The sequence below is a fragment of the Gouania willdenowi genome, chromosome 5, assembly GCF_900634775.1.
Source record: "Gouania willdenowi chromosome 5, fGouWil2.1, whole genome shotgun sequence".
NCBI lineage: Eukaryota > Metazoa > Chordata > Actinopteri > Blenniiformes > Gobiesocidae > Gouania > Gouania willdenowi.
Window position 1 is genome coordinate 26,071,023 of NC_041048.1, and position 144,179 is coordinate 26,215,201.

At 38.8% G+C, this 144,179-nt stretch overlaps 6 protein-coding genes across 11 annotated transcripts; 4 read left to right on the forward strand and 2 right to left on the reverse strand.

Annotated features, from left to right (window-relative positions):
- Positions 1 to 49,989: 49,989 nt before the first annotated feature.
- msx1a (muscle segment homeobox 1a) lies at positions 49,990 to 51,730 on the forward strand. Its single transcript, XM_028447024.1, has 2 exons — positions 49,990 to 50,555; positions 50,748 to 51,730. The coding sequence occupies exons 1-2, from the start codon at positions 50,123 to 50,125 to the stop codon at positions 51,161 to 51,163; spliced, it is 849 nt and encodes a 282-aa protein (XP_028302825.1). The 5' UTR covers positions 49,990 to 50,122; the 3' UTR covers positions 51,164 to 51,730.
- Positions 51,731 to 60,111: 8,381 nt separating this feature from the next.
- On the reverse strand, positions 60,112 to 63,379 carry cytl1 (cytokine like 1). Its single transcript, XM_028447533.1, has 4 exons — positions 63,209 to 63,379; positions 63,088 to 63,132; positions 60,836 to 60,982; positions 60,112 to 60,756 (listed from the first exon to the last, which is right to left on the reverse strand). The coding sequence occupies exons 1-4, from the start codon at positions 63,353 to 63,355 to the stop codon at positions 60,652 to 60,654; spliced, it is 444 nt and encodes a 147-aa protein (XP_028303334.1). The 5' UTR covers positions 63,356 to 63,379; the 3' UTR covers positions 60,112 to 60,651.
- An 887-nt stretch (positions 63,380 to 64,266) lies between these two features.
- LOC114464035 (limbin-like) lies at positions 64,267 to 82,965 on the reverse strand. 2 transcript variants are annotated; one of them, XM_028448067.1, is made up of 23 exons: positions 82,488 to 82,965; positions 77,927 to 78,002; positions 77,687 to 77,838; positions 77,531 to 77,581; positions 75,809 to 75,995; positions 75,605 to 75,705; positions 74,792 to 74,857; positions 74,561 to 74,695; positions 74,189 to 74,328; positions 73,743 to 74,067; positions 73,386 to 73,625; positions 73,098 to 73,273; positions 72,011 to 72,170; positions 71,725 to 71,901; positions 71,320 to 71,630; positions 71,049 to 71,223; positions 69,534 to 69,677; positions 69,139 to 69,366; positions 67,296 to 67,528; positions 67,130 to 67,217; positions 66,849 to 67,009; positions 65,229 to 65,330; positions 64,267 to 64,949 (listed from the first exon to the last, which is right to left on the reverse strand). In XM_028448067.1, the coding sequence occupies exons 1-23, from the start codon at positions 82,716 to 82,718 to the stop codon at positions 64,535 to 64,537; spliced, it is 4,074 nt and encodes a 1,357-aa protein (XP_028303868.1). In that variant the 5' UTR covers positions 82,719 to 82,965; the 3' UTR covers positions 64,267 to 64,534. The 2 variants fall into 2 exon arrangements, with proteins under 2 accessions (XP_028303868.1, XP_028303867.1); XM_028448066.1 differs by having other exon boundaries at positions 72,011 to 72,173.
- Positions 82,966 to 83,242: 277 nt separating this feature from the next.
- On the forward strand, positions 83,243 to 94,155 carry evc (EvC ciliary complex subunit 1). Of its 2 annotated transcripts, none has more exons than XM_028447016.1 (20): positions 83,243 to 83,598; positions 83,686 to 83,814; positions 85,421 to 85,507; positions 86,026 to 86,249; positions 86,366 to 86,450; positions 87,184 to 87,267; positions 87,378 to 87,500; positions 87,577 to 87,738; positions 87,807 to 88,023; positions 89,154 to 89,302; positions 89,406 to 89,510; positions 89,587 to 89,799; positions 89,895 to 90,004; positions 90,811 to 91,012; positions 91,908 to 92,132; positions 92,212 to 92,347; positions 92,835 to 92,937; positions 93,027 to 93,153; positions 93,593 to 93,686; positions 93,801 to 94,155. In XM_028447016.1, exons 1-20 carry the CDS (start codon positions 83,437 to 83,439, stop codon positions 93,947 to 93,949), a joined length of 2,886 nt encoding a protein of 961 aa, XP_028302817.1. In that variant the 5' UTR covers positions 83,243 to 83,436; the 3' UTR covers positions 93,950 to 94,155. The 2 variants fall into 2 exon arrangements, with proteins under 2 accessions (XP_028302817.1, XP_028302818.1); XM_028447017.1 differs by having other exon boundaries at positions 89,406 to 89,504; positions 93,801 to 94,154.
- A 678-nt stretch (positions 94,156 to 94,833) lies between these two features.
- LOC114463620 (major intrinsically disordered Notch2-binding receptor 1-like) lies at positions 94,834 to 100,004 on the forward strand. Of its 2 annotated transcripts, none has more exons than XM_028447286.1 (4): positions 94,834 to 95,495; positions 96,210 to 98,202; positions 98,506 to 98,724; positions 99,237 to 100,004. In XM_028447286.1, the coding sequence occupies exons 2-4, from the start codon at positions 96,220 to 96,222 to the stop codon at positions 99,438 to 99,440; spliced, it is 2,406 nt and encodes an 801-aa protein (XP_028303087.1). In that variant the 5' UTR covers positions 94,834 to 95,495; positions 96,210 to 96,219; the 3' UTR covers positions 99,441 to 100,004. The 2 variants fall into 2 exon arrangements, with proteins under 2 accessions (XP_028303087.1, XP_028303088.1); XM_028447287.1 differs by having other exon boundaries at positions 96,307 to 98,202.
- A 2,339-nt stretch (positions 100,005 to 102,343) lies between these two features.
- LOC114463317 (rac GTPase-activating protein 1-like) lies at positions 102,344 to 114,819 on the forward strand. 3 transcript variants are annotated; one of them, XM_028446807.1, is made up of 17 exons: positions 102,344 to 102,655; positions 102,893 to 102,993; positions 104,358 to 104,560; positions 106,552 to 106,721; positions 106,811 to 106,880; positions 106,972 to 107,025; positions 107,126 to 107,203; positions 107,292 to 107,409; positions 109,069 to 109,214; positions 109,305 to 109,469; positions 109,550 to 109,645; positions 110,864 to 111,062; positions 111,149 to 111,254; positions 111,368 to 111,500; positions 111,594 to 111,702; positions 111,840 to 111,948; positions 113,743 to 114,819. In XM_028446807.1, exons 2-17 carry the CDS (start codon positions 102,909 to 102,911, stop codon positions 113,816 to 113,818), a joined length of 1,917 nt encoding a protein of 638 aa, XP_028302608.1. In that variant the 5' UTR covers positions 102,344 to 102,655; positions 102,893 to 102,908; the 3' UTR covers positions 113,819 to 114,819. The 3 variants fall into 3 exon arrangements, with proteins under 3 accessions (XP_028302608.1, XP_028302609.1, XP_028302610.1); XM_028446808.1 differs by having other exon boundaries at positions 102,896 to 102,993; XM_028446809.1 differs by having other exon boundaries at positions 102,346 to 102,655; positions 106,552 to 106,703.
- The last annotated feature ends 29,360 nt before the right edge of the window (positions 114,820 to 144,179 follow it).

Consider the following 144,179-nt stretch of genomic DNA (forward strand, 5'->3'; position numbering starts at 1 on the left):
GATATCAGACACAACTTGAAACCCTCCGACACATTACAGTGATATGTTGGGAACCCCCCACGACTACCGGTCCCTGTGCTGATGTTATCAAACACACACCGAAAAAATGAAGCGGACATATCCCACAGGGCCAATGAAAAGAAGAAAAGAACAAGAGAGGAGATGAAAGAAAAAACGTTGATAGTGGTAAGTGAGAATGTGTGAACTACATGTGTTACATTATAAAAAAGTTTGTCCCCAGTTAGTCCCAGGCACTTTGTCCCAAACTCCCAGTCATCCACCCAGCACCAAGAAAGTTAACTGCACATTTAAGTTATGTGCAAAGGTCAATTCAGCCATTTACTTCTAAATACGTTCATAAAGTGTGTTATATTACAGTATTTATTAATCATTCAAATCTGACAGTGTGGGTAAACAACAAACTTCTGTGGTCATGACAAATTTAGAGCACATATTATTCTTACTTTACACCAATTTGAACAAGCTTTATGTTTAGCAGTAGTCCAGCTTTGCTCGTCTTGTTCAATGGCTGTGTACATACTGTACATTCATAGCCACACAATAAGTTAGTCCTTGCTGCCAATAATATTTCTACCAGAATAAAAGTGTTTGTGGTCAAATGGTAAAACTGATACATCCATAAATGTTCTGCTATATCCTAATGTTACATTGAATAAAATGTTAACATGAAGCATTAAAGTTGTTACAATTAATGTTTAATTAATTATTTCATACTATCTCAAAGGTTTAGTGTTTGTGTAGCATGCACATTATTTTACTTTACTTTATGAAAAACCAACCAAATACATTGTGTTCTTTTTTCTTTTTCTTCCTCGAGGTGCTTTGTTGAAGTTTTTTGAACCAACACCACCATAACACCAACATCAGCAGCAGCAGCAACAGCAGACCTCTCTACACGAAAATAGGAACTTATTTAGTTTAACTTTCTAAAATACATTTTAAAGTTTAAAATATATTATGGGAGCTATCTGATTTAATGTGCAAATATTTGTCTTAAACAATTACTACTTATACTATTTTATTTCTAGCAATATCAACCTCAGATCATGAGTGGGGTCTTGAAGAAGAAGAGTAGGAGATGATGGCACCTTCATGCAGCAGCAGCATTCCATCACCACCCTCATGACACCACATCACCAGAACAGTAGGTACTCAAATAATATCAGATGATCCTGCGCTGTGGCCAAAAGCTATCGATGACGAGGCTCAGTGTCAAATTGTGGGACAAGAATCACTCCAAATAACAGACAGATGGACTTCCCCAAAGTTCAGAAAACCCACCTCGAGAGATTCACCAAAGAAACCTGACAATGAAAAATGGTTAGAAAATCCCATGCTCATGGTTAGTGTACTGTTACTTTCACTTCAATTACTTGTTTTTTTTCTTGTTTTTTTTGCTTGGTGCATTTTTATCATAACTTGTTCATTTCAGTTGTGCATTTACTGTATATATTGTGTGTAAAGTTTGCATTTAGTATAGATGGCTATGTTATTTATTTTATATGTTAGTTATTTAATAAAGTATTTCTTTAGTGATTCGTCATCCTGGACTTCATTCATCATCATTCTGGGGCCGGGATGCCCCATAGTCCTTCATGCCTAGGGCCCAAAGGGGGTCTAGAAATGCCTCTGAGTATGTGTCTGCACCCAAATAGCATTTATTTATATTATATCATACCTTGTATTGTGTAATTATCAGGTAAAATAATAATGGAATCATATGTAATGGCCTTGGTGGTTTATTTCAAACATGACAAGGCAATACCCAAGGACAACTCTGGAGGCAGGTATATATTTATTTATATAATAATAATAATAATAATAATAATAATAATAATAATAATAATAATAATAATAATAATAATAATAATAATAAAGAAGCTGAACACACACAAAAGTAACTGAGAGAGACACATAAAGACAGAAATTAGCAACAAAAAAAGAAGACAGATATAGAAGATATAGCACTGGCATATCTGTTAGACTGTACATATTTCACTTTTTACCGTGGTAAATATTTATTTTTCATATTTCATACCAATACACCCACTGAACAGTGGACCTTCTCTCATTAGCTCTTTTTCTGTCCCCTCACAAAATTCCTCCACTTCACTGTAATATTAGAAAACATCACTGCATTGTTGACAGAAATACTGGAAACACGTGAAAAGGGTGGATATACAGTATACCCTTCTCAGCGCTTCACCCTTTTCAATAAACACAAACAGTGACTTCAATCTGGCGCTCAACACATCATTGGACAGATCTAGTAAGTGCTCAAATACAAAACCATCTCGATCTGCTAAAGTATTAATGGATTACATGGAAGATCTTGGAATAGGAGATGTATGGAGACTGAATAACCCAACTAAAAAAGAATATACCTTCTTCTCCCCCGTGCATAAATCCTTCTCCCGAATTGACTTTTTTCTTTCAAATAATTCCATCGTACATAAGATGTCATCTAAAATACATCCTATAATTATTAGCGATCATGCCCCAATATCCCTCACCCTGCAGTGTGACTCTAATCAGAAAGTATCCTTTCTATGGCGCTTTAACACTTCATTACTTAATGACAGTAAATTTGAAAAAATTATAAGAAAAGAATGGGAGGACTTTCTATTGACAAACGACTCCCCGGAAATATCACCGTCCTTACTCTGGGAAACTGGCAAGGCTGTCATTAGAGGGAAGATTATATCATACTCTTCTTTTAAGAAAAAACAGGAACAGATAGCAGAAAAAAACACTTGAAGAAAAGATCAAAAAAACTTACGGAAGAATACGCAGCTAACCCTTCTGAACTTTTATGGGAAAAACTCCAAAATACAAAACTTAATCTGAATATCATCTTATCTAAAAAAAACCGACTTCATTTTGCAACAATTACGATACAAAAACTTTGACTACAATAATAAATCAGGCAAATATTTAGCAAATCAGCTCAAACATAATAAGAAAATTCCTTTATAGCAGCAATTTCTGATAACGCAGGTCAAACTTTAAACTTACCTCAGGACATTAATAACATCTTTCATGATTATTATCAAAACTTATACTCATCAAATTTAAACCCTGACCCTGAAGATATTAAAACCTTTCTTAATAAACTAAACCTACCACAGCTCACTAAGATCAGAAAACCACCTTAGACTCACCATTAACCTTACAAGAATTACAAAATGCTTTAGATAGCATGTCAACAGGCAAAGCACCAGGTCCAGATGGGTTCCCTGCTGAATTCCTTAAACATTTCTGGTCAATGCTGGCCTCCACTATTTTTCAGAGTAGTAACAGAGATCAAAAATAAAGGGCATTGTAGGAGGTCACATGAATACAGCGAACATTAAATTGTTACTTAAACCAGACAAAAACCCCATATTACCCTCAAGCTATCGTCCCATCTCACTTATTAACACAGACTTAAAAATTATTTCCAAAGCACTCACATCCAGGTTAGAGAAAGTAGTACAGTCAATTATACACCAAGACCAGACAGGTTTTATTAAAAATAGACACTCCACAGACAATGTGAGAAGACTGTTTAATGTGATCAACATGGCACAGAACTCTAAAAAGAAACAATAATCTTGTCACTCGATGCAGAAAAAGCATTTGATAGAGTAAACTGGGTCATTCCTCCTAACTGTCCTTGGCAAATTTGGCTTCGGAGAATCATTCATAACAATGGATCTCCACCCTGTACAATAAACCTAAGGCCTCAGTAACCACAAACAAAATAACATCCCAAAGCTTCACACTGCAGAGGGGAACCAGACAAGGCCTGTCCACTCTCACCTTTGCTTTTTGCAATATTCGTTGAACCTCTCGCAGCAGCTGTACGTCAGAACTCTGTTATTAAAGGAATCCACTCATCCATCTCAGAACACAAAAATTAATCTCTACGCGGATGACAATTTTACTCTATTTGGAAGAACCGCAATCCTCTTTAGAGGAAGTATTTAATCTAATAAACAGCTTCTCTAAATTATCAGACTATTCCATTAACTGGACAAAATCATCAATCCTCCCTTTGACAAAAAACTCTTGGAATCCTGCACACCAAAATCCACAACACCCCCTCCACCACAAATACAATTAAATATCTAGGCTTAATATATATCACCAAACTTAAATGAATTAATTAAAACTAATCATGATCCGATGTTGGACAAAGTCACAGAAGATCTGCGGAGATGGAACAATCTCCCCATCTCACTACTTGGCAGGATAGCCTCAGTTAAAATGAAAATCTTACCAAAAATAAACTACTTGTTCTCAATGATACCACTGAAACCACCAAAACATGGTTTCAAAGATTAGATTCTACAACTACAAAATTCTATACTAGAATAAAAACCTAAAATAAGCCTTTCTACCCTTCAAAAAAACAAAGACGAGGGTGGTTTAGAAGCCCCTAATTTCATGCATTATTACTTAGCAAACCAAATACTATATTTAACAGAATGGCTAAATCCAAAAGAATACTACAACACCTGGCTAGAAATAGAACAGTTAGACTGCAAACACATTAAACTCTCTGATCTCCCTTTATCACTGCGACCCTCAAACATCACAACTGCTTTAAAAACCCACTAATTGCCTCCACACTGACTGCATGGTGGAAAGCCCTGGACATCACAAATGGCCAATTAAAAACTAGTATACTCTCTCCAATCTGGCACAACCCCGACTTTAAAAATAAAAAAACACCACTCTATCTGAAGACATGGGAAGAGAGTGGAATCACTCATCTCCAAGACCTTTTGAAAATGACAAGATCAGGTCATATAATAATCTAACCCAAGCATTCGATATAAATAAAAGTAACTTTCTACAGTACTTACAAGTAACAGAGACAATAAAGAAAACCACTCCACTAGACTTAACTACGTTACAACCTCCAGAACTGGCTATATATATGAAAAAATCTCAACAAAATCAAAAAAACTCTCAAAAATATACAGAGCGCTTTCGAACACTAACTGTAATTACTTACCAATCGCGAAGTGGGAGGCCGAAACTCTCAATCACCCCGAGCACTGATTTCTGGGCAGAAATTTTTTGTAATACTTTTAAGATGACAAAAAACACAAACCTTCAGCTAATTCAATACAAGGTCCTCCACAGATCCCACATTACCCAACAGAAAATGCATAAAATGGGCTTCTCAGCAACAGACATCTGCTCTCAGTGCACCCAGAATACAGCGGATTCCTATTTACATGCCTTATGGCTTTGCTCCCCAGTTCAACACTTTTGGATTCTAATCACTGAAAAACTGTCCTCCATTTTGGACTACAGAATTCCTTTATCTCCAAATCTTTGTTTGATTGGAGACCTGACAATGCTTCAACCTCCAGCAAACCAATCACAATCAATCCTTGCGGCACTAGCCATAGCAAAAAAACAATATTACTAAATTGGAAAGACAAAAAATCCTTAAACATAAACCAATGGCAAAATCTCCTCACAGAATTTATTTCCATGGAAAAGATGTCTGCTCTCAGAAAACAAAAAAAAATAACGTGCTTTGAGGAGCGTTGGACTCCTTTTTTAATTGCATTAAATCTAAATTTTTAAAAGCCTGATGATCTAGCCTGCAAGCGACTGCCAGCACCACTCTTTACTAACGCACTAGCCCAACTGTAGGCCGGGGCCGCCTTGGGCCTCTGGGGTGGTCTTGGTCAGGGGGGCTGGGGTGGGTTGCCGGGGTGCCTTGTTGCCTCAGCACGGGTGTGCATTCCTTCTGGGTGTTCACGGGGTCCCGGGGCTGTTTGATTTGGCGCCGTTGCCCCTTGCATGCGCATCTGGCTGGTCTCTGGGGCTGGGGCCCTGCATGCTCCCCTGCCGCTCCTTCCCCTTGCTCCCTGTCCCCCTGTCTCGTCCTCCCCCCCTCCTCCTCCTTTGCTCTTGCGCCCCCCATCCTGTGGGGTTGGGTTTGGGGGGCTCCCGTTGGCCTGGGGCACTGGTGGGGGGGCTGTGGCTCCCGCCTGGGGGACGGGCGGTGCCGTGCCGGGTGGGTTGGCTGGGGGGTGGTCTCGTTGGGGGGCCTGGGGTGGTGGGGTCCTTGGCTCCGGTCCGGGGGGATCCGGGGTGGGGGTAGCTTTGGGGGTGGCTGCTGCCCGGGGTCGGCGATTGCCTCCTGGATTGCTGGGTGGCGGGGTGTGGCTGTGGGTTGCTCCGTCGGCCCTTGCGGGTCCTTGGCTTGGCTCCCTGGGGCGCACCTTTGCTAGGGATGTCGCTTGCGCGACGAGCCAGGCGGGGCCCCCTCGGGGGCTTTTTGTACGACCGCAATGGCCGGGGTGTGGACGTTATGGCTAGGGGGTGGGGTGAGGGGTGCTATGGGGCCTCCCCGGGGGTCGTATTGGGCGGGTGTGCGGGGGCGAAGCGCGTGGTTCCTGGCCCGGTGGATCCGCGTTGGGATTGGCTGGTCTGCTGGCTGGGTGCACCGGGCGCCGTGGGCGCGATTCCGGGGCGGGGGTGCCCCGGGGGCGGATCCTTGGGCTACGTGTCCGGGGAGGTGCTCTCCGGCCATCTGCCCGGGGACCGGCCGCGGCTCGTGGCGGCGCTGCGCAGCCTTGGGCGGGGCGGGGCTGGTGGCCTTGGGCCCGCTGTGTTCGGGGTGTGCTGGCGTCGGGGGGGGTGTCTCGTGCCGGTGCGTGGGTCGTCGGGGATTGCCTCCGTGGGGGGGGGGGGGGGCTCTATTGGCGCCGTTGGTGTGGGGGGGCGGTTCCGGGCTGGGGGTGCTTCGGTACTCTGGCTTGCCGGTCCGTGGCTGGCGGGATGGCCCTGCTTGGCGGTGGATGGCGTCCTCTCTCGTCGGGGGGGCCGGGGCCGCCTCCCGGTGGAGAGTGTTGTATCGTGGCGCCGGGTGGGCCTGTGCTGGCCCTGGTGCGGGCATGGGCCTCCCCCCTGCTCGGCCGCTCCCCTTGGTGGCGGGGTGGCGTTGCTCCGGGCCGGCGGGCGGCGGGGGTCGCCCCCTGGGGCGCCGGGGGATGTTGTTGGTGCCTGGCTGTGCCCGGGGGTGGGGGGTGTCGCCGTGCTCCGCGGGGCCGGCGCGGTCTGGGGGGTGCCGTGGGGGGGGGGTCTCCGGCTGTGCTGTTCCGGGGCCCGCAGTGCCACTTGCCCGTCTGCGCCATCTACCCTCTCGCGTGGCCCGCCACGCGGACGGGCCCGGCTCACACTGGACAGGCCTCCTACATGTTCACTTCACCCCACTCCCAGCTGGTCTGGCTCACTCACTAAATGCACCACACACCAATACCCAACCCTTGGGGTCTGGATGGTGGGGCTGGGGGTGGAGGGGGCCGCCACCTGTGTTACTATGTAGTGGCGTGGGGGCGGCCCTCCCACCTCTAGTTGCCCTACTAATCCCTCCAATTTTAATCGCATCTCAACATGTCACCCCCCGGAGGGTGTATCATCATTTACACCCTCCGGCCTATTACACCACATACACATAAATCCACAGAGGCTGGAGGGGGAGCACCGCTCCCCTCCATCCCCCTTCTTTTAATTACACCCCATACATTCACCAAACACACACATTCACACAGGGGATCGGGAAGTGCCTCTCCATTGGGGAATGGAGAGGCACCATAACAGGGTGGTGGGTTGGTACACATATTTGGGCCTCTCCGGTGGGGGCCTGGCCCCTCTGTTGGTGGCTGGGCCACTGCATAGAGTAAAAGCACATCAAGATGGTGCGGTCGGGCGTGGCGGTGGGTCTCGGAGGGGCTTTGCCGGGGTCTCTCCTTGCGGGGTCTTTCCGGGCTGTGTCGGCCGGGTGGGGCGCGGGGGTGCCTCTCCCCCTTGGGTGTGGCTTGGTGCTTGCTTTGTCTCCTGGTGGCCTTGGGGGCGGGCCCCGCGGTGTGCGGGCCCGGGGCGGCCTGCCTCGCCGGTTTGGGGGGTGGGTGTGCTGGGGGGGTGCTGGTGTCCTCACCGGGGTTGGGGCAGGGTTGTTTGGCGCCTCGGGATGATGCTGTTTACTGGGGGGGCGGCGTTAGCTGTTCCGATGGTTGAGGTTGCTTTCGGCCGCCTGGTGGGTATGTCCTGCCATCTGCGGACTGGTGGGTGGGTCCGGGGCATCTTTGGCTGGGGGCTGCTGTCCCGCGCTGGATGTGTGCCGGTGGGGTGCCTCCGTCCCCGCGGTGGGGGTCGCCGGTTGCTCGCGGGCCGGCGGGGGGCGCTGCCCCATGGCTTGCGCTGTCCGGGGGGCGGCGGGCCCTGGGCTGCTGGCCTTGTGCCGTCTGGGGCTGTGCGGTCCTGCTGGGCTGTGGCCGGGACCTGGGGTGGGGGGCGCGTCCCGGGGGGCTTGGCCCGGGGGCTTGCCCTTGGGGGGTCCTGGTCCCTGGGGGTACTCCTGGGGCCCGGGGTGCTTGGCCGGCTGGCCGGGCCGGTCCTGGCGGGGGTCTTCTGGGGCGGGTGGCGCGTGCCGCGCCCTTGCATACCTTCTGGTGCGGCCCCTGCTTGGGCAGTCCCCCGTGAGGCAGAGTGTCGGGGTTAGATTAGGGGGCCACATCCCGGCGGGGCCGTCTGGCTTGGCCTCTGGAGGGGGCCCTGGCTTTAAAGAACTGAAGCTCGTGGCGCGGGCGGCATCAGCATCTGGGGCGCCCGGGGGGGCTAGGTTGGGGTGCCTGGGGACTGGCGGGGGGACTCCCAGCGGCCCCCTGGTGCCTTATGCGGCTTGGGGTGTGGTCGTTCGCCCTGGGCGGGCTGCTCCTGGTGCTGCATCCATTCCGGGTCCTCCTGGCCTGAGGTCGGGTCCTTGCTGGCTCTGGGCTCACCGGCGGGTGCCCGCCGGCTGCCTGTTCGGCGTGGCTCTGGTCGTCTGCTGGGCGTGGGCTTTGGCTCCTCCTCATTGAAACTTATTGATTATTCCCCACCCATTCGTTTTCCTATCTTGTATCCCTCCTCCCTGTTAACTCCCCCCCCCACCCCCCTCACCCTGGTGTAACACTGCCCTCTCTCTTTTACATCCTCCCTTTAATAAAGTATTTACCCTTCCCTAGTGAGGGCTGGTGATGGTCACAATTATGCAATGAAATAAATTCATTTATTTAATTGCAATAATAAAATATGCATTGCTGTTAAAAGATTGCACTTCTTGTAGTGTTAACCTTCAACAGCATGTGCAAACAAGGTGAAAAAAAAAATAAAAAAAAAATAAAAAAATAAAAAAATAAAATAAAAAAAATAAACACAAACAATAAAGGCTATAATTAAACATGTATAAGGGCATGAGGAAAAAATGCACAATTAATTGTTGATATAAGTGGAAAAAAATATATAAACAAAGTTCACAAATAGTACTATCAAAAGACAAATGAAAATATTGAACAAAATATTAATTGAGGATCAAAAAAGTATTTTGGTGTAATGTAGGAGGATTCATGGATAGACAAGATGTTTTTTAACTACCTTTTAAAGAGTGAGTAGGAGGATATGGATCTTTTTTGGGGAGGTAAACTATTCCAGAACAGAGGGCCTCTATAGGATATGTTAAACTGGTGATGTGATGTACGGGCAAGGGGTAGGTATAGAGAATAATTTTAGTAATTGTACGGTATGATTGTATATTTGAAGTGAATGTATAACATCAAGAAACATCTTGCCTACTATAAATAAACTTGTGCATGAATAAACATATGTTTAACTTGTGAAATGGTAAAATCGCATAATTGGTAAAAAGTGGAGCTGACAAAGCAAATTTGTTTGATTGTGGAATGAATCTTAAAAATCTTTTCTGAACAATACATAATTCCTTGAGATGGGTGGGGTATGAGGCTGCCTAGACAATAATTTAGATAAGGAAATTTAGATAAGCTGTAGTATAAAGTTAAAAGAGCAGAGGAATTCATTAAAAGGCACACTTTTTGTACTATTCCAGTCATCTTTGCAGTTCTTTTGTCTATGTGATTTGACCAATTCAGTTTTTCCTCAACTAATATTCTCAAAAATGTAGTAGTATTGACTTGCAAAACTTCAAACCCATTAATGTATAATTTTGCTTGCTGTTTAGGATCAGATTTGTTTATATTGCAAAAGATCGTGAAGTTACATTTATTTAGGGGAGTGGTGGCCTAGTGGTTAAGGACGCTGGGCTTGTAATCGGAGGGTTGCCGGTTCAAGCCTCACCGGGGCCGTCACTGTGGGATGTTGAGCAAGTCCCTTAACCCCGAACTGCTCCCCAGGCGCCGCAAAATGGCTGCCGACTGCTCCTCAGGGATGGGTTAAGTGCAGAAGACAAATTCCAATAATGTACTAACATTACATGGCCAATTAAAGGCGAAAGCCCGATTTAATCTTTAATCTTTAATCTTAATCTTAATCTTAAGTTAAAGCTGCAGTTGGTAAGTTTTTTTTTGTTTTCTTTGGTCAAAAATTGATAATCATCTATTATATTGTATTGCATATTGTAATCCAGAGTGTTGTGAGTGGACAGTGAATCTCTTCTCCTTCTCCTGGTCCTGTAAATGCGCTTTAGAAATACAGGAGCATGATGCTGGACTTCAGCCAATCAGAGATCTTTCTACCAAGGGCGATCCCATAAGCTGGTTTAAGCATTTGGCTACTGGCTGCTCGAGCTGCTCGTCAAAACTCGATGTGCGTTCCCGAGCTGAGAGTAATGACAGTCCCATGGCAAGATATTTCAGCTGAAGTCTCTAATGCGGCTTTTAGCACAGCGGTTCCATGGCAGCAACATGAAGCAACAGAGTAAAGGCACAAATGTGTTCAGGAGGAACGCTGTCCACAGAGTCGGTGTGTGCTGCAAACTGCACACAGTCAGCACAGTCCGCCCCGAGTCAGAGAGAGAGAGTGAGAACAGACGGAATATATAACTTATTAAAATGATCTAAGGTGCAAAGAACAGACCCAATTCATCTGCAGTGTGGACAGAATGTGTCTGCTCTGATCAGCTCTGATCAGCTGCTTGTGTTTGAGGAGCAGCTGTGACTCTGACCCTCTTGCTGTTCTCACAGCAGTGAATGATGCGTGCTTTTATGATGTAAAACATCAGAAAACTCTCCAATAGCACAAGATAAAGTTCCTACATTTGTTACTAGTCTCTATGGAGAAAACAGTGGCAAAGAGTTCCACAGTGTGCAAGTGCACGCAGTTTTGTTCAGGAGGGGAGGGGCGAGCGTGGAGCACCTCACAAATCTACAAACCAAGGTTTAAGTGTTCATTTATTAAGTTGAAGCCATTTAGAGATTGACGATAGCTCATCATTTGTACATTCAATCAAGTGATTAAAGTAAATTTATTACAAGTTATTATAAGAGTAGTGTCATCAGCAAACAATATAGGAAGACAATGTTTGCAAGATGTGGGTTAGATCATTTATATATATTAGAAATAAGAAAGGGCCCAAGATAGAGCCCTGAGGCACCCCATGCAAAATTCTGGAATTTATGGAAGAATAACCATTCAGTGACACATATTGTTCTCTATTAATTAAGTAATTTTTGAACCAGTTCAGGGTAGTGATCTCAAATCCATATCTATTTAATTGTGAATTTTGTTGATATGAGATATAAAACACTACCAGTAGTCAATGTGCAAGCTTTGTGATTTTTTTTTTTTTTTTCTTACCCAAAATGTTATCATAAGTTATTGTTTATAAATCATTTATTTGGCCTACAAACGTCCTCATCTTTCTCAAACTACAATCTTGTAAACAACACAGTTTTAGGACAATGTCTAGAAACTATTTTTCAATGGCAATGCACACATCATCTCTATCTATTGCAGAAACCTGTGCCAGTACACAAAATTAAGGTATCACTATTTTTTTCAAAGAAAAAAGGAAAAACTATTAAAAAATAAAGATAATAGGTCTATTAGTGCGAATTCAGTCAACAATTGTGAACAATCTCAGCATACATTAGAAAATACTCAACATTTACTTATAAACCTTATAATCCAGTTAATGTTAACTAAAATAATAAAATAAAAATAATAAACCACACACACGAGCCAAACTAAATTCAACTTGAATACCAATAAATTAAAATATAGAGCAGTTTTTAGCTGATAATATGACAGCATGAACACAGAAGTTATGATAAAAAAAAAACTAAAACAATGGCGTTTTGTATAATATTAAATAAAAATAAATAATATGAATTTAAATGCAGTTTAATAAAACTATAGAGGCCAACATACAATCTAACTTTTATTCTAGTTTTTAATAGTGATCATCCGCTTTCAGAAGTGGGAAGAAAGAAGTCTCAATAAGAGAAAAATAATTTTAGGTTTTTGTTGCTGCTTGTCTGTGAGTCCCTGAAAATGAAACATTGAAAACCTCTGTTTTAATAGAACTCTATACGGTATTTGTAAGCATATAGGTTCAGCTATCCTCTGTAAGATTTGAAAACTTCTTTCTCTCTCTTTTCTTCACTGGGCTGTGCATTTTCTGCTCTGTCTCTGCTCTGTCCCCAACCAAAGCGGCTGCTTCAAAGTCTTCCCTTACTGTACATGTGTGGGTGAAATTATTGTAATGACATCAAATTGAGAAAATTCTGCTTTACTTTAAACAGACTGGTTTGATTTTCTATGGAGAAACTGGGAAACAGTGCAGTGAGCAATGTAGGGATGACCGTGCACATTTCCAACCAAAGGTTTTTGTTTTCCCATTGTTTTTTTGAAGCTGTGGATGACCATACGTCTGCAATTGTATTGCTTCGTTCTTTGTTGCAGCTTTTTGCCAGACGCTCATTTGTCTTCCTTTTCGACATTCCTATTATACTTTATTTATTTGTATATGATGAATAAAATAAGGGACCTGAATAAATATTAATATGTAAATTTACTTTCCTTTAAGAAAGAACTATATTATGAATGTGAGTCAAAAAATTAATAAAACATAGCAGCTGACAGGAGGATGTACCGCTGCTGAAACTGTGTTGCCAGGTTGGTCGAAGAAGGCAATGTAGGCTCTATTTTGCTGGAGTTTTGCCTGCGGTAACACTTTATAATAACATCTATATTCATCTTTAAAGGGTAAATAATGGTAAATAGATAGTTATTTAACCTTTAGTTATTTATTGTTAACAAAAAATGAAATGTTAATAATGTTTTTTTAATGATTTGTTAAGAGAAAGCATCTATAAACATGTTTTAGATAGATAATTATTAACTAAAGGTTAATAAATGGTTTATAAACCATCTACAATATTATCTGGATGGTGATTGTAAAGTTGGAACATATTTTTATAATACTATATGGTGTGTAGAGCATCCATAAACATTGGTTGAATTAATGTTTATAAAACTTTAACAATTGCTTCATACATGGTTTATAAACCATTTAAATATATGTTAATGACTATTATAAAGTTGCAACTAACTATTGTAATATTTATAACTAATTAGCCATTCATTCCACTCTATCATAACCAGGTGATCTGGGTTTATTATAAATATTACAAGAATTAGTTGCAACTTTATAATATTCATTAACATATATTTATAAACATCGGTTCCAACTTTGTGCATGCGTGCGTGCGTGTGTGTGTGCTGCTTGTCCTGTCGATGCGCTGCCGTTCGATCATACCCGGGATAAAGGACGAGGGTTACGGGGAACAGCTACCTTTGTCGAACAAATGCGTGCCTTCACTGTCTTTCACTTTCAAAACTTCGCAGGCGCCGCCATCTTTGTTTTGGTCAGACGACGCATCGGCGCGCATATTTTTAGTCGACGTATTATTTGCGTCGACGTGTTGTCCCGGCCATGAGTAAAGTATTATTGGCTTTGGACCCAGATTTCAAAAAGTTGTTAGGGCTCTGTTTAAGGGATGCAATAGCTCAATAAATATTGGCATTGGAACAACACCCAGATTGTTTATTAAGAGGGGGGTCAGACAAGGCTGTCCACTAAATCCATTTCTCTCCCTACTGGTTACACACATTTTGGCTAAACAGGTTAAAATCAACTCTTTTATGCATGGCATCAACGCACTCAATACAGAATTCAAGATTGCACAGTTAGCGGATGATACAACTTTTTTTTTGTCCAATAAGGAGTAGGTGGGACAGGCTGTGGAATGTGTTAAGGAGTTTTCATTGGTTTCTGGTTGAAGAATGAACTTGAGGAAATCTGCTATCCTACCTGTTCATAGTTGTGAGATATAGCAGGCATTCCTGGTAGTGAAACCATAACATACTTGGGTATTACTATAAACAAAGCCATCACTTAACTTTGACCCCATTTTACAGAAAATCTCTAAACGTTTCTCTGCCTGGCTGATGAGAGACCTTTCTTTAAATGGTAGAGTGTTATTAACCAAAGTGGAAGGGATGTCAAGGACAGTTTATACCTCAATAGCACTAGAGGTGCCCCTCTCCACAACAAAAATGCTGGACAAGATATTATTTAACTTCATTTGGAGGAACAGGTCCATGAATATTTCATTTAAAAATAGGTGGGTTAATAGATTGCTCAAGGAAGGAGGTAATATATGGAACATCTTCCCTAACTATATTTTTTGATTCTGTGGGGGGATTCATTTCTTATTAAGATGCAATTACAGTGTGGAAAAAATACCATTGAAATTAGCACAATTTCACAAACAAGCTTTAACTGCCTGGAAGCTCATTTACAGACATAACTTCTCTCCAACAAACTGCACAATATGGAATAACACCTGGATTTTGTACAAAAATAAAACAATGTTCTTCTCAAGATGGGTGGTTGGTTAAACAACTATTATATGACAAAGTTTTTTTGTTAAACTATGAAGAATTTCTTAATCGGTTTTCATTTCCAGTTCCACCCAGAGAATTTGGCATTGTTTTCAATGTCATACCAAATGGAGTGCTTTAGCTCCTGAAAGGGGGAGATATTATACATCAACCATTGTTCCATAAAAGTGCTGGAATTTTCATTGGAAACAAATTTAATGCAACTACTACCAACATCATTAACCAATATATTCTAACACTAACCTAAGAAACCCTGCTCCCCACTGCTCAGTCCTTTAAATAAGTGCATTATAAAATAATCCATAAAATTTACCGTACAAAAAAAAAAAACACTCCAATGGTTTGGCATCAAAAAAGAGCCTATTTGTACATTCTGTGATCATGAAATAGAGTCAATTACTCACCTGATATTTCATTGCTCATTTTCTAAAGCTTTTTGGAAAGATATTTAAGAATTCATCTCAATGAAAATTAATAAACTTATAATTATCAATGCGGGTTAGTGGTTAGCACGTCCGCCTCACAGCAAGAAGGTCCTGGGTTCAAGCCCTGGGGTGGACACTTGGGTCCTTTCTGTGTGGAGTTTGCATGTTCTCCCCGTGCTGCGTGGGTTTCCTCCGGGTGCTCTGGCTTCCTCCCACAATCCAAAAACATGACTGTAAGGTTGAATGGAGTCTCCAAAAAGCCCATAGGAGTGAATGAGAGAGTGAGTGGTTGTCTGTCTATGTCGCCCTGCCATGGACTGGCGCCCTGTCCAAGGTGTACCCCCGCCCAGCGCCCAATGAGAGCCGGAAATTGGCACCAGCAGACCCTCGCGACCCTGATAAACGGGAATTAGCGGGTTTGAAGATGGATGGATGGATAATTATCAATGCTTATATGTTAGTGGCCATAGTAAAACCATTACATTTATTATTTATTTAATCATTATTTTGGACAAATTCCACATCCACTGCATGAAATGGACAGGAAAAAAACCCAACTTTATTTTGCTTTAATAATGAACAGGACCGTTACCATGGACACTATAAAATACATCAACACCAAGAAAGTTGCAAGGACTCTTTCAGTTATTGAAATCCAACCTTGGAATGATGTTTTCCCTTTGTAAAATGTATGTATTTATGTGTATATGTGTGTTTGTGCTGTGATGTGTGTTTTGTTAACTGTAAAAAAAAAAAAAAAAGGGTTTAGCTAATAAATGTTTATAGATGCTTTATAAAGCATTAGTAAGGAATTATGACCTTCAGTTCCAACTTTATAATAACCATACAAATAATGACAATAGATATACTAATAAAATAATATCTGGTCCATGTGCCTCTGTAATGTTTAGAGATGTTTTACAAACCATAATCAAGGTTTACTAATCCTTTGTTAATCATTAACAAACTCTTTATAAAGTGTATAATATGTTTTAATGGGTGCGTCAATAAACTGTTAATATAACATCAATTATTGCATTACAAATCATTAAAAAACATTATTAACTATAATTTCATTGTTTGTTAACAGTAAATAACTATTAACTAAAGGTTAAATAACTATCTATTTACCATTATTTACCCTTTATAGATGGTGGTTGTTATAAAGTGTTACCTTGCCTGCCCTATCTGGAAACACAGAGCAAACTGTGCCGTGTGAGATGCATCATATGTGAGACACATCGTTGAATGGAACGATCACTCTTTACCTTATTAGTTTATTTCGCAGTGTGTTGGTCCATTGAAAGGGTTTGAAATGCCAAATGAGCACTCTGTTTTGTTAGCTTTAATAGCATAGGTCTACACATTCCTAAGCTAACTTCAGTAAGCTTCAGTAAAAAATTAATTATTGTGTACTAATGTATGAAGATGCTACTTTTTAATGGCCTTTTCCCTGAAACAGGTGTTGATTCAATTTCAGAATCATAAAAATTACTTTTCTATGTGACAAGTACTAAATATCAAAACAAAGAGATTGTATTTAACACATATATTTACATAAAATCTGAATATGTTAGGCTATTACTTAAATATTGTACCCTAGACACCCTAGACACCCTAACCCTACAATGAAACAAACAGAATTGTCATTTGTTGTTTTTTTTTTATTTACAATGTGACATTCAACTTTCTTTCATTTCAGACTCGTGTTATGGGTTTGCTATTGTTTTTAATTATTTATCCTGGATTTGTTGAGTCTCCCCAAAAAATTCTTCCTTTTTGATGTTGTGAATTGGCCACCCTAGTCTTGATGGATAAAATATAATACTTTAGACAATCTCTGCCACTGGTTTTTCTTGCACCAACACATTTTCATTCATCAGTTTTTACAATCACACAAATCATCTACACAAGTACATGCACACTCGTATTACTGTCATCACCAGTTATAACAAGCTCGTGCTGCATGCAAACAGCATGTTTTACAACCATAGTACCGCGCTTGCAGTAACCAATGAGACATGCCTAAAACTGTTTTTGTAGCTATGTTGTGCATTCATGCTAGCATGTGTGTACATTTTGTGGCCATTTGTATGTGTTGTTAGTGGTTATAGAGGGCGCTGACGCCTGCTTTGGCCACTGACACCTGAATACAGAGCAAGTCTTTCAGCAGGCTGCCTAAACGACTTTAATTTGTCTTCTTGAAACAGTGTCGTTTGCTTCAGACACTGATGCCAATTGCCAAACTCTGTAGCTCTATGGAGAATAGTAAACGTGTGTTGGGTGTCTGTATATGTAAGCACAGACTTGACATAAGTAAATACACGGGCCAGGGTGTAACACCTGTTTATGTTGGAGGCTAAAGGAGCTGACAGACACTATAAAGAAGTCCTCCGTGTTTTTCTTGTAGCAAGATAGTCGCGCTAAAGGTTTAAAAAAAAAAAAAAAAGAAAAGAAAAAGCTAAACGAGCATAAGTGCTACAGGCCTCAATGCTATGAATGGAAAGCTGAACGTTTCTCCTTTGAGATTTAGAGGTTGGTCGAACCCACATTTGTAGTACACACTTCAGTTCAGAAGAAAAGATTTAAATATTGTGACTAAATTCACCAATTAAACTGTCACAGAACTTTTTATTTTCTCAATGGGCTTGTTTCAGAAGCTGCTCATTCATAAAGCTGTTCTCTGTTTGGCTGGGTTTTTAAAAGCACAGCCAGGGGCCCCACTGGGCCAAACGACAGATGAGGGGGATCTTTTCAAACTGAACAATGAGGTTAGTGTAAACAAAGATTGACGCTGCTATTTGGCTTCTTTTAAATCTAAAATGTTCAATAAAACTTGCTGGATTATGGAAGTATTGTTCAACCAAGATATTTCAAAGTAACTTTTAACACCAATATTGATGAATATTAATGATGTTTGAATCACCCTTTTGCAGGGTTAGAGTCAATTATGATTGTAATTGCCTAATTGATCATTAATTACAATTGTGACACAGTAATTCTAACAGTAATTGGAATTGGAAAATTGTTTGCTGCTGTAATCGTAATTTAATTATAATTGAGTTCAGGTAATTGACTTTTTAATTGTAATTAGCATGGAAATTATAAAAATAATTCAAACGCCAACCCGTGGAACCATGTTATGATATTTCTATGGCTTACACATACGTGCTTAATAGTTATTAAAATATGTTTTATATAAACTTTTTCCACTATCTGTCACGTCTCTTGAGGGTCATTTCATAATTTAAAAAATAAAATAAAATAAAATCGAGGGGTACATTGACAGAAGAAAATGCTCAGATGCCCACACCAAAAATATTAATTCCAATATTTGAATCGATAAGGAGGCCTAACATGGTGACCATGAGTTAAAATAAATAAATAAAAGCTGTATGACAGATCATATTTTTTAGTGTATATTACAGCTGATTTAAGACATTGGTTAAAACTGACCCATTATCATAAGAGATGCTAACAGAAAGCTAACACAAGAAAAATGGGGTTATTTATTTCTGGCTCAGTAATTGTGATTAATTGTAATTTAACTTTAGTTGTAATTGACTTTCAGGGGAGTTAATCGGAAAAAATGCCGGTCACCGTAATTGTAATTGAGCTGTAAATGAACATGGATTAAGATGTAATTGTAATTTAAAAATGTAGTTGACCTCAACCCTTCCCTTTTGTAACATTTAGAAACAATTCAAAATTTATGACGACCTTTGTTTATGCCTTTTTTAGCTATGTGCAACAATGATCCAAAATATATTTTGTAAATAATGTCTCGCTTGGCTACTCGCCCATAACAAAAGCAGAGACATTAGGGCTGGTGGGTCTTTAATTTTAACCCAAGTTGTAAATCTGTTTAATCCAAAAAAACCAAACTAAATAAACCAATTGAGGCATGTTTGCATGAGTTGTACAAATGTGGATGTTTGGTAAACGGTGTGTGGTCAAGGGTAAACATAAAATCCACACAAACCCAAAGAACCATCAGTGTGCCATTGAGGGAGAGAGAGCTGGAGCTGGCTAGAGCTGCTCTTTAGAGCTCCAGGAACTCCAAACAGGTGCTCCCAATCAGCAATTATGCCACACCCCCATTACCTGCAGGGGGAGAAAAAGAGACACAGACACAGGCTTCACATACAGGGCGTCACAGGCACATTATGGAAAATCAATCACGTTGTTTTGACAATCAGATCCACTTTCACTACATGACGTAATCATCCGACGGAGGCAAAGGTTAGTGAAGTCTGCCTTGCTGAAAAAACTACACATTTCTGAAAATGGACTACTAAAAGCGCATTTATAACGCTTTTCCATGTGCCTCTAACCGCTGATATAATCTCAAATATCACAAGGTTTGAATTTTAATCAAATGAAATAAGGCTACGAGGAACAAAAGTGAAACTAAAAGAGTGTCACATTGAGAATGGTTGCTTACACTCACTTTCCACTCAGAAATCAACATTGATCCAAAAATATGTATGATTTTATGAAGGTATTACATGTATGCAACTGCAAAAAGCATTCCTATTTCAATGAAATATGTTGAGTAAAACATAATATGGCTACAGAATGCTCTGTTTTCAGTCATCGTGAGTTTGGGTGGACGCTCAGATGAGCGGGTCGCTTTAAAGGTGCAGTCCGCAACTCTCAGATCCCTCTCTCCCCCTCCCTCCCCGCTGCTCTCCTGCCCTGCCTCCAAACTTTCCCTCAGAAGAGCTAACAAGCTAATGTTAGCCAAACAGCAACATCACAGTTATACAACATGCTCTGTTAAAAGCATATTACTGCAGCGCTTCTCTCTCTAAATGTGCACACACCTCAGCAGCAGCAGCAACAACACAGTGTCAGTTACAGTAGCTCACACGCTAGTGTAACAATTATAAATCAAACATAATGTATATCAAGCAGCAGTAATTACCTTTCAAGCAGAAAAGTCACCAATTCCATCGCCTACTCCTCTAGACCTTACACTGTAAAAAACATGGTGCTCTAGCTCTAGGAAAGGGGAGGGGCCTGTGAGCAACAGCTGTCAGATAGTCCATCAAACACAATCCTGGCTCTGATTGGTTCTTTTTACTCGGTTGCGGTGCATTCTGGCAATCTGCCAAAGGCTGCAGGAGCAGCAGGGGGGATTCAATGAGTCTGTTTTTTTTTCACATAAACTACTAGTTTGATGTAAAGCTGTTCTTAGTGACAGCTTTAGCAAATATGACAAAAAGTCACTTTTATAAGAGTTGCAGACTGCACCTTTAAATGTTCTGCAAGGAATTGCGGGTCAGCATTGTCTTGTCTGCTTTGGTAAAGGATATGTCAGTGTTTCCTAGGCTAAAGGAGGTTATAAAGGAAGCATTGAACCTCATTTCCTTAGCTTTTAGAGATAGTTGCCACTTAAACACTTCCGGGGGTTAAGGAAAAGTGGATAGGAAAGGAGATAGGAGGGGCAATTCAGACGCTCCCTATATGTCTTTTTTACAAACCAAAATATGATCACTCAACATGAGAGAGAAATTGTATCCATGAAATGTTGCCAGGAATCTAACGTTCTAGTTTTTGAGTTTTGGAAATTATCCACCAATCATTAAACTTTGAGGTATTGAACTTGTGATACTTCCAATTAATGCCACTTTATGCTTCTACTTTGTGTCAGAGAACCAGCCCCCCTTTTTTGGAAACCTTCTAGGAAACAGTGTGTCATCTTTACAATTTTTCTTCTGACCGTGGGATGTTAAAAGCAAATTTAAAAAAAAAACTCTCATCTGTTTTAAATCAGCCACAAGCTCAAATGATCCACAATCACAGTAGAGATCTTTACGAGGAGAAAACATTTAAAAACTGAAAACAGATTTGTGATCCTTTCTTTCACTTTAATCTTTCTGTGCTCATGTTCTACCTCTAGCAGCAACAGTTCCATTCCTCTCACATCTTAATATTCTTTTTATTTATGGTCTAAGGATTACATAGTAATACTTGATGTCAGAGGGACCAAATTACCTTATAAATCTTATGTTTTAAGAAAATAAGTGAATAAAATTAGACACTGCACATCCATAACTTGTCTTTCTCGATTTAACATCATAAACTATTATTCCACCGCCTGTTTATGAGTTTAAAAAGCCTTCAATCTCCTTTGGTCAAACCTAGCTTCCTGAAATGTATTCTAACACTTCATTGGTTCTGAGACACCCAATGATTACTTCAACTTGTACATTCAGCTGTTCAGACAATCATGGCAAAACCATACAACTGTTATTGTGTCATGCTAAAGTTATTTTTTTGACAGCTGCTGAAGGCGGACAAGGAGGCTGCCTGTCTAATGTTAAGAGTAGAAAACTCAGCATTGGAGGGTGTGAGAGCTTTCTTCAGCTGACTCAGGTAAGACATTTTGTTTCACAGACACACACTGTGACTCAATCATATTAGAAACTCAAAAGAAGTTAACACACTGTGCAACTGTTACACAAAAACACTGGGACCTGCAAGACTTTACTTGCTGTGATGCTATTGTGTTTGGTTGAACCTACTTTATTGGTTCTAGCTGTGATAATGATATATACATCCAAATCCAATGTGTTTTAATGGACCCCAGGAGGAATAGGGGATTCAAATGGTTATAACTTTTGACCTAGTTCTCTTTCCTCTATTGAAGGCATGAGTCACCATTGTACAAGCATGCAAAACTAGTTTGCCTACACTGTTGGATTTTAAGTACCCTGCAATTAATTTACTCTATAGATCCAAGGCTTATGAATCCACACAGTACACACTGTGGCGCACCAACGGACAGCCATAGCTGCCATCAGTGAATGAGGGGAGTAGCTTTGGGAGAGTCAACACATTTTTAGTAATATGACAATTTATGACTTTAAACTTATGATTTTAGGTTTTTGCATCAGACGACTTTTGTAGCAGTGATCATTTTGAATCAAATTGGTATTTAGTCTTTGTTTTAATTATACACAATTGTCACAATTTTAATATACTTTGAAAAACAATAATGCCATATTCTTAAAACCTGTGGATCACAGTACCTAACTCCATAGTACTGATGCACCAATACGGATTTTTTTTTTCACACCACACTGATAACAGATCCGTGTGAAGATTTCAGTCAGGATCACTTTAGTAAAATTGTTTATTAGCATGCAGTTCAGATTTGGCTGTAAGGTTCCGTTCTGTGACCTCTCTGCATTTCCACGTAACTGCGTGGAAAGCCGAAGCGAAGGGAGCTTACCCTTGCTCTTCCATGAGCTACATGGAATGGCAAATACAGAGAGAGTGGTCAGCATGACCCCCTGGATCAGAAGCACAGATGTTTGATGGCAACAGGAGACACTGTTTAATTAGACAGAAGAGGAGGGGTTGGGGTGGTGGTTGGTTGCGAGGCATTTGCAGACGAAGCGTGCCATAGTAGGCGTGTTGCAGTGGTTTAAATACAGCGCCGTGACTAACTCTAACCAATAGGAAGCATGGCACATGATCAGCTGGATGGTTAATTAGGGGATGATTGCTGTCAGTTGGTAACTCATTTACTGCCAGCCATTTTCAGAGCAGCCAACCCCATTATGCCAGACATTTTAAATGATTTTTACTGATATTTCCAGACCCACAGAATCATTTGTACTATGACAATCTGAAATCTGAAACCAGATTCTGAGAGATTAGACTCTCTTCTTTCATGAGAAATTTTTTTTTATATAGCTTGTTTCGTTCTTCCATAATCAGCAGTTGAATATAGGCAAGTCGCTTTTTGTCACAAATCGCCAGTTTGTGACAAAAAGCTGAGAAAAACAGCCTTTTTCTGAAATTTTTTTTTTTTTTTTTTGCTTTAGCGACACCTAAACAATTGGTTTCCTTAAATAAAACTACAAAAACAACACTGAGACCAGGCTTTTGATGGCAAAATTATTTATATTTTGCTATCTGGGTCGGAGTTGAATGGTTTGCTTACTGTATTTTGGCCTTCCTCCAAGTCTCTCCCCCCGTCATTCTCTCCACACGCAACTTCCTCCTTCTCCCATACAAGCCGAGTGTCACCACTTTCCCCATTTTTTGATAGCTTTCTTTCACCATCGCGACACTCAAGAGTCCACTTAGTTCTACACATGCTCTGGTTGAGTGTGTGCTGCTGGAAACGTCAGCGTCAACTCTCGTTCTGTTTTGTAAACTTGTTTCCTCTCCCTCTGAGCTCTGCCCATCGCGGGTGATCTCTCAACCAAAGGTAGGCTGCTGCCACCTACATGTCACCAGTTGGTCATTACATTATGATACAAGTTTGATATTCACGGGAGCACTTAGTCACACTGTCTCCTTGCACCCCCATCCGAAAAACACAATTTACATCTTTAGATGTCTTTGGCAGTCATCGTTACTAAACCAAATGACGTCTTTAGACGTCAATGGCAGTCAATGAGTTAACAGCTGTTGTCACCGGATGGTGCTGGGCTAGCTTGAACTAACGCAATGCTCAATTTTTTTCCGATAACCAATTTTTGAAAAAAAATTCCCATTAAGAGTACATCCACTAGTGATGTTTACAACATCTAATGTGTTTTATGCATTAGTAACAAACAAAAGATTCACACATTGAGTCAACACATTTAAAGTACTTATTTGAACAACTTTACATTTGAAAGCAAAATCCATAGGGAATAGTTTATAGTATATGTTTTGATTCCTGGGTAGTTTTACTCACTGGGAGTGAAGCACCCCAAGCACCCCCCAAGGTAATGAAATGTAGCATTTAAAATGTATCTCTCCATAGACTCTATAGGAGTAGAAAAATGAAGAGTAGTCCTGACCTGACGACAACATGTTGTGTGAATGCTGATTGGTTGAAATCTCCAAAATGGCAATGCTCCCTTATTGTGGCGTATTATATGTGATTGAAGGCTAAAAGTTGATATGAATGACTTCAAAGACATTCCTTTCACAAATGAATCGTATTATTCAGATTTAGACATATCTTCTAAAGTGCATTCATGGGATGGATTGCGTATCGCTTTCAAGACATGATGAGTCGCGTAGTCAAATAGCATGGCTAGCCAAACAAGATCAAAGGTTGAATGTTGTTACCTGGTTTATAGTTAGAAATCCTGTGCCTGCCTGAGTCTCTGCAATTGGGTCCAATTTTGTCTGCTTCAGCAAACAGCATGACAAAAAGCAAAAAAAAAAATCCAAACATTGTTAGTTAAAGGTCAGTTACACATTCCTCGAAAAAATTAGAGAGGTTTCTACTTAGAAAAGCTACAAGTGAGAAGACCCATTCTGAGCCAATCAAAAAACAAGACAAAAATATGACTATTATTTGAAATTGACTGTGAAATGTTTTAGATCTATTCTGAAAGTTGCAATGTATGAAAACAATGTACCGGGTAGGCCTATTAATATTTAGAAGGTGTTTAAAATGTATAAAAGACTACAAAAAACCTGCACAGACTTTAAAGCTGTTATCCGGAGTTTTTGAGAAACGTCTCGATGTCCAGCCCTAAACAGCCTCACTTCCCCCCACTGCCTCTGCCAATCTACCAGAAGCCACGTCTCATCGGGTCTATGGGTCAGTTAAGAGCCAAAATCATATTTATCTGTTTGCTGTTGTGACGCGCGGCCTTGTTTCCTTGCACAGTTCCGCATTCACTTTGACTGACAGTCTCAAAAACAGGAAGTTGAAGCCTGTTGGCTGGACACGCTTGGCCATTTCCATTTGTATAGGGGTCTATAGGAAGAAGGAGGGACTAGTTAGGTATTTTTTGCATTTCAAAAGAATCATACATAAACATAAATTTCTCAGAAACTCCGGGTATCAATTTTAAGGTTAAAACGTTGAAAAAGCATGAGCTACATTATTAGACCAATGATGATAGTGCATTCCTATGTTTTAGCAATCAAATTATCTACAAACAAGAACACTAATGATTACATAAGAAAATGAATATTGTCATTTATGGCATAGTTACTTTTTAAAGAAAGCACTAAAACCATTCAGACTTTTACACAGATTGTGTCACACCAATAAAGACGTAGTGTAGGCCTTATAGATAAATAAATCAAAAGTATTTTTTCAGAAAAATGGGAGAATTTACTTACAAACAAATGTCAAAAGTTGAAATTATCACTCGCAAGATTGTTTTTGAATCCATCACAACAAAGGGTTTGTTGACAAATGGTCATGTGTTTTGAATTTCAGAAAAGTTTTTTGCATTGCATTGTGGAATATGGAGTCCGGTAGAAGAATGCAAAGACACCGCAGAAGGAAGACTGCCTCATGCCATTTTCATTTTGGTTTCTTAATGATGTTTTCCGTGATAAAGCAGCACAACTTTCAATCTGTGCAAACATCAGAAATGTAACTTTATGCAGTGTCTAGGTACATACTGGCATCAGTAGTGGACAACAATAACTTTTGGATGATATGCTATTTAAAATATGTTAGTTCTGGTGCCCATCAGCTTTAAGTATAGCACAAAAGCCTTTAAATGGAGTTTTTCAAATACTCTGCCAATGACTGCTGAAGGTTTGACAGCTTTTGGCATCAGAACATTTATGCAATACTCACATCTTTGAGCCATCGAAGTAAAATTTGACTTTTTCTTTTTTTTTTTTGTTATTGCACAATTTATGAATGATCTCTTTTGGCACACGTTTGTACCACAGCCAATAAGTGGAATATCACTAGTCGAAGGCACAGAGGGAATGTCTGACCAATGGAGACATCTTGGGAGACTTAAGGGAGACGTGACATCAATAGAGTCGGTCGAGTCTGCCGAGTCTGGTCCCGTGAACAACAAATGGGAGCGCTTGAATTAATCTTTTGTTCGCCCCTAAACGAGACACTGGGGAGACCGCAACAATCTAGTCCCCAGATCTCAAAGAGAGAGAGCCACACTTAGATTTAAGTGATGTGCTGCTCCTTGTTGAACAAATTCACCATTGTGTATCGTGAGCCAGATAGTATCCACATACCTGCTTTTGGGGAATGCATGTGAAAAGGTGGTCTGCAGTCTTTGCCAAGAGGAGAGCTGGAGTGGTGAGGAAATAGGAGGGGCTTTACTTAATGGGTCACAAATTCACATTGAGAGGAGCCACATCTGCATTTTATCAACAGGGCCCAGATAATGTTACAGGGGACAATTGTCTGCAGATTGGCTATTGAGTTTTTTAAAGTGGTAAATTGTTGAGGAAAAGCAGAGCCAAGCACTAGATGACATAGCAGAGTGCCGCCTGCCACGGAAAAAATAATTTGGCCGGCTGACTAGCTTAGAGGATGTGCTAAAAATGTATATTTCAACTAGCAAGTTTCTCTTTGTGCTTCCACTGGACAAGTTCTATTGGTGATTTTGATGGGAAAGCATACTGGTTCAGCTTCTTACATGCTCATAGGCATACAAACAAATTACATTTAGTTTACCATTTATATTCCATCTTTATTTACTCTTCAAGATCAAACACATCAATGGTAATTTGGCAGAAAGTCGTTATCTGCTTAGACATGATCTCTTCCCATGTCTGACCCATGAACATCAACTGACACATCGTCTCCACAGGGAGCTGTGGACGTAGAGGCCAGCGTAGTCTGACAGCAAAACAAGCCCCACGAGGCGTCAGAGCTCCCCAAGGGACCTCTTGTCTCTTTCCTCTGCTTCATTACCATCTCCCCCGGCTTTTGCTCCTTTCATCTGCAGTCTATTGCTGGCTCCAAGCCGCTCGCATCCGGGAACGTGGTGGAGAGGGGTGGGAGGCAGCGGACAGAGTGAGAGCGGATATGGGAAAAAGCAGGATAAACATAACAGAAACAGGGATTTTCATTTCTGTTTTAAATTTGTGCTTTACCAAAAAAATGGATACAATACAAAGAGAATAATGTATTTGGGGTTATGGGTTTCATTTCGCTGTTGCAAATTGAAGCAACTTCTTCTGGTATTAAACTAAAGGGGACGCAAACCTGGTTGTCTTCCTATGCATATCAAATAATCAAACATGGCACTTGGAAATACTTTGGCCAAACAAAAAGAAAGAGGAAAAAAACAGGGCTGTTTTAAATCTCTATAAATGCAAAGATAACATTTTGATTTGTCCTTTAACCATCTTGTGGCCAAACAACGGATGAACAAAATCTTGTAAAAAAGGACTGGAAACACAAAAGATTCAAGAGCAACCATTTCCTCAAAGGAGGAACCAAATGCCTTTGCTTTATATCTTAATGATTGGAGTTAATAGGAGGGAGGGCAATCTAACTTTATGGACACCTATTTGTCTCTAATAGTGTTTATAAAAAAGGCAAGGGTGAACCAATTAAGGGTGATGATGGATACACGCACACACAGAAAGATAGAGAGAGAGAGCTAAACAGAGAAAGATTAGTTAAAAAGCTAAAGATATTCAAAGTGAGAGCGCTGAGATCTGCATGGTGGCTACCCTTTCTTTCCTTTATGGGGAGGTATACAAATAAGACATTTGCGCAAAATAACTTATTTTTTGTGTGCTTTTTAATTCTAGCCTTTAATGTTCTTGGTGTTTTATGATAATCGTACGGTGATCCACAGTAAAACAATGAAAAGTGTTCTTCTCGGTCAGTTGTCTTCGAAGGGAAAGAAGATGTTTTATTATGTTCCCATTTTAATTTAATCATCAGTGTCATAATACTGTGATAACGCAGCACTTCCTATCAATGTATATCTGCAATGTGCTTTGTTGGCAATAAAAGAGAGAATATGAGCTGATTGGCTCAGCAGATATGTGAAACCAATTCAGCAGTTTCACTGAAGGAGTATTACAAGTAACTGAGGCTAATTTATTGCACTCTTGTTTATTGGGGGCAGGTTTGAAACACACTTTCCCAGGCCTCTCCTCTTTGATTTGTCTGACCTCTGACAGACTCACACCTCTCTATGTGCAACCACCAATCTACGCCTGTCCTCACACGCACACTGACACACACATACACACACACACACACACACACACACACTCACGTGGACTTTTGTACACAGACACACGCACGTTGACTTTTGCTTATGTGCATTACTTTTCCCGATTTAACACCCCACCACCACCATCACTACCACCACACACACAAACACACACAGACACGCACAAAAACACATATATACGCATGGTCAATCCCTGAATGTGGTCTTATCACCAGACTCTCATGCGCCCCCAGACTCCACTAATCAAGACAAACTCCAGCCATGCCCCTTTGGCCCCCAAAAGCCCACCCTATCATATCCTTTTCTCATTTCAACTGCCACCCTCCGTCTGCTCCCCCCATCCTGCCTCATTCCCTCCCACTTGGCGCTTTGTGGCTTTTCAGCCGCACAGAGTCCCACTATAATTGGTTTAGACATAATTTACTGCCCAGTTGGTAATGTAGCATTTCAGCATCTGATAAAAATCATATCAAGTCACAGCGAGGGCTGCTACGGCTTGAAAGGGACTCATTGTTGTAATCATTTAGATACCAGAAGAGGTTCCTGCTCTCTCTCACTCAGCTTGGTTTGTTCCACTGACTACAGTCTAAAGAACAACTCAAATAACAACATATACATATTGCAACACGCACAAAAAACATTCTGCTTCAAACTGCTCCACTTTCTGTTTACAACATCCTATATTTGAAACCACTGCAACTATTATAGAACTGCATTGCCATTACGTATGACCTATAACTTCATGATAATGTTCTTGTTTCTTTGGAAATGAGACAGCATGAAGGAAAGCAACTGGAAACCAAAGATGAAAAACTGAGAACTGGATAGAACATCTGACGGTATCTGTGGGCAAAGAGGGGAAATTCAAATGTTGTCAAAGTGAAATAGTAAAAGTTGTAATTATGGTAATTAACCTTACGTTTGAGGCTTCATGTGGAATGACTGGAGCACGGCTGTAATCTTTTTGCTACTTTTCAGTGAGGCAGAAATTGAGCTTGAGGCTGAGTTTGTAACCACATTTGTTTCCACACCATCACAGCAGAGCTACTGTTGAAATATATTGAAGGAAGGGAGGAAGGAGGAATGGTGTTTGTTTCCATTGCAACAGATGTCAATAAAAATGGGACGCTGTTGAGCTAAATGCACTTTAACATACAGAGACATAGCATAAAAACAGGCTGACATAGCGTGTTGAGTGCCTTTATACTGGACTTCACAGAGGTCTTCCAATGTGTGTTTTGATGCCAATAATCATAAAACTCACAAATGACCAAAACCATATTCTTAAATATTGTTTTGTTTTATTTTAATTAAAAGAACAAAGCTGTTTCTAAAAATTTAACAGGACTGTATATGAGAAAGAAGAAGTACATTTTACTATTATCACTAATATGGACATTTTCAAAATGATAACGTGTTGTACTGTTAGCACTGCAATAGACTGGTGTCATTATTGGGCAAATTGCTGCAAATTTAATTACAGTGGTGTATAGTGGTTAGCACATCTGCCTCACAGCAAGAAGGTCCTGAGTTCGAGCCCTTGGGTGGAAACTTTTCCTCCACCATCCAAAAACATGACTGTTACGTGATTGGAGTCTCTAGATTGTTTGTAGGAGTGAGTGTGAGTGGTTGTCTGTCTGTGTTGTTGCCCTGTGATGGACTGGCACCCTGTCTAGGGTGTACCCCCACCTAGCACCCAATGAGAATTGGGATAGGCATCAATAGACCCCCGGGTTGGAAAATGGATGGATTATATATATATATATACTGTATATGTTCACTTCTCAACCACTACGACAAAGCACAGCTGAAGTTGAGCCAACCCTGACATAGTATGTTTCTCCTCTTCCTGTATTTATTCACACAGAAAGGTCTATTCATATTCAAAATTAAGGTTTGTCATCACTCGATCCATATAATATATTAGTGTAGGTTAATTCCTATTTAGTAAGTTTGGTTTTATCGTTACTTGCACCTCTCAGGTTTAAAAGCTGTATATCACCGGATATTGAGACAATTGCTATGTATGAATATGATCTTCGGGTTCAATTGAGTGTGAAAGAGATTAACTTCCAGGCCAATGAAAGCAGAAGGGAAACATATGAGCCGGCTAATCCAAAAATAACACCCTTAGCTTGCAGATTCTGGTCTTGAGGTGTTCACGTTTTCTAACTAGGGTAGTTCTGTTATAAAGAGATTACCTAAACCCACTGTAAGAATTAAATTAAAATAAATAAAAAAGGGAATATCACTATTGGCATTTATATATTGTTTATACAAAATTACTTTAAAAACAAATCTGGCTCAGCGTTCTGTCCCAAAAGACAAAGTTCAGAACTACACCCACAAATAAGTGGTTAAGGAAACAGGTAAGACAATCTACAACTCACTCAAGAGTGAGATAAATACTGGAAGTTTAGTGGACCTTCTCCTGTTGCCAGGATTTAAAGTAAATAACAATTAACTTGCACAATTTTTCTTTGGTTTTGTGAGTGGTAACCAATCTTATTACCAGTATTAGAACAAATCACAGATGGTTTTTAACATAGTATCAGGCCATCACCTGAGGTCCAACCTCCCACTTCATGACTCATCTCCACAATGCTTGACTGCACAAAGGAAGATGCCATTAGAAAAGATTGTTATCTTAACACTAAACAGAGGCCTACTTTGTAGAGTGGACCAGACAAGAAGGCAGGTCATTTAGTTGTGATCAAAGACTCAATATCATGTATGAGGAAATTCCTTCTTTCAAAAACCAATGAAGTGATTGTGCAGATTAATGACCATCTTTTCTTCTCTCTTAAATAGACTATCTACTATATCAAGCCTCATTAAAGTTTGTGCCGAGGTGTAAAGTACTGATATGTCCTTCTCAGATAGAAGTACTGTTACTTGCAAATTGAAAAGGAGCAATTAAATAGTACTCAAAGTAAAAGTTACTAGTTACTTTTACAATAATAAAATAAATCTTGCCATGGTTCCATTGCGTACAGTAAACATCTCATGTATAAACTTAAAAAGCAAGAGACCAAATCTCACAATCACAATTGGAACTTAATGTGTTTTCCACAAAGGCATCTGTACAAAATAAAAGGTTTGTCAAAATGTACAATTCTTTTTTAAATAAAATAACATCAATACATTCAATTCAAAATTTAAGAAAAAAATCTCAGGCTCTAGGTATACCTACATTTATGAACTCTAAAACTGTGCCATGAAAAATGTGGGTCACTTTAAAACCAAAAAATAATAATTTACTCAGTAACAGTTGAATGTACAAACGTAACAAATTACTTCTTTTAAAACATACCTAAGTACAAGTAAAAAGTACCCATAAAAGCAACTAAATGACAGTAATGTGATTACTTACTTTCACCCCTGGGTTTGTGACAGGTCCTCCCCAAATTAATGTTGCGCAACACGAGTGAGTAGAAGAGAGAGTGGACTTAAGCCTAAATCATGCTCCTGTGTCACGAGCCATGACATCAACGTAACGCCGTGGTTAACCACTCAAGGTTCTGCATCAAGGGAACGCGTCGCTCGGCAGCATTAAATTACTTTTTTTTTTTTAAATAAACTGTAATTTTGTAAGCAAAATGTTAAAATTGTGACAACCATGACTCCTTGATGACCAGGTTTTTTCTAGTTCTGGCTGCTCTACAAGGACTTTTACCTGACTAAACCTCCAGTATTACATAGGATGTTTTTATAAAGCTTGCAACAAAAATTGACAACAGGTATGATATAACTTACAAATTTAAGAATCAATATATACAATACATTAATTAATCTTCTGTTGCTGCCTTATTCTGTACAGAGTTGCAGAGTTCTGATCTTGCCTATAAGGCTCAAAATGGGATACACTCTGGACTAGCATATATAATATGCATTGCAATGTGAGGAATCAACTTAATTGGGCCATATGTGTGTGTGCTGGTGTGGGGTACTGAAAGAGACTTATAAGTGCAGGCCTAATGCAAGTAATATGTATGTTATTGCATAACTATTGGAGGTTTCCTTTAAGATTCTAGTTTAGATTGTTTAAAGTCTTTTACACAAAAACCAAAGCTCAATTAGGCTCGGTTGAATTTCAGTTTGTGTTTGACCACAAACCACCACTTTGTCTAAGAGACCTACAATTGGGAAGTTACCGTCAGGCCTGATTTGACTTTTCAGTCGCCACCAGTGCTACATCAACAGCAATTGTCACAAGCTGAGGCTCCCAAGCATCAACTTAAGTCCAGTGTCATCTGAGGTTAGCGAACTTTTTGTGCATTTGCATTCAGCAAAGGATGCTGTCACATCGCTGCAAATCTCACACACCACAGGGCTGCCATCCAAGGCAGGACTATTAGTAGCTATTGTGAAAACTGAGTTGTAGAAGTGCGTAAATTAAAGGCAGACTTGTAAGTTCTAAAGAAGAAGTGCCTGGAAGTAAATGGGTGGTTTTCCTCTTCCTTCCAAAGCAAATAAGTTAGAAAAGGGTTTCCATCCACTGTGGAGCTCAGTTGTCTGGGTTCCATTTACACTCACAGCTATTTAGTCACCAGCATCAGGAGAGTTTTTGCAGACGACAGATATCGTAGTCAAGGAGAAAATCCTTGAGAAAGGCCAATTTCTGTACCACTAAAAAAACAGAAAAAGGATGAAGAGTGAGTGTGGCTATTCAAGCAAATGCTCAACCTCTGACTTGATAGTTCTAACAACTTAATAATATGTACAAAAGAGCTCAAAAGTGAGGCTCCAATTATGGTCAAACTGGAAAATTGTACGATCTGTGCTGTGAGACTGGAAACCATCTCACAAACCAAACAGTCTGTTAAGTGTTTTATATTGCTGTCATTTATTACCTGCAGCTCTTAGAAATCATATCAGGTATCAATAGCAGACGGACTAATAGTGTTTTAATCCCAGCTAATATGTCACAAAACTATGTGATGAAACAACAGCTTCGAAGTGCTGCAGCACACCTCCTGTGCCTTCAGTCAGTAGACGATAGCTGAGACTCCGTACTCCAGTCATAGCAAGGGAAAACACACAAGAAACTGAAACCTTATATCACTCAGCACTGTGGTCCAGACATCATCATCTTACTCACAGGCCACCTTTCATACAAGAGTGCACTCTTGATAAGACATAAAGCCACTTAAAAAACCTTCAGTGGTTTTCAAGTCTCTGTCAGAAGTCAAGTGTGGCTCTTTGGACGTGTAACCAGCAGAAGTGCTTTCAGTAAGTTATGAGACATGGAGCATGCCTCATGCAGTCACCAAGACTCAACCACTTCAGTGTCATACCACGACGGATTAACTTCACACCAATAATACGCAATTAGATTTGTTTTCCTCTCTTAAGCTCATTAGGTTAAAGCTGAACAGCCAGCAGTCTCGCTTTAGCTGAATTTAATTGTGTTCCTTATGCCAAATGAGTGGAGTTCTGCAGGGGGCGGAGCAGTAGCCAAGGCCTTCTTGTCATACAAGACATACCTTCTGTGTTCAGAGGCTCTTCGTCTGCATGGAAGAGGAGGCAACACTTCAAACAGCAAAGAAAAGCCCGCACTGCCTCTGATCGTGTCACTTTGTGCAACTTTCAGGGCCTCACTAATCCTGTTAGGCAAAAATAAAGACATAATTACGACTTCCACTCTAAACCCTTTCACCATGCAGTTAGTTTCGATACATGAGGGTTTATCCTCTGTTGTTGGCTTAGTGGTGCCTCCGCTTAACACACGATTCAAAAACAAGAAAAAATGGGAAATTGTAGAATGACTAGTTGGTACAAACCAATTATCTAACAAGATATTGACATATTGACCATATGTGAATGTTTTATCAATTTTTATTTTTATTTTAACAACCTAGGAAGATAAATTGGGTTTGAATTGCAAAATGCAGATGTTTTAATTATTGAGGCAAAAAGGGTTAGCATTAAAGGTAAGTCTGGACATGTATTTTACCTGCATATGGATTAAAGATGTGACATTTCAGTGATATTGTTTTATTTTTCTATTTCATTTCCACTTTCACTTTGGGATTAGGTTTATGTTGAGGGCTCCTGGAGACTTCAGTGTAAACCTAACCTAGCCATGCTTTATTTATTTCCTTCCTGGCTCCAGAGGTTAGGTGGCCCCTGCACATGCCTTTTTCATCAACTTTTAATCTTAACCTAAATGTCACATTTAAAGCCAAGTAACCTAAACTAAATGAATATATTATATATATCACTGTTCATAGCTTAAAGTGAAATTCCCATAGTTACATACATCTACTTTAGCTTTACCGCTAGAGCAATAAATGATTACATGAAGAAAAGAGTTCTTGCTGACAAATAGATGGAACTTTTCTGGGCAGCCATTAATCATTGCTTCATATTCATGTGCACATTCAAACCGAAAGCTAAATCACCTGGAAACAATGATGCCAGAAGTTGGTGATTTTTCTATTCCCCTGGCTCTCACTTACTGTTCAGTAACATGTGTGATGTCTTACTGTGGGGCAATTACTAAATTTGACTAATGAAATATCCCTCCCTCATTGTCAGAGGGAAGAATAACCTTTCCCAACAATCGTTAATAATGTGATTAATAATGTCCTTGTACCTTCTTTGTGAAAAGCACCTCAGCAGGAACAACGAAGAAGAGGTGAAAGGACATCCTGCAAACAAAGAAACATGAGTTTCAGGAGCTTAAACAGAAGATGTGACATTTAGTTTGCCAGGAGGCAACTGAAGCTGTATTTCCCTTACCTTTGGAAATGTGCAAAATCTAAATAGCGCAATAAAAACTGCTAACAAAAACGCCTGAATTTCGAAAAAACACTCAATCATCGCTAAAAAGTTTTCACGCTTTCATGAGAAGGATTTTCAGACGTTACAACATTGAAATGTATCACAAAAGCACTATGGAAACACTTATATATCTGGTCGCATGACATGAGGTACCTGGTCACGTGACCACTTCTCTCCGGGAAAACATGGAGCGGTACATGTAAACAGAAGAGGAAACCCGGACATTTCTTAGCAACAAACTTAAAAATGATTAGTGTCACATTAGACATGAAACAACAAAGGAATACGTAGTGTTATAAGGAGGTTCTGAGCATCCATCTTCTTGCAGTGAAGTCTCAGAGGATGAGATTTCATGGGTGTTACGAGACTCCTACCCAAAATAACGTTCAATGGAAACATGTTCAAAGCGCAATTATACTTTGTCAACATTTAGAAAAATCACTTTTATTTTGTGAAAATGTGTAATGGAAACCCAGCTTGTGTCTGCCCTCCATTAGTTTGTCCACAGCTACAGTTTCTGTGAAATAATGAGAGCATGGTCGGTGTTGCCAGTTCTGATTGGCTCAACAAATGACCACTATTAAAAGTAGATGGTTACACCCATTAAAGGGACTAGCTGAAATTCAGAGACACATTAAGTGTCACGTCGTCCAATCCTGAACAAAAACAAACATGTGAAGCTGAAAACTCTAATTATACCATCACAGCTTGAGACCACCTTTTCAGTAAGAAACACTTCTTGATGGCTGAACAAACAAATCCCTAAAACCTACGTGTTTGGCCTTTTAGGTGGGGGATAAGTATTCATATCTCTGGCCTGCACAGACGAGGAGGAGGTGTGGGTCGGCAGGGCAGATCTGGGAGTGAAAGAGGTAGGTGGGCTTTTGCTGAAAGCATAATTGGCGTGGCCCCGTGACACTGTCCATCAGATTGCCCTTCGCCTCTGTGTACATTCACTGGGCCCCTGCAATGTTTCATTAAACAAGAAGCAGGGGCCGCCAAGGAGATGTTTGTGCAGCCTCTGTGGCTCCACCACACAGCAAGGAGCTGCTTGAACATCATGGCTCAACGCAGATATAATTAGCTTCACAATCCCAGCTGATAACAAATCTCCATGTAAACTTAGTATGTTTAACTTGGTCTCTTTAATAATCCCATGGCTTTTCTTGTCATAAAACATTTTACGCAATGAATTACACCCCCCCCACCCACCCACCCCCCCACCCCCCCGCCTCCTCAAAACCTAACATAATTTGTACTCTTTGAATAAAGCTGTAGTTAGTGTCAATGTCAACCTGTTTCACATCAAAGCAATTATAAGACACAATGAAAGCAATCCAAAGGGTAAGGTAAATTATATTTTGGTTAGTGTGTGTGACTGTACTGTTGTTAAACAGTTTTGTTCTTTAATAGGCTGTAAATAGCTTTATTTGCATTGAGATTGTGGCCACGGTGACCAAGGGCCTCCTCTTATGCTGCGTTCACACCAGATGTGTCACAAAATGTCCGTGCATCCAGATTACATACATGGATAGACGCAACCCAGAGGCAAAATCTTTCTGTGCGGCAGTGCGGTCCGATCCGCGCGTCAAGAACGTTGGCCGTGCGAGCACGCTCCCGGTTTTTCCGTCATATTTGCACATTTGCAATAGTTGAAAATATTGAACTCCTGCAACTGTTTCGCATGACGAAAACCAATCAGAGTCTTTGTTGACGATGATGTCAGGCCATCAACACAGACACCGGTCTGTTCACCCATTTAACCATGGAGTAGAAGCTGTGTGTGACCACCTGTAGCTCTATGACACGGACTTTTTAACTGGGACCGGACTAGGAAGGATTTGGCGTGGAGGAGAATCAGCGAGGAGGTGGTTTTCATCTTTCATCTTAGTTTTCATCTTTGAAAGTCAGCACTGAGCTAGGATAGCATTAGCCGCTAATCACAGTGGCTTTTTTCAATGTTTATGAGAGGAGGAAAAGGAGCGCAGCTCCTCGCTTCAGCCAGCAGTGAAACTCACTGAGTTGGATGTGTTGCTGGTGGGTTGTGCTTTGCTTCAAACGTGCATATGAAGCGAATGGAGACATTTTTTGATCCAACAAAACCTGTGGAACTTTTCGTGCGGCAGACGCATCCGGTGCCTCAGAAGACGCATTCGGTGTGAACGCAGCATTAGTGTACTTCTTAAGATAACTGTTCACTGTCTTTACGCAATAAATGTTGCAATGTTTCAATTTTCGTTTCCAAAATGCACGGACAGTGCTGAAATCACATTTTGTGATCCAAGACTAGGTCAGAATGGCCATTGGACTTGCTGGTAACATTAACACTTAGATTTGGCTTGAAGAAGCCTGGCTAATCGATATATCAATATACCATCATGATTGTCTGTCTATAATTCTACAAGCCTGCACCTCCTGTCCACATGCCAGTTCCCAACTCTCTATGAGATATTGCTTTCTAGTTTTGGACTGTGGGTGGTACTTCCTACCCACAATACTGTGCACTCTACAGCACATCCAAAGTTTGTTTTCGAATCACGGAACATTAGTGTTTAGGCAGCAAACATCACGTTTGTTTTGCGACCACGTTAAGAACCCCGTTTGCATGCGGACTGGTGTCTGCTTCTTTGATCCGGGCTTGAGTTTGGTTGCCTGTTCACACCTGACCAAACGAGACACACAGTTCTGTGTGGAACTGTAATAGTTATTCATTGAATTAATAGAGGGGCATCAAGCCATGTCAATCCCCCATGTTGTTATTCACCCTCTGTGACACTACCAGTTGGTAACAAATTACATTTTCCCATTTTTCTTTGCTACGTTAATGTGTAGAAAATCATTTCAATTTACAAATGAGTAACAATTATTTAGATGTGTAATACCATATTACAGTCTTATTTGCTGTTAAACTCTCTGCCTGGAGAGGAGGTGCAGCACACCCTAAGGACTTGCTGAACCTTACACAGTGGGGGCAACAGCTACTACGTCACCATAGCTAATTCTTATGCAAACGTTGTCCTCCTAGTAAATAAGCGCTTTCGCTCGGTTACTCCAATCTCATGTATCATCCGTTGTGAAAGCACGACACCGCAAAACTCAGCCCTGGCTTACCAACGACGGTTTTTATAAAGTGCAACACTCCTTCTAGCGTTCCCGTCAAAAGCCTTTTTCAGTAGGTCACATCCTGATCCCCAAAATGATTAGAGATTTGAGAAACATCTGCCAAAGAGAGATACACGTGCTTCACTTCTAAACAATAATAAAGTTTGAGTGCAGATTTCATGTCTTTGCTGGGCAGTTTTGTGTTGTTACTCTGATCTGAAGACTGTCTAAAATGTGTGCAGATAAAGACATAGGAGACTAATGATTTATGTGTTTTACATTTGTGTATAACAATATAGTTGACATATTCTATTTGTTGTTACTCAGATTGAATAAGATGCTGTTTTTGTACACTCAACAGCAGCTGCTACATGCCTATTAAAGCCTGTTGACGAAAGGAGATTAATTATTAAACCCTTTTTACCATCTAACTAATTAACAGTAAATCTATTACTTTTGTAATAAAATGATTTGCTTAGTTCTGTTTTCAGGTACCTTATCCAACGCTAAATCGTACAAGATAAGCAGGAGAAAACAGTGAAAAGATCAATTAAACATTTGCAATAGAAGCAAATATCAACAATACCATGAGATATTGACTTGATTACCAGATTGACTTCAGTCACCCAGGCTTTGCAGTCATACCTCTAAGAGCATGGGTCCCTTCTGTAAAACAGAAGAAAGAAAAAAGTGCAATAAATCATCTTAATTTGCATGTCTTCCAAACAGCAATAGAGAACAACACATCTGCTGCAAACAAAAACCAATTACAGGGCGTTGACATGTGAGCCCAGAGCACATTGTGCATAAAAGGACTGAGTCTCATGGTTTTGGGCCTCAAACTCAACAGAGATAGTCATCAGAGATATTGAATAAGGGGATGAGAAGATGATGTGAAGCACACAGCCCAGAGGAATCCATGTTGCCTTATAAGGCGTCAGCTAGTGCAGTTAGACAGAGGTCAACAAGGGCACACTATGGCAGACAGTACCATGAGAAATTGAAAATTCACTTTAATAAAGCTCATCACCTTTATTGTAATCAATGTGGATTTATGAAATCAAAAATTTGTGCCAACATTTCTTCAACATTTCTAACCTTAGATTTAAAAAAAGAAAAACAATTTATGGCGATTTACACTTAAATCGCTCCTTCCAGTGCCGCTATTTTCCACAAAGTTATTCAATGGTTTCTGGCCTCCTGTACTACAGTGAACAGCATGGTCCATCACTAAATGGCACACTCGTACTTCTCCCTGTGCTCAGCTGTCCATCTAGGGAAATTAAATAATGACATTTTTGTAAATCACCCACATAATTCCCATACACTCCACAGAAGCTAAATATATACCTCTTCAGCTAGCCTCGTAGGCCTGCTTATGTCTGCTAGCAATTAGTACATAGGTTTGTGCGGGTCCATTGTTTGGACTGCCCGCCGCATGGAGAGATAATGAACCATAATCACTGAGTGACACCGTAATTGCTAAGGTGTAGGTGACACGACAGCCTGTGCAATTACCTACTTTTGACATCAATACACTCATTAAATGATGTCATTGAAACACGATGCTTTGCATCCACACTAAGGCAGTTTGCCAACCTTGCATTTTCACACTTGCACAGTCAAACTGATGCCTCACATAGACTCCTGAAAAGAAGTTCCGGCAAATAGAAGTGTAGTAAGAGTAGGTGTAGGTGCATCTCAGTGCAGGGTTATTGTGGGGCAAACACGGGACTCTATCACATGTAATGTTAAAAACTGTTGTTACCAGGTAAGCTATAGAGTTCACAAAACCTACAATCTGCCTTTAGGATATTATAGCATCAGTTCTATTGATTGACCAATTTGGTTTTTCTCACCACAAACAGGTTTTTAAATGAAAAGCAGGGAAAAGGCAGTTCTTCACACACACACATATATTAAGGGGTCTATTTCCCATAGACCACTTAATGGGCTGAAGGCAAAAACAGGAAACGCCGCTGGCTAAAGACTGTGGGGGCTAGTAGTGTTACAGCTTTAGAATGTTGTCTTGTTGTGTGTTTGGGTGCCAGAATAGGAGGAATAACGTTAGTGGATGTAAATTAAAGTTTTATAGTATTCCAGCGAACACTTTTCCTCAGAAAAAACAAAGACAATTGTGGTTTTGCCTCCAGGCTAAGCCCCGCCCAACAAAACACATCACAATGTTTACAAACAATCAAAGGGTCTATTTTACCAATTGGTGAACTATTGATTTACAGTATAAAGATTCTCTGATTGGCATTCGGTCAAAACAAATGGACTCTTGTCAATGTGTATTATATTATTGACTGATTTCAAAATCTGTCTTTACCTAGTTTCAGTTTCTGTAGAATTTTTTATGATAACAAACATAAAATGTTGGGTATTCATGACCTTAAGCAAGCCAAATTTATTTGTATAGCGCATTTCATACACAAGGCAACTCAATGATCAAAAACAAAATCTATAAAAACATCATTTAAAATCATCGGTAAAATCATTTAAAATCATCAACAAACACATTACATCAACAACATGACAAAAAATCTCCCTCTCATCATGTTGTATCAATGTTGTGATCTTTGTAGGTATAGAAAGTGATCAGTTAAAATAAAGTATATCTTTGATTTTGTGATATAAAACCTCAACAAAGAACTTTTTCTTAAATGAAAATATACAGTTTTAAGGAAACTCCTTTTTGATCTAGTCATGAAAACTCAACCCATACAATGCAACCAGAGTGTTACAGTACTTTCTGTTTTCACTTAAATATGTCTTAGAAAAGCATTTACAGGGTGTGTTTGCAAGGCATGCAAAAGTGTTTCTTTATTAAGTGTTAGAAGCTACTGGTCTTTAAGTGACCACTTATATACATGCTGTTAAATGTGTTGAGCAAATAGCTTGTAACAGTTTTATTGTCACACCTCACACTATTCACACACATCATTTTTTTCTATTAACAGTATGAAAACAACTACAGAGGGTCAGTAGAGAAAATGTGGGAGTTCATCACACAAAAATAAAATATTTTCTTACACTTTTGGCTCCATCACCGACAACCCCTTATCACACATTCAGACACAAACACACATTGAGGCCGATGCTGACTGGGAAGCACAAGCAAAAGGCCATGACCATAAATAAACACAAGAATTTGTAAGGTTGACTTTTGCAATTAGGACTGCAAGGGAGAATATATCTCAAAGAAACATAATAATGAGTTTCAGTTAAGTAGCTTTCCTCTCTAAAAATAACAGCCGGCAATGGTTCATCACTCAAGAAATGCAGTGGAGAAAATTCTTATAGGATGAGACATTTCCCCCATGTCCAGTGATGGCTCAGTGAAGAGCCGTGGGCGTCATAAAACCTGAAGGCAATTAAAAGTGGCCATTTTTCACTCTCTTTTGTAAATTCTGTAGCAATTAATCTGCCCAATTTGATTATGAACTGCACAAATTAAACAATAAAGACCTGTCTAATGAGGGATTAATTATTGGTAGCAGGAGGGGAGTGGGGCCGAGGCAACAGCCGTGTGTCAGTGTCTCCTGCAGACAGCACAGGCCCATAAGGAAGATAAAGAGTCTCCTCCACCATGTGGTCCTGCACTGATAGGGCCCCCTCATCACAGATCAGTAGATCCCCAGTCCATGGAGCCCATAAACGGCAGGGCCATAATTGAAAGTGCCAAAATCAATAGCGTTGACAGGTCTTAATTAAATTAAATATGTCTCCCGTAGGGGTGGGGCTGTGGAAAGAGGTGGGAACGAGTGCTGCTCTCTGATTGAGCTCACTGTTTGAGAAGGCGTGTGTGTGTGTGTGTGTGTGTGTGTGTGTGTGTGTGTGTGTGTGTGTGTGTGTGTGTGTGTGTGTGTGTGTGTGTGTGTGTGTGTGTGTGTGTGTGTGTGTGTGTGTGTTGTGACAAAAAGGCAGAGTGCACTGAGGTCAATAAATAAGTGATGTTGTTTACATACCATCTAAAATGCTTCAATGAAATCTAAAATTAGACATTTACTGGACAGGTTTTTCAACTAGCGGTACATTATGGGACACCTGCACATTGTGTCTTCAATAACAACTGAAATATTAAACCCAACCTCTTTTACATAATTATGCACAATGTAAAATGTGTTTCTGTGTATATCTGGTGCTTGGTATCAAAACGTGCAGGCCTGTATCTATGGGTGATTTTGTTGAAGTACTGTACAATAATTAATCTCTTAAAAGAAGGTTTAAATGTGGTGCACCTCTTATGGCCTAGCACGTGTCAAACTCAAGGTCTGGGGGCCAAATCCAGCCCTTTCAAGCATCCAATTCTGCCCGCAGGAGAAAGTAAAAATGACAGACAAAACTGTTGTGTAAATTACAAAATAATTCAGTTCTCGATATCTCAAAATTCACAAGTTTAATGAAACTCCGCAATATTTTTAGGGGCTTGCAGTTTTCCCTTGATTATATCGCATGACTGCTGTCATTTTTAATTGTACAACTATAAAAAAAACTCTCAATTTTCTCACAAATTTTGCAATTTCTCACAAACAATTTCACAAACTGGTAGCAAAGGATTCTCAAGGATTTTTAGAGTGAGTGAACTGATATTGAAAACTATGGCACAATGATGTTAAAATGTTTTTTGTTTTTTTTCACCACCTAAAATCTACGGCCCACTTCAGATCAAACAGGTGCGTATTTGGCCCCTGAACTAAAATGAGTTTGACGTCTCTGGCCTATAGGTTTTCTCCTATTTCCACATTATCAGTTGTATCTTTGTGATCCATAAAAACAAGGAGATGTGAAAAGACATCATCGGCATTAAATTAAAAAATTTAAAAAAAAGCCTGTTTCCTCATAATTTCACTGGTTTCAGGCTTTGCCACATACAGAGGATTATAGGCAGTTCAAGACAACCAAGGGTCACTGACAGTGTGTTCCTCTGGGTGGAGGCAAGTGGAAGACAGGGCTGGGTTAGATGGGGTGGCGATTGGGGTCTACAGGAGGCTCAACCCCCTCTGGATAAACTTTCAGACTGTTGAGACTTGTGAGATTAGGATGGAGCCAGGACAGAAGAGGCAGCGGCTCACCATCCACAGTAACTTCTTCCCAGACGAACCCGATTCTGCGCCCCCATGCCCTCCCCCTTTAGCTGCATGGTTTGCTTTTTTTGGTCAGATCTTAAATCTGGGGTGAATGACCCAAAAATGATGGGCTTAAGGGTTTTGTGAGGGATGGTTTTTGTACACTGAGTCACTGAAAGGGCAAAGACAGAGATTGTGCCATAATATTTTTACATGACTAAACCACACCATTGTAGCAATCCTTATGATTGAACTTTATAAACTGATTTTGTATCTGATGTCAGTTCCCACATGAATTAATTCTGGAAACAACCACCTAGGGCTATTATTCCTGCCTATCTTGATGAAGCACAATTATTGTTTTCTGAAGGAAAACCAACTTGCAGAGGGAGAAAATACTGGCGTCCTTAGAGGAAAGTATCTGATAAAAAGCAAAAAAAAATAATCATTTTTACTGGCTTCTGTTCAATATGTTCTAATAACACTGTTACTACCAATAAACATAAGTGGATTATTTGATTAGATAGTGATCACAATTTCCAACAAACAGGACAAAGACTGAAAAGTCAAGTGCTCAGCAGGAAACACAAATGTGGGCAATTATTATTATTATTATTATTATTATTATTATTATTATTATTATTATTATTTAGGGGGGGGGGGGGGTCAAACTTTTACCACACTTAAATATATATATAGTGCTGATGTAATTGTAAAATCAATCTCAACATGTTTACATTATTCCGTTTTAATATTGCATTTACTCCATCAATGAGCATCATGATGTACAGTTGATTTGTTGCTTGTTAGCCGCTTATTAGGCATTTAATTAAGGACTCATTTAGCTGCTAATCAACAAAAGCACTGGGCATCATGTTTAAAATATGCAGAATGAGGGAAAAGAATATATGCGTGATTTGCCATAGTTAATCAGTTGGTCCATATATACCCTATTACTCAGACCAATGATTTGTAAATTATTTTTTTAGCACGCTTTGTGCTTAATGGCGTGAAAGACATAGGGCTGATAATTCAATTTCACACCACTACCTCTGGTAATGGAGATGTCTGTGACGGGACGATGAAATGTGGTAGATTTGGAAAAAGCCGCAGTATTATCTAAGCTTTACAGAGTAATAGAAGGACGGGCACAGAAAGTGATATGGTCTGTCACACCAGGGAAACCACTGTGATTTAAAGTCACACAGAGGTCAGAGAGAGAGAGAGAAACACGTAATGTAACATTCATATCCAAGTTCAGTCCTATGGGCTTTTTTTTTATTATTATTGACTCATAAACATTTTGATTTGTTTCATTTTTAACGTGATTATTTTAATTTATATTTTAATTTCAGCAAGACGGGACGTCAATTTATAATTATTACCAATATGACCAACACGACCATTTTTTATTAATGATTTTTATCAATTCAATGTTGTGTTTTATATGCATTCTCTGATATTGTCTCTGTTTAAAAGCCATAAAATAGCTTTTTGTTTGTTAATGACAATTACAAAAACGTAAAAAGCTTTTGAACAGCAGTACCCTAAAGCGTGTTAATTACCAATCGAAATTAAACTGGGAAATTAATATATTCAGAACTTTGTCATGGCAATTCATTATTATTATTATTATTATTATTATTATTATTATTATTATTATTATTATTATTATTATTATTATTATTATTATTATTATGTTGGGGGTGCGCAAGTTATGCACGTGTCTTCTTGCTGAGCTTATATTGTAAGGGTTTTGTGACTGAGTCTATATTGAAATATAGACTACTTCACTATAATAAACCGTATGAATATAATAATAATCGGTTATTTATAAGCATCACAACTAATTAAAAAGAAATATAGTGTTCGATTATATTTCTGCTTTGTAAAATACGCTGGAGTTATTTTATTTGTGAATGTTTCATTCTTCAGACCAACAGCTGAAATGTGCAATTCTGCGTCAAACGAAGGATGTAAAAACTACATAATTTAGTAGTAATAGTTTAATAAACATTTGGCCCATTTAGATGTGAGCGGCTTTGTCAAGTTGGATTTAATTTTAAAACAAAGCAAAATTCTGACATATAACAATATTAAATCAGACTGCATTCCCAAGCCTAACATACAGTATAGCAATACCTTTAAAAGAGAGAGAGAGAGAGAGATGATATTAGTCATGACTTTCCTCACAGTAGAAGTAATAGTGGCAGCATTTAATCCATGTTCTCCATCAAACGATCTGAAATTTAACATCAATCCTGGCTTTGTGACAATGACAGGTAAATATATCTTTTTGGAGTCAGTCCTGTTGAAGCTGAAAAACTCCTTTTCCCTTTTTTTTTTTTTTTTTTTTTTCATCTTCATCTTCATCTTCATCTCCGCGTGGACGCATTCATCGTGTCTGTCAGCCGCACTGAGGAGAGGGAGATGAATGGGAAGAAAGTTGAGTATGAGCGGCGCGTCTCACTGGCTCTCAGAGTCACAGAGAAACAAGAGAAAAGAAAAGTGAGCTTTGGTTCTCTGCTGCGTGCACGTGTGTCTGTCCGATGCGCTGCTCGCGGTCATCCTGATTCCTGCGTGTTTGTCACATGCGCACTCGGACACACGTGCTGCTGGATTCCTGCTCAGCGGCTGCTCTTACAATTTATTCCAACGCATACACGCAGATAAATGAATAATAATAATAATAATAATAATAATAATAATAATAATAATAATAATAATAATAATAATAATAATAATAATAATAATAAATTAATTAATTAATTAATTAATTGTAGGCTTATACTGGATGTGAAGATATCATCTAAATAAAATTCCATCGAATAGACAGCATATTCTTATTTGATTGCTCTGAAAAATTCACTTAAGTTAAGAAAGGTGACACATTATCTGGGGGGGGGGGGGTTCGTCTCCAGAGTCATTGACACTTCTAAAGCTCCAAATGACCCTGATCACATTTACATACAAGGTGCAGCATTATGTGTAATTAGGCGTGAAAGTTTTTTTTCCCCTTCAAACTAGAAGCATTTAAGCATATATACTGCGCAAATCATTTTAAATAAAGAAAGAGGGATCACATGCCTTCTAAATAAATAAATAAATAAATAAATAAACAACAGGATTTGTGAGCAGTCACTGGTGACGCCACTGATCTCCAAGTGGAATAATTGACTCGTAAAGTGCATATTTGCCTGTAATAGTGTCTTTAGACTGAGCCTTTTATGCCTTTACAGTCTAAACTGACAGGGCTCTCATGAAAAGGGTTAAGACAACTTTCAGTGCGAGGAACAATGGACCTTTGTCTGAAGTCCCTGCCTCCTGACTGAATCAAAGCCATAGTTTATAAAGTCAAATAAAGGCCCGATGGGCCTCGCAGGATTTTGTGCCTCTGCTTGGGCCCCCATTTGTTGCTTGGGGATTTAAATAAAACGGTATGGTAATCGACTTCTCCATGGCACATCAGTCTTCCAAAGAACTCTGTGTTTGGGATGCTAATTGCCTTTAACAGTGTTTTCCAAGCACTGCTGCTCTTCACTTCACAAGGCAAATAAACTGCAAACAATGACAGGGACGATCGGGTTAAATGCGGGGTCAATAACATCAGTTTAAGATCACAAATAAATCCTCACTTTTGTGGGGAGAGGCAGCAGAGATTGATGAGTCATCCTCAGGTGTTAGATTGGACCCAAACAATAACAATAAAGAGAAAAGGGAAAAGTTATCTTCATCACCGATCTGCAGCTTTGAGTGAACCTTACATGTAAATCATGGTTCTGAGAGCTGCCAAACATCACGCACGATAATGCGTCTCATGTGTGCCCGTGCGTGTGTTTGCGCACTCTCCTGACTCGACGTTGCGGGGCGGGTAAAGTGCTCGGGCTCCAGGCAAGGACCAGGACCAGGACCAGGACCCATGGGCGCTGAGATCAGACACGTGGGTTGAAGGATCATGGAAATGTCCCCTCATAAAGCCTGGAGATGCACGTGGGGGTCAGTATGTTCAGAAAAAGGCCTTTATGGAAAAATATGGAAACATTTCAACTTGTGGACCAAATCTCATGATTACAAAAACAAAAATATAAATGTTCACATGTCAATAAACTCGACATACCGGCACTCCCGTTTCCCTGTTCTAACCATGCCCATCCAATCCATGGTATTTTTATTCTTTTCGCTTTTGAAAAACTATTTCCTAAAACTAAAAGATTTATAAACATTGATTGCCCCAAATAAAAATATATGCTATAAAATTACACAATTTTGAATATGTATTTATTATTATTATTATTATTATTATTATTATTATTATTATTATTATTATTATTATTATTATTAGATTAATTTATAGTTATTGTTATTAATAATAACAAGAAGAAGAAGAAGAAGAAGAAGAAATAAATAAATAAATAAATATCAATATTAACATAATAGGCCAGGAACCGTTTTACAGAAATCTTGTAGAAATATATATATATTTATTTATTTATTTATTTATTTTTTTTTTTTAATAATGTTTTTGGTTTTTACACTTACCTTTTGGGTGATTGGGGCTATTATAGTTTTCTCAAAATGTATCACTTTATTGAAACCACACGGTTCGTTTAGTAAACAACAGATTATGTTTGAAACAGCAAACATCTTCTCATGGTAACTATTTTTATTCTGAATACCCGTGACTCAAATGAAGTGTTTTTGTTTTGTTTGTTTGTTTTTAATCTTTAAATAAAAAACATTCTCTTACTTTAAACGTGATAATAGCAAAGTGTCTCTCCTCATACTCTGAAAGGACTGAGTGTGTAGATAACCGGTTTCACACCATGGGCTCTGCAGTCACTCGCAGCTCTGCACCCCGATGGCGGAATCCTTTTCACCCTTTGATAGGAACCGGTGGGTGCTGACCTTTTTCCTCCGGGGAGCCCACTATTACACCACTGCAGCGAGCGTTGAATGGATGGGAAAAGCGTGCGATTGGCTGAGGAAGTGCTGATTTTTCAGGCTGAGTGGCTCGGAGTCCCTGGGCCGTGCAGGAGGTGCAGCTATAGCAGTCTGCCTTTACGCACGGTGCGCTTTGATCGGCCGCTGTTGGCGCCTAAAAACAACATAACTTGTCTGCCCATTATGGAGACTGACAAATCGTGACAGATTGTTTATGCCTGGCAATTAGCGACGCACACTGGATCCTGAGAACCAACGACACACATCTCCAAAAGCCCATTTTCACACTTTTATACAGGAAAACCACCACAACAACAACAACATGCTGCGTGTATATATAATAGTTAAAAATATCAGGTGTAGATTCGTTCTTACACAGTAATACATCCACTATACATCTCTGGAGAAGCTGAAATCACGGTGACATACATGGGTTAGTGTCTCTGATTTCCTTCCTTTCCTCCCTCATCTCATCACTTTAATAGGAAATAAGCAAAGGAGGAAGAATCTGAGCCATTCCTGTCCATAGACTGAAAATGATCCTCCAAATGACCGCAGGGGACACGTGTGTTTCGATCTGATTAGAGCCCCACAGCAATCAGTGAACACTGAGCTGTATGTCAGCGTGTGTTGTGCAATAGCTGAGAAACACTTTGCAAAACACGTTAGGTCATAGGGGTGAAGTCTATTAATAAATGATCAGAGGTGGCATCAGCAGTGTCTAAGGGAATAAAACAACATATAACCTATAACTCTTATGAAGCCTACTGCAAAAAACACTTCAATTCCCTCTTTTTTTTATTTATTTATTTACTTATTTAGAGAAATAGTCTTTCCCTAACGATATCCCTATACAGTATTGTATCACTTTCATATACATTTTATTTTTGCATATTCAGGCCTTTAGGTCATGACATAACATTTAAAAATAAATTTGTTTCTATTTATAAGGGGGTTAGGGTGCATGACAGAATCTTCAAAAAAACAACTAATCTCAACTGGTGGGTCGGGACCCAAAAGTGGGTCGCGGACCTGTATTGGATGGGTCGTGGACAGCTAGTCAAAAATAAATACACACATAATGTCTCTCATGTTGAACTTGTCTTTCATTTGGAAAGAAACTTGTCTTTTGACAGGCATGCTGTGAAATGCATGTTGCACAGGACAATATATAGATGTTTGTCGATTATATATGTGTGGGTTTTCAACAGATGTTTTTGAAAAACTAAATTTGGTTGGTTGAATTTAAAAATAAAAAAAGTGGGTCACAATTTAATGACCGTGGCAAAATGTGGGTCCCAGGGTGAGACTAATTGAGAACATATGCTCTAAAATGCCTAAATAACTTGTTTTTATAATAATAATAATAACAATAATAATAATAATAATAATAATAATAATAATAATAATAATAATAATAATAATAATAATAATTATTATTATTATTATTATTATTATTATTATTATTATTATTGTATTTTTACTACAAGTGAAAAAAATCACAGCCGAACAGCAAAGAATGTGACCCGTTTCTTATTAATTCTCTTGTATTTCACAGGCCTAACCTTTGACAGAAGTTGGCCCACGGACCTTATGTTGTGCACCACAGGCATGGAACAGCAGTTAAATAAATAAAAATTAAAAAAAAAAAAAAAAAAAAAAAAAAAAAAGATTGGCAAGACAATATTTCCAAAAGTTAAATTAATGATTAAAGTTTGAACATTTCATTATCATAAAATACATTCCATTTTAATATCTGTATAGATAGAAACACAAGGTGATGAGCAGCTAAATGATAAAGATTACTATCATTATACATCTTTAAACTACAGGTTAGAAGAAGGAATATGAGAAAATTGTTTGTATCTGACGTTAATTGTTCTTAACTCCATTATTCTCCATTCGCTTTGATTCCCCTCCCCGTGAGTCCAGCCCATCTGTGTTCTGATTGGCTGCCTCTCTTCCAGCGCTGTCTTATCCCGGCCCTGTGCTCCCAATTTGGCCACATTAACACCAGGATGCCGCCACCTTAAAGGCTCATCGCTGCCACTCGACGATCACCTTTTTTTTTTTAAACAAACACACACAGAAGCGTCAGCAACATTTCAGCTCTGCTTGTCGGACCTGTATGGCCCCACTGTCCGCCATGTCGGCTCTAACCGCTGCTCTGAAAAGTGAAGATCTGTCTCCGCGCAGCAGCAGCAGCAGAGGAGGTGAAATGCAGACCAGCCTGAGCTCAGACGACTCTACAGGGAAGCCCAAAGTAGCCATTCTACCCTTCAGCGTGGAGGCGCTGATGGCTGATAGAAAGCCCAGCAGGGAGGTGCCATCTCCGGATCCCTCATCCGTGGCCGGGACGTCCCATGCGCTGGGGAACGGGACCAGGATGTGCTCTTTCGGTGGTCTAGACTCCGCGATGCCTACAGGTTTACCCATGAACTCCTCGTTTTCTGTGGGAGACATCATGAACATGCCTGATGACATGATTAAACCAGAGAGCCCAGACAGCAGGGACAGGACGTCGTGGATGCAGAGTCCACGTTTTTCTCCAACCCCTCCACGTGAGTTAAATATATAGTTTATAATGAGTTCCTAGAAATCTCCCAAACAATGCAAAGCTTCATTTAAAAGCACGAGTCTGTCAGTCTAAATCTAAACATTCAGGACGTGTGTATAATTTGCTGTTGCGCATGACATTTGTGAAGTTAAATAATGTTTTTTTTTGTTTTGTTTTGTTTTGTTTTTTGCCACAGGAAGGTTGAGTCCTCCAGCGTGTCCTCTACGCAAGCATAAGACCAACAGAAAGCCCAGGACCCCGTTCACCACGTCCCAGCTGCTGGCGCTGGAGAGAAAGTTCCGGCAGAAGCAGTACCTGTCCATCGCAGAGCGCGCAGAGTTCTCCAGCTCCCTCAGCCTCACGGAGACCCAGGTGAAGATATGGTTTCAGAACAGGAGGGCCAAAGCCAAGCGTCTGCAAGAGGCTGAACTTGAAAAACTAAAAATGGCAGCGAAGCCTATGCTGCCTCCTGCTTTCGGGATTTCTTTCCCCCTCGGTGCGCACGTCCCCGCGTCTTATGGATCGCACCCGTTCCAGAGGCACACGCTCCCGGTGTCTCCAGTCGGACTGTACGCCGCACACGTCGGATACAGTATGTATCACCTTGCTTGACAAGGCCGGAGTAGGATACGGGCACCCAGCAGGAATCAAGGCGACTTTGTGAGGGGCCCTAGGAAGAGCTGACACTGTTGAGGTGTGACTGAGTGAGACCCTTCTCTGTGGACCTTAAAGATGTTTTAAAACGGGCCAGTAAGTTCACACACTATAGAAAACTAATAGCTCCAATTATTGTCAGTTCAACTTGAAATCCATGTTCTGGGCACTCATAAATTACACACACACACACACACACACACACACACACACACACACACACACACACACACACACACACACACACACACACACACACACACACACACACACACACACACACACCTGTGTTCACATAGGTTTGCTGTATCCACCGTCAACAAGTGTGTGAACGTGTAGAAAAACCTCAATTGACATATTTTCTTTGCTTTGAAATGACAGCACTGTCTGTTGTCGGATTGGTTCCCTTCGGAAGGGATAATATGTGAACTGTAAAATAATGTATATTTTCAGAATATTCCCATTTATATTATGAATATATTTGTGACATAAATTAACAATAAATTGTTTATTCTTTTTCATTAAGAAGTGGTTCGTTTTGACTGACACTTGCATGGCGGCTATAGGTTGTTATCATGGGGGTCCATTTTTATTATAGGCCACAGATGTAAATGTGTCTTATGCTTCATTAGGTCGGATGGGAGTTTCAAAGTTAATCAAATCAGTGCAGTTAAAACAAAACAAAACAATAATGTCATTTGTTTTTATTAGCAGAAAATTCCAACTTGGCGCGTGCGCAAATCTCACTGTCACTATGTCTCATGGTATTTGTGGAAAATATTGCTACAGCTGTCGCTTTTTGCTTTTTGCTTTGAAACATATATCCTATAGATTTTGTCGGCGCCAGTGCAGTTGTGTGTGTGTGTGTGTGTGTGTGTGTGTGTGTGTGTGTGTGTGTGTGTGTGTGTGTGTGTGTGTGTGTGTGTGTGTGTGTGTGTGTGTGTTTAAAGATTGCTCCACTGCCTTTAAATTGCCCATAAACAACCCGTTAAAGTGTGATTATTTGTGTTAATGGCGTAAAATGAAACAGGTGACACCCCATTATGGACCCTAGGGTGTCGGTGGGGCCCCTGTACCAGCGCACCTTCAACACACCGGAGTCATTTTGTTCCATCAGGAAGAGTTAAATGACAAAAGAGGAATGAGATAAGGGGGAAATTACAGGCAGCTTTAAAGGCTTTCTGTTGCCTTGCTGCCATTCATTCAGGGGTTAAACGGGAGTAAAATAATTGGTGTAATGAGTAGAGCAATCTGCCGCAGACAGAGGCCGGCTCCAGCAAGGCTGTAGCTCCAGGCAAGGCGGAACTTTTATCGTCCTAAAATGTCAACGGGGGACTGGGACGGGCAGCACTACTCAGTGCGCTGTGATTTCCTCCTTTAGCCTTAACTAAAACCAACAGCTCTCAATGATAATACTGCTACTTTTAGGAAGATTAGTGATTTTTCTTTTTGAACAATCCTAGTTGTTGTTGTTGTTTTTTTGTTTTACTTCTTTCATTTCCTGACTTTTGCTTTGATCTTTTGTGCTTTGATGGGTTTTTTTTCTTCTTCTAGCTAATGAACCTCACCCTATTTTTTTCCCTCCAAGTGGCATAAATTAATACATAATCTCCGACAATAAGGCAAAATTACACGGATGATTGGTCTATGTGAAAAGAAGAGAAACTTGACACAAAGAAGCCAAAAGGGATCAGTCCACTCTTCTAAACTCTTTCATTCTTTTGTCCTGTTCTGTCTGTCTTGCCTGGAGCCAAAGCAGAAAACAAAAGTCTCTTGTTTATGGCGTCCAAAAGATCACAGGAGGCAGTTTGACTCTGGAGTAAAGCCCACTTATCCTCCAGAATAAACCCCTGCATTAGAAACAACCCACACAGCCAAGATAAATGCCCTTTAAAGAAAAAAAAAAGCCTTTCACCAGATAGAATAAAGGCAATTTGAGGTTTTTGAGGATTTATAAAAAGCACAACAAAGTTTCAATAAAAATTATTTACACCCCTGCTTTTATTTAGAATTAACCATTTCCGATTTCAAATTGGGTTTCCTTTGGTTTACTGTTTAAAGTGTTTGTACAAAATGGATAACAATAATTAATTCCTCAATTTCTATTATTTAATTTTAGAATTTTTTTTATTGTTATTTATTATTTTGCAGAATACAGTAATAGACGGTTCTGTTTATTTTCTTTTTACTCATCTGTGTTTGCTTTAAGAACATTTTATCTGATGTCCCTCATTTCCCGCATGTTGTAAATTATTATAACTGTAGGTAATGCATATATATATATATATATATATATATATATATATATATATATATATATATATATATATATATATATATATTAAAAAAAGCAAAAATATGCATCATGTTTTAACGTAAGCAGAACTTTGTTTTTTTAAAAAAAAAAAAAGATAGAAAAGGTACTGTATTTATATTTTATATTGTTTTCAACAGCTCTTAAAAGTATTTTTTTACAACTCAAATAATACATACACAATAAAGTGTTTTCAAATCTAACAATGGTAATCGAAACTTAAATCAGACATTACGTGCAGGTTTGCTAAAGAAAAAAAATAATCAATGTTTGAAGAAAACTTGACCGTGAAGTGTCCTCACACAGACTATAGCACCACCTTCCGGTCAGCGGCAAAATAACGTACAATTTACGGATGGATTACATTTGATTTAATCTGTTTTATAGTTTAAGATTACTAAAAGATCATTCAAAGTGAAACAATTAAAATGAAGTTTTAAGGGGGGAACAACCTCACTGATTTTTATGCAATTTGGTTTATATATAAAACACCTTATTAGTGGTGGACAGTAACGAAATAAATGTACTGTACTTAAGTAGAATTTGCGAATATCCGTGCTTTACTTGAGTATTATTTTTTGGGGTATAGCTACTTCTCATGTTCACTACATTGAGAATACAATTTACTCAGTACACAGTTTAGTTTTTTGCATTATTCAGTTCTGACAATAAAAAGGTTTCTGCTGATCCTCATACGGGTTGTCCCAGTTCTACCAAACCTTTATTACGTCATACTCGTCATATCTAATAGTGTTGTTGTTTGGACTAAAATTGACTCTGAGAAGAACAAATATTTAGTTTTTAAAACAGCAATTTAATGCTGGCAATATAAAGTGTGGTTACTAAACAAAACAAGCACTGAACATTACATTTTATTAGTTATTTAGTGTTTGTTAAAAATATACTGAATGATGCTCAAATCAAATGTTACAAGTAACAAAAATTAGTTCTTTTTTCTCTTTTTTTTGCTTAGTAATACAGATGTTGGGTTACATTTTATTTATTTTTTAAATGAATGCAGCAATATCAGACTTCTTACCTTTATTTGTGTAATACTGAGCCTATTAAACAGCTTTTTGCTCATTCTGTAAATTATAATATTTTGGTTGGTTTGATGTTGTTTTATTAAACCCATATACTTAGATGTTATGGTTCATGAAACACCACTACAATACTGAATAATACATGTAATGGATTGTACATCAGGGTTTTATTATTTGCAATTATGAATATGAAACTTATTTTGGATATTTTGAATTACTTTAAATACGTAAGTATTTTTTCATGCAAATACTTCAATACCTTCACTTAGGTACAGTGGATATATATGAGCTACTTCTACTTGTTAAGTTTTCATTTATTCAGACAAATGTTTTTCAGGTAATTTACTTTGATCTCCTGACATGTTTCGACTGTCAACTTCCACTACTTTTACTTGTATTAGAGTCGTGTTTGTACTCAACTCATAAAGGTGAGAACTTTGTCCACCTTTGCACCTTATAAATCTCAGACCTGAAAAAGTGCCCCATGATTGTCATTACAATTTAAAGTTAACTCGTGTCTTCAGAATCTAAGAATTTAAACACATATGTAAATAATAATGCTGTATGTCCTGAGGAGAAAATCCAATCTAGAATAGAAAGTATTGGAAAGATTATAGAAGAAAAAAACTTTCTATAATTCTTTTTTTAATTTGACATTACTCAGTTACACCCAAAACCAGCGCAGTGGCCAAAGTCAATAGAAAAAGTACCGTAGTAATTATGAAGGAAGATAAAATGTGGGGGATCCACACGCAAATACAGTAGATACTAAGCACATGTGCACTTTAATCTACCGAACAGCTGATTTGTGTAGCTACATAGTCTGAAATCACGCAAGCCGTATGAATACAAAGAAAATTGTACATCACTGCACCAAACTCAAAATCTCTATTGATATTTGCATATTTAATATGCTTTTAATGGTCTATAAATGAATGCACTTCAGCTAAACGGGCTTAAGTTATGACAAATGCTCATTAAAATTTAAAATCTTCAGTTGAGCCACTCAAGCAGAATGAGTGCTAAAAAAAATGAGAATACATGACATATTTATCTAAGGGCAATGGGGGGGGGGGCTCACTTCTGGGCATCCCTACATATTTTTTTCTGCATTATGCACCTTATAGTGGGTAAAATGTATTTTATTTTACTTTTTCAAAACAAAAGTATAGCTATAGTGAACTTTAATTGCCAGTTCTATCATTACTCATAAAATGTTCTTTAAAAGACTTTGGAAAGATGCCACAGGTGCCCGACTATTAATTGCTTGTTCAGAAAGATACAGCCAGCGCCATGTTGCCCTCTTTGGCTGGTAGCGATGCATATTGTAGAATGTTGACTAAGAAGGAGTACCAGTTTATCAGGTCATCGTCAGTCCTCATAGGGAAACTGGCGATCATCCCATCAATGAATGCCATCAGCCGAGGCCTGCAGTGCTCCGTCAAGAGAACTGACATGAAGTCTTTCTGTTGTAAAGAAAACCAACTCATCGCAGAAATGAATGGAAAGCTGCTTTACAGCTACCTCAAACAGATATTTCTCGTACATCTCATGCAGCATTTTCCTCCTCAGAATCACTACAATGTGATGATCGATGTCTTCACCAGCAACATTCCTCTCTGGCTCCAACACATGATACATCTGCTGCCAGTGCCAAGGCGTCTTTGTGTATATGGCATTTGCCACCCTAAGGCAGCCCGGTAGAACCGCCGCTGCCCAGAATCAACACCTTTACATCCGGACAAAATAGTGTGATGGTGTTTTGGCCTCTCGGGTAATTCAAGAAATAAAATTGTTAAAGAAAGTGGCCTATATTTTTAATGTGTTTATACATTCTCTTTAGAATATTTGTTTAGAACAGTTATCTTGAAACCTACAATAGTACATGTGTCAAACTCAAGGCCCAGGGGACAAATCTGGCCCTTCAGAGTATCCGATTCAGCCCACAGGAGTACACAGGAGTACATATACTCCTGTGGGCCAGGAGAAAGTGAAAATGAATCACTGTTTAAATTACCAAATAATTCAGTTGTAAATTATTGTTGAAAGAAATCTAAATGCATCCAAAATCCTGCCATTTTTCTCAAATTATTACATAAAATCTCCCCAAATTACATAAAAATTGGTTAAAAAAATATAGATAAATATAGGACATTTAAGTATCTGCCACTTATTGCTTAGATATTGTTGATGCCTTTTATACTTTGTCTACTTTATAAAAGGAAGTGCAAACTTGGGCACAGTGATGTTGAAATTGTCCGTTTACCTAAAAATTGCGGCCTACACGAGATCAAACTGGTCCGTATTTGGCCCCTGAACTAAAATGAGTTTGACACCCCTGCTCTATAGGCATCACAGTTCTCTCTACTTCTCTGTGATGGACTAATTGTGCATTTATCTTTACAGTAATGGGCCTGTTTACTCTGCTCTGAGTCTTTTAATTCTAGGTTTGTGTTGATCATTATAACTCAAGGGGAGTTGTGCCAGTCATCTGATGGGAATCAAGGGAGAAACTTTTTGTTATGCATAATAATGAGGCATTATTACTTTAAAGATGCAATAAAAGTGGTAAATGTGATGGAAAATTGCATAAAAACCCTCATAAACATGCAAGGATTACAAACCGCATTGTGGCGTCTTTAATGTAAATGAGTTTGTGATGTGTCCTTTACAGGATAATTTATTTCAACGGTACAGAGAATGATTACTGTCACCCTCGGGCAAGTTTTAAATTTTATTGCGTTGCATGCTGCAGTGTCCCAGAACATAAACGTGGAAATTCACCTCACCGCCTGCGGTTTTAAAGGCTTTTTTCTCATCTTGCCTTTCAAGATGTTGGATTGTGTAGTGCTGTAATGATGATTAATAAGCACTGCCATTTAGAACAGGCTATTTTTTAGGAGCATAGAGGGTGGATTTCTTAACAAGCCACAGACTGCAGACTAACTCTCTGCTCCTCACAGGGACACTTGTAATAAAGCTGTGAGGCCTTCAGGCTTCAGGCGTCTGCCAGCACTGACACAACGAAAGAAAAACGCCTGTTGCTTGTTCAACCAAAACTAAAATAGTTATAGAGAGACAATATTTAAGATAAAATGCTGAGTGCTTGTTAAATGTAATGATTGCAGAATCAAAGCACACTTTAAGTAAATACTAAGTTTCCATCACAAATATATAAAAACTAAGTATACCCAGAGGCTGTCTTTACTTTCTTCTTTGGTGCACAATAATTACCTGCATGAAATATGAAGCTGTAGGATAGTTTACTAATGAGCTATTGAAAGACAGTTCAAGCAAAAACTCAAAACAGCCCAGAATCATCAGGAAGATCACTCTACATTATAGAAGTTATTTGAAGATAGGAGCCACAGCTTTATGTCTGTTCAAAGAACTGCAAACCTGAATAAAACCTGCAGATTTCCATCATTCTTCAGCCCTTGCTGATTAGAAACATGAGGATGATTAAAGAAAGACACCTTTCCTTTTTAAAGACACTTTTCCTGGTTGACTTTGAAAAACCAACCATAGAGGAAGTGACCACATTATTAAAGGAAGCTTTGTTGCTACAGTAACAAAGTAAAGACAGCAGAGGGCAGCAAACACCAGGGCCCAGGTAAGTGAGTCTTGTTGCAGTGCGCGCGTGCATGCAGTGGGTTTACGCTGTACCAAGATGGCATAAAATTAATAGACCAATCCGACCATTACTGTTACTGGAATCAAACTCATTTCTCTGTTCTTATTTTTTTTTCCTTAAACTGTGTTAAATTAGTTTACCTAGCCCACATTGTGACATACAGCTGCACAAACAACACTTGTAAACAACACTTGTTATGCACCAGGGAAATAAGATTGTGATGTATATGTGTAACCCTAATCTAACCCTAACCTAACCTAACCTAACCTAACCTAACCTAACCTAATCCTAACCTAACCTAACCTAACCTAACCTAATCCTAACCTAACCTAACCTAACCTAACCTAACCCTAACCTAACCCTAACCTAACCTAACCTAACCTAACCTAACCTAACCTAACCCTAACCTAACCCTAACCTAACCTAACCTAACCTAACCTAACCTAATCCTAATCCTAATCCTAATCCTAATCCTAACCTAATCCAATACACAAAACACGTGTCCGTTCACTTTGAAAAATAATACTTTTCTAGCACATTTTTTGTTTCCGGTAGTGTGCATGTGCGTGCATGCGCATATACAATCTCAGTACAATGTAAAATCAGTACATGACACCAGGCCAGCATTCTGCAAAATGCAGAGCTGAGCCAAGCTGGCAGAACTATGTATAAATACTGGGCAAAAAAGAGACAGAATACCTGCAACCCGTCGGTGTGCTTACTGTGCTGTGACTCCAACCTCTACCTGCTCAGCAGTCTTACAATGTATTGATATCTCTATATAAAAGCAAGGAAGTTCTGTTCATAGAATCTCACACGCTATTTTACTTTGCACCTGCAAATAAAACCCCTTTATAACACTAAAGAGTACAGAGTATGTACTTTTTTTGTACATCCAACCTTCACACACATACTCATTTGGTCATAATTGCTAACTCTACTTAAGCACACACTATATGAATACATACTTTCGACGGGCACTGTACTTGTGTTATTAAAGATAAATTGAACTTGAGAACTAGTTACTATATACTGTAGGTATGTTGTTGCTAGGGCCCATGGTGGATTAGTGGTTAGCATGTTTACTTCACAACAAGAAGGTCCTCGGTTCAAGCCCTGGAGTGTACATTTGGGTTCTTTCTGTGTGGAGTTTGCATGTTCTAGTTGTGCTTTTTCAGCTGTAAAGTAATAATTGGACACTTTTTGTCTCAGGCTGCGTACCAAAGTGCGACAGCTTCATCTCTTTTTCCATTGCTTGTAAACACTGATGGTTGGTATGATCTTGTCTCTGCCATTAATCTGCATACATTTTGGTTTGTGTGACCATCAATACAATCCCACAATGCAGCACACAGCTGAGATGTCGGATTGGTCTATTGATTTGATGACACTAAAAACTTGGGCACAAGTTTAATTCTTTTCATTTCACATGGTGACACAATTATAAGGAACATACATTTGTGGAATAAACAGTAGAGCATGTGATATCAGCACCACAATGTTTAATGTATCGTATTGTGAGGTATCCTCTATATGTATATATATATATATATGTATTTATATACTGTATACGCACACACACGTACATGTTCTTATTAAGATGCTTTCTATTATGTCTACAACAGTGTTAGCTTTGATTTTTTGCTTTAGGTCAAAAAACCTTTTACAGCTAACCACTATATGTATGTATGCACGTATGTATGTACTTATGTATGTATGTATGTACTTATCTATGTATGCACGTATGTATGTACTGTATGCATGTATGTATGTATGTATGTATGTAGGTATGTATGTATGTATGTATGTACTGTATGTATGTATGTATGTATGTATGTATGTACTTATGTATGTATGTATGTACTGTATGTATGTAGGTATGTATGTATGTATGTATGTATGTATGTATGTATGTATGTATGTATGTATGTACTGTATGCATGTATGTATGTATGTATGTATGTATCTATGCACGGTATATATATATATATAAAAAGCGTTAGGATGTGCACATTGTGTAAGAAAGCAGCATATAGTGTTTTATTTTTCATGACCTCACATTTTCAACCTCTGCATACGCTCCTCAAATGTTTACAAGAACCAACATATTTCCTCTAATGGCACAGTGTCCTTTGATCAGCCCTGGTTAGCAAGCAGTGCTTTATTATTTCAAGGATTTTGTCGGCATTGCTGGCATTCAGCAAATTTCCGGTGGAAAATTCTGCATTTTTTGCTTGAACTGCACATGTTCACTATCATAAATGTGAAGCCACTGCCAGCTTGGTGTACAGCATGAAACAACACAGCGTGTCCTGCTAAAGACAAAAGACTGCATGACTAGGATACACTGCAGGCTATGGTGTTTGCTGTGCAGCCTTTATTGTTCTAAATACCGCTACTGTGGGTTTCCCACACGTTTAACAGCCCAACATAAGGACGATCATGACTGTGTCGCTCATTTCTTCTTTTCCTGCAGCAGCTGAAGCCTGTCCTCTGAATAGTGAGGCTTCACGTGTCCAGTATCAATAGCCTCACAGTCATCTGAGAAAAACACCAAGTCCTGGAAATGAAGATACAAAGGCTTTGTGGTTGGAAGTGAGGATGTTCATCTAAAGATCCATTGCTGTGCTCATACTCACCCGATAACAGAGCCTGCTGATGATTGTGTGCAGGTTCTGGATTTTGCGTTTAAGCAGCACCATTCTGGGTCGCTCTCTGCAGTACTGGTCAGGGTGGTTTAACAGCGCATACAAAAAGTCTCGTAGTTTGGTGGTGACGCAGGCATTCTTCAAAAAAAGAAACATCCTTTATTACCACATAACCTCTATAAGATGAATTACATACAGTTATTTGTGTTTTATCACAATGTTTCATGATAATGTCAAATCTTCCCAAGACTGATGTATTTTAATGTTTTCAAATACGTTTAAGCTATAATGTATTATGATAGCAGGCATTTTTAAAAGGTTTTCATTCTGAAGTGAATTCACAAACCCATCACTTTTCACTTCTCCCTACCAAAGCTTCATTTTGTCCACTAAAAGCTTTCGTCATAGTTTTTGTCAATGACATTTTAAGTGCCAATAACTAGACTATTACAATTTATATATATATATGAAACTATATTAATATTTTCATTGACTAATAAGAACAAAAGTATAATTTCGTCATATGGGACTAAATCCATGATCACATCAAATCTGTCTGTGTATTTACAAACATTAAAACCAACCATCATACATCAGATCTATAAATGGTAAATTAATCTTTAAACTGTATAAACTCTTATGCTTTATACTTTAGTCCACTATATCTGTAATATTTAGTCGACAACAATCTTAATGCCATTTAGTTGGCAAAAACTAGACGATATCTAAAATTCTATATTTTGACAAAAACAAAATCCAAATTTGTTGTCAAATTAAACACTGCTCTCTACTATGTCTATATCTAACTGTTCCATTAAAAAACCTGTTTGTGTTCATGTGTCAGACTAGTGCATATATACACAACTACATTACCTTTGTTCGCTCCAAGTTTTTTATTCCTAAAAAAAAATCTCCAACTCAGGCACCCGAATATAAGAATTATCTTAATATAAAGTAAGTAAATTACCAGAAGGAATATGACTTTTTTTTAATGAATGCAACATTTATCTTAAGTAAATAAACCAATGAAAAAGCTGCTAAAGTCTGATGGATGTGTCTGAACGAGGATGTGTTGCACTGGAAGATGCTTAAAATACAATATGCTTGAATTTACAAATGTATCATTCAATTTGAACCAAGTGTACGGAAAGGTTTAATAATTGAAGTATTTAACTACCAATGCATTTCAAGCTTTTTCATTGGCAACTTCGTCTTTATATGTTAAATGTTTAACTTTGAAAACCACTTTTTGTTTCTTCTGTGGTTGCTTTGACTGTGTCATTGTTCAAAAATAATTAATAATCTTTACCTTAGACTCATATTCAGCTGGAACACATCAAAATTCCTTCCTGATAAATAAAGTATTTATTCACCCACTATTGATTCAAGCTTTAACAAAACATGTAATTATAGGCCTATGTATGTAGTGTCAATTAATTATTCACTGCATTTTATTTAGTTCATTAGCTCTAACAAAAATCTCTAAATGAGATGTCATTCTTTCCTTGAAATTCCAGAAATATGAAATTAAAATTAATATAAATGAAACCATGCATTTCATCTTTAGATCTGGTGCAATGGTGCATCTTACTGGATTTTTTCAGGCGTTTGCACATATTTACTTGTTTATTGTGGCGCTTTGAAGTTTAAAAGCAATCAGCAGAAGGCCTTTTGAACTGTTCATTTGCAAATTCATTGTCAAACTGCTTTCTGCAACTTTATCATCCAACTTCTCACATATTCTGCAATGTCTCCACTTACTGTATGTGAAACAATAACGACCTCCTGCAGGATCTAAAGCTGCTACGATTCATCGACCAAGTGTCTGTTGATATTGAATCGTATCAATAGCCCCCTCGGATTATGGGTACACTCATAACCCACTTTTGTCATATATATTTTCATTTTAACATACTTAACGCAGATAATTCCACCTTTAAAAATACATACACACGCAAAAAAAAACACATTTTAGGGTATTTCCTGGGTTAGGGCTAAAATAAAAGGGTTAGCGGGGTAGCTAAAAATAAATATGAGCTCAAATAAAACTGACGGAACTTTAAGTCAAGCGGTGCACCTATCACGTGACCTAAACCGGCCAATGAGGGGCGCTGCGGATGGCTATTGATACGTTTCCGTATTAATAGCCACGGCATTAAGTTTTTGATGAAAGAAGACAGAAAAAAAAATAAAGTAAAGTAAACTAAAGTCCCAGTTTTGTAAAACATCAATCCAATACTTACATGAACATCAATGAAAATGGTGGGTAGAGCCGCAGCACAGGGTTTCTGTAAAACACCAACACATTGGGCCTGAGATGAGCACAAAGAGCCCCAGTGAGTGTGAGCTGTGTCCGGCTCTGACCGTGCGGTGGTAGGTGTGGATCTTATCCAGCAGAACCATGATCTCTGAGCTCAGGCCGAGCGATCGTGAGTAGCAGGTCGGGGGCGCGCACAGTGACGGCCACGCGCAGCAGAGCGAGCACAGCAGGGCCCAGAGTGTGGGTCTCATGTTGATGGAAGTGTTCAGAGGAGGACGGGCTGCAGGTTTAAAAAGACCAACGGACAGAAAAAAAAAGACAGATGGAGATGACGTGGACGAAGGGGAAACAAAAAAAAAAAAAAAAACCGTGTGTGAGGAGGCAAACATTAATTTAAATACCTGATGGGACTCGACTCCCAAGAAGAATGAAATGAATGTAAGAAATGTGTCTGGTGTTGAAAATATAGATTTAGATCAGGAGTGTCAACCGTATTTTCAAGGGCCAAATACAGACCAGTTTAATCTCATGTGGACCGCAAACTTTAGGCGGGAAAACAAGCAATTTCAACATTAATCTACCTTATAAACATATGTAAAATAATGGGAGTTACTGACAATATACAATTTTTGTTCAATTTGGGAAGAATTCATGGCATAATTTTAATAAAATTGCAGGATTTGGAAAAAAAAAAAAAATGTTAACAATTTTTGATGACTGCCATCATGTGATAAAAGTGCGGGAAAACTGTGAACCCTGGCAAATATTGTGAGCTTTCATTATATTTTTGTATTTGGAAAGGCTGAGACATCTACAACTGAATTACTTGGTATTTTTACACAATGATTCATGTTTTCTGTAATTTTGACTTTATCCTCAGGGGAGAATTTAATACTCTAAAGGGCCGGATTTGGTCCCCGGGCCATGTATGATTTAAGATAATTAAACCAGCCTACACAATCTGATTCATTGGAGACACATTTTAATGATAAAGCATAGATGCCGCCTATTTACTAAGCGTGGGGCGACATACGGTTCACCACAATAGATGATAATGGGTTCCTGATAACGATACAACATGTTTGGGAAGAAAAAAGAAGAAGAAAAAAAAACTCAAGTTGGAAAATAACATGCTTTATTTTTTTACTTTAACTGTAGACATAACTCTGAGTATGACCTCATTAAAACACTTTAGAGATCTTTGCTTTCACTATGACAGATCTTATGTTCATTAGAAACAAATATCTGTGATCTGCTTAAGAATCTTAAAATATGTGAAGAAAAAAGGATACCCATTTCTGAAAGCTGCCTTTACTTGGCAACAAAGCCAGATGCTACATACAGTTTGAAAAACATTGTAAATATTTTTGCAGGACTATTCATTTATTTTGGAATTTATGATGTTTTGACATCATAAAAACTTGATAATGTCAGGGGAGGTTTGCTGGAGCCACTGAGCTTTTCTTCAGATTAAGGAAATTCCTCTTCTTTCTCCTTTTAGAGACATCTGCAGGGTCACGTGACTCAGGTGGATCTCGAAACACAAACAGTCTTTCTCCAGTAGCGAAGCTGCCCAGGGCGCTGCAGGACGAGGCTGAGGTCACGTGATCTGCTGCTGCTGTGCTTTGATGAACTTCCTGCAACGTGTCCGTGCCTTTCTGCTTGGTGCTGTGGCTCTGCTGTGGTTTACCAGGCAGAGTTGGTTCATAAATGGACTGCTTTGTTTTTGTAAAACTATCCGCGTTTCCATTCCCCTCAACCAGCAGAGGTGCATCATCTGCACCACTGAATAGATGGGATTTGGGGAACAGCTTTTCCATCAGGCTTTCCCTTTTTTCCTGGATGCTGTGAGCACAAAGAAACATTTGTTAGGACTCGTGTGTGCGTGTGTGTGTGTGTGTGTGTGTGTGTGTGTGTGTGTGTGTGTGTGTGTGTGTGTGTGTGTGTGTGTGTGTGTGTGTGTGTGTGTGTGTGTGTGTGTGTGTGTGTGAGACCACAGAGGACACACTGCCAAACTTCTCTGATCAAGTGCAATTTTCATTTCACTCACAGATTTGTCAACACAGTTGGTGATCGCTGGGTTACAAATTGACGTGTTTGCTTCTGAGAATGTAATGAACTCACCTCTGTCTGCGTGCAAAGCAGCTTGGAATACTTGGCATGTTTCTCTCAACCACATCCTTCCTCAGTTTTAAAAGCAGAACTGTGTCCAAATCCTCTGAGCACCTGGTCCCAAAATCAACACAGCAAAAACATCCATGAAAGGTGGAGTGTAAAAACATCCCCCACAGGAAGAAAAGCAAACAACACAATATAGGAGAATGTCACATGACAAACAACATTGAGGTTTACAGTATAACTCAACTCTTGTATGAGCAGTGTCAATCAGGGTTGGGGTCAATTACATTTTTCAATTACAATTACGTCTTCAATTGTCCATCTTCAATTACAACTCAATTATGCATATTTTCTCCTGAAAGTCAATTAAAATTATGTTCTCAATTACATTTTAATAATTAATAATCACAATTAACTTTTACCTTTAAGCCTTTAATAATTAACCCATCAGAAAATTTACATATATATATATTACAAATAAAAAGAATAAACACGAAAGAAAGAAAGAAAAAAAGAAAGAAAGAAAGAAAGAAAGAAAGAAAGAAAGAAAAACATATATAATTAAGTACAATACTGTTAATTAAATAAGGATTAAATACAAGTGCACACATTACAGTAGAAAATAATAAATATTAATAGCAATAGAAATATACAACTGTACAATAATAATACAGATATATACAACAATCAACATAAACATAACCTTCCACTTGTGTTAGCTTTCTGCTAGCATCTCTTATAATAACTGGTCGGTTTTCCTCCATGTTTTAAGTCAGCTGTAAAATACACTTCAAAATGTTATCTATCATCCAATTAGTTTTTCATCTCTTGGTTACATTATTAGGTTTCCTAATCCAATAATTAATAGGTTTTCATATTTCTAGTGAAGGTGTCTAAGCCCGTCATTATAGCGCTCGATTTAAATTATTTTAAAAATGGTAAATTGATTCTTAAGAAAACTTACAGGTAAACTTCATATAAAACATATTTTAATAATTGTTAACTAAGTATGTGTAAGACATAGAACTGTAAAATGGTTCCCCAATTTTGTGTTTATTTAAAATGTACTTTTTTTTTAAGAGAATTTCCATGACAATTACAAAGTCAAATATCTGAACACAATTACAAAGCAATTACGGTTACAACAGAAACACATTTTATCAAATACGATAACAATTATATATACAACATAATTATAATTAATTATCAATTACATAGTTTCAATTATAATTGACCACATCAGTACATGTTTCCCATGCATTCCCAAACATCACCAGTAAAAACGTAACCAGATTTATATTATGCACTCGCATTAAAACAAAGTAAAGTCACTGCAATGAACAATGTAGCACTAGAAATAACTGGTGCAAAAATTAAATCAATCTGAGAGTAAATTAAACTTTTTTTTTTTTTTTTTAAATTTCTTGTTTTTAATAAATTATCCCCTACTTGTAAGGAGATGAAATGTAGCTAAGCTGTAATTAAGAACCATCCGCACCCACACATTCATTCATGTTGTTTTTGTGCCTCCCCTAAGACAAACATACTCTACGGCAGCCACTGATGGATGAAGCTTAAGGCAATAAAACGATTTGTCAATATACGCATTTTACATCGGCAGCTTACCCATGATGCTCAGTGTCAGAGTGCGGTTTTGGGCAGAGGGCGTCTGTGATTGAAAGGAGTTCACTCTCTGGCAGTGTGGGGAGGAGGAGCCGCAGCGTCTCCAGTAGAACCTCAGCAGAGAGCTGACTCTGCTTTACCAGACGAGACGCAAACTCCAGATCCTGAAACAGCAAAGGCAACAGGAGCTGAGCTAGAGCTGGAGCTGAGCTGGAGCTGAGCTGGAGCTGAGCTGGAGCTGAGCTTGTATTTTACTGATATTTGCCCAAAAGAAAAAAGCAAACCTGGTCACAAGTGGCATAAAGTCTCTTGAGCTCCGTCTGTTCTCGTAAATCTTTCATTGCTTGATTGTTGGTGGACATTACTTGGAACCTTAAAACATGCAAGCATTTATACATATACTGTATATATATACAGTATATTTATATATATGTGTCAGCTACAGCTCACCTCCCAGCCAACAGAGCGATGACCTGCTCACGCTTGTAAAGTGCTTCCTGGAGGATTGTAGTCATCCTGCAATCTGGCTGCAGCTGGAATACATCTTCATCCTTGCTATCCTCCTCTTCCTCACCAGAGGCCCGTTGCTGTGTTTTCCTACACTCTGCTCTGAGCTGAGACGTTAGCAAGCCGTCTAACTCTTTCCTCTCCTTCTGAAGCTGCTGTTCTGCTTCCTCTAGACCCTGAGGCAGAAAACAAACACGTTCACACTAAACTCATTTTCTGTAAGGTACTCAGGTTGAGATTGATTTGGAAAAAAACATTCAAATTAGGGCTCACAACAGGGGTGTCAAACTCATTTTAGTTGAGGGCTAAATACGGAGCAGTTTGATCTCAAGTGGGCCACAGATTTTATGTGGGGAAAAAAAGAGTAATTTCAACATTATTGTGCCCTATATTTGCACTAGTACGTATACATAAAATACAAAATATATAAGAAGCTGACAACATTTAAGCAGTAAGTGACAGATATCAGTCCCAACAAGGATCTTCACTTTAAAGTTCCTAGATTTGTGACCTATTTCTATTTAAAGGAACACTGTGTAACTTTTGGCAACTCGGAGCTTTCACGCAAGCGCCTCTAGTGGTCACAAACGCCACAGCACTGTCGCAAAAATCAACTAACAGTCAGTCGGGCCAGCCTCCCTTGTCTTTTGATCGTGTATGCAGACAGTAGTTGACCTGTAACTTCGGGATAAGGAATGACTCTCAGGGCTGGGGTGCGAAGCGGGGCTGGGTTCTTCTCCCCGTTGCCGGAGTCCTGGCGCTTGGCCTTCCTTGCCGCGTCTGTGGCACTTCCCCGCTACTCCTTAGCCCCGCCGCAGTCGTCGCCCCCCTTCACTGAGGGTCGGCGCTGCGACCGGGGTAGGGGCGTACCCCGGCGAAGGGGGCCAATAACAACGGTGAGGCCAGGGAGTTGGGGGGGACCGCCACCGATGCGGTGCTCCTCCAGTCCATAGACTGTAGCCGTGACGTGAGCACAGCCCCGCTTCGCGCCCCAGCCCTGAGAGCCAATCCTTATCACGAAGTTATAGATCTGACTTGCCGACTTCCCTTACTAAAGAATCCACGTTTAACTTAACTATTGCGGCAATTATTGCATCAATAGCGCAACACAAAACTACCATATTGTGCTCTTTTGGCTGTAAACAGAGGCTAAACTCTTTTCAGCTGCCCACAGCAATGGTGTAAGGTCAGGAAATGCCCATATGTTGTGACGTCACGTGGCCACTATATATATCCGAGCCTGTGGTCACGTGACTGCCGTAAAGCGAAACATTCTCCAGGTCACATGACCTGCTGAAAGACGGTCCGTCTTTCCAAACTTACATAGGCGATATTTCAAGAGGGAAGCCCTGCTCTGAGCGTTGATACTGTCAAGTGCTGTATATTGGCCTGAGGAATCATTTAAAATAACTCATATGGGTCAACTCTTTAGGTCAAAAGGTCCACGGTGTGCCTTTAATTAAGGAAAATGTTATGTAATAATTTGAGAAGGATTTTCTAACAATTTAGATTTTTTTTCTCAACAGTTTAACAATAAAAATGACTGCCATCATGCATTATTTTCACTGGGAAAACAGTGATCCCCTGCAAATAGGCTCACAATGTTTCATTTACACAACAATTCATGTTTTCGCTGTCATTTTTTTTCCTGCGACCAAAATGGATGCTGCAAAGGGCCGAATTTGGCCCTCGGTCCTTGACTTTGACACAAGATTTACAATAAAGCACAACAACATGTGAATCTCATCGATAACAGACATGTTGGTACCTGCACTGTTTCACTTACCAAGCAGTAGCTCTGTATAGTCTGAGCCATGTGTGATGTGTCCAGGACTTTTCTCTCTCTGAGCAGTTGAACGAGCAGGCTGTGCAGGGTGAGCATTGCTCTGAGCGTCTCCACTACTTTGATCCACCTCTCTGCTTTCTGGTAGTGGATCATTGCCATCTGCATGGCCAGACTATCAGCCTGACAGCAAAGATCATCTTCTCTCTCCCTCTGTGTCTCCTCCAATACCTAACAATGATTCAATGAATGGGAATTGGTCTTTTATATATATATATATATATATATATATATATATAACTCAACTAATGCTGTAAATATTGACTCAGGAAATGAAGACAGGATGTAATTTAAAATGCAGCTTTTAAACGCCACTATTGGAAAGTAACCAGCCTTGCCTTGTTCATCAACTCGCTCTCCATCTCCTTTTCCTTCTCAAAGAGCCCAATCTTTTCCTTGAGCCTCCTCTTTAAGAGCAGAAGGTCAGACGAACCACTTTTCTCTCTGGAGCCACTGGTTTTTCTCTTGAGCATCATGTTATTCTGCAATAAAATAAAGACAAGTGCAGACACACAGTTAAGCAATGACGATATTATTAAAGCTACTACCCTCAATAATGTTTTATTAGATAAAATCATAGTGTATCAGAATCAGAATCAACTTTATTGACCAAGAGTGTATGAATACACACGAGGAATTTGTCTTGGTGACCTGTGCTCTCTCAGATAGTGCCTCATAAAACAATGAATTAAACATCATTTACTGCAAAAGTCAAAATTGCCACAGGAAAGTTTGTTGTCATCTCCACAATAAACACTTTGTTGTAATTTTTCGCAGTGCATTGTGGGATATAAAGTTGTGTAGACGAGTGCACAGAAGTGTTTTTACTACATTCTGATATCACAGGGACTACTGGGAACAAACTAGAACAAAAATGGTGTCAAGTTAATTACTATCCTCCTTTTCTGGCAAGAAATCATGGTAACAATGAAGTAAAAACACTCCTATGCAGCTTTTCAGAACTTTATATCCAATAATGCAATGCAAGAAATAGTCAACAAATGGAGTGTTTAGAGTGGAGATGAAAACAAACCTTCAAGTGACAGTTTTGGCCTTTTTTCTTTCTTTTTGGAGTAAATCAAGTTTGATTCCTTAATCTATTAAGCATACGCTATGATTTCATCTAATTAAAAAAAATCATCGGGGCTTTTAAGTAATCGAAACTTTGGTAATAAAGTCACATAAAGTGTAGAGAGACCACATGATTGAGGGTGGACACCAGTGCATTTTGTTCAGTTGGTAAAAAAAATCAGCATTATTTGTTTATTTGAAGTGAAATTAAAGGGAATGTTGTTGTGTTTCCCTGCCAGTTTAAATGAGCTTTGTGGATTGTCTAAAGAAGCGTATTTAAGGAGTAAAGATGCTCAGCATGAGACTGACAGAATGGTGACTCTGGCACTGGAAGAGCAAACCCAGTGAGATGTGTCATCTATGAGTAGGGATGTCCCGATACAACTTTTTCACTTCCGATATGATAACAATATTACAGCCTTGAGTATTGACTGATACCAATATGGATCCGATACGATATCAGCACTGATAATACATTATTACGTATTTTGTAGTGTGGAATTATAGAAAAGACTTGATCAAGTGATGTCACTCAAATAGAGAACAATAGTCAACAACAGCAGGGATTAGAAAAACTGACCCATTTATTATAAACTAATTGGTTACATACATTTTAACCTTCAACATCATAACTACAGTGTTCTAGAATTGAATAAATATAATATAATATATATCGGAGATTTTCGATGCAGTCAGATAAAATCCGATATTTGTTTTCTGGCTGATATCGAACCGATATCCGATATCATTATCGAATCGGGAAACCCCATCTATGTGTTTACCATGTGTTTCTCCCTCTCCTCCCTCCATCCTTCCAGGGCTCTGTGGAGTTTCCTTCTGCAGACGGCATGAGGCAGCACCAGACAGTGGTCTTTCACTGAGAAACACTTCTGGAACTCCAGCTTCATCCTCAGCTCATCATCTTCAGACAGAGCGAGTTGGGACAAACATAAACTCCTAAAACGTACATAAAAAAGGGGAAAGTAATGATCAACGCAGCAAAACTCAGCTGTGTCTTTGGTCCTGATGTAATAAAATGTGAACTTTTCTCACCTGAAGAACTCTCTACATTGTGTCCTCAGCTCTTTTTGCTCCTGCAGCTCTTTGTCCGTTTCCTTCCTCAGAACCTCTCTGGTGCAGCTGAGGGTGTGCAGAGCTGCTTTGCCTTCCTGATGCAGTCTTTCCTGGCCCTGCAGCATGACACTCACTCCTTGGCCTGGGTTCTGCCCAGACCCTGCCACTGATTCCTCCTCCAGAGCAGAGCAATGGCCTGCACGGGGCTGGAGTGCGAGCAGGGACTGGGATGCAGTGGGCAGGATGGCTTTGATGTCAGTCATCGAACTCTGGATCACATGCATGGTCATCTAAAAAAAGATGATGCTGGGATTTTAAAGATGAACATACTGGTAGCAGTAGTGTGGTGGTGGATGTGTGTTCTGTCTACAATGAGAGTGGCACCTTTCGGATGTCAGCAGCAGCCTCTTCATCCAGATTGTTGATCAGCTCTGCCAGCTCTGAACTGTGAGCTGTCAATAAGTTCTGCCAGCTGTGCAGATGCTCTGTGATCGCCCTTTGATCCTCCAGAGCTTTAGAAAGACTGGAAAGTTCTCTTTGCTTCTGCTTGTGGACTCTCACCTATTTATTTGAACGAGTCAGAAGTATTTCACATTTTTTAGTATCATCATAGACATGTAAACAGTAGAACCAGTTGTACTCTTATGTTAAAATAACATGATAAATGCACCAAGTCAGAGATGAGCTCCCTCCTCTTTTTAATGAGTCCACAGCGCATGGCTCTCCTCTCCTGGTTAAGAGACTCATCAAGTCTCTGCCTCACACACACCAGCTCCTTCTGGGCTTTTTCCTGCAGCTGCTCCAGCTGCTCAGCAGGGACACTGCTCCCTCTGCTGGACAGAAGAGGGCACGACAGGTAAAATACCAAAACTATTACATATTAACAATTACATACACAAGACATGCAGACAAATAGGAGATATGAACACTGTGAGCCGTAAACTTAAATGCTACTCATTGCAGTCTTTTAAGGCAAGTTCAGGCAATTAGATTCATAAAGACATTTCATACCCAGGGTAACTCAAAGTGATTAAAAGTGAAATATAGATTATAGTCATAAAATCAACAGTGCAATATAAAAAATGAAAGGGTTGGTGTGAAGACCTTGAAATTTGGTTTGTCAAAACCATGGCAGTTATTAACAGAAGTATAGAGAACATGTCACTGTTTAAAACACATCTGTTTTACAAAATGTTACACATCGCTCTTTACTCATACATTTTTATCAGTATTAATACTTGAAACTAAAGTGTTGATATATTATTTGACATATCACCCAGTGTATGTACATTATTGAAAAGCATGTTTTACTCTGTCCTCTGACTAGCGCCCAGTGTCTGAAAATGAATGGATGATGTATTGCTCTGTAAACCATGTCAAATTATTACTTTAAGAAGGTTTTTATACAAAGGCGTGAAACATGGAGTACTTTATTTACTTCCTTCCAAACAGGAGGATTTACACTAGGGATGGGATGATACACAAAGTTACTGGGCTCATGGTAACAATACAGGACAGTATTTCTGGAAAGGAAAAACAAACCAAAAAAATGCTAGTTGAAAAATGACCATGCTTTGTTTTGAATTTAATTCTGGGCAGAATTAGACTTATGACCTTTTCAACTCAAGTAAATATGAAATCAAAAATAACATAAAAAAATGCCACTGTGGTAATGGAGACATTTAAACAATGACTATGTCTACTGCAGCTGTGCCCCCACCACCCCATGGTGTCCCTGCCTTAATTTACACACTTACCCTTTCATGTGTGAAAACCAGATGTCTAAATTGCTGGACGTTGAGGAGAAGGTGTCAGAGATCAAACTGTTGAGGCTGTGGAGGCTGTGCAACAGGAACTTCCTCTGAGCACTGCGTTCAGCGATCACATAACGCTGATTGGCCAGGACCACATCAAGGACCTCCTCAAGCTGATCCTAAACAGCCAGATACACAATGTATTTATTCATTCTGAATACAAAAGGAAAAGAGTCAGAGATGAGTGCTTTTCTCAAGAATGATACATAACTGTCCTTTTTTCTTGCTAACCTGGTAAGTGAAGTAACGGTGCTGAAGGCTCTTGGCTGTGCTCTTCTCCAACTCGCCCATTCTTGTGGCCTCCTCTAGCTCCTCGGAGAAGATCTTGTGCAGCTCCACCCGCCTCCACACGATGATCTGCCTCTGGACTTGAGCCGATGCTTCTTCGTGTCGAACCAATAAACTGTGCTGAAGCTGATTCTGCCTCAACTTGTGCAGCTTTTCCAGAAGGACACTGCACTGCAGAAGCTCCTACCAACAGCAGAACAGCACATTTACACAATATTTACAGTGTTTAAAGCAATGCACTTATACAGATAATATTGTTATATACAATTCATTACAGCTGAGTTTATGTCACTGCACCACCTGCTGGTCGGCATGTTGGCACATCAGCTCAGCCTGGGCCTTCTCAGCCGCCTCCCTGTGATGTTCAGCTTCCATTTCCTTGCGGGTCTCCAGGTTACACCGAGCCGCCAGGGCAGCCATGCGGGCCCCTCGTTCCTCCTTGAGGCGGCCCTCCATACCCAGCAGCTGTCCGTGGAGCACACTCAGCAGTCTTTGCTGGGACTGGCCACTGGCCTGACCCTGTGATCGCAGCCCACCCAGCAGGGCGGACGTGATGTCTTTGTAAAGCTGAATCCTCATGGCCTCCAAGCTATTGGTGGCATGCAGCCGTGTAGACATTTCCAGACTAAAAATGCAAAATAGAAAAAGAGGACACGACTCATTTCAAACGTGCAATATCTGTGCAGTCATTGAGGTAGTGAGAAAAAATAATCTGTTTGTTTCCCTCAAGGGAAAATTCTACTGACTTTTCTAAAGCCTTGTACATATTCTGGGGATCCTCAAGGACCATGATGTCCACCATCTTATCTTCAAACGCTGCTTCATCTTTTACCGTCTCACTCAGGTTGCAATCAGCGTACTCAAAGTCTGAATCCCTTCTGATTCTCTGTGAAAAAACACACTCAATTCAATATTGATATAAACAATAAAAAGAATTGGTCATTGATCATAGCATATCCTGGAAATGATTTGGTCAGCAAGAAAATCATTATTTCACTCCTTATAATGTTTAGAAAAATACTAAAAATGCTTTGAATAATAATGGATTATTATAATACATTTACGATATATTTAGAATATTATTCAGAATATTCAAAATTTTAATTGTCTTTTTTTACCCTTTGATGAAGAAGGTTTATTCTGGTTCTGAGACCAATCAGGTTGAAGGCCAGAAATACCAACAGAAGCAGCAGCAAGGTGACAAAGAACCCTGCAACAAATCCAGCAAAATGCACGCCGTGGTTTGGATAGATCTACAGAAAACAAAAAGATGTGTATTTAAAAACACAAATACTATAAAACATTTGTGAGGTTATATGATGCATGAAGGGAGAAGAAGAAGAACTGACTCTGTTTGTAGAGTTGACTCTGAGCGTTAGGTTTGTTGTTAATGGACCAAACATACTGACATCATTCTGTGGAGTTTAGAACAGGAAGATTTGTTGTTACACTATGACAATTCCAAAGTACAATTAAAGACAAGGTAGTGGGAAAAACTTAGGGATGTCCCGATCCGATATATCTAAAATCTCTGATGTAAGCTTCTGATATAAAAAAGAAAATCTCCACATCATGCTCAGACTGCAGAAAGTGGAGATGGAGGAGTAGCAGTTTAGTTAAATGACTGATTATTATTTGTTTTCTGCTCTTGTAAAAGCAACGATCACATTGTTTTGGGCAGTCAGTGAAACTGGACCTGTGAAATCTTAACTTTGAACAGTTGACAATATTGTGTAGTTGTTTACACTATAAAAGTGTAATTTATTTTTTATTGGATTTATTTATGTTATTTTTCAGGGTCTTATAATTTATTTTTATTCAATAGTAGAATACTATAGATATTATGTTGAAGGTTAAAATGTATGTAACCATTTAGTTATTAATCAATGGATCAGTTTTTCTCATCCCTACTGTTGTTGACTATTGTTCTCTGTTTGCGTAACATCACTTGATCAAGACTTTTCTAACATTCCACACCACAAAATAAGCAATAAAAGTATGTATGATTCGTGCTGATATCGTATCATATCGATATTGGTATCGGCGATACGCAAGGCTGCAATTTTGGCATAGTATCAAAAGTGAAAAAGTTGTATCGGGACATCCCTAGACAAATAGCTGTATGGATCATTTCTAAAGTGTACACAGGGTGAAATAAATACCTGTGAGGCATTAGAGAAGGTGAGAAAAGCTGGAAGTTCAAGGATTTCACTCTTATGGCTCCTTACATGAGCAGTATATTGCACCACAATTTGGGATCCAGCTAAAATAGTGAAGTACAAAAACACTCATTAAGCTTGAAAAGTAGAGTGCAAAGAAATGAAAAAAATAAAAATAAAAAAATAACATGCCGGACATAATCGTACCTGACAGGGAATCAATGGTAAATGTCTGATAGCCTCTTTCCACAACCTTGCCTGCAGTTTTCAAAGGTACTATTCCAGAAATGGAGTCTCTAACGGCTACCTGGGATAGGTTGGTACCACTGGCTGGACCCATGTTGTGAATCCGCAGGAAGAAAGTCAACTGAGGAGGATCGGTGTTCAGTTTCACCTAGAACAGTTTTACAATAACAAAGAAAAGAATAAATCAGTAATGTTAGCCTCAGATATAACCTCAAAGAGGACAGGCCAAAAAAAAAAAATCATGAATACCAGAGTCCAGTGTTTCCTCTCTTTGTTTCTACAAAAACCATACTTAATATGTTCCCAAACTAAACAAAACATGAAAAGATGACATTCTGGTCATCATGTGAAGGAAAGAGTGCCTTAATTATAATCAAACAATATGAGAAATCTTATACAAATTATACCCAAATTGTCTAAAAAAAAAATATTACTTTCATTAACTAGGAAAAAATGTAATATTAATATATTTTTCTGTAATTCATAATTGACAAACCTAATGTATGTTTACATCCATAGTTTATGTCAAACATGTGTAAATAGTGATATTTGTATGTGCTTATGACTACTAAGTGCACGTTAGTGTTAGACCGAGACATCGGCCGATTTTTGCCTTTTTTACATGTATCGGCATCGGCCGATGTGGGCTGCTGAGTTCGCCGATCTGCATTATTTACAGAAAGCAGAAATATTTGTTCTACATCACTTGTTTTTTTTTTTTTTTAAGGATTTTTTGGGCTCTAGGGGCCTTTATATGACAGTTGCTTGACAGGAAGGGGATCAGAGAGAGCAGGGAATGACATGCAGCAAAGGGTCCCAGGCCGGGAATCGAACCTGGACCGGCCGCAGGTGAGGAACTACAGCCTCCGTTTATGGGGCGGGCGCTCAACCCACTGAGCTACACACCACCCCCACATCACTTGTTTTTGATATTTATTGAATATTTTTTACTTGTTCTTGTTCTACATCACCTGTTTTTAATATTTGTTAATTATTTTGTACTTGTTCTTGTTCTACATCACCTGTCTTTAATATTTGTTAATTATTTTGTACTTGTTCTTGTTCTACATCACCTGTTTTTAATATTTGTTAATTATTTTGTACTTGTTCTTGTTCTACATCACCTGTCTTTAATATTTGTTAAATATGTTCTATGTTACCTAATTTTAATATTTGTTCATTATTTTTTACATGTTATCGTTCTACCTCACCTTTGTTAATTTAAAAGAAATGTTCCTTTTTTATAAAATTGAGACTCGTACCATTTGTTATCATCATTGTGTAATTTTTATGACGTAAATTGAGGGAGCAAAAGCAAATATCAGCAGTCCGTATCGGTCATGGCCTTGGGCTGATGGGAAAAAAATCCATATCGGTCTATCCCTAGTGCACATGTGAACAATTGCAATGTACTAATTACGTGTTAGTGGGGAAAACAATAACTTAGTTGTTCTTTTTAATTGGTTCTGGGTAAATAATTATTAGACGATACCGCCAACATTTTTGTTGTAATTGCTGTTTACATACACACACTCACAATAAGATACCATTCACAAACAAAGACTTGCAAATCATTTTTCAATGTAAATCTGTGTTATGTTAAAATAATGAATTTGCCACTTTTTGAGACCTCTGTAATAAACAGTGTGATTACACATTGAGCAGAGAAAGTTTTGTCCTAACCTGTGCACATTTAAGAAATTTCACCCCAAAAGTAGATGGAGACTTCAAACTCTGAAAGAAGGACAGACAAATATCACTTTGCTATTGATGAATCCCAGTCTTTTCTCAGCTCTGGATAAGAATATAAAATCTGATGGTTTTACAGCAGAAACCCACCTGAGGCAGGGAGACACCAGGGCTGTATCTGGTCACTGTGCTTCTTCTGCTCCTCAGATGGAGAAGCTTTGAAATGTGGCTGAATGAAGAGTAGAGAGAGTGATCCCATGGACCAGCAGCAGAAGAGGAGAGCGGACTCTCCTCTTCAGGGCCTGTTAGGAAATGCTCTGGTGTTAATGTGCCACCAACGAAGGCTTGAGTGTTGATCTATTCTGTTAGCGTGTCATAAAAGGCACAAACCCATCATCCACAGAGAGATCACGTTAGATAAAGTCCCTCCTGACTCATGATCAACTGCTTGTGGCGCGTAAAGCCTCTGGTGATTAAAGGAGAAATTAAATTACTATGGATCCAACATGACAATAGCAAATAAAATGAAGATGTATCTGGATAATGGGTTGTTAGGGCCCGATATGTAACAATGACCCAAAATGTTATGAAGAAAAAAATGTAATAAAAACTGAAATGTAATAACTGGTTAATAATGTAACAAGAGTGCTGCTAAGCCTGAAATGTATTTTTTTTCGAAAAAAAAAGGTAATAAACAACTAAATGTAACAACAACTGGTCAATAATGTTACCAAAACGTAAAAACCTTTTGCCCAAACAACTTGTTACATTTTTGGTTCGTTATTACGGTACATTATGGGGCAGGCTAAATATAATTTCCCTAATAAATGGACTCACTCTGTGATGTAACATAATTAGCACACTATTAGGGGAAACATGTTTTGCCTGCAACTACTCATTTATGGCTCAACATCTTGCAACAATTGTAACATTTTGGGTTTTATTACAAATTTCTGATAACATTTCAGGCTCCACTTTTGTTACATTATTGGCCAGTTATTACATTTCAATTTTTTATAACAATTCGGGTCATTGTTACATAACATATTGTGCTCTAACAATGCTTGCACTATATTGCTAACCACTAGGATAATCCTCCATAAAATAATGATTCCAATGATCCAAACCCTTGTAATGACAAGCGTAAAAAAACTCCATGAATTCATAGAAAGTTTGATCAGTTCCCACCTGTGAAAGAAGTCTCAGCTCATCTGTCTATACTTGCTCATTCTCTCCACTATAGGCCAGTGACACTAACTGGTCTCTTACAAACCAAACCAGCTCCTTCAAAAAAGTCTATTTACTAAATATTCTGATGCCAAACGAGCGTGTCTTTTTTTTCTTGAAAAAGAACACGTCCATATCTTAAAGGGGACATGTCATGCTAAATCCACTTTTTTAGCCCTTAAATGCATTTTGTTGTATATTTAGAGTGCTTAGAAGTACAGAAAAAATCAAATTAGTCTCTTCAGGTGCTCCGTTGATATCTTTATATTCTGTTTTGCTCATATTTTTCAATCTGTTTCGATTTTTCTATTCTCTATTACATTTTTTGAACTATTACATCACAGTATTTGCAGCAGAACTGCCAAATTAGGACATCAACTCCAGGTCCAACACTTCGAGCAATCCTCCATTTTTATTTCTCGCTTTTATTTTGTAGTCCAAGCTCAAGGATGCCGAAGTTACGAGAGGATAAGTCAAAATGTTCAGTTGTTGGATGTAGTAACCCACACGCTTCATTACTCCGTCTCCCAGCATCAGAACCTTTTCGAAGTGCCTGGTTGAGTTTTATTTTTACAGAAATGTACCCACATCTGTGGGTAAGGTCATTTTTGTGTGCGCGAAGCACTTCAAGGATGACTGTTTCTGCAACCTCCGCCAGTATATATTTGGAGACGACGAACAAAGCACTTCAGTAAGCTGTAAATAACGCTAAAAAGTGTGATGATAAGACGTCCCTGTCATTGTTTTGTTAGCATTAGCAGTTGCACCGTCTTCAGACTTCATATGTTAGCGCTGTTTGCTCGTTTTAAATCCTTGATGATATGGCCTACGTGATTTAATTTAAGTCTAAAGTTTTCATTAGTCATTTCATTTTGCCGTTTTTGTCTTTGAAAAGACTGTATTAAAATGCATTTCATGACGATAGCTTGGCGCTAGCGTTAGCTTGGTGCTTGTGTTAGCTCACTTGTTAGGGTTCTGCAGGTTCATCATCTTCATTTTCATCTCGCTCCGCCGTGTCCGACTCTGGCTCGAACATGTAAAGCTGGATGGACAAGTCTTCCGTTGTTGACATTTTGTAAATAACCTCTGAATAAAAAGTTTATGCGCCGCTACATAGCCGTATCTCTTCTATCAAACTACAAAAATGGCCGAGCAGGGTGGAGTTGAACCGAGTGTCACCTGAAGAGGGGGCGGGACATGGAGTGTCTCATTTGCATTTAAAGAGACCGCACCAAAACGAGTTGCTCTCAGAAGCACATCAGAAAAGGGGTAGAAAAGGGGTGGAGCTATAATAATGAGGAATTCAGACCCAAGCATTGAAGTTCCGCTTTATATAGACCATAACTGTATGATTTATATGTAAAAAGGAAGGATTTAAAACCATGATATGTCCCCTTTAAATCTGGGCTGTATAGACTGATCGAGTTTGATTATTTAATAAAGTTGCTGTGCAAAGTTCACACAGATCAAAATAGTTTTAAAAGAATGTCGTGATGATTACATGATTGGGTTTTAATTTTAGACTGACATGATTTTTCAGTTTTACGTTTATATTTGCTTAATGGCACTTGCTCTTTAAATAGGACAAATGTATGTTTTTTATTTTGTTGTACAGAGCCATGGAGGTGATGAGATAAAAAAAACTAGAATGCCCGTTTACATTGCGTATTACGGTGTCACGGTCTGAGTTCACATCGGTCTGAGATCGGTTATGAGCATGCACACTCCCGGAAAATTAATTTATGCTACTTCCGCTTAGCTTTTTTCTACTTCTGAGATAAAAAATGTAATTTCAAAGCTAAGGTTCAAAGCTAATGTTCTTTGACGAGTGCTGAATGGCTCCTTTCTGTACAAAAATGTACAACTGCTCAATATACGAGGCAGGAGAGGTTCCAACGCCACAAAGAAATGATAGACAAGTTAAACTTCTTCATGGTGAAGGGCACGCCATCACCAGACACCGACAAGAAGGAGCTCAGGAATCTCAAGTACCAAGCCAAGCACCATGTCTGGGATACGAATAGTAAGTCTCCAAAAAAACATGATTATAACATACATTGCAGTAAAAAAACAGTTAACCTAATGTAACTTTAAAATCAGTGTAACCCAGTACGGGTAGATCTCAGTACGTAGCAGTCATGTACTGAGATTTTAAGAGGAACTCAGTACGATGTGAACTCAGACCGTGACACCGGTAAAGCCGATGGGAGCTTCATGGTGCGTTCATGTACACCTCAGTTGCAAGCATAAATCACACCAACAGTACAGGAGTATTGTACAAAAATTCATCAAAAATCAAATTGTTTTCAGGGACACTGACTGCACCAGATTTTTGTTCAGCCTCCCAGATACCTCAGTGTCAGTTTTCAACTGGAATCACTGTACCATTTTCTCATAATTACACAAAACACACACAATACATTAGGGGAGTGTACTGCCTGTATCTGGTGATACGCATCATATCCCAATACATAGGTCACAATATGATACGATATATCCCGATAGTAAAGTATTATTGTGTTTTTTTCAATTTTTATATATGACTTAAGAAACAACTTATATGTGAATGTGTACACCTTCATGAGAACATTATGTATGAGATATATTTTATTGGCATAGTTTACAGTTAGAACATTGGCTTTAACATGCCATGTGCCAACAACTAAAAATAAAAAAAATAACATACAATCTGCCTGTGGCTTTTATTTGTTGCCTAGAAGAACAAATAAATGCAGAAAGTTAGTACTTTCTTTTTAAATTTTATTGAAAAAACACAAGCTGGTGAACATGCCCAGGTTTCAGTGCACTTCTTTGTGCAGTTACAGTGTCTCCTGCTGTGGAAATGACTTTCCCTGGTTAAATAAAGGTAAAAAAAAAAAAAAACCAAAACTGATATGGATGTATTTTGAATTGATCGGAGAATCGCACAACGTAATATAACGCGATATATCACTAAATCCATTTTTTTTCAACTCCCCTACAATACATGTAATGTAAATGGACATTCTAGTTTTAAACCGCTGATGGCATTACCGCAGTCTCAGGCTCCGAGTTACTATCTCGTGCACCCTGACTTATTAACTCGGGCCCCAAGATAATAATTAATTACCCCCCCCTTTTTTTTTTCTTTTTTTTTTGAAATCTCATCCATGTCACCTCCATGGCTCCGGATTATTGCTTATTTATTCTTTTTTTTTTAGTTGAAAAAGTCATATCCAGAGTAATGTAAGTATCACAGCCAAATACAGTCATGGTTATTTGCTAACACTTTACTCAAAGTTTTATACATGAGTGTTGTTCTCTAAATGATGACACCTATGGAGCCATGTTGGCATTTTTTGGGTTATTTGGAGGAATCTAGTGGGATTAGTTAGGGTTATACTTAATAAACGACACTTAATGACAGCCTTCATGACACATTATTCATGCTAATGACAGGTGTCATGTCATAATAATGACAGCGTAATGTCAGCCTTCTGTATAAAACTTCAAGTAAAGCGTTCCAAGTTTTTTGGGACTTTTTTCCCTCTTTTTTCAAAATATCGTACTATATCATTATCGTGAGCCCTGTATTGTATATCGTATTGTGAACTTTGTACATTACCCCACCTCTTGTAATAACATGTCAAGAAATAATAATCTTCAGAAATAATTGTATATAAATAACTGTCCTTATGACTGGAGGTGGAAAAAGAAGATGTGGAGTTGAATCGTGTCGACTCACCCCATTTCTGTGAGGTCCAGTGTCCCCACTGAGCTCCACTGATGTACCGTCACACAGGAGCTGACGTCCAGCCCCGTTCTTCAGCTCATCGCCACTGTGCGTCACATTGTGACAGCAGCACAGATGTGAAGCAAAGGGACATAAACACAAACAACAATTCAACAAAAACCACCATGTCGCGACCCGCTTTGAGACCACGAATTCAGGGCGCATCCGTAAACTGGCGTGCATCCACCGCGGAGAACCGCTAGCTAGCAGGCTGCATGGTTACAGCCAACAAGAACTGAGAAAAGAACATTTTTCCCCAGTTTTAACCCAAATAATTGGTAAAGAAACGATATTTAAACATCTCTTTTTAGAGAAGACGTATGTGCAACAACCCTGAGGGCCGATTTAAATCGATATAAACCAGTAGAAGACCCATAATTATCGTGTGGAATCAGTCAGGGAAAAAAATCTGGAAAAGTTTAAAACAGTCTTCTCAAGCAAAGAAAAAAAAATGTGCCCATACTTTTTATACATCCGGCTATATATTTCAAAATAAAATAGACTATAACCCGCTTGTGCGTTTTTGTGGCCGTGTAACAGTGTTGTCTTTTACACTTTGTTTGTTAATGACATATTTCTAAAAAAAAAAAAAAAAAAAAGATAGAAATGATTTTCTTTAAAACAGGAAATGTTTCACATTTGGAGAAAAAACTAATTTCTCGAGAAACGCTATATTTTGAAAATTTTGATTCCGGTTTTGACTAGTCTGTTAGCAATCTTGACTACTCCGTCCACCCACTGAAAAAAGTGGAGTTTTGATGTTGTTTTTAAGGGAAATGTTTTTACGCTGATAAATGTTTCTATTTTGGACTTGCTGGTTTCCATCATGGTGTCTGTTGTTGGGGGAGGACATCAGCCAACTTTAAAAATCTTTCTGTGGTGGTAAAGTAACGGAGTGTTGATGGAAGACTGCGGAACCGACGTTTTGGTGAGTTTTACCGAGTCTCTGCATGTGTTCCCTGGACTACTGACCGCGGCCACGGTGTGTGGAGGACTGACCGGGATACTGACCGCTGCTCTGCTGTACGTCTACTGCCTCAAGCCTTTGTTGTTGACTAGACAGGTACACACAGTGAGCAACACATGGCTAACATTGGTCACAATCATTCTGATGAATTATGTTCATGGTGACGTATTCCATTCCCATCAGGGCTATAATGCCAGGAGGCTGCTGGAGCCGGATGATGAAGAAGTGGACCATCATCATCATCATCATCATCATAGTGACTGTGTGAGCCACAGCAGGAAGGAGGCTGCTAGTGGAAATACTGATGACAAAGTAACACACACACACACACACACACACACTAGGTATGGGCAATATGGACCAAATCTCATATATCAATATTTTTTTCAAAATGCCAATATACGATATATATCTGAATAATTTTATTTCATATGAAGTCTGACCAGAAAGACAATTCAGGGTTAAATATGTTGATGCAAAATGCCACACATGCACATTTATTAACAAACAACTGCACAATATGTGCCAGTTTTGCCATTTTCTCCTAGGGACAGCACATGTGAGTGAGTTCTGCAGTGTGCCTTGTTTAGGGGAAGGTCTGTGTTAGGATGCACTCAGTGATCCATCTACCGTAATTTACAGTCTATAAGCTGCTACTTTTTCTCTCGCGCTTTGATTCCTGCGGCTTGAACAATAATCATTCTGATCACTCATTTTGTCATAATGCACACTGCCTCATCATAGCAACGACACGGAGAAATGTTGTCAGAGAGAGAGAGAGCGAGCGCCCGCTGCAGCAGCGTGGATGAAGTAAAAGTCAGCCAGTTTGTAATAGAAGGATAAACAGCATAAAGTTGTTAAATCACCGCGTTAGGTTTGTTCAGGATAGATCGGTGCTCTGGACTCTGAGGCCGATGGAGATGCTTCCGTAATGAGGACGGACAGATGGAGCGGAGATCAGAACAGCTTGGATACAGGCTGTTCTGATCTCCTCTCAGTCTATCGTAAAAGTCAGCCAGTTTGTAATAGAAGGATAAACAGCATGAAGTTGCCAAATCACCACGTTGAATTTGTTCAGAAGCGATCGCGTCCGTAGTCTGACTCAGAGTCCGACTCGCTGTGATCGTTCACGGTAAGAAGAGTGGATGAAGCGGTGTATCAGTCTGGTTCCAGTAAAAAGTGACCATAAAAAGCTGTAAATGGACTGATATGTAGATGTGAGGCAGTGAGGAGGAGACTTCATGTAGTAAAGAAAACTTAGTTGAAACACGGACATTTCCATGAAACCTAACTGAGTACAGCAGCCGGCCTACCTGCCCTTTCTGATTGGCCAAGTTGTCTGAAGGGCACCCTCATCAACCAATAGGGTTCAGCCTATGTTATGCTGCGGCATTTGTGTGGCTTTTTTTTAGAAAATTGCTAAATTATTGTAATGCGGCCAATAAAACAGTGCGCTTTATAGTCTGGAAATTACGTTACCTGTGCTTTTCATACTGTGCTGAGGTGTAGCAAAAGCAGTGACTCCTGAAACTAGTATTTTAATACAAAATAAGCTATTAAAGAAATATAGCGCTATAGGCAACATTGTATTTTTCTATATAGCCAAAATAGAAAACTTGATATATCTTGAATCTCAATATATTGCCCCGGCCTGGCATACACACACACACAATGACACATTTGACCTGTGATTGATAAATTTGGTAAGTTCTGCACAGAATGTATTTTGTAACTTAATTTAGTTTAAGTAAATGGTTGATTAAATATGTTAAAGGAGCAGCCTGATTCTAATACGTAGGTAGGTGAACTTATTGAAGAGGTGTCAGAGCTTTTTGATAATTTGAGGAAAAATGATAGAGAGCTTTATGCGGCGTTCACTCAGTATGATTCTGAAACTTTTCAATTGCACTGTCTTTAGGAAAGGAAGCAGCCGCTCATTAACAATGAAGTGGCTGCATTTGCATCCAGAGCAAAGGTGATTTACCCCATCAACCAGAAATACAGAGTAAGTCTTCCACTCAAAGTCTAGGTCTCAAACACACTTTCAGACCAACCATTAGAGTGTTGTTTGTAACGTTTATAGAAGCTCATGAGCACATGTGCTGTAATGGAATACTGTGTAGAAATATTGTTTTGATCTTTAATAACCATTTGCAAAATCACTTCATAGAGCCCTTTAGTGCAACAATAACCTGTTGTGGACTATTGTCTCTAATTATTTGTGCATATATGTGCATTATGTAACCTCTAGTCAGAAATCTAAGCAATGATGCCAACTTAATACATGGCTAGTTGAATAGTTAAGAGTGACTAAATACCTGTAACTTGTTGTGAGGAAAAAACTGGAGAGAAAACAGTCAATGTACATGGAGGAATATGTAAACCCCACATGAAAAGATTCAAAGCAGGCTTGTAATGTTTTAATGATGAACTGTTGTTTAATCATGTGACCTCATATACTACTACTACTACTACTCCATAAAGCTAAAAAGTTGTTAAATTGCTACATTTCCACTCATTTAGCCACTAGCAGATGGAGCTTCTAACCCGTCTCTACACGAACACTCAAAGATTCCAGCGGTGGATAATGAAGATTCGTCTTCCTCAACAATTGGAGAGTCTCTGAGCCAAGAGCAAGACAATGATGACAGCAGCCAGTTTATTTCCTCCTCCCAGGTCCCCAAAAGCCTTCAGAATCAGAGTTTCCACAGGGTCTCACATTATCCCTGCACACTGACACAAGGAGGGTAAGCCTCACCTTAACTACATAATGTAACCACTAAACAGTCTGTTCCAATTATGCACAGGTCCATATCATCATGTAAAAAAAAAAAAAATGAATGATTTTTTTACACATCCAAAGGTTTGAAGGCAGGATCAGCCTTTATTTTTTAGCCCTTCAAGATCTACAACATCTGTGCTCACAGCTGCAGGAAGAAAAACACCTGGTGAGCTTTGCACGTATTCAATATTCTAAATCAGTAGTTCTCAAACTTTTTTGGCTCAAGCACCCCCCTTTCTCTTATATCTGAATCCATGTACCCCCCCTTTGACCGACTACAACATTTTGCACAGAAAACTATTTAAAAACCACTATAGATTGAATGAGTGAGTGATAACACACATTTGAAAGAATCTAATTTTGTAAATAAGCAGAAAGAAACAGTATTTAGTGCAGTGGTTTCCAGCCTTTTTTTGGATCGTGACCCCATTTTGATGTCAAGAATTTCTGGCAACCCAAAAGGCTTTGTTTTTTGAATTCATTTTTGATCATGTTTTTGCTTTTTACTGCATTTTAGCTGAACTAGATTTATTTTTCACAAGTTTAAAGCATATAAATACAGTTGTTTAAGATTATGTGCAGGTTTAACTAAAAACAAAAGATGAAGAAGAACATTTCAAAAATTGATTTAAACTCCAGGCAACCCAACATGGGGTCCCGACCCCAAGGTTGAAAAAACACTGATATAGTGGCTCCTGAATGGATTTATTTCTATAGTTTTTATCATTTCAGTTCATCTCATGCCTGGTGTGGAACTAAGAATGACACTTTATTTGTTAATTTTCCACTCTCTCTTTCCCCTGCAGTGCTATTGCGTACCTCTAGGGGTACATGTACCCACATTTGAGAAGCACTGTTCTAAAGAGAACATATTTATTATATTTCTTTTCTCAATTCAGATTTTTCTTCAAGTTGTAAAAACGTTATTCAACAGTCGGTTTCCAAAAGACTTTGTCAGAGATGCTTTGCAGCTGCAGGAGAAGGTAGGAGGCAATAGTTCCAATTTTTACTTGCCTAAGTGTTTATTTTCTATTTTTTATCATATAAGTAAGTAATTTAACTAAATTCTGTTAAATATTGCATCACTTTTAAGGAAGTGAATGAGTTGGGAAAAGAGTTGCGAACTGCACAAGACCCCAAGAACAATGATGCACCGTGCACGCTGGAGGAGATTGAAAGAGCTCAGAAAGAGTTCCTGGAACGTGCCCTTCAAACAGTAAACAAACACATCACAGAATCTATGATCTGCATTTGTTGATTTTCAGCACCGCTTCTGCTTCTCCTTTCCACAGTCCAAAGGCTTCAGCAGACAGGTAGAAGACTTGTGCCAACACGTACTCAGGAGGAGCAGCCCTTTCTCCTCAGAAGAAGCACAGAAAGCCATTTCCTTTCTTACTCAGACTCTCTTGCTGGTAGAAACCAACCTTATGAGGGAACAGGAAGCCCAACTAACAGTTAAGTTGCACAAACTGATTTTCATAACCTTTCTTTGTCACGACTGTAAATTCTTCTTCGTTCATAGAGGATACAAATGAAGCTGTTGTGGTGGGAGGAGCTGACTGCACTTATCCAATCCCAGCCTGCTTTGCTGAGGTGGGAAGTGACTCTGAGGCAGGGTGTGATTGCCACAGTATTAGAACAGCTGACAAGTGATGACGTCTTGAAATTCAGCCACATGGAAGAGATACTTTCAGAGATCCAGGACGCTCTGACTGAAGGTCTTCAGCAGTGCAATGAGGGTCAGTCTGATGTCTTTCACTAAAACAGGCTGTCAGCAACATGTGGGTGCTAAGAACTGACACACCAGTGTGTGTGTGTGTGTGTGTGTGTGTGTGTGTGCGTGCGTGTGTGCGCGTGTGTGCGCGTGTGTGCGTGCGTGTGTGCGCGTGCGTGCGTGTGCGTGCGTGCGTGCGTGTTGTTTTGCTGATATTAATGACTTTGGTAATAATAATTGGATTTCATATAGTACTTTTCATAGAAGCTCAAAACGCTTTTCATTGATGTGCATTATTCTTTCACTCCACACACAGTGGTGGTAAGCTACTATTGTAGCCACAGCTGCCCGGGTATCACTTCATTTTCACTAGTCCACTAACAAAATCAACATTTTTCATCTCTAGCGTCAACATAAGGTCAAGCTCTTTATTCATTATTAGGGTTCAGTCTGAAAATAAATATTTAAATTTTATGATTCAATAAACATTTTATAAACATTTTTTCACTCGATATCTGGTGTAATAATGGCTTGGATTTATATAGCGATTTTTCCCATAAGAATCATAGCGCTTTACAGAAACAAACATTACTCATTCACACCAGTCACACATCAATCATACCGGTGGTAAGCTACATTGTAGCCACAGTTTCCCTGGGGCACACTGCCATTTCACACCTAGCCCTTCTGACCACCACCAACATTCATGCACAATTCATACCCATTTATACACGGCAAAGTGGGTAAAATGCCTTGCCCAAGGACACAGCGACAAAGACATGGAACCCTTTGAACATTGATCCCACAGCCCTTCGGTTATTGGATGACCCACTCTACCACTGCAGCAAGACCTAATGGCTGGTTCCCAAACTGGGGTGCGTGTGCACCTTTGGGGGTGACGTCATGGCGGCAGCATGTTTAAATAAGATTATATACAGTATTTCATTTTTCAACAGATGGTGCAATAGAAAAAGATTAACACCACTGCACTAATATAATGACAATATCGTGATTTATTGATTACTTGCATCAATACAGAATGATTTCCATTTGGTATTTTAAACAGCTGTGGTTGTCCAGTAACATTTGCTGTGAATGAAGTGATCGTATTTGCTGTGTGCAGCTTCATTAAAAGGTGGATATTTGGTGTTTCAGAGTGCTCTAAGAAGACAAACGAGCTGGTGAAAGAGAAGTGCAGCAAAAAAGAATCCAGAAGAAAAAAGCTTGAGAGAAGCCAAACAAAAGAGAGGACCCGCACATTTGAAACGAAACAGACTCACTGTGACCCACAGGAAATCACAAAGGTCTTGTGATTTTCACTGTGATTCTGTGTGAACCAGTGATGTTATTTGTGTGAATGGCAGCTATGGAAACCAGCTCCCTAAAGCTGAGATCACATTCTCACAGGTCTACCAGGATTTGCTGCTGAAACAGAGGCAGGAGATGGTTGAGCTGGAGTTTCAGCAGGACAATAGAGTGGCTGATGCACTGTGTGACCTTTGGAAGGTAAAGGTACATCATGTGTTTGTATTGCAGCTCCTTTAACCCACATCTAATATAAAGGTAATCACCTTTCTGTAATTATCAGAAACTTCACACCTCCTGCTCAAAGAGGCTGGGGGAAGTAGCCAAGGAGGTGTTCCTCACGTCTGTTCCCGCTCAGACGAAGCTCTCTGCTGGAGAATGTGAGACGTTGTGGTTGAGTCTGGAGCAGGTTTTGGCTGCTCAGCTGCATCTGGCTGAAAACACCATCAGACAGCAGCTCCTGGACATCAGGACTCAGCTTAACAAGGATGGAGAGGTTAGTATGGATCAACATCTGTTATCAGCTGATGAAGTCTATCTTGGACGGATTGTGTCTGTTGTATTAAACAGAGCCTTTCTTTGCATCTATAGGAATGGGCCGAGGGAGCGTCTCTGCTACAGGCATGTCTAAAGCATTTGGGTGAACAACAGATGAAGATCCTCCAAGCTACAGTAGCCAAACAGAGCTATACAATCAACAGGTTCAATAAAAAAATGTGTTTTTAAACAGAATTTGCTTTTTAGGAATAGAGTTAGACAAAGCACATTTAAAGAGCAGCCGGTAGCACATTTGTAGATACCAGGGTTGGGGTCAATTATTTTTTCAATTACAATTACATTTTCAATTATCTATGTTCAATTGCAACTCAGTTACAATTATATTTATTATTTTCCCTCTGAAAATCAATTTCAATTATTTTTTCAATTACTAAAGTTAATCACAATTACTGAGTCTACTGAGTTATCATTCTGTTAGCATCTCTTATGATAACGGGTCAGTTTTGACCCATGTCTTAAATCAGCTTTAAAATACCCTGAAAAATATTGTCTATCATCTAATTAGTTTTTTATCTCATGGTCACCTTGAGGCTTCCTCATCACTGAAAATATTGGTATTAATATTTTTGGTGTGGGCGTCTGAGACTTTTTTTTCTCTCTGTACACCCCTAGATTTCAATTGTTTTTAGATGGTAAGATTATTCAGAAGAGAAGTGGGAAAAGTTGGTATGAAACATAATTTAATAATTGCTAACTACGTATGTGTAAGACATAGAACTGTGACATGGTTCCACAGTTTTGTGTTTATTTAAATTGTTGTTGACAGTTTTTATAGAATTTTCATGCCAGTTTCAATTACAAAGTGGACTTATATGAACTTAATTGTAATGAATTATCAACTACACGATCAAAATTGACCCCATCTCTGGTAGGTACTCTGTCACAGGCATGGTTGTAGATCATCTATGTTTAAGCTTAATTGAAAGTGATGAACAGGCTTTTCTTTTAGTGAAACTGGAATGCTGATTGAGAAGAAACATGAGCAGCTGCTGGTTGCAGTGCAGAGGAACTTTGTGGTCAGGCACTTCAATCTGCACATTCTGAGAGAGATGAGGCTTTCCAAGCTCAAGGTGCTTTCTCAGACTGATTACAGAGCTCTGCTGAAGGAAGACCTCGGTAAAAATCCGCCCTGCGTCAACCCAACTCTCAAGGTAGGAAAATACATGTAAATATCAAGTACCAGAGGTGTAATGAGTACTGCTATATCCTACTTAAGTAGAAGTACTGTTACTTGATTCAAATTGTACTCAAGTACAAGTAAATCACACAAAATGTAGTACAAGTAAAAATTAGCTCAATTAAATAGTACTCAAAATAAAAGTTTTTAGTTACTTTCACCCTGCATCTTTATTTTTGGTAATATTATTGCCACGGTTCCCTTGCATACAATGAGCATATTGTGTATAAACTTATAAAGCAAGAAACAAAATCTTGCACAATTTGACTTAATTTATTTTCCACAAAGGCATCTGTATAATATAAAAGGTTTGTCAAAATGTATAACACCAATAAATTCAATTAAAAAAAAAAAAAAAAAATACTTAGGTTTTTGGTCATTTTGTAGTATCACAATGTCTGTTGATCATTTTAAAACCAAAAATAATAATTTACGCAGAAATAAAATGAATGACTTTACTTATTTTCAGACGTACTTAAGTACAAATAACATGACTGATTTAGAAATATACTCAAAAAAGTACAAGTACCCATAAAAGCAAGTCATTTACAGTAACTTAAGCACTTGAAATCTGTTACTTTGACCTCTGTAAAGTACACACTGAGGGCCTAATTGTAAATGTAATCTGTAACATTATGGTGCAAACTTACTTGCTGCACTTATTGCTTGATGACAAACTGATCACAGTTAATGTGCCAAATTTAGAAAAATAGATCCTGAGCTTTTATTTTGAAGAACTTTTATTTATGTAGCAGAAGTGCTAATTATGTTTTTGTACTTTTGCACTGTTTGTTTTGTATTGTTTTTTTTTTTTTTTAATGATCAGACATCATTACAAATACTGTTGTTTTTGGTGCTGCCAACCACAGAGCAGCAGTGCCAGCCTGGCAGAGAGACACCTGGGTCCAGAGAGCCAGCTTTTAACAAACAGCCTGCAGCAGGAGTTCCTGTCAGAGCTGGAAACTGGGAGCGAGCTTCTGCAGAACCACGCACAGCTGCTGCTTGGTAACGCCCTCAGCCACGCCGTTCAGCAGATGATGGAGGCCATACCCACAGCGTCCAACCCACGCTCGAAAGAGGACGATGAACTAAAAGTAATTTAGTTAGATTAGCTATTTTGTGTTTTCATTCACCATTATTTTTGTGCTACTAATGTATTATTTTATTCCGTAGCACCACCTGACAGAAGCTGCCGCAGAGAGCGTTTACATCACCAAGGACTCCCTCACCTCCCTGGTCCAGAACTACTATTCCCAGCTACAGGACATCAACCACAGACTGATGCAGGATGAGTCAAACTCTAACCAAAGTAAGACGACATGCACAGCTTTAGCATAGCTTATGTGTGTAAACATAAGCAAACGATTCATGCTTTCCAAATTTATTAAAGGATGACTTGGATTTTAAAATGTTTGGCTAATGCAGAGTTTTTCAACCTTGGGGTCGGGATCTCAAGTGGGGTCACCTGGAATGTCTAGTAATTGGTTAAAAAAAAAAAAACAGGTAAAAACAGATTACAATTCTATTTTTAGTATTTTTTTGAATTATTATTATTTTCAAATACACATCACACCCACAATACATATCTAATAACTGTATCCTATACTTAAACTTTGTCAAATAGAAATCTGGTTGAAATAAAATGCAGTATAAACATTCCTGACGTGGCACAATTGTCACTTTGTGCACTAATCCTGGCTACTCCGTATTTGTAACACACTTTAATAAACATGTTCAAAAACTAATTCTTTTTAAACTCCTCGCTAACATTATTTGCTGCTTTCTTTTCTTTGCAGAGCGGACAGAAATACATGAAACTAGTAATAACCTGAACAGAGCCCTAATGAAGGAGCTGGTGAACTGGAGCAAGAAACCTGCATCAGCTGAGTTTCAGCAAAGGTACCTGAGAACCATGAACCCATGGACGTATCAGCATTTATTATTGTACCTGTTAGTTAGATTGAAATCTCAAATTCTTCATTCATTAGGGTTGAACTTTACAAAAAGAAGGTGTTGGAGCAGTGCAATTTGGATCAGAAGGGAAAACATGAGGAGTTGATGCAGAGAAAAGCAGCTGAAGATCAAACTATGATGAGGATCAAAGAGGAGTCCCTGGTCAGTGTGCTGCTTGTCTTTAGGGCTTTTGGACTTGATGAGGGATGTATTAAATACACAATATATGTTTGACTGCACTTAGATTTATAATATTATTATTTAGTATGTCATATCCCTCTGGGACTATGTTAAGGACAACTTTCAATCACCAGTCTTTGAAGAAGTGTACATTTTCCATCTATAGGACACAACACCAGCTCTCTGAGTTCAATGGTTGGAAACTGCTTCAACAAAGCAGTCAACGCACTGTTCAGAAGCTAATCTTGAGTAATTGTACTTTGCAATCATTGTTGAAACATTTGTTAAACCGGCTTAACAAATGTTGAGTTGTATACTGTGGAGTGTCCCAATATTTTTGGCATCATGATATATTTCCAACGCCATTCTATCACATCACAGTACTACTATTATGTAACCATAGTGTTTCTGTGCCCATTAGAAAGCAGAAAAACACTTCATGAGTGAGTTGACAGCTTTGGCTCGAATTTCTGTCTGCTTTCCGGATTCAGAGTCCAGTGAAGACGACAACACTGGTAAGCAATAACCACTTTTATAAAAAAATAAAACAAATATAGCACCCCCCTCCCTTCTGTTTACTATTGTTCCTATTGATGCCTTTCTTTTTCTTTATACAAAAATCTCAACAGGAAATCCCAGTGGCACGATATTGGACCTTCTGACCCTGAACCCAGCATTAGATCCTGCCTTGAATCCTTCATTGACTCCTTCGTTTGTTACACCTAGAGTGAAATCAGAACCAAAGCAGAAAAGAGAGCGAGAGTCTCATATCAAATAAAAAGATTTGTTACAGTTTTGCAGTTGTAACATGTAAAGATTAATTGTAAAGATTTTAATCGTTATCCAATAAACACAATTTCTTCGCAATTTTTGCTTTCTTGATGAAGCAACAACCGGTTCCCAACTTTTCTGTACTTTTATTTACAATAATCAGTGTTGGTATGTGCGCAGGCCGTACAGGAACAGGGAGATGTAGCAATTGCTGCTGATGGAGGGACAGTGTGTGTTTGTGCGTGTGTGTGTTGGCTGACAATTGATCATATAAGATGAAAAAAGGACAAACCTGCAGAAACAATGTCTCTGGTGATATGCAGGCCATAAAAGTTTGATTCATGGAGGCGATTCCTCACAATTTAGAGTATCTCGGTGTAGATAGGTGACCATGTTAAGCCACAACATGGTGGTTTATATACTTCTAGTTTTATGGCTATCAATCTATGAAGCTACGTAATGATACTGTCTGACAACAATTTAACCTACGTCCATTCAGCCATCAGTGGATTGAAAGGGATGTTCTTTACCAGATTGTTGTTAATAGTATTTACCAATATTAAGGTCATCATAATATCAACCAATGAACAGCCAACTGTGTGCACAGTATTTTCTGCTGAACAACAGCTTGCAATAATTTTTTGTGTTTTCAAACAAGTCTCACACTCATGTAATTCCATCGAATTACTATTTTTTAAGCTATGGCTTAGAAAAGGCCCAAGCATGCCTTTTCTGTTCACTGTATATGCAAATGTATGTATAATTGTCTATGAACTAAAATGATATTATTGTGATTAGATCCTGTGAGCTCGCCATGGTTTTTCATACAAAGGCTTATTGACTACAGTGATTTATGTCCTCCTACTCAGTCAGCTGTCAGATAAATTACAAATGTCCACTATGATTGCAGCTGAGTGCTACACTCAGCTATGAAAGCCTTGGCCTTTTCCTAGCCTAATGGGGTTTTAAGTACAGCGCTTTATGGACGATAATGCAAAGTAATGGTGAAAAGTCTGGGAGGGCTGAATTCTAGCACACAACACTTGGAGCGTGTACAGCAATCAAGCAGGCAATCTAAGGAGGAACCTCATGGTTTACTGTCAGTTTGGACTTGAGGAGTGTCAATTAGTGCACATCAATTTTTGATTTGCCCTTTATTTGCACACATAACCAATTAGTGTTATAGCACCCTGAAAAAAGTATGCTCATGGATGAGTCATATATGCACTGAATTGTTATGCCAAGAGCAGTGCCTCTCCTTCAATGCATCACATGTGCTGTTGAATTATTGTGGCTGATCTGTAAGGGAGAACCCATTTAGATGTATTTTGAGGTTCCTTGGAGAACAGCAGGGACTTGTGGGAAGATGACCTGGTTTCTAATTTTCTCTTCTCCTGCCGGGGCTGTGGATGCATCACTGCTGCACACTGACTGGCTGATGGAAGGAGAGGATGAGCCCCCGCTGATTTGAGCCCAGTTTGGCGCTGCCGTTGGATAAATCAGGGTTTATTGATGGAGACAGGTGCGGCTTTACTTCTCATCAATAGATTCAGGTAAGTGGAAATACACACAGGCACGCTTCCTTTTTATAGACAACCCAAGTCAGTTTGCTTTGGATGAGAGTGCTTGTCCTACTTTTTATTATCAGGTTCAACTTTTAGTTGGTATTGGAATGTTTGTGGTTTGACACAGTGGTGCGAATGGAAATTAGTGTATTAAAAATGTCTAGAGACAGAATAAGTGGCGTCATCACATCATTTGATTGGTTATTTTTGGAGCACAAAATAAGGTCACTGTCCTAATAATAATATTTATAATTTAAAAAAAATAAAATAGAGTAATCTTAATAAAATACTTAACTTTAATGATATTTATTCCATTAAACATCAGTGCATTTTCATTTATGAGTTTGCATTAACCCAAAGAAATCTAAGACAGTGTTGCCTTTACAAAATGATTCCCATATATTGTTTGGATAAATAATTGTTTTCCTTTTTCTGGTGAAATGATTGTAAATTGTGATTTACTCTACACAATAAGGCAACATTTCCCCATAACTGCAAATATTGATAAAGCTATTCATATTATGCTGAGGTAAAGGTAAATATAGTAATCTATTTATCTGAAATTTTTCCAGCTGTATTAGCAAAACATTCACTTATGCTTCTTTTTATGTTCATGTCTCTTTACAAAAAACTTGCATTAAGAGAGGTGTATATCTAATTAGGGTATTTTCCTTGCTAATACCTGTTTTTTTCTTCTTCCAGGTAAACAGCAATGGCTAACATGAAACATGAATACTCTGGGGTCCTCCTTGGGATCCTGGAGGATCTGGCTAATATGCGCCAGTGGCTATCGTTCCAGGACTTGTGTCGTATGGTCAGCACTCGCTTCAAACTACATCACCTCATCGAGCTCAGGAGTCTGCTGTTTGCTGCTGCCAGCAGAGACCCTTGTTTCCCAGCCTCTTTATTCAGAGAACGTGTTGCAACAACAGGAGAGGGGCTTTCACCCATAGGGGTCGCTGCTGACATAGTAACTATTTTTAATCTTATTCAAATGACTAGTGGGATTTTTGAAGGCATCCAACCAATGAGAGTGCAGACAGTCCTCCCTGTTGACCAGTCTCCAAGCCCGAGTCTGTCTGAAATGGATCAAATGAACTTTACTGGCCAAGAAAGAGAACATGCCCACTTAGATTCTGGGGGCAGGCCTATCGATCAGCACTTACTTTTTCCTAAATCAAATTACTCATTCCGCAAGCGAGCTAGTCTTCCCCCAGATCCCTCCTCTCTTGTATCCTCTCCTCCTATCAGGGCGAGGGCCGTGTCTTTTGACCTGCCCCACACAACATTATTGTACTCAAGTGGTCAACTTCCTAATGAGATTATGAAGACCATCTACTTTCCTCTGGACACAGATAGTGAATCAAGTGGAGAGTCTGCTTCAATGGAGGTGTTTGAAACTGAACAGGGATCATCAGTTGACCAGAAGAGAAACATTTTTAAAAAGGACTTCCACAACCAACCACCTCTAATACCACAGGTGACCGTTTGCAGTGAATCTCCAAGTCCTAACAAAGCAAAAGAAGGCTTCGACAATCGTAATTTTGAAGTTCCGAATCCCTACCCTTCGCCAATATTAGGGCACCACTTACCAGATCAAGGAGCAAAACACGAGAGTCTCAACGACCTGCAGGATTCAACCTATTTTGGACCCGGGGCAACATCAGAGTCCACGCCTCGGCACCTTCGACCCCCCCGCAGCCAAAGGCCTATCTGGAGCAATAAGAGTCACAGTCTCGAGGACCAAATCAGTTTTGGAAACATTGGAAAGGGAATGGAGACACACATGGGACTACTTCCAAGAAGATCAACCCCGGCAATTAATATCTTAGGGGGCTCCTCAGGTGGTGAGAGTGGAGACAATGGATTACCAAGTGGAGCTGATGGAATGAAAACTCAAGGAACGCAAACAGACCCACCAGATACCCGGCGACTTCGTAGCCTGGTCCATGCTGATCGCCTTTCCTTCATGACCTCTTTAGATGACCCGGATCTTTGTGAGGATGACATCAGTGCCATCTTTCGTTTCTTAGATGATATTAGCATGTGTGGGTCCACAGGGGTCCTACATCATAACGATGGCCCCACTAACCCGGACACTCATGAGGCAAGGCGTGGTCGCCTTGGTCAACTCAAAAGGCTCTTTCACTCTTTAGAAAGTAGTGATGATGGGCTCCAGGCCAGCGTCTGTAGGCTGCTACTCCGCATGAGTCAGATCGAAAGACAGTTAGAGTCATTAAACGAAGTGAAGGCAGAGATTTCCCAGGTGCTCTCTGCTTTGCAAAGACTGGATGAAAAAATACAACAACCAGTTAATGTTACCGGTGTACCAGACACTGGTGGGAGGTGGCTGGAGCCTCTTAGCGGTGTCTCCTCTTTCATGAGCCACCCCATAAGTCCTTCAGATGTATCAGAGCCTCAGCCTATGTCTGGATCTGGGCATTTATTCCCAGGAACCAGTACCAGTAGTTTGAACTGGAGCCGGTGGAACACTACAGGGGATCAAACAGAAAACAGCAAGGAAGTAAAAGAAGGGAAGAAAGACGTATCATCTTGTCGTTCTTCTAAAACCCTGCCAGATGAGAAAAGTATCTCTGACTCGAAGCATTTGAATGTACCCACTTCAGCTAGAGACTGGACTGTTTCATTCTCAAAGGATAAAGATGGTAAAGCTTCACAAAGAAAAGTCGGACAGGTAAATTAAAAATACTGCTCAGTTTGAATACATAATATGGAAAAATCTTAGTATGTTGAAGCTGTGGCCATTACGGCCAGTAGTTCTGTTGTTCACAATGTGCATCTAGCAAATGTGTAGTTCAGTCAATATATCTGTCAAACCATATGTTAGATTTTCAGCGTGACACACAAATGGTTAAAATCGTGTTTCATTGTTGCTGTACAAACATATACCATCTATTCAAATTGTTCCAATGATGCAATTTTTCCTCTTATTGATGTGTGTCAATAGGAATATTTGTTTCACTTCTTTCTGTTTTAGACGGAACAATCGGGCAGCACCACTAACCTACTCTCCCAAAAGTCAACCAACTTAGTGGAACAAGTATTTAACTCCTCCCTCTTTCGCAATAAAGAGCGCAGCCTGGCAAGCCGACTGACCAGTGGAAAGGTCATTGACCCCAGGCTGGCTGAAGGGAGGGGAAGGCCAGTATGGACGGTAGATGACAGAGAGGCCCGGATATCCCCTTTAGACTTACAGGTGAAAATTATTTTTCTGATTTCAAATTAAAGTGCTTTAATGGTTTGAAATACCTAAGCATTATTTTGTAGTATTTGACCGTTTTTTGTTAGATGAACTATGATTAATCTCAGGACATGTAACCAGGACAAGTCAGATATCTACTATGTAAAGTTTATATAAACATATACACCAGATATTATATGAAATTTCATTCTTAAAACATAAATCTGCATCAGCAAACTTCAACCAACTTAGCGGTATTTAGGCAGCTTTGTCTTTTGTATTTTCCATGAACCCACATTGAATACCCAACCAGCAGAAATTGTTTACCAAAACAAAAAAGCTAATAATACAAAAAGAGAATTGAAATGAAAGGATTCGTTAAGGATCCAAAGCAGCAGGCGCTTGAATACTCCTTTGCCTGTGAACAATACAAAATTGCTATCGTCAAACTCTAGTTTTAAATACTTGAGTCATGAAAAGCTAACTGAAGTAATTTCACTAAAGGTAAAATATGTTGTGTTTACTAGGGTCAGGAGATTCTGAATCCCAACAACATGGAGTTCTGGATGGACGACTGCTACACTCCGGGCTACGACGCTCTCCTGAGGCGTAAGCAGGCTGACCTCCGTCGTGCCAAGGCCTGCAAGCTGCTTGCACTCATTGCCATTGTGGTGGTAATTATTCTCATCATTGTCATTCCCGTTTGCACCATGGGTTTGCAGAAACACTGAAAAAGACTGATTGGTTCATTTCTAACCAGCCGTATGCTGGTACTTGCACGCCGTTAACATTAGTAGATGAATGACAGTAATGTTCTGGAGATGAACTGTTGATAGCATGCAGAACAGATATTTTTTACTGCTGAAAGACGAAGAGATTCAACACATTACCTTACAGAAGCTATCACTCACGCACTCACAATAAAAACTGTGAGGCTTTTTTATTGTCAATGATTTTACATCGCTTGTTCTATGATTGATATCTTCAGTTATTATAGATAACTTCAGAAGGAAGTAAATCAGCCTTGACAAAATCATTCTGACAGCACACGTTGCAAGAGACATACAGTATAGATTTGCCTTTCTCTTTCCTGAACTTTTTGGTGCTATTTTATTGGTGCATTGTGGATCTGCTCTAGCCATGCAAGTTGCCTGACCCTTGAGAACAATGCATGTTTTCTTCTAGTCTATTTAAGATGAAAGATTATTTGTTTATACATTAAGAATTCACCACTTACATTGGATGTACTTTAGGGGGTTGTAAATGATTACGTTCTTGTTTTTATTCAGCATAATACACTGCTCAAATGAATAGTTTAAATCAATAAAAGTCATATTTCTGTAGAGATGTCTTTTTTTTTGTTTAGTTTTTTTTTTTAAACTAAGAATAAAAGCTGTTTAATCCAATCCACATGTAATGTGCCCCTTTAGTGAAGTAAGTGTTTACCAAGTGTCAGGTTTCAAAAATGAACGGTTGATGATGAAGAAGCTTGAGCTCTGGAGCAAGGGAGGAAAGAGGGCGCCTGTTCCAGTAAACTCTGAGAGGGAGATCCCACTTGTAACTCGATTGATGGAGTGCACCAGATGCACATTATCTTTTCAGAACAATCATTTGGCTGTAGAGTTCACACAGAGTTATAGACACTCTTAGCATCAACAGATTCAATTGGCATCCTTTCTCCATCAGTGTCGGGAATTTATAATATATAAAAAGTATCCTGTTAATGGTATGTGTAAATCTTGAACATAACAACAACACTACTTACTACTACTACTACTAATAATACTCTAATAATGTTAATAATAATAATAATAGTGCCATCTTAGTAGGTAAAATGGTTCCATTTTCATTTACAATACACTTGAGATAAGCACAGATCTGACCAAAACATTTTTCATAATTTACATTCAGATTAAAGAATATTTAAAACTGTTGTTCTCAAACATTTTTGCTCCAGTACCTCCTTTCTCTTTTTCATGAATCCAAGTACCCCCCCCCCCCCCCCCCCCCCCCATTGTCCGACTACATTTTGCTAAGACTACTATGAAAAAACCAGTATAGAGCATAATGATGGAATAAATGAGTGATAACACACATTTTAAAGAACCTAATTTTATAAATAAGTGGAATAAAACCGTATTTAGTGCCTCCTAAATAGAATTGTTCCTACCCTTTCCGGTTCACCCCTTGCATTTTCATTTTAATGTTCTAATCAAGATCATTTCGTCATCATTATTATGTTTATCATTTTTAACTAAAATTAAACAACATAAAACCCCATATTGCTTCTATTTGTTGTTTTCCACTCTCTCTCAAGTAACCCCTGGTAGACGTACCACCATTTGAGAAACACTGATTAAAAACATTAGGAAAAAAATGCAAGAAGTAAGAGTAGCTTTATTTGTAATTATTTATAGACATTTTATAAATAAATCAAAACAAAAAAGCAACAAAACCACAGACACTGTAAAAATGCACTTTACACTAACACGGATGCTCACAGCAAAGTGCACACAAGTACTGCTTGTAAGCAAAAAATAAAAAATCTGAAAACAAGCTTTGTCATATTTTAGATACTTTATTTTGTTTTGTTTACACAATTGTCTGCAGGATGTATAGATGTTGTGCACCTCTAAGTAGATGCACAGCATGTCTGCCAAGTGTTCCCCATGAGGCTGTTTGTGGATCCATTACCTTTCCAACAGAAGAGGCCTACTCTGGAGTCAGCACAATTGAAGGTGCTTCCTATGAAACTTCGGTGCATTAGGGTTTCTGATAAGTTCCTTATTGACAAACACAACCTGTCATTATTCAGGCAAATACTGTCTTAAAAGGTGAAACATACTGTATGTACCAGTGTGTAATATTACACATTAGAGTGTAGGATTGCTGTCCTGTTTGAATGTTTGATTGAATAAATCAGCTAGAGTGTGAGCCTTTTCAAACATGTATTATTATTATTATTATTGTGTGTTGTAACATGTAATTGAATATACCTAAGATATAGACCTAAGTGCTCTTTGGGATATTCACACAATTTGGAATAAGTAGACATAATTTTGCCAAGAGCAACATCTCTGCAATACACGATCACTCAGTCTAAGCAATGACAGACAATGATTGGTATACAAAGGAAATTCAGGAAGTTCAATGATCCACAAGTGAGGGAAATGTACAGTGTATATAACGATGAATAATTAATGTAGAGGATAGAGGAAGCTTACAGGCTGTCAGACCAGTTTCCACACATGCACACACACACACACACACACACACACACACACACACACACACACACACACACACACACACACACACACACACACACTCACACACACACACACGCTATACCAGGGTGTGAAAGCAGACTAGTGATCTCACTGTTAAAGCATAGGAATATGTTTTTAATGAATGCCTTAAAATGTAGCCCGCACATGTCAAATGAAGTTATAATCACATACGTATCATAAGCAGTGTTTTTGTTTTCTTTTTTTGAGTGATGGACTTAATAATAATAATAATAATAAAGTTTTAAATGTAAAAATGTCTCTCCAGTGTTAAGGCTACATTTTGGTGAAAAATCTGTTGTACATAAGGTTGATATGTTGTGAATTTTCAAAATATGAACTTTATAAACTGTAGCGCCACCTTTAGGACTATTACGAGCTTGTTTTTTGCAGCTAAGGCAATCTGGAATATGACTGGACCTGCTATGACTGCTATGGCCACATGAGGGCGGCAGAGGGCACAGACTTCCACTGCCAGTAGTAGTAGAAGAAGAAAAAGTAACTCGGCGCTGTTTTTGAACTTTTGAATAAAAAAAGTGCAGACTTCCTCCTCCAGTTGTGTCCCAGCTGTGGCGCTAAAACATCTGCCCACTGCTGGGGATAGCAGCAGGAGCAACACTACTTGTTTACGGAGTTAACACCGGTGTAGCACACAACAGGTAACTCGTTTTGTTTTGCTTTAAATCAGCTCCACGGAAGTTGATAAAAACGGATTAGCAGCACTGCTAGCACGTCGTTAGCATCACTAATGCATTTTAATATTGAAGGTAATGTGTCAGTCAAACTGGTGCAATACATTTAATGGTTGGAAAACCCCCACAGCACAGATAGTTAGTCAGTGACTGGCTATTATTGGAGCTGTAATGTAACTGTGTGGATGTCTCCTGCTGACCCAGTAGTTCCAGGCACACAATGGAGACGTCTGTGGTGAACCTGTATAACCAGTTTCAGAGACTCACAGCTCAAGTGGACGGATTGAATGATAGCATCGAGCCACGTAAGTCACATTTTGTTATTAATTGTCATCTCTACAGTGACTAATAGTACAACACTCTAAATACAGAGACAAGTAGCTGCTGAAAATGTTTCCTTTTTGCCGATGAACAGGAAAAATGTGAAGCTTTGGGTGGGTTGCATCTCATGGATGTAATGAGATGAAACCACATGTTTCTAATTGCTGCCAGGTTCTTTTCAAGGCTCTGGATTAACGTCCCTCTGCATTTGTCCATCTAAGCTTTCTGCAGGACTGCTGCTAAGCTATAATAATAGACAGTGGCTATCCGTACGGTTGCCGTATCAATATATCGACATATCGCAGCGCCCCTGTTTGGACAGTTTAGGTCACGTGACTAAGACTAAACCTTACTTTAACCCTAAACCTAACTCTAATCCTAACCCTAAAATTCTACGTACGTGTACTTCGGTAACTGTACAAATAGCACCGGGGGTTGTCCGTACGACAACCGTACAAATAGACACTTTCTAATAATAACCACAACTCCATTGTTTGACTTTTAAAGTATTTAACAGGCGATAACATATGCAGCATATGTCAAACCATCCTGTTACGGTGTGACAATTAAGCCTGAGCGAGATTTAAGATATATCAAGTTTTCTATTTTGGCGATAGAGAAATGTACAATGTTGCCTATATCAATGTATATATATTTTTTAGAGCTTGTTTTGTTTTAAAACACTTGTTTTAGTCGTCACTGCTTTTTCTATTTCTCAGAGCATCATTAAAAGCACTGTTTGATGGACTGCTGAGTCAAAGTGCATCCTAACCCAGACCTTCCACTAAACAAGACACATTAAAGAACTTGCTCACACATGCTGTCCTTTTATAGGAGAAAAAGCCCAAAATGGCATGTTTTGTGCAACTGTTTGTCAATAAATGTGCCTGTGTGGCATTGTGCATCACCAAATTTAAACCAGAATTGTCTTTCTGGTCAGACTTCATTTGAATTAATGTATCAAGATTTATATAGGATATCGCCATTTTGAGAAAATACATCGAGATACATATCAAGATTTGTTACATTAGTCAATATGGACAATGTTACAAAACAAGATTCCAACTAAGATTTGAAAACTTATGAACCACCAAATAACAAATAAAAAGAAAAAGAAAAGAGCTCAAGTATCCCTTTGGATTAATGGGTTTTGTTGTAAACATGGACAAAAGAGATCTGTTAATGATTGCCATACTTTACAGCAGGGCCCGTTAGCGTAATTTGCATATTTCTAACACTCTTTTTTTTTTTATTAGGATGGGGCTTTAAGCTAAGTTTCTACTGAAGTGGCCCTCCTAAAGAAAACTACAGCAATAAGTCTAATATCCCCCGTCTTATTGTTACCCAGAGTTTCTTCAGGTGGCTTCGAATTTCGAGGACTGTCGTAAAAAGTGGCTGCAGGCGGGCGAGGACCTGGTGTCCTGTAAGGAAATGCTGACTAAAGCAGAGACTGAGAGGGGAGCGCTGGAGGTTAAACTTAAACATGCTCGAAACCAGGTGGATGTGGAGATCCGCCGGCGGCAGAAGGCCGAAGCAGTCTATGAGAAACTGGTGAGTGAACAGAAACCATGTCTAAACTCTCAGAGCATCACCACAACGCTCAGCCTCCTTCAACAACATTGTCACTAAGCCTACCAAACAAATAGGAAAGGATAGTAATCTATTAATAACACATGTAGTGGTCCTATATGAATATAACTATTTATAAAATCATTATATATTGTTTTATTAATATACACGATGAACTATAACCCACTACATATCTGTAATATACTGCAATGCTGGCTGCTGTTCACCAGATTGGCTGTGATGGATTTATGCAAAATGTGTTTGTTTTTATTACAATTATTTGCCATTCATGCATGAATAATGTTCTCACAGCAATAAGAGGCCCTTGGAGGGGGGAGTCAACGATTAACATTTCACATGGATTGTGTGATTTATTTATTTATATTTTTAAAAAAAACCTAAAAGTAAATCTACTGTAGGCACCAATAGGTTGCTTTCACGTGATGTCACATTGCTGCATCGCGAGAACGCGAAATTCAGGTGGAGGGCAGGAAGTGAAGTAGCTTGAGAATCTGCTGTCTGAACTGATCAAAATGCCCATATGTTGTGTAGTTTACAGCTGCTCCAATCGTTCTAACCGAGAAAAGGAAAAATGATTTTAGAGAACCAAAGATTGTCGTTCACAAAGGTGAGAAATGTAAAAAATTCACAGAACAACGCCGTTAAAAGTGTTTTAAACTTGCGTCTTAGGTCAGGAGGAGCAGAGTCTGCTGATGCCTGTGTCTGTAGCGACCCCTTGGTCAGATGTATGTTAGCGAGCTAACTTTGTTTTTGTGGATGCGTTTATATAGCATTAGGTTGTCATTAAATTCTCATTTACTAAGTAATGATTATTAAGTTACCGCAACTTACCGGTAATCTAATATTTTTAGGCTGCCCCGGTGCTTTGGGTGACGTTGAGTCAGTAGTAAAAATAACAGTAAAGGCTGAACACCCAAATGCTATTTCACTACATGTCATAAAGTACTATTCAGTAGTTGGAGTATGTAGGCCGTGGCTATTCGTACAGAAACATATCAGTTGACTCCCACTCTATCCGTATGGAGCGCCCCCTCATTGGCCAGTTTAGGTGATGATAGGTGCACCACGTGACTTAAAGTACTGTCAGTTTTATTTTAGCTCATATTTATTTTTAGCTACGCTGCTAACCCTTTTATTTTAGCCCTAACCCTAAACCAGGAAATATTCTAAAATGTTTATTTTTTTTGTATATGTATTTTGAAAGGTGGAATTTGCCATGTAAAATATGTTAAAATGAAAAAATGTTTATGACAAAAGCTGAATTTGAACCCACGGCAACGGAAGGAAGAATCCTTCAGTCAAGCTCTTTCGTATGAATAGACACTTTGTCGTATATATGTGACAAGCAAGCCTCATGTATCCTTCACTGTCAGGCTAACCTCATCTTTAAGATGTTTTGCATGTTTGTTTACATTATAGCCATTTCTGCTAGCATCTTAACACATAAAATAATATAAGAACAAACACTCACCCTGGCGAAGACTAAATGATAATCATCGTGGAGCCATTTGGTGCCGAGGTTGTGGACCCACCCACTCACAAAAAAGTTATGTCTCCATACTTTTATAGGCTTTCCTCTGCTATTTGGTGTAGTAGGACGTCTGAAGGACCAGATAGTTTGTGATGTCAACAGCCTCGATGGTTGGCAGATGTTTAGATTCTGTCAAAAACTCATTCATTTTCGTGAGATAGTTGTGTCACGCCCAACATATTTGTTCATTTATTGTTTCTATCTTTGTCTTGAAACTGGATCTAAATCAGTACGCTGTGGACTCTCTGCAGCAGTTACCTCCATAGGCGTATTCTCCATTTTTACTTCCTTCCCTCCGTCTCCCCTTTGCGCGTCATCATAATCACGCACAATGTTTCTTACCTTATTTATCAAATTCATTTTCCTGCATGCTTCCGCATGGGCTTGTCTTTGTTCATCTGCTGCTTTGCTTAAATTCCAGGATCGACAACTTCAACTGATCCGAGATCTGCTGGTTTCTGACAGCGGTAACAGTTTACACCTGAGTGACGAGCAGCGCTCAGCCCTGGCCTTTCTCAGCGCTCACTCTCAGGCAGCTCAAGCTGCTAAAAACAACATCAACTCCAGCAGAAGGTCTCACTCACTCAAAGTGTAGTTATCAATCAACTCACATCCACAGATATGGTTACCATCTTAAACTGTTATTTATAGACTGTGCCTAATTTTTTTTTTAATTACAGATTAACAGTGATTGATGAATCAGCTTCTTTGCTGTCAGACATCAGCTATGACCAAACGGATGACTCGCTGGTAAATCAATTAGTTTTGCTAAATATCACTTTTTTGTTATTCAGTTATTGCTGTCATGCTTCTTTTTGAAATAGTATCTTTTATTTTGAAGGCTTGGGATTCCTCTGTAATGAAGAATGTGAGGCTTCGCAGACGCCAGAAGCGAGTGAGTTAAATCATTTTTATTAAAAAAAGAAAAAAAAAAGGCATAATGAAAACGGTGTCTAGCTGCTGATCTTGAGCTTAAAATTGGACTTCCTCCACAGCGCTCCTCCAGAAAGCACTCTGAGCTCCCCCCACAGGCCGTGAAGAAGCCTCGCTCCAATGGTCGCGCCTCTGATAGGGTATCAACCTGCTCCTGTTTCTGTTAAATAATGATCCTAAATGTAAATGCCATATGTCACATGTAGCGTCTCCATCCATGTACTTCAGATAAATGAATCCATCGTGGCTAAAACGACCGTCACTGTGCCAGTAAACGGTGGAGCCGTGGAGGCCGTGTCCACCATAGAAGCCGTGCCTTATTGGACTCGAAGCAAAAGGAAGAGCGGTGAGGACTTTTCACACTGGTGTGCGGACTTGATTGAACAGTGTATTGTTGCACTATTATATTAAAAAAGTGATTTTTTTTTTTTAGGCAACTTTTGTGGAAAGTCTTTTTTTTTTTTTTTTTTACTTCATACATTTCCCACTGATAAAAACATGCTCGGCAAATATTGTTGTTTTAGAAAGTCGCAGTACAGAACAAGCATACTGAATACTGTATTCTTGAGGCAGATGCTATATCTATTTACCTGATTTAAAAAACAAAAACAAAATCTTTCTACTGTTTCTAAAGCTGATCAACTGTGATAATGACACCCAATGTGATGGATACAGATCATGTTTGTACCACGCAACCAAGAGAATTCTTCTTTTATGCTACGTTCACACAGTAGGTGTTGATGTTTTTGGAAAGTTCAGATTTTTGTGTTTGTGCTTTTTCATATTAGATATTAAATGAGACTTCTATCACTTTAGAGTATGAACTGAATGTGACTCCAATGTGACCGCATGTGTAAAAGAGGTCCTGAGGGAATACATGAGGGAGCTCGCTCTGTGTTTACAGAAGTAAATATGGTGTCTCTGCATGTGATGGAGATTCTGTACAGTCAATATTACTCAACTCTTTTTAAGAAGAAGATTGAAAAAGAGTTTTGTTTTTTTCTGCCTGCTCCTCCTGGGACACAGAAATGTGACATTTATTGCATGTCGATGATGTAAAGTTCAAATAAATGCGACATGGCCATTCAGCAGTGGATTTGCAAAATGTCACATACGTATCGGATTTAGGAGCATATATGAAAGTGGCTTGGGTCAGATTTGAAAAAAAAAATCTAAGTTGTGCTGTTCAAACTATTTTTATTAGATGCAGTTCATATGGGCAAAATAAAACTGGATTTGGGCCACATTTGCCTGCAGTCATTGAGACCTGATGCATTGAAGCTTCAGGTCCAAACTTAACTAACTTATTTGTTCCAGCTTGTGATTTTACACATTGACTTTAATTTTCGAAAGCACATTTCCAAACTGTTTTACTATTTTGGACTTTTGGCAAAAGTGGGATAACTTTCTTAATACTTATTTCACGACCAAACTAAAAACCTATCTCTCTTAGGGCTGTATGATTATGGCCAAAATGATAATCACTATTAATTTGATCAATATTGTAATCACAATTATTTATCATGTTAGGGAAATTCTGTCTGTTTTCCACTACTTAAAAACCAAAACATTATTATATGAACAGTTTACAGTGCAAAATAAAGCTTTAAATAAAATTTATACCAACAAAAAGACATTAACCCAAGAAATTACCATGTACCAATAAGGGTTAACTGAATAAATACACTATTACAAAGTTCTTTTATGAAAAGCAACTCATTGGAAACAATTACAGCTCACAGCTCTCATCAATCCACCAAATGACTCAAAGCTGTCGCTGACCAAAGGTTGACAAAGTGTCTGATTTGATATGCAGCAGAGCCCACATTTTAATTGTAAATTTTGCTGACAATCAGGTTAATTTAATCGTGCTTACGATTAAAATTCAATAAAAATGTGCAGCCCACCTCTGGGTGGAGCAATTTGAGTTTGTCATGAAACATGCAGTATAAGTACAGCTGTCTTTATTTGTACTAATATGTGTATTATGTGATTGGGTGTGCAGCTGCTCCAGTGTGGGATGACACAACCACTGACCAATCAGAGAATGTCAGTGAAGTTCCCAGCATGCCTGTCCATTACTTTCCTGCTCAGCTCCAAACCCCTAAAGCAAACGGAGGAGGAAAGAAGCACAATTTCATCCCTAAAACTGTAACAAGACTCTGAATTCAGAAACAATTTCAGCTTTTCCAGCTCCTCTGTGATCGTGTGTGTGAGCTCATCGTTTCCTCTTTCATTCAGGTGATTAAGTCTGAGTTTTGTGTGCCGTGTGGAAGGAGAACGAAGTTTGGTAAGCTTCATCTTCGCTGCCAGGACTGCAGGATAGTGACTCACCCTGAGTGCCGTGACCACTGCCCCCTGCCCTGTTGTCCAGTTGCCATTAGCACTCCTATCAAGAACACTGAGGTAAGCCTCATTTTTCCACAGCCTACTTCTACTCCACAGTCAGTCCATGGCACGCTCATGTTATCTGGTGTTATTTTCAGGCCACATTGGCTGACTTCGCTCCAGTCACAGCTCCACAGATTCCTGCCTTGGTCATCTATTGCATTAGGGAGATAGAACACAGAGGCCTGCACGAGGTCAGATACGTCTTTATTTTCCTCTCTCCTATCAACTAGGGATGCAGCTATACAACTTTTTCATTTCCGATATACCGATAATGATCCGATATCAGCATGAATCATACATACTTTTATTATTTATTTACTGTTTTTCTTTAATGAAAAAAAAAACACTTATTTTGTAGTGTGGAATGTTAGAAAAGGCTTAATCAAGTGATGTTACTCGAACAGAGAACAATAGTTAACAACAGTGGGTATGAGAAAAACTGACCCATTTATTATTAACCAATTGGTTACGTACATTTTTACCTTCAACATAATGTTAACAGTTTTCTACAATTGAATAAATATAATAAAAAACGAAATTTATTTAAAAAAAAATCCGAAATTTGAATCTCAAATCTGATAATCGTTTTCAGGCTGATTTCGGACCAATATCGGATCGGGACACCCTCACTATCAACCCTCTGATCTCTTCTCAGCAATGTTTGTAAGGGTTGGGGTCAGTTAAATTTTTCTGTTACAATTGCATTTCCAATTTTTTTAAGAACAGAATAGAATGCTTTTATTGTCAATAAACACAAGATACAACGAAATTAAGAGACAACTCTTGTGGTGCAAGATACAGAGCAAAAAAAGGAAAGATAGATAAGTGTATTTACAAGAGGAGCCACTATGACGATAAATAAACAAACAACGAGGATAAATCCTCAAAGTAAATTATAATTACATTCTGAATTACTAAATTTCATTTATCATCTCCTGTGATAACGGCTCTTAAATCAGCTTTAAAATACACAGCAACAAAAAAAAATCAATGAAAATGTTTTTTTTAATATTTTTGGTGTTTGCGTCTGAACCTTTTTGGTTGTTATACCTCTAGATTTAATCTTTTTATTACCATGGTAAAGTGTGGGAAAGCTTTATATGAAATATATTTTAATAATTGTTAACTACATATGTGTAGAACTGTGACATGGTTCCCCAGTTTTTATAGAATTTTCATGGCAATTACAAAGTAAATTATCTAAATTAATTAAAGTTATGATAGCAACAGATTTTTGAAATTACAGTTAAAAATATAATTACGCCATAATTGTAATTTATTATCAGTTATGCAATTACAATTATAATTCATCCCAACCCTGGTCTGTAACAGTATATTACATGTGGATTGTTGATATCCGAGGCAGTTGAGCAATGAGAGCAGCTGACTTTAATGTTTTTCTCCCCTAGGTCGGACTGTACCGAGTGTCAGGCCAGGAGCGTCTGGTGAAGGAGCTGAAGGAGAAGCTCATTAGAGGGAAAACTCTGCCTCCCCTCGACAAAGTGGAGGACATCAATGTTGTTACAGGTGTCCTCAAGGATTTCCTTAGAAACCTTCCAGAACCGCTGCTCACCTTCAACCTCAATAAAGCTTTCATGACAGCAGCAGGTGGGAATCAGATGTGCTCCTTATCAGTTCTGATCAAATGTTTAAAGAAAATAATCACCCTTGGCTTTTTAAATGTGATTTTGAAGAAATTGAAGATGATGACAACAGTCTGGCCATGCTCTATCAGGCGATGAGCGAGCTGCCCCAACCCAACCGAGACACTCTCGCTTGCCTGATGATCCACCTGCAAAAGTAAGCACACGCCACTTTGAGAGAATTTAGGTCTTTGAAATCTGCTGTTAAAGAAGCACAGCAGCTTTCACATTCACAGAGAAAGAGATTGATCTTTTTATATTCATTTTCAGGGTTTCTCAAAGCACAGCTACAAAGATGGATACACACAACCTGGCCAGAGTGTTCGGGCCCACCCTTGTGGGTCATGCAGTCCCTGATCCAGACCCCATGACAATCCTGCATGATACAAGCAGACAGCCACGGGTAAAGATGAGGGGAATCACACACAAGTGTTTGCTTCTTCTTCTTATCAGTGACTTTGATAACTAACAATGGATTTGTTTCCTATTTTCTCAGATAATTGAGCGCTTGCTCTGTATTCCACGGAGCTACTGGAGCCAGTTTGCTTATCCTGATAATACGGGCATGGAGAATATTCCCCATGATTCCACTCCAAACCAAAAAGGTAAGAGCAAGCTGAATGAGTGTTGTTTAAAACATCTTTTAATTTTTTTTTTTAATCTATACTATAAACATGCAGTGATCACCAATGTGGGGTTTTGTTTATACTGATGATCTGCTGCTCTTTGACTTTTGTGCTAGTGAGCCTTTTAGGACCAGTGACGACTCCAGAGCAACAAACAATGACCAAAACTCCATCCTCAGGCTCACTGTCTCAGCGCATGATGCAGACCCTGTCCAGCACTACCTTGTAAGCTCACTCACTCTCTCCTTCCAAAATAATAATGAAAAAGAGCATGCTACCAAATTTTTACAGAAATTTTTTAATAATTACTTCTACCTCACGGCAGGAAGGCCTGGGTTGAAGTCCTAGGCCTTACTGTGCAGAGCTTGCATGTTCTCTTCATTCTTGCATGAGTTTTTTGGGTTCCTCCCACAATCTATAAACATGTATTGTATTGTACTGTATTGGTTTATTTGAAAGGGGACAGTGCAATTTCATATAACCGATGAACAAACATGGTTAAAAAAAGCCAGAATTAGCCAGGAGGCTATTTTTCATCTGTAGTCCCCTGGCCAAGATGTAAAAAGGCAATAAAATGTATGTTAGGTCAGTTGAAGTTGCTGAAATAGCCCATGGAGTGTGTGAATGGTTTTATGTCTTTATGCGTTTGCCTGGTGACAGACAAAGGTCTGTTATATTGTGTGCCCTACCTTACACCTCATGTAAGCTGGAGATAACAGCACCCTGAGTGCATAGGCAGCTATAGAAAAGGAATAAATGGGTTTAAAAACATACAAGAATGATCTGGACTCCTTAAAAAAGACATAAATGTGACTTCCATAAACAAATGACAGCTCCTTTATCATTAATTCAATTCACTTAAAGTGTAAGTACACCCTAAAACCACTTTGTCCTCTGCTGAATACAGATAGGATTAGGTATGAATTAATGTTGTTTATTGATCATAGTCCCACTCTTCACATTTTAGTCTAAGTATTTACATTTAGCATTGTAAAATGTTAGTGAATGTCCTCTATGGGTTGAACGCTGGCTATTGCAATTACATTTTTCTATTTGCTGAGATTAGTTCAGTGATGTCACTCACCGTCACTGTTGGCCCCGCCCCTCCTGGAAAAGATAGGAGGGACTATTGAGGGACTATTTGAACTATTTGATAAATAATCTAAAACCCATATCTTATTATATGTAAGACATAATTTCAGTTTATAACTGACATAAAACAGATCATAGACATTTTTAACCACATTATGTTTTATTCAACATAATGAGCAACCATTCTCAATATGATGTTCTTCTAGTTTCACTTTTGTTCTTTGTAGCTTTTTCATTTGATTAACAATCAGACCTTGTGGTTTTTGAGGTTATGTCAGGGGAAAGTGTTAAAAATGTGCTTTTAGTTCATTTTTGGAAATGTGTTTTTTTTTCACCACGACAGACGTCACTAACCTTTGCGGCTGTTAGATTATTACGTCACCTAGTTGATGTGCGTCTGATCGTCAAAACCAACATGATGGCCTCTTCCTTACTCCTCTCCTAACACCTTTCCTCAACCCCGTGAGGCAGCACAGGTTTCCTCCTGAGTGTATATATGAGTATACACACTCCAGTACTGTAGGTGGTGATATGCACCTATTCAAGTTGGTTGCAACATGCCAAAAACCAAAAAGAAGAAGAAGAAGATGGTTTCCTCCTCTTACAGCCCCCAATGAGCATTGATTGACAGCTCCATGTAGGACTGCTGTGACTACATGTAACTACTCTAGGAGCAACGGCCATAATAAAGGAGTTTTTAAAATTTCCTCCTAGCGACAGTTCAGTAAAAACCTGATTGTGTACTTTCACTTTAAGTTTTACAGATATTGAACATTACGTCCTAATCTTGTTCCTTTTACCACCTTGTACAGCAACATGAGGTCAACACCTAAATAAAGCCATTTCTGTTGATCACTTGTTGAAAATGATGAATTTTTTGTGTCTCCTGTAATTGCCGCTCATATAATGCTCTGTTTTCACTTTTAGATTTGGGAGCAGAAGCAAAGCAACAACAGCCTCAAGGCGTCAGGGAAACTTCTTTGCTTCTCCACAACTGAAGTAACGCTAGCTACGATGATTGACAGACTCTCTCCTATATTCCAAAATTAATCTGCAATAACTGGAACTTTGATATGACGTGGGAAAATCACTGACATCTACAATAATTAACATTTTCTTTTTTTTTTTTTACATTACGTGTTTAAACAAGCTTTTTAATCATGTGTTTTATGCAAAGGATGATTGACACGAAGCTATTTTGTTACTAATGTTTCATTACTAACCAAAGTTGTGTGATTGTAAGTCTTCTTCAGATTTCAATGACCAAGCAACCACCCAAAGAGTAATTGGGAATCAGAAATTTGGGTGTTGAAATCTCAGTTTGGGAAACTGTGGTTGTAACCACACTAACTGGGATGTAGAAAAGTGATTGAGAGAGTTTTTGGTTCTTTGCTTGCTTTGTCATTGTCCAGAAGTTATTTATGTTTTATGGTATATCCTCAAAGTTGAACAATCATGACATTTTAACACTGTGCACACTTTAGTCAATGTATACATTGACAATATGTGGAATTTATGTTGCCGTTTGCACTGTACTCAAAGAAAATTAGCTTTTCTTCTCTGTTTTCACCACTAGAGGCTGCTCTTGTATTACTTTTGATATGCAAACTGAAACTAATAAGGTTCTGTAAATTATGCACAATATAGTCCTTACACTGTCATGTGCATGAATATCAAAATTTAGCTAAACAAAGACAATTTAGTTAAGACAAAATATTAGATTATATTCACTATAAAGTATGTTTTATGTATTTTGCATGCAGCCAATACATTAAAAAAAGGCTTTTATTGATATGGTAAACTAATATAGAAAAGTCATGCTCCATCCTTTGTTTATCTGCTGCACCTGGAATGATCTTAATGTTTTTATTGTATTATTCTTAGTATTTGGAACAAATGAAACAGTTTCACTGAATGAAGCCATATTTCCTACATGTTTTTCTTTTTTCTGGTGAGTTAATTCTTCTCTTCTGTAAATCGTAATTGATTTACTTCCACCAAAGACTCCACAGTTCAAATATTCATTTTCTTGTCTCTCAAAAAAAAGGCACAAAGGTCTTATCACTGAGCTAAAAATAAACAACTTGGTGCTTCTTTTGTCTCTGTTGGTGATCATGACTGTGACAGACTTGTTGGTGATGAATCCTGCTGTAGTAAAGCTCAGCAGCAGATGTGTGTGTGCATTTGTTCCAAGCAAATCAACTGACAAAAATATTAATGCTTGCATACTTCCTGGTTGTAATATTACTGCAAACTGAAGCTCCAACACTTTTCACTCGTGTCGATGCAAATTGAATTTCAACTCTGGTTTGTAGGTCTCAGGGATCAAAAGCACGCTGGAATTTTTTATACTCAATGTGGTGTTGAGTGATAATGCAATTTGGCTCATTATTCCAGTAGTCATTACAGTTTTTTCCATAATCTATTGAATGGAATAAGCACTCGATAAGGTCCAACATTATGAATTAAAAAGCGATCGTTCATACATCTAATCTATTAAAAGCCAGGATATTGAGTGCTAAGCCAGACTGAGCCCATTGACATACATTTTATACAACCTCATTTCTTACAGAGGTTTTTAGCAGCACGCGTCACAACATCAGTCCTCCTGAGAGCCAAGCAGCTGTTTTGGGGGTGGAGTGTGTGTGTATGTGCAGTTAATTCAATGTTTTTCTTCTGGCTTTCATTTCTATCTAAAACACACACACACACAACTGAATAGGATCAAATATATTTGAATTGATATTCATCATTAATAGTTCATTAGCCTGAAAGCAGGTCTGTGAGTCGATGTATCCTCTCGGTGGGGGATTGTGTGTTTATTTATGCTGCACGATGCAGCGAAGGCTCTGCGGCTGCAGACATGAACAGCTGGCTGTGTACAGTGTCTCTGTAGCTCCATATTCCAGCATGCCCCAGTGTGCACTGATGGCACTCCTCTTTGCTGTGGGACAAATAAGCAGCTAGTCCAATTAAGACCTCTTAAATAAATTACGATATAAGCTGCGAAACACATAACACCAATATTATTTGATAACTATACACTCAACTGTAGGCACAGATGCCAAAACCATCAATTCATAGTCACCATCTTTAATTGCTGGAATCAACCAATAAATCTTCTAATTTACAACCTTTAGATATTGGCTGATTGAGAACACAATCTATATAGAATGTTTGCAGTACTGCTTTGATATGTCAGCTCAATATCTGTCAGTCAAATTCACACATCCTGTCATCTATCTAATCAATATGTTTGTTACAACCATAGAACATGTTAACTAGCACTTTGCATGTTTTTTGACTTGTGAATGTCAATTATCATTGCATATTTAGTTAGGATGGGGCGGTGCACCAAGATATCACAATATTAAAACGTCACAAGATACATTGTTGATGGTACAAATGGTATCACAATATTTTGAGGCAGTTTACAACTGCAGGAAATTTCCAAAAGTCTCAATTGCAGAAAATGTAGACATGCTAATATTGTTGAAAAAGAACATGTCCATGTGATATCTTAAATCTGGGCTGTGTAGACTGTTGTAGTTTGTTTATTTAAAAAAAAAAAAAAAAAAAATGCAAAGTTCATGCAATTATAGGAATATTTTTTTTTAAGATTGTCATGATGATGACATGATTTGGTTTTAATGTTTGACTGGCATGATTCTATTTGATCTACTCTATTCATCCATTCTATTTGCAGAGAGGCAGTTTCTATACTTTAAAAAGGAAAAAAAATGAACAATTATTTATGTTATATTCACTTGAGTTGAAAAGATTATACCCAGAGTATATGAGAGAAATGAGGACCAGGTGAGTAGAGTCAGCTAGAGGAAGACAAACGGAAGAGAGTAGAAAAGTACCAGGAGCAGAGGATTGGATGTGCAGGAAGGTAGCAATGTGGAAATAACTATAATGAATGAAAAAACCAAAATCTTCCAGTGGGAAGACTACAGATCTTTCACCTCTCAGTCTTGAGATGCGTACAGTTTTAGAAAACAGATTGGTAACATTAAGACGAGCTGGTGAAACTGGGAACATCTGCTCATGGATTGCATTCACAGATATAGTTTCAACAGCAAATGCTCCAGGGTCAACAGGAGCTGCCCTACGAACACTGTGTGAACCTTTAGTGAGCCATGGATAAAAAAATTAAAGGAATTAAAAGCTTTTAATAGTGTTCCACCTGAGGTGTTTAACACTGCTTTAGAAAAAAATACATAAATACTGCTTTCCCTAAAAGTACTAATCCACATATCTTGAAGTCACAAGACAGATTTAGTCAAGAGAAGTTTATTGCTGCAGAATTGTTACCAGTGTTAAAATGCTCCTTTGGCAGTCTTGGCGTATGCCTGGGAAAGTGCTTCTCCAGATTTGTTTCTGAAAAAATGTGACAGATTGTGTAATCAATATGCATTTCATTTGTTGAATTAAACATCCAACACTGGAGAGCAGCTGAAAAATCAAACAATGCTGTATATTTATAACCATGAAAAGCAAGACAAGGGCCATTGTCCGTCACACTCTCTCCTTAAGACAGCAGTTTCCTTAACTGCAAATAATTGCATGGCTTGTTGGCTTTCACTGCTCTTAGCCTCTGCTTTTTCCTCCACTTTTTAGCTTTAACTCTCCTCTCACATTTCTCCTGCCTCTCTTTCCACCGAGGCATTGGATCAAGCCACTGTCTTAGCTGGCCGCAGACTCAGTACGTGGTCGATACCTTGTTACCACGGAGAAATCAATTATCTCAACCAAACAGCAGGGGAAAGAGGCAATTATGGAACAATGCTCCTCCTTCTCCAACCATGGCCATGACCATTAAATATGAATTTATCATTGGCTGAGGAGATTTATAAAGGGATATGTGGGTCCAAGGTCAGGCTCTCTTTACAGCATCGTGTTACAAGTGTGAATCCAACAACAGGTTGTCAAACCAAGGGTGGCCATAAAAAAGAGGACACTTGACCTCTGCATACTTATCTACATATACTTAAACAATTGTTAAACAATATAGTAGATTAGTACTGGTAAGTTGTTATCCTCTCTAAGTTCTAAATAATTAGGGGCTTTGCAATTTAATTAATCTAAATTAATCACATAACAATTTTTGACCCAATAATTTGGATTTTAGTATATGACTGAATCAATAAAAACAATAAATGAGCTTAAACAACAAAATTGTGTTTACTATCTTCCTCACAGAGTGCTAACATAATGTGCAATATGAATAAAGAATATTATGATTGCATTGCTCACAAAGCACAAACTTAAATTTAAGTAAGCTATATTCATGCTTTTCTGGATTTTTTTGTTTTTAAAACAAATTTGTTTTTGGGTATTAAAATAAAAAGCAGCACTTAGTACAGTACATTCCAGAGAAGTGGAAAATGAACATTGCAAAACAGTTGGCATGAAATAAACAGACCAACTAATGAAGCTAATGAATTTTGTTTTAAATTGTCTTCTATATAGCAGTTTACATGTTGGTAACTTGGGTTAGACAATGCTATCTGTAGTCCCACATCCTCTACCACCGAGAGTGGTTGACTCTCCATTACAATCATTTATCCAGTGAGTTTGTTCATTTGACTCGTCTAAATGTAAAAAAATGTCTTGATCAAATAGCAAGAATTTACGCTTTTAGGCTGTGGATGATTTGTTATTTGTGAGAACTGAATTCAAACCACAGTCTGAGTCCGTTCCAATACGGAAATGGTGTTCACTTCCTCTGTTATTCTCTTCCACAGAGCCTTTAAATGAGCTCCTTAAATGCCAGTTTTCACACTACCAAAAAGCACATTTTGTTTTTCTCATCATCCTCAGCTGTGAGAATGCTGATTTTCATCTCGGAAACGTTCATTTCTTTGCCAGTGTTTGTTTGACCTCAATGGGCGGGGTCTCCGAACCAGGAGTATTTGAGCGCGGAACATGTTATTGACAATCAAATTTAGCCGCTGCATTTATCGACATCTGATCATTGGTACGCTGGGATTGGTCAAATACGAATGTTTCGTAAGTCCCACGTTGGTCCTGTCGTACGACAGAATGTGCACTCAGATTTGTCAGGGGTTTGAGGGGTTTGTGGTCCTCAAACAATGAACTGGCAGCCTTCAAGCAAAGAGCAAGAGTTGGATGGTGATGTGTACACCAAGTAATTCATGGACAAACATGCTGTACTTTTGTTCACTTGGCGTAACTGCTGATTGGAAAAAGCCAGCAATTGCAAAGCCTTGCCTACCCACTGCTCATAAACTGCACCCACTGCATATTCCAAAGTGTCTGTGATAAGTGCAATTGGAGCTGGGGTGGAAGGATGCGCCAGCATGGCTACATTTCTTAGAGCCATGTCCCCAAAGCATGTTTAGGTTTAGTGCCTTTTAAGGCCTCACACAAGGGTTGCATGGTCTTGGCGGCAATGGCTATGAAACAATGGAAAACGTTTATAATATTTATTATGCATTGGATTTTATATAGCACTTTTTCTTCAACATTCTTAGGATTCACAAAGAACTGAAATAAAGGGTGGTAATTTGGTCGCTTCTCTAAATCCTTTAACGACGCAGTTTCCTCAACTGCAGCGCGGAATTCACCAAGCGTACAGCAATCATTAGTGCACAAGCAGAACTGGTGCAGACCGCCCCTATTTAAATGACCGTTTTGCTTGTTTAATGTGGAGACATCAGTGCGCACAAGCACACTGACATTTGAGGAAATTAAATTTGAGGCAGATGGACTTCTCTGTCTGCTGCACAAACATTTAATAATGTAGAAAACTAAATAAACAAATAAAAACATTTTTGTTGTTTTTTTAAAACAACTTTAAAACCTTATAATATTTGACTTAGTACAGCAACACAGTCTGTAAATCAGTCAGCATTCTTTGAAGATGAACTACTGACCATCATCCCGCGCAGGTCTGAGTAGCGCTGTGTCACGTACATTCTCATATGTCACTGTTGTGCCATCAGTTATCACCAATGCATAAATTACGCATCTGATCCGCTGATTCGGGCCTGACACCAACACGACACAAGACTTTGACGGTCAAAAAAACGGAGAGAAAGACACAGACTGGAGCAGTGCGTACGAAGCTACATTGATCCATCTCTGCACACAGCGACCCTCTGCACCACAGCCGCCGGGCCGCACGTCCAGCTTCTCACACACATAGTTATCAAACCCCAAATAAATACCATGGGTAAAGTAAAGTGCTGGTGCTGATATTGTGGTAGATTGGGAATCCCCCATAGTGACAGGAATGATAAAGAAACATTGCATAGGTCAAACATTTAACTGTTTGGGTAAAAGATTTGGGTTTTCCGCGCAATGGGAGTTTGAGTGAAAGACAATTGGCAATATTGAGAACAAAGTTACAAGGGGAAAAGGAAAAGTTCATGTCAGGAACTCCTGCAGGGGGGACATTAGCTTTGTTTCTAATTGTTAGAATTTTATCAGTAAAGAAATTGATAAAGTCATCACTGCTCAGGTTGACAGGAATAGAGGGTTCGACAGAGCTGTGGCTTTTCGTGAGCCTGGCTAAGGTGTTGTTCTTGTTTTCCTCTATTAAAGTTGAATAAGAAGAGGTTCTAGCTTTGCAGAGAGCTTTTTTAGAAAAGCTAACAAACTAGCACTGTTGATAAGATCATCTATTTTCTCTGTCATTAGACATTGATAGCTTCTCTCCATTGAGATATCAGATGAATCAGAGGTAAGCAATGATGGAGCTAAATCTCGCTAAAGCTTTTTCTTTCTTTTTTTTTTTTTCAGACTGTGATCTACTATAGTGTTCTCTTCTCTCAGAATTTAAGCAGGCTGATATTCTGAATTCAAAGGATACCAGGAAGTGATCTGAAAGAATAGGATTTTGAGCATATATTTCCAGGTGGTCAATATCTAAACCATATGTTAGAACAAGGTCAAGGGCATGATTAAGATAATGAGTTGGTTTGTTTACATTTTGTGTAAAGCCGATTGATTCTAATAGTGAGGTAAACTATTTATATAAGCTGTTGCTTTCATCATCAATATGAATGTTAATGTCACCTAATATGATAGCTTTATCAGTGCTTAGCCCCAGATCAGTGAGAAAGTCAGAGAATTCAGTGATAAAATATGGACCAGGAGGACGGAAAACTATAACCAATAAAGTGGGTTTTTCTATCTTGTTTTTATTACAAATTTCAAGGGAGAGGCTTACGAATGAATTTTGGTTAAGTTTGGTTTTTGGGGTAACTGATTAGCGAGAGTGAAAAACTGCTGCCACTCATCCTCCCCGACCACTCTCACGGGGAATATGATGATTACCATAATTGTGAGGGCTGGCTTTGTTAAGAGCAATAACGTCTTCATTTTTGAGCCAAGCCTCAGTGATAATAAACCTAGTTGATGGTCAGTTTAAGATCACTCACTAAAAGAGATTTAGATGAAAATGATTTGATATTTAATAGTCCACATTTATTTGTGTTTTGTATGGTTAACATATGATACTTAGATTATTAATCAAAGTGAAATAATAGCAAAATTATAAATATTTTGGTATAATTTTAGACTAGTAAATCAATAGAATAAGTACAACTCAAGGAGAGAGGAGCAGAAACTGAAGAAACAGACAAATTGCTTTTTAAAGGTACCATGTATTATGTGAAACAGACAAAAGACATTCAAATGCATCAAACATAATTTTGAATGGCCATTCAGTGTATCGTGTCAAGTATGATAACTATAAATAATATAAAGTTCCTGAGAACCCTGTTCTAAATCAAAATATAGAACACTTAGAAAACAAATTATTTAAGATTACAATACTAATAAAGAAAAGTCAAATAATAATTCCTTTGATCCGTGAATTCTGATGTTCAATTGTCCATTTCATTCACACACAAATTAACAGTTCATTTACCCAGGCAGGAATTTAAAGTCCAGAGGAAGGTCGTGTGTGTGTGTGTGTGTGTGTGTGTGTGAAATAAAGAGTTAATGTGCTACAAGAGCCTCCTATCGCCCGGATTAAGCAGAAGGTGGGGCTCCGTGCTGTTAGACTCCGTGAGTTACAGGTTCTCCTGGATACAGGCCTGTGCAGTGAACAGGACCATGTAATACAAATATTTCTCTGTGTACACAATTCCTTAAAGCTAGGGTAGGCGATTTCCTCCAGATACACTTTTTAAGTTTTTGGTTGAAATTGTCTTTATGTCCTGACAAAAATTAAGATCTTGTGTGCTCTGAAAAAGGAATGAACAAAAGCTGTCAACTGTAGAAGCTGTAAACCTATAATAACTTTGACCAATGGAAAAAAACGAACCCTTTTTTTTTAACCAACACGTCTCACTATCTCCCTGCTCGTTCTTGACCCCTTGCGCGTCACCGCTGACAGAGTTAAAACAGAGTTTTTAGTCACGTTTTTTAAACATATATAATGATAAAATTTATTGTTTACTAACTGCTGAATGAGACATGAGACAACAAAGTTTCTATACATTACAAGCGATGAGCTGCTGCTGCAGCAGCTGTGCGCATGTGAGTGAGACGAAGCACAGAGGGGAGGGTCGAGGGGGGTAAAGGCGGAGCCACCAGGGAGGCTGCATTCAAAATAAATCATATTCTATATATTAGTGAAATACTGTAAAATATATTTCATTTTATCATTCCCAGATTATTAAATTATTTTCAATAAGATTAACTATATAATCTAATCACCTAAACACTTAAATATTAGCACATCAATATAAATATCAAAATAGCAGCTTGCATTTAAAGTTCAAAGTTCAAAAACCGGCTGATGCCAACGCTAAGCAATGACTTACCACTTTGCTCCGTTTCAAATTTTGAGCAGCTTGATCGTCCTTCTCTTCAAAGGACCACTGTCCGTGCTAGCTGCAACATAGCATAGCATTGAGGTGGAAAAGCTTTGCTGGAGGCTAGAAGACCTCTGCTGATCCACAAACTCTTTCTTGCACAATTTGCATACAACTGGGCTTTAGTTTTCCTTCAGAAGTGTTTTTTTTTTTTTTTTTTTTAACTAAAATGAACGCGTTCAAAAAATCCTCAGACCCCTCAGCTTCAACCGTTGTAGCTGGTGCATCAGGATTTACCGGGGACGCGTGTAATGAGAAATATATACATTTATGTGAATAATATCTAAATTATTATTATATATTAATCAACATATTTATATAGGATTGACAGTGTTATTAGAAGAATGGTTTAAAACATTCTCCTGAAAAGTGCACATTTTTCCATACTTCTGTCTGGTATCTCGGTCACATTGTGTCAGAAAGAGGAGCGGAAACAGATCCAGAAAAGATCAATGCCATTAAATCCTAGCCAATTCCGCAAAAACTTAAAGAACTATGGCCTTTTTTGGGGTTCGCTGGATATTACCTTCATTTTATTAAAGATTATTCCAAGATTGCTAAACCATTAAACAACTTCATCCGAGGACATTCGCCTGCACACAAGCCAAAAACATCTGGGACTAAAAAGCCATGTTACAGCCCAAATCAGCCATTTGGGGAACGATGGAGTCCCAACTGCCAGGTTGCATTTGAAACTCTAATAGAAAGACTTACAACTGCTCCAGTCCTTGGGGTTTGCTGATCAATCCCAATCGTACATTCTCCACATGGATGCTAGTGCGACTGGATAAGGAGCTGCTTTATATCAAAAGCCAGAAGGAAAGCTTTGAGTTATAGCTTATGCTTGCCGTGGGCTATCACAAAGTAAGAGCCAATATCCAGCCCATAAACTTGAATTTCTTGCACTCAAATGGAGTGTGGTCAAAACGTTTCAAGATTATTTGTATGGTGCATAGTGCTGACCTACATTCTTACCTTACTCTTCCTACGTTCTCATTCAAACTGATGATGTACCGGGCTGGAAAGCAGAATGTTGAGGCTGACGCTCTCTGTCAATGCCCACATGCATGTTCTAGAGATGCACCAGCTAAAGATCACAAAATTATTGAAGAGTTCATTTTCCAGCATACAGCGGACATTGAGATGATTCCAGAAGATGTTGTGGATGCAATCTGCAAAAGTCACCTGGTCAGAGCTCTCAAGCCGGCTGATCACAGCCAGATTGGTATCATCCTTGTCGAGTCCCTGACAATCAAAGCTAATGCCATTCCAGAAAGTTACAGCTTTGAAGAGAGTCCACTGCTGCCAGTCATTCCTGCTCTCAACATTAACCCTCTGGCACTTTTGCTGTTTTTTCACTGCATTTTATTTTACTTTTATATTCCATATAAGGAATTTTTTTTCAAAAGAACTTCACAAATGTGACTCTAAAGTATTTTCTTTAAATATGACATACTGTATTTTTTTTTTTTTTCTTTGCTACACATGCTGTCAAAGGTCAACACTACAAGAAGTGCAATCATTATGAGACAGCATTGCATGTTTTGTTATTGCAATAAAATAAATTGATTTATTTTATTGCTTAATTGTGACCAATACCAGCCCTCCCTAAGGAAGGGAAAGAAATATTTTATTATAGGGAGGATATAAAAAGGGAGAGCAGTGTTCACACTGAATCAAAATGAATAAAAGAACTGTGTGAAGTTGCTGGCATTCAGAAGAGTCATACTTCTCCTTACCATCCAAGAGGGAATCCAGTGGAGCGATTTAAGAGAACCTTGCTGAGTATGTTGGGGACTGTTGAAAATGAACAAAAGTCACAATGGAAACAATATGTCAAGCTATTGGTTCACGCCTACAATTGCACCAAGAATGAGGTGGTTACAGATTTTACTCCTTATAAACTCATGTTTGGCAGAACACCACGTTTACCTGTTGATCTAGCCTTTGGTCTGCCTTTGCATGAAATCCAGCACAAGACTCACACTCAGTATGTACAAGCTCTAAGATCCAGACTCGAAGAAAGCTTTAACATCGCTGCTAAGAATGCTTCAAGATCTGCAGAATGCAATAAACCCGTTTTGACGATCGTGTAGTGACATCAGCATTGGAAGCTGGAGATTGTGTCCTGGAGAGAAATTTTCAACTCCCAGGGAAGCATACATTGTCAGACAAGTGGGAACAAGGAATATATGTTGTCCTTTATCGAGTTAGTGATCTTCCCGTGTATAAAGTAAATCCAGAAACCAGGGACAGACCAGTCCGTACTCAACACAGGAAAGGACCAGTCCGTACACAACACAGGGACCTTCTCCTTCCATGCAGGATTCTTCCGGTCAGTACTGAAAATTTGCATCCTGAAGATAAAGACCTGGTCCGCAGACCAAGAACCCGATTGCAAACCTCTAATTCTGCCTCTTTCACTGACCATCTGGTGGGAGAGGAAGATTCTGAAAGTGTGGTTTCCTTAAACATCAAACCAGCTAAAAGGTATTTCATGGTTTGAAGAAATGGAGACTTGCCTGTTCCTAGTCCAAATGAAGACACTCAGAATAGTGAGCAAATTAAATCAACTTCCCTTCTCAATGAAGCTCCAGCATCTGTGGAGGAAATGAGGGATGAACACCCTGAGACAGATAGGAAGGAAGATTTAGGAAATGATACACATTCCTATTGACTCGTTTCGGGGCTTACCACAATCAGAAGGGGCACTGGCCAAAGTTCCCTTGGTTCAGTCCACTGAAGAAAACCCACTAAAAGAATCCAGCCCCCTAAACTCTAACTCCGAGCTACCTGATGACAATACCCTCGACTTAGTAGAGGATCCTATTCAACGCTCTAATTGTCGTAGTGCCCCACCTGTGAGATTTCAGTATCTTATCACGGGTAACCCCTTAAATAGTCCAAACGTTTCTGCATAATTTGTTTGACACGTTAAATATTCTCAATGTTGGTAATCCTACTGTTCCATCTGTGCATACTGACTAGTAAACATGCGACGGGACATGCATGGTTTAAGGCGGGGAGGGTGTAGCACTCATAAATATATGCCTTTTTTGTGAATAATATTTGAAGTATTATTATATATTAATCAACATATTTATACAGGATTGGCAGTGTTTTTTTATACTTATACAGAATTATATTTACTAAATATAATAATAAATAAGTTATGTAAAGTATTTTTTAAGCTATAAGTTCAGTTGGGTGGTTTTGAAGGGGGTTCCCCATTGCTAAAACTCATTTCTGTTAAGCGTGTGACATTTCTTTCTCCACTCCATGTTACTCTCGCGAGATTACATTCAGCCTATCGTGTAGCTCGGTCACCTATTAGAAGCAGCCGTGTTTGTTCCCTGTCAGAGTGAGGGGATGCATCATGGCTATATAAGAATGAGTGACTTTAATGATTAAATCATGATGATGGAATTAATTCAGATTTATTGATTATTGTGTACACAGAAAAATTAACTAGTTAGTGAATATATTATTTACATGGGCTTGTTTTAATATTATAGGCCAGGTTTCCCTGGTATGGGTATCAACTGATGGTGAAGATTATTGCCTGAAGAACTGAAGGATCCAGTCCACAACTCAGGTGTTCTGATAGGAGGCTGTTCCAGCCTTGTTCTTCCCCCCTCATTTTCACTGCTTTCGGACATGTGGAAGCGTATTAAGAGTGTATTAAAAGCTGCTGGCTTTTATGAACTACTTTGAGACCTTAGAAACTCTCATCTGGTGGTGAGACACCACCAGCCACTTTGATGAACTCATGGAAATTTCCAAGCGTTGGAAGTGGAACCATAACGGCACCATACTTGTAAAAAACGAAAACCTGAGCGCACTTAAAATACTGCAACTGTAAATATTGTGCGTAACTGTTGGTTTTCTGTGTGTAAAAATTGTCAAATATATGGTATCAACTAAAGCACTGCCCAATATTGCCTTATTTATTGTCAATTCTCTTCTTGAGTCGAATCCATCTTATGAAACTCTAGCCCAATACTACTGACGTCTAAAATAATACTACTGGTAATTAAACTAACACTACATATTACAACGTAAATGCTACATTTGCGGTGCAAAAAATAAAAGAAGCAATTAACGGTATTCATTTTTTTAGTGCGTTCATTTTTCCTGTAATTAATTAATTGCAATTAACGTGTTGAAGTTACACCCCTAATTTTAACTTTACAGTTTGCCCCACATCCCATCTGTTATCATTGAGGAGGCAGGGTTTATGACCTATACTGCAGCCAGTCAGAAGGGGGGGCTCTAAAAATAAAAGCTTCACTCCACCGGAGAGCTTGTCCTGTCCATTCTTTTAACAGTCTGTGGTTTGAACCTAGCAGAAGCAACCGTTGCCAGAACTTGGAAACTTGGGAGTTACAGCACTTGCCTTCATTATGTAGTCATGGATACATTCAGCAAACTTACATTAAGGTCAACAATGTGATAGTTGTAAATATCAGTCGAGCTGTCAAGTTCTTGCATTAAGCACATGAGCCTGTGTGTTTGATCCACAACATCATAAAGTGGCAAACATAAACAGGCATTGCTCAAAACGTCACACCGGTCCTTAAAGGGGCAGTGTTATGAAAAATTAACTTTATAATGGTTTTGCTACAGTGATAAACATCTCTTTAGCCTCATTCCGAGGGTCAAAGTCAAAAAAGTTCTGTTTCCTCCCACCCTTGTTTTTCCACATTTTGTAAAAGGTCAGCTCCAAAGGGGCGAGTTGGATTTGTCTCGCTAGGTGACGTCACCTAGAAGAAACTCCTCCTCCTGATAATCCTGGCTCCACCCCTATATGAGAATGTGATCACTCCTCCCTCTCAAACTACCTCACAGCTAAAACAAACACTATGGTTTAATATAAAATATACACTCCTGCAACACAGTTATTAAAATATATTTTAATGCTGTGGTTTGTTGATGTGTGTTAATTTAATGTGACATGCTGAGATCTCCTGGTTTACATGTGGTTAAGGTAGCTGAATAGATAAGGAGATGCACTTGAAAGAGTAAGCTCACATTAGTTGTTTGTGTTGGAAACACAGAAACACAGAGAAAATGACAACAACAACTCAGAACAGCCTCAGTGAAGCGCATCCACAAAGCCAATCCTTCCTTTTGCACTATTTACTGTGAAAAGTATGAAACATTTTCTGACCTTACCTTTGCTGAAGCTCTGGTAACTCAGGTGTTGGTCCCATCTTTTAAAAGCTGTTGTTTTTTCCTCAATTTTGTCTCTAGTGCTGTCATCCTGACTGTAGTGTAATCCCGCCCACTCGCTAGAGAACGTAGCAGCAGCGGTCACATGGAATCAATTCACTAATGTACTGTGAATCCACGCTGCCTTTGGACGTGAATGGTTTTCATCTTGGGGACCTGACTGCGCATGCGCAAACACGTAAAAACATGTAATGGGAACTGAGGCAGAGCAGCAATGTGCCTTTGGGAGGGGACCTTACAGCGGAGTGAGACTGTGTAGCTGTTCCAGGATAAGCGCTGTTTAGTAATTTGGGCTATGAAACGCACAAAATGCGGACACTTTCAAACTTATGGGTACTGTAGGCTATTGGAAATGGAAAAATAAATAATTAGTAATTATATTATAATTAAAACAAATAATCAAAATGTCAATTCACCCTTGGGTAGGCACTGCCTACCTTGCCTACCCTGACGGCACGTCACTGATTTTAATAACTGTGTTGCACTGTTGTGTTGCGAGAGTGTACTGTGAAGGGCAGCTCGTCCACCTGCCATGACTGCGTGCTCGATCTCTACCGCACGGGGAGAACCAGCCATACATATCACCCAGGCATGCATCGGTGAAGGGTGAAGAGGCTGGGTGGGATCGGATGTGTGTGTCTCTGCTTATGTAATGGTTGAGGTTCCAAGGGGCGGGGTCAATTAGAATATGTGCAAAACATTTAAGTTCAACATTTAGATTTAACATTTAGATTTAATATTTAGATTTAACATTTAGATTTAGATTAAAACATTTAGACTTAGATTTAACATTTAGATATAACATAACATTTAGATTTAGATTTAAAATTTAGATATAGATTTAACATTTAGATATAACATATACCATTTCGATTTAAATATTTAGATGTAATGCTTTTTTTTTTTACCTCTATATATGTGGTTAAATGTTGTGTTAAATGTAGGAAAATGTGCTAAATATGAGAAAATTGAGATAAATAATGAAAATGTGTTAGCTACAACTTTTATACTAAATTTTTACACTTGGCACCCCATTTTTAACCCCTCCCTGAGGAGCAGTGGGCAGCGCCCAGGCAGCAGTTACAATCAGTTCTATTTTCAGTACCTGTTATATCACCTAGTTGTGCCTTAGAGTTGATTTGACAATAACAATAGCAAGAGTGTGTGGATAGAAAAAGAAAATCGCTAGTGATCAGCTGTTGTGTGTTGAGTCAGCATTTACAGACATGCCTACTCATGAATATGCATAAGTAGGCCCTAAAACAGCCCATTTTTAGAACTGCTCAGAAAGTCACTTTTTAGATGGCTAAAACTCTGGAAAACAAGCGAGTTTGTGAAAATAAACCTCAAATACTATGTTGTTGGGGTTCTTAGAACAAATGGAGATGGGTGAAAATGGCATAATACTGGACCATAAAAGAGACCACAATGTCCAACCACAATGCTTATACCAAGACCTTGAATCTGAACATAGGTATGCTTCCATGTAATAGAAATAATGTCTATAATCATGTTTGCTGTATTAACCACACCATCGTTAACTCGGGTGACAGTGGTGGAGGATGTGATGACAGACATGTAGGCGAACGCCTACACATCTGCCTGCACCTGTAATAATGACCCATTCTGATGGCATGTCTGACAGGCAGAATTGACTGGAGGAAAAGAAAACTACCAACTTCACCAGGCAGATAGCAAGAAATAGTGCAATGGAGGAAAAGGGAGGATATAGGAGGAGAGTGAAAAGAGGACTGAGAATGAAGCTGAGGGAGAAAAATGTGTAATTGTAGCTTGCTCTTAAGACAGCAATACATTCCATTTTAATGGGGCATCACAAGCAGTTGCAGGCACTCAGCAGTCTGTTGTGTTTGATGCCAAATTGTGCAGAATAAACAGATTTGCTGTGCAGCTGGTCCAAACACATATACTTCCTCTCTATTGTTTCTTTGTTTTTATTTTTACATTTATTTTCTTTTAAAATATTTCCAATCATATTCTCCCACATACACACATATTCTCGTCACTCCTTACACAGACGAAAATTGACAAACCATACCAAAAAGGCACAAGCTCTGATTTGTTACCTTCCTCCTTTAGTGAATGCTCAGCCACTGCTTTGACACACATGTACAAAGCAACATTTTTATTGTTTTCCAAAGGATCAGAGCTACAGGAAGCTGCACACCACTAATAAAAAATTACGCACCGCATTTGCCTCATATCCTTCATAGAGTATACATCTTTAGTAATTTTGCAGAAATGCATAGTAGAAAAAAGCTGATGGGCATAACACCAGAAGCTTTAACATTTAAAATTAAAGTTTGCACAACAAACTCTTCTTAGAAGTCAAATTGAGATGATAGTTGTAAATATGGCCATCATACAGAGATACTTGCTTCATTGATGGATTCTCTGCAGCCTGAGTGATATTACAGCCTCCTTGGTTGCATCTACCTCAAGCACTATCCATAGACACATGCACAGTGTCATGCTGCCATTGTTTCAGTGATTTATGTAGTGTTTTCAGAAACACAGTTCTACTATGAACAAACACACAAAATATCTATAGGCATGCTGCTGGATGTTTTCCTGCTGCATCCTGCATGAGTGCATCTGAATTCGTGTAATTGAATGTGAGCATGGGTGCATGATATGGAAAAGTAAGAGAGGGGCTGTGTGCATGAATGGCTGGGTGTTTGGTGGTGAATGTGTGCAGTGACCGTGTGTGAAGGTATATGTGCCCGTGCCTCTGATTTTGGCGATTGTTTTTTTCTGCATGGGTGGAGGCTGCTTCTACCATACATATGCTCATACTGTATCTTTTAAAACCACTCACTCCAAATACCATTTCAGTATTTTTGATAGTTTCATCTTATCAGTTTGATTGTGCCTCTGTGTTACCAGCATTGGTAATTGTTTTGATCAAGTCAGATCAAGTTGAAACCTGTATCATTAATAGAAATCTGTGGATGGTGACCAGTATTGATAAAGCCAATAGTGAATTTTCATGTGAATGTGCAGTATTAATGGGAAACAAGGCTTCCTATAGTCAAGGACTCGAGCTGAAAGGGTACGGTACAGCTGATAGTTTTATCACTTTGATTTGGCTTAATTTGTTTTCACAATGCACTTTTAAAATCACTCCAAAGACAGCTGTTGGCACATTTTACACCTATTGGTTGGTACCCATCCCTGAACCATAAATTAATCTTTAAATCAATTAGAAAGGGGAAGTTGTAGAAGTAGAGCTTTGTAACTGAGAACATGAGGATTGTTAAGCACACTTTATGTCAAATAAGAAAGATGTGTGTAACAGTAGCGGCGCCAGGATTTTGATTGTGGGTTGGCCAGTTAAAATAAACAAAAAAAAAACCCTAACATCTCCACTTTTCTGCGACACTGACGCTGCATTCAAGGAAACTCTGATTTGAAAATTCTGAGAAATGACAATAAACGGCATCAGCCTGGTGGATGGATAGAACAACATTCCAGATATCTCAACAAGATTCCAAAGGATTCATAATGTTTTAATAATCATAAAAATAGTTTGGTACCACCACAATTTTGTTTCGGTGTTACAGCTGTAGTACGTAAAAAATTACTAATAATAATTTCTTAAAAAGTTTGTTCTTCGTTGCATATCAATAGGAAAGCCCAAAAACACACAGTGAACATTTTAAGTGTTCCCTATTTAAAAAAAACAGCTCTGCAGTTTCCATGCAGTGTATTGGAATAACCTTTCTCCACTGGCCTTGATTTCATAAGGTATTAAACAATTAGTCCAATATCTGCTTTGCAAGTTATTCCCTGCGGCTTTAGCTCCTTTTTCTCACTGAGAATTCTATTCATAAAACCTCACATTAAAGATCATAATGATCTCAGTTCTGCTAGGTCTGATTCTGGACCTTAAACATACTTTTGGTTCATGGAATCACAGGAGTGCCAAAAATTAAAAGGAAATACATGTGGAAATATAAAGAGAATCAATAAAAAAATGTAGAAATTTTGTCATTGCTTTTTCTGTCTTCCTGTCCAGGGTGACTAGTAGATACCAAGTAGATCACACGATTCCTGCTTGCAGTGGATATGCAACATTTTTATTGTTGCAAAATAAAAATGTTTTCAACAATAATGTTGTTCAGGGTTGGGAGGGTTACTTTAAAAAAAAAGTAATCCGGTCCGATTACAAGTAACCAGTTAAAAAATGGAATCTGTAACTTACTCCAAATACCACTACAGTATATTAAAGTAATGTAACTGATTACCTTTTGATTCCTTCAATACCAAACATGCAAATAAAAACACAAAAGGATAGAATAAGTGTAACCTACTACAGTCACACTGAATTAAAGGAAATGTTTTAGTTTAACACAGACTATGAGAAACCACAGTAGTTTAAATAAATAAGGTGTCGAACGATTATCAATCAATTTACTCAAATTATGAACAATTCAGTTGAATCATCATAATCATTATTGTATGGTATATAATAATTGTTAATGTTACAGCCAAATGATTAGTCCGTCATTGCATTTCTGGCTCTGAATGTGTAATAACCACTAAAATTAAAACCTTGCAATTGTATAAATTAATATAAATGCTTAAAAGAATAATTCAATTAAATATATGAAAATATTTGTTTAGCACGGACATTCCAACAATGCACACTATAACATAAACGTTTAGCCTGACCCAACTCATACATTCAATAATGTTGTACAGGCCTATAACTGACTGAGCTGTTGGAAGAGAGTCAAATTAAACATGTTATCTAATTAAAACACAAAGTGCATTGAAGTTTTTGATGAAAACCAGCTTCTTGGTTTTATTTATTATCCAAACATGTTCTTTAGACGCACACACAGCTCTGTGGTCATTTCTTTTGCACGCTGGTTTAATTTTAATCCAATCCAGAGATAATCTTTATAACGCAGACCATTTAAGTTCAGACATGCACTGCCAGCAGAGTTGTGGCACAAAAAACGCCATACGTGCCGTGCTTCAGATTGTTGTGTAGGGGTCCCACGGTACTACAGTGTTGACGTGACACAGAAACATAAAACACACATACTGCTTGTGCGCGCACTGTGTTTGATGTACTGATGCATATTCCACTTGCTTTTAAAATGTAATCCCCCGAAGTAATCCCCATTTTTTTTTTCAAAAAAATACCTGTCATCTGATTCCACGTTTTTAATAAACTGCCATGGATTGCAGTTACATGTTTTTTGTATCTTGATTATGTAACGCTGTTACTTGTAATCTGTTACTCCCCAAGCCGGCTAATACATAGCCACTGCAAGCAGGAATCGTGTGATCAGGCATCGACTAGTCACCCTGGACAGAAAGACCTGCCCTCAGCCCTCAAACAGAAAAAGCATCGACAAACGAGAAAAAGCAATGACAACATAGAATAAGCAAAAGCAAAATGGAAAAAGCAGACAAAATGGAAAAATAATATGACTACATTTGTATATATATATATATTTTTTTTTTTTATTATTGATTCACTTTATATTTCACATTAATTTCTTTTAATTTTGACACCCCTGTGATTCCATATTCTTAATTCACTACATTGCTCAAATTCTCAGTCCAAGTAATGAATTAATATGACTTAGATCTGGCAAAAACAATCTTCATTGAAGTTAAAATAAGCACATCTTACATTTTTAGGGATGAAGCATAACCTTATCTCATGAAATTGCTTCAGCACAATAAATTATTCCTCCCCCCGATATAATAGACTGTTCGTGATAGCATTTTGAAGTGTCATAGTGTGTATGGATGTGTGAATAAAGACGGTATTGCATAAACAGTTTTAAAACCACATCTGTTTTTTGGTAATGGCTGTGTGAGAGCAGATTGCCAAATAAGCAAACCAGCCAGTGTTTAATTTATCGGTGGCCCCTCAGTGGTACAATCTCACATGTTTGACATGGAAATCAACACAATTCAGGGGGCTCAATTTAATTTACAAATGATCCTATTAGTGTCATACACAAACTTTTTTTGCTTTTCAATAAGCAATTCATGTGTTGTTTGTTATTTAAGAGCTAGTTATGTTGTTGTTGCTCACATGCTATTTACACAGATGCAAGAGCCTGTGGCCAATGACAACACTGAGCTCCAAACACACAATATTTAGCCAACAGAGAACAACCATACATGTATAATTTTATGAACTGTTACCAGTGCAGCACCCAAAACTCGACAGAGGTTTTCATGAAAATAAAAATGTTGTCTAGCTATATTGTAATTCTTCATTTAACTGTTCAGGGAGTTGTAATGTTTTTCCCAAAGGTTGCACACACTGTTGTAACTGCACATTACAGTAAAACACATGTATATTTAAGAGGCTATTGTGATTTTGAGTCCATCTCAGTGTGTCAGGCTGTGTGTTGATCAGCAGCAGCGGAGTAATTCAGCTGCTTCAAACACTCACCGGAGTGTTAAGCTGCTAAGTCACTTTCTTCTCCTCCTCATCTTTATTAACTACATGAATAGTGCATTTAAGATGATAATCATTTGTTTTGTCCAACTGCTGCATCGGCATTGTGTTACAAACACGTCAAATCAAGTCAAAGGAGATACGAGGCGATATAACAGATATTAAAAATGGAACTGCTCCGGATTTAGAACGTTGCTGCCTACTGCTCCTCAGGGAGGGGTTAAATGCAGAGAACACATTTTGTGTATGTAGCAATACATACATGACAGTAAAGTATAATATTAACATTATATTAAACCACAGTGTTTGTTTTACCTGTGAGGTAGTTTGAGAAGGAGGAGCTCACAATGTTATAGGGTAGGAGGAGCCAGGATTGGAACAGGAGGAGTTTCCGCTAGGTGATGTCGAGTAGTGAGAAAAATCCAACTGTCCCGTTTGGAGCTGACATTTTACAAAATGTGGAATAACAAGGGAGGGAGGAAACATAACTTTTTCAAATTTGGCCTTCTGAATGAGGCTAAATGGATGTGTATCACTGTAGCAAAACCATTAGAAAGTGACTTTTTCCTAATACTGCCCCTTTAATCAATTTGTAAATATTAGAAATGTCACTCAGTGTAGCACAAGGGGTGCAGTTACAGGAGACAGCACAATCCTAATGAGAAGCGTTCATTTGGCCAGTCGTCCTTTGTATTTCAAGATGTCCTTTACTGGAATGTATGAGGTGTAAATATTAGTGCCACTCCCATTTATAATTCATTAAAACCCAGCTAAGAAAATGGCTTTTGAGTAATCAGATCTGCAGTCATCAGCACTGATAGTCTCGCTTTTTTTTTTAATTTAATTTGTTTGTTGATTATTTTAAATATTTTGCTGCTGATTTTAATGTTATTGATTTTTAAGCTGTTGACTGTTTTCTGTTGCACTTTTTTGGTCATGCAAAGCACATTGAGTTGCCTTGTATATGAAATGCGCAATACAAATAAATTTGCCATGTCTTGCCTTCCATTTATATTTGAAACATGTATTGAACATTTTGATGAAAATGACTTACATGTTTAGGAAGGTGAATTTTAACATTTTATAAAGTATTTATGCAGTTTTAGAATGTGACATTTTTTTGATTGTACTAAAGTGGATAGGTTTTGTTTTAAGGGTGACTTTTAACAGCTGTCCAGGGACAGCAGATGAAAAATAGCCATTAGGCTAACTCTGATACATTTACTGTAATGTTGAAGAATGTACTTTGGCCCTGTCAAATAAACAAAAATAGAATAAAATAAAACATCTGCAATGGACAAGTATAGGTGTGTGTGTGTGTGTGTGTGTGTGTGTGTGTGTGTGTGTGTGTGTGTGTGTGTGTGTGTGTGTGTGTGTGTGTGTGCAGCATTGCTCTGGTTGTTAAAACTGATAACCAGCTGTGAAAGTAATGGATCTTGTTATTGTTTGGGCAGATAACTGCTGCCAGTGTTCAGCTTGAGATGTGGACAGAATTAACAGACACTAAGTTTTAGAGAACCAATAATCAATTATTTATTTATCAAAAGCAGGAAAACGGAATACTTATCATTGACGCAGCTGCGGCCTTTTACTGACTATCTTACAAGCACAAAGATTCCCAGCAGAAGAGCCCGGAACTCTCGTTCCCATGGGTTTTGCCCAGTTGTTATCTCTCGATCCTCCCACATGGCATAAGGCATAAATTTCAGCCTTCTGTAGCAATGAAAGCAGGCTTTTTCCACTGCCCTCTGCATTGTCTTCTTTCTTCAGCCGCCAGATGGCGTGCATTATGTTCTAAACGGTGTTGGTGTTGAAATGCAACTATCTTAGCTGCAGTGGTCATTGCATCACATGATTTGTATAAAAAATAAAAGAATCATATTTGTAGTATTCTCATTTACAGAGTAAACATCCTCAAGTTTGTCTCCGAAGTTGAGAACAGAGAGAAACCAGGAGTGTTTATTAAGTCAAAAATATGATTTAAACTTTTCATTATTCTTTTAATTGTTATACATTCAGAGACACATCTGGGGTCTTCATTCATTTGAATTACAGAAATCATCTTGACATTTAGCAGAAGACACGTTGTTTGAAAGCATCACAAAAGCATTACGCATCATCATATTTGCATAGATACTGTATAGACAGCATCGTGGACGAGTTTGCAGAGCACAAGGCTCGTCGTATGCCCTTCAAATAGTGGTGAGTAGATCTACAGTACTTCATATTGAAATTGTGTTTGTGAACATGTGCGCAGCTGTGCCAGTTTTATTAAACTTTATAGCTACTGATACAGGCTCTGAGTTGAAATGGTTAAAGTGGGTGTCAAACTGATGCGGTCGCTATCTGTGGTGCTGAACTGCTTTGAATTTGTGTTTTAATATTAGTGACCATGTAGCCTAATGTTTTTGTTGTTTTGTCTTTATGTCCGTTTGATGGACTTCAAATTGACAGTCGCTCTTCGTGGGGCCGAAGCTTGTAAGCCCCGCTGTTGCGGGCATATGTATGCTGTAAAATGATCTTATCATGAGCTTTATTATTTAGGTATAAAGGGCCCGGTCATTTGCCCCGCCCATGGCCCGGCTCTGATTGTTCCGCTAGTGGGTCTTAAGATGGGTAGTTTGCAGGTCAGCCAACGAATGTCGCTGCCCTTACGGCTTGCCTCCTGCCACAATCTGCTGGGAAGGAGGAAGGATTGGAGCCACAAGAGAGGTGGAATAAATGGGTGGTGTATGCTAATGTAGAAGTGAAAGTATTCATTTGAATAGGATAAGCCTGGTTTGCTGAGACTCAGCTGCAAACTCATCATAGTTCTCCATTGTCGATGACATGGGCCGGCATTGCCATAGAGATGACCTCGAGAGTTTGTTAGCCGAGCTAGCCTAGGTGTTCATGAAAGTAAGGGAAGGGTCGGAGCATCAAGTCAACAGCATTCCATCCTTGGAAGAGTGTGGATAAACAAACAGACCTTGACAGACATCTCAGGGAGCCGAATGAGATAAGTTTTTTCCAGACGGGCTAGATATAACATCACTGCCAGCCCTATTGTTCCTGGTCAATTCAATAAATTCCAATAATGTGGCCATTCCTTGAAACAAACTCTTCTCCTCTTAAGTTCACACAATGGAATCCATCTGTGAGTTCTGAGACAATCGACTCCTTTCATCGCTGACTAGAGGCCAAAATGCTGTCAACGTAATCCAATTTTTGCGATAAATCAGGAAACCGCCAGATTCAATAAGCAGAAGACCTGAGCCCCCTTGCTTCCAGGCTAGTTTTCCCGAGTCCTCTAGCTTACAGGCTAGTTTTCCCGAGTCCTCTAGCTTACAGGCTAGTTTTCCCGAGTCCCCTAGCTTCCAGGCTAGTTTTCCAGAGTCCCCTAGCTTCCAGGCTAGTCTTCCAGAGCCCCCTAGCTTCCAGGCTAGTTTTCCAGAGTCCTCTTGCTTACAGGCTAGTTTTCCCGAGTCCCCTAGCTTCCAGGCTAGTTTTCCAGAGTCTCTCAGCTTCCAGGCTAGTTTTCCAGAGTCCCCTAGCTTCCAGGCTAATTTTCACAGGCCCCCTAGCTTCCAGGCTAGTTTTCCCAAGTCCTTTTGCTTCCAGGCTAGTTTTCCTGCATCCCCTAGCTTCCAGGCTTCTACTGAGGCCAAGTGAGGAGGAAGTCTGGATGACTGATCCTCAGAGTTGAAACTCAGACGTACCTCATGTGAACGATTTAGGTTAAAAGGTGTCTGACAGTCGTATACTATCAGCGCAGTGATGTTTTGGCACAGAATGCCAATCAGTGCGGCTACAAACAAAAGTTCCAGCAGGGTGGGCAGACGGCAGCCGGTAAAGGTTGGTGCCATCTTGTCACTTTAGTCCAGAGAGTGTGAACACGTCCAATAGGGCGTGGTCCAAAAAACTTATACTACATTTGGACATTTCTTTTCATTTTTGCACTACAAGGAAACTTAAAACTCAAGACACGTCATTGGTCATTTAAGATGTTTTTTTTTTAGTTTGTCCTGTAGATTATTAATTTATCATCTACCCCAAACCCCCCAAAAAAGTCAATCCTTATCTGTCAGCAGGTGTTGTGCTCACCACACATCTACAAATGTCAGCTCTTTGCATAGCGTTGTGATTATTTTGGCCAGGGGTAGTAAGTGTTGTTTACTTGCCTGGGATTTGTCCATAAGTAGGTTTAAATGACAATTAAAATCTCACCCAACAACTAAATTCTTAATATTAAGATTAACTAATTTTGTGAGAGCAGAACCACGTAGTCCCTCGGTTGTCCAGGCGGGCAGTACAAACTCATAAATGCAACTTCCTCTCCATATAAGATGCTTCTCACTATCACATAGCACCCTCCTGTGTCCTTAATGTAGTCTGCCAGTATAAAAGGCACATTTTTCCTGATTAAAATTGCTATAATCCTATTCTGGGATGAGAAAGAAGAGGAATAAACATATTGTAATTTAGGATGTTCTTTATCATCTAAGTGTGTTTCTTATAGCAAACCTATATGAACCTGTGCCCTCTGAAGACAATTCAAGACCTTTCTCCGTTTGATTGGTGTGTGAATACCATTCACATTCCAAGTACAGTGTCTTCAGTGTCGACATGGTATTACTTAATCACTTATATAAAAGAAAATTCTTTGAACATTTTCCCATAATATCGTCTGTGTAAAACTATTCAGCAAAACCAGCTGGAAAAACACATTACAAACACAAGAACAAATAAAAAACAAATAAAAGCTGCCTAACTTTGGCAAAGAACCAAATACACTATTGATCTCCTAACTTGTAGGAGCACAAGTGTAAGTGTTTCCTGACAACAACAGTAGGCTCTTGTAAAAACAAAACGTAGCTAACAGGATGGAGTAGTGATGTTATAACCCAATGATCATGAACAAATGCCTACATACTGTATAACTATATATATATATATGGGTGTTTCAGTCATTTTAATGTGTGTGAAATATGTTAGCTTGCAGCAGATTGCTACTCACAGAGAAACGTACTGTAGGTGGCTCACGAGCATCATAAGGAAAATGCTTTAGTCTGGAGAATTCTCAACCCTAGATTTCTCCAGCGAATCATCTGTAAGTGCTCGTTGATTAAAAGCATGTGATAATAATGCCTCAATTATATGGATGAAATGAATAATCGTAAGGCAGTTAAAAATCGATTCATAGGTATCACGATTCACATCGATACAGTGAAAATTGAATCACCTAAAAAATATCTGTAATATTACGTGAATATCTGTAAAAGTCACGTTTTTCTTTTAGCTCTGTCTGCTAGCATAGCATCTCTTCTTCACTGCAAGATATCTGCATGCCAACTGACCAATGGGTTACCAGCGCCCTCTGCTGGTCCAAACAAATATCTGACATAAATACAGCGAAATGACTGTTGTTTTTTTATTTTAAGTCCAATTGTTAAATTGCATTGTTTTGAATAGTTTATCAAGGGATTCTTTTGACAATGAAAAATAAAAGGAAAACAGAATAGTTTTCTTTATAGTTTCTACAGTCCCATTTTGTAAAATAAATCATGAGAGAATCGTATTGCGAACCCAGTATCGTGAATCGAATCGTATCGGGAGTTGAGTGAATCGTTGCATCCCTACTCAATTAATATTCCCTCCATCCCACCCACACACACACCTCTGTCAACGTGAACGCGCAGAGGAGACACAAACGGAGGCGCGTTGTAGCAGCAGCACAGCTGCAGCCCGAAACACACCTCCTACCCTGCCCACCAGCCAGGTAACACATAAATTAATGCATTTATTTGTCTCTGTTGTGAAGTGGCCTCTCTCAGCGCCACACAGCTGGGCATAAATTAGCCGACTGCTCACTGGAGATGGGCGATAACTTGGAAGCTAGAGGACTCGGGAAAGCTAGGGGGCTCAGAAAAACTAACATAGAAGCTAGGGGGCTCTGGAAATCTAGCCTGGAAGCTATGGGAGTCGGGAAAACTAGCTTGGAAGCTAAAGGACTCAGGAAAACTAGCCTGGAAGCTAGGGGATGCAGGAAAACTAGCCTGGAAGTTAATGGACTCTAAAAAACTAATTTGGAAGCGAGAGGACTCGGGAAAACTAGTCTGGAAGCTAGAGGACTCAGGAAAACTAGCCTGGAAGCTAGGGGGCTCAGAAAAACTTGCCTAGAAGCTAGGGGGCTCTGGAAAACTAGCCTGGAAGCTAGGGGGCTCTGGAAAACTAGCCTGGAAGCTAGGGGAGTCGGGAAAACTAGCTTGGAAGCTAAAGGACTCAGGAAAACTAGCCTGGAAGCTGGGGGACGCAGGAAAACTAGCCTGGAAGCTAGGGGGCTCAGAAAAACTTGCCTAGAAGCTAGGGGGCTCAGAAAAACTTGCCTAGAAGCTAGGGGGCTCTGGAAAACTAGCCTGGAAGCTAGGGGAGTCGGGAAAACTAGCTTGGAAGCTAAAGGACTCAGGAAAACTAGCCTGGAAGCTGGGGGACACAGGAAAACTAGCCTGGAAGTTAGTGGGCTCTGGAAAACTACCCTGGAAGCTAAACAAATCGAGGTCTGATCTAGATGAAACTCAGTGAGGTAATTGAGGAACCAACACAACAAAACCAAGTTGGTCAATTATGAACAGCCACTGAACAGAGATAATTGATTTTGAATCACAAGGTTTGAATGTAAATCAAATGAAAAGAGGCAACCAGGTTACGAGGAATAATAGTGAAACTAAAAGAACGTCACATTGAGAATTGTTGCTCAGACTCAACTTCTATTTCGAAAGGTGAATTATGTTGAATAAAACATAATGTGGCTAAAAATGCTCTGTTTTATGTCAGTTATAATATGATAATATGGCTTACATATAATAAGATATGGGTTTCAGATTATTTAAATTTGTTCAAGGTATATTATTGCATTTGTAACTTGCATGATCTCTGTCCCTTGTAGGTCATCGTGTGTTTCCGTGAATGCAGGGTGTGCGGGTCTCTTTTCCTGCTTGCATTCTGAGGAGAGGATGCTTTTTCCCTCGCTCCCTCCTTTTTCCTGCTTTGCTGTTCTTTTGTTTTGTCTTGTTTTAATCTAAAAGGAGCCTCTATCTGCATTCCAATACTGAATCTAATCACGGAATTGATTTTTTTTTTTTCACTAATACGAATTTCACGGTGGACCAAGGGGGAAAACGAGCCAATAGATCTCGCTGGTCGCTATAGATCCTCTCCCTCCTCCAGCAGTGCCAGATAGGCCACTGTGCGTCTTTACGCAGTGTGTACGCTTTTTTATAACGGCCACAGGTGTAGGCACATGTAAGTCACTCACTCCCTGGGGTGTCAGTATGATTATTTCCTCCTTTGCTTTTGCAAATATATCCTTCATATATGATATGTATTGTGAAATGCGCCATGTGTTCGATTATTTCACATACTCTATTAATTTCACAGAGCTGTCTTTAATTTCATCTTTCTTCTTTTCCCATTTCTCATGATTTTGTGCGTATGGCAGGGTCGGAGCTGCCGTGGAGGTGCGCACATTGTCTCGCCAGGTTTGTTTTTTATAAATCCCAAACTTTGCTTATATGTGGCGTACGCTTTCTTTTGTACGTACGCAGCATTTATAAATGAATTTCAAATGAATTTTAAAGTTATTTACCAATAAAATAAACCAATTCACTTACTTAAAATCATTGTCCTAAATGTTAAAAAGGAAAAAAAGTTCAAATTTAAATTGTATGTAAGCAATTTATCAAACTGTTCCCAAGTACAATTAACATCAAACAAAAGGGCTGACAAGTTCCTTATAGTCACACAGTCTTTTTAATTTGTTTAACTAAAGTGGTGTAGCATTAGCAACACTTGCTACATAACAAGGCAGCATATCAGTCTAGTGATTTCTATTTGTTATTGAGGTAACACACTCATATTAATAAAATCCTACTTTAAGCAGCATTTTAACCCCTCATTTCACACAGTTTAGACAATCATATCCTTTACAAGATAAAACGTTACTGCTTTGGTTACATTAGGCCTGGGTAATATGGACCAATACTCATATCTCTATATTTTTCTTCAAAATGGCAATAGGCGATATAAACCATTTATTTTTTATCATTAGTTTTACAAGAAAAACAATAATGGGTCAAAGTCAGTGGAGCCACAAAGACTTTTATATTAATCACGAGCAGCAAAATAACAACATTTTGTGTCACTTTTGACTTTTTCCATCATTAAGGCTGAAATGTGATTAAATTATATAGTGTTGCTTCTTTCAGGGCAGCTCTGAGTTGCTGAAATTCGTATTTAAAGTAAATCACATTCAGGACTCTGTCTCTTTAAGAGTGTGGCTACAGCAGCAGCTTCTGCCCTGCTTAAACGCGTCATAATTCTTCAGTGTCTGTAACGCTGTCATGCTGACTAGCATGGCAGAGAAAAAAACCTTTGGATGTGCTGTGTATGGACCACAGACATATGACGCAGACAGCACCACGAGGGTTATAATGTGAACTACAGACGGTTCTACAATCTCATGTTTTAATCCTTAATGATCTAATATCATCAGATTGCACACCCCAATACACACGTGAGTGAGAGAGAGAGAGAGACACACACAAAATGTTAGTTTTTTAGATGAGTAAACTATCCCTATAACACACACAGCAATATAAACAGTGAACAAAACTGGGTAGTTACATACCATCTCAGACGGCATCTGTACTCTAGACACACTTTCTTTCTGAAAGCATGTCGACATTAGAGACGAGCTTGTCAAGACCCGCCTTACATTGCATCTGATTGGTTTATTATTGTGTGATGCCTGTCATGGTTACTCCAGCTACGGCAACCGTGTGGACCAAAGTTCATTATCATGAAAAAAAAAGAAAAAGTACTGAATGGGGAAATATAAGCATGAGAAATGTCAAGTGTGGCGTGTGGTGTGATTGCGTGACTGTCACACTCAAAGCGTGAGGCTTGGCAGCTCTGAAACTGCTGAGATATCACCTGTGAACAAAAAGTTTTAAATGTTTGTGTTCAATTATCACAAATTTTTTGTTCACAATGTTTAGCATTTTTCTTCATATTAAGGTTTTAATGAAGCTTGGGTTTGGGTTATTGCTAGGGCTGCCAACTTTGGTCGTTTAGTCGACTAATTGGTCGATGCGGTCGTGGTCGACCAGAAATGGTATCAGTTTCAATACCGTAAAAAAAAAAAAGATGCACTTATATAGGTGATAAGGATTAAATATCAATATAATGTATTTAATGCCTAAACATGATTCTATGTCCAGCAACAGCTGTGTGAGTGCATGCTGCACTGCAAAAATGTGTCTCTCTTTTTCTTTTTTTGGTCGACTAATCGCTACGTTTGCCATAGTCTTGGTCAACTAACCATTTCCTTGGTGGACTACAGCACTATTATTGTACAACCCAAAGTTTGATGTGTTTAATAAATAAATGTATTTTTGGACAAATGCAAGTATTCTGTCTGTTCTATCATGTACCATATAAGCTATAACAAATTAGAAATAATCTTACATGAAATGGGAAGTTGTATAAACAGTAAGTTTTTACTCAAAACTGTAAGTTACAATAATGCAGAAATGTGTGTGATGTATAATTTTTTTTGTTTTAACTCGCATTATTAATTTAAAACAAGTAATTAACAGTTTTGTTATACAGATAATGTGTAATGATTTTTTGTTTTGACTCAAATGATTAAGTTCAGACAGGAAGTGATAAAACGCTATATCAACTTTGACAACTTCTAAAACAAAGTTCTGTCAACTACAACAATGTAGTACAATCAACTTTTTAAACTTTAATTTCAAAGTTGAAACAAAGATAAATCTCAAGTTCAG

What these genes read in the sequence shown, in the direction of transcription:
- msx1a (XM_028447024.1), top strand. Translation starts at nt 50,123, where the DNA reads ATGGCCCCACTGTCCGCCATGTCGGCTCTAACCGCTGCTCTGAAAAGT. An exon ending in TTTTTCTCCAACCCCTCCAC is followed by an intron (nt 50,556 to 50,747) that starts GTGAGTTAAATA and finishes TTTTTGCCACAG; the next exon opens with GAAGGTTGAGTCCTCCAGCG.
- cytl1 (XM_028447533.1), bottom strand. Translation starts at nt 63,355, where the DNA reads ATGAGACCCACACTCTGGGCCCTGCTGTGCTCGCTCTGCTGCGCGTGG. An exon ending in TCCACACCTACCACCGCACG is followed by an intron (nt 63,133 to 63,208) that starts GTCAGAGCCGGA and finishes GGTGTTTTACAG; the next exon opens with AAACCCTGTGCTGCGGCTCT. An exon ending in TCAGCAGGCTCTGTTATCGG is followed by an intron (nt 60,757 to 60,835) that starts GTGAGTATGAGC and finishes CTTCATTTCCAG; the next exon opens with GACTTGGTGTTTTTCTCAGA.
- LOC114464035 (XM_028448066.1), bottom strand. Translation starts at nt 82,718, where the DNA reads ATGCACGCCAGTTTACGGATGCGCCCTGAATTCGTGGTCTCAAAGCGG. An exon ending in CTGGTGTCTCCCTGCCTCAG is followed by an intron (nt 77,582 to 77,686) that starts GTGGGTTTCTGC and finishes TCCTTCTTTCAG; the next exon opens with AGTTTGAAGTCTCCATCTAC. An exon ending in GGGAGCTCATCTCTGACTTG is followed by an intron (nt 71,902 to 72,010) that starts GTGCATTTATCA and finishes TCAAATAAATAG; the next exon opens with GTGAGAGTCCACAAGCAGAA.
- evc (XM_028447016.1), top strand. Translation starts at nt 83,437, where the DNA reads ATGGAAGACTGCGGAACCGACGTTTTGGTGAGTTTTACCGAGTCTCTG. An exon ending in GTGGAAATACTGATGACAAA is followed by an intron (nt 83,815 to 85,420) that starts GTAACACACACA and finishes CACTGTCTTTAG; the next exon opens with GAAAGGAAGCAGCCGCTCAT. An exon ending in AAGAGGACGATGAACTAAAA is followed by an intron (nt 92,133 to 92,211) that starts GTAATTTAGTTA and finishes TTTATTCCGTAG; the next exon opens with CACCACCTGACAGAAGCTGC.
- LOC114463620 (XM_028447286.1), top strand. Translation starts at nt 96,220, where the DNA reads ATGGCTAACATGAAACATGAATACTCTGGGGTCCTCCTTGGGATCCTG. An exon ending in CACAAAGAAAAGTCGGACAG is followed by an intron (nt 98,203 to 98,505) that starts GTAAATTAAAAA and finishes TTTCTGTTTTAG; the next exon opens with ACGGAACAATCGGGCAGCAC. An exon ending in TATCCCCTTTAGACTTACAG is followed by an intron (nt 98,725 to 99,236) that starts GTGAAAATTATT and finishes TGTGTTTACTAG; the next exon opens with GGTCAGGAGATTCTGAATCC.
- LOC114463317 (XM_028446807.1), top strand. Translation starts at nt 102,909, where the DNA reads ATGGAGACGTCTGTGGTGAACCTGTATAACCAGTTTCAGAGACTCACA. An exon ending in AACACAGAGGCCTGCACGAG is followed by an intron (nt 109,646 to 110,863) that starts GTCAGATACGTC and finishes TTTCTCCCCTAG; the next exon opens with GTCGGACTGTACCGAGTGTC. An exon ending in AGCTTTCATGACAGCAGCAG is followed by an intron (nt 111,063 to 111,148) that starts GTGGGAATCAGA and finishes GTGATTTTGAAG; the next exon opens with AAATTGAAGATGATGACAAC.